This window comes from Pelodiscus sinensis, chromosome 10 (assembly GCF_049634645.1).
Source record: "Pelodiscus sinensis isolate JC-2024 chromosome 10, ASM4963464v1, whole genome shotgun sequence".
NCBI classification, from domain to species: Eukaryota; Metazoa; Chordata; order Testudines; family Trionychidae; genus Pelodiscus; species Pelodiscus sinensis.
In genome coordinates, this window is record NC_134720.1 from 27,213,795 (window position 1) to 27,357,973 (window position 144,179).

Consider the following 144,179-nt stretch of genomic DNA (forward strand, 5'->3'; position numbering starts at 1 on the left):
AACAAGTTTAAAAGCTACATCTAAAGTATACTGTAATTGAGATACTGATACACATCAGTTTTGCATCTCCAAGTCTTTATAATGTCTGTAAGTTGTGTAGGAAACTAGAGGCTGTGGTCCTGAAAAGAGTAAATGCCCGTGTCACCTATCTGTTTGTCATCTATGGTGATCTGAACAGTCACAAGAGATTGTGTGCTGAGGAGAATAAAAATGATAAAAATGTGACATGTTTAGAACAGTTATTTGAAGAGAATAATTTAATGATATTAAATGTCTGTGACTCTTGACAGACACCACTACTACCATACAGCTCTTCCAGCATAGTCAATCACTTGCTACAGAATTTCCTTGCCATTTTTCTTTTTTCTCTGTGTGATGCGGTATCTATGCTACACAGGCTTGAAAGGGTTTAAGATAGCCAAGCAGGCCTATTAACTCTACCAGGTGCACCTGGAGAAGGAGTGAGGGAAATGTCACTAGTTAGGAGGAGGATCAGCAGGGCAGGAACAGGTGGGGCCAGTATAAAACCTGGGAACGGTAAGCAGCAAGGGGGTGCATGGAGGAAGGCATGGAAATAGACTGCAGTTACTCCCTGAGTTGAGAGGCTGGAAAGCCCAGGGAGACCAGACAAATAGGGAGAACCCCACATATACAGCAGCAAGGGGTCAAACTATTCAGAGATCATGGCTGCTTGTTTTAGGGTCCCTGGACTGTAACCTGGTGTAAACAGTAGTAGAGAGGTAGCAGTGTTAGTCTGATCTTGCTAAAACAAAAGGAAAAACTATACAGCACTTTAAAGACTAACAAGATGGTTTTATAGGAGATGAGCTTTTGTGGGCCAGACCCACTTTCTCAGTTGATCACCTATTAAACCATCTTGTTAATCTTTAAAGTGGTACATAGTTTTTCCTTCTGGTGTAAACAGTGAGACTGGGTCCCAGCCACTGAGAAGTGGCCAGGTTATTGGAGACACCAGGCAGACTGCAGGTCTGGAAGGACTGAATTCCCTGGAAAGAGAATGTACCAATACCTGTAGTATTGTTTGACAAATGGTACTTAGTACTTAGTGACCTTGCAGGAGAGCCAAGCCACAAAGAGGAAATTGCAGACCCTAGTGTGAGTGTGGCCACGGAGCAAGGCAAAACAAAACAGGACATCATGGAGGGGAGCATGTAAGCTCAGGATGGCCAACTAGAGGCACTGCTGTTGGTGAGCTGACCCTCAGGCACTGTCACTGATACACTGTACTTTGTTTGTCAGAGTTGAATTGTAAAAGACAAGTTGTGAGTGCCTGCATCTGGCAGGTGGAGAGTTGCAAGTAGTCTCTGATGGGAGAGTACACATACAAACATTGTGTATACAAACATACCAACTGCCACCTTCATTTATGCACCAATAGCAGCAGCTGACAAACTGAATTGTAAGGTAACTGTAGGGTGCGGTGGTTGGACCCCATGGAGTCATTGTGAAGTATACCAATTTCTAATATATTTTATAAGCTGTTCTTGTGCTCTATAATAGGTATATTCATTACCTTAGATAGTATTAATAGGTTTGCTTTTTTTTTTTTTTTTTTTGAGGGTGGCCTATATAGTGGGGAAACTGGGCATGGAACTCTTCTGCTATAGGCAGTTCTGGAGTGCAAACTCTGGCCTTAGAGATGCCTTATTCCCCATGGCTGCGGCATATCTATAAGTCTCTGCTGCAGCATCCAAAGCAAAGCCAACAAGCCCTGAGGCTTTATGATGTAGATATTTTTAATATACAATTAAAATGTTGTGGTCTAAGTCTTCCTTGTCTCGGAAAGACTATTGCCATATTCATATTTCTGAAACTTGTACATCAACTTCCACATCAGCATCCAGTCTATCAAATGCTGTTTTGCAGATAGCCCATACTAAGGTTCACTTTTCTAGCTCCCTGCAAACACAAATGGTGGCTACAGCAATCTGAAATGATAACCAGAGTTCCTTCCCTCTTTCTATAGACTATTCCCCAGGAAATACAGAGTAAATAGTTGGCTGGTTGTATACAGTCTGATTAGCTTTCCTTATCAATAGCAGGCACATAATATGGGTCAATTTCTGATCTCCAATAAATACTGAAATATTTTAAAGAATTCACTTGTTTATTAGGTGGGAAGAAGTATTTGGAAGATGTAAACACAGTGTGGTGTAATCTCCCAAGGCAAGGAATGGAGCTGTAGTGTTGGCTGGCAAATCCATGTAAATTTAGATCCAGTAACTCTGCCCCTCAAATCCTGTCCATTCTAGGGCACTCATATAAAACTGTGTTATGTGGGCTGCCTGGGGTACATTCTATTGCCTCACAGCAGAAATATTGATGGTTTCTCATGACTCTAACTTAAACATATAACTAGAGCTCTGCATGGATACAAAATGTTATCCACATTTGCAAAAATGAACCATGGATGAGGATACCTGTGGATATAAAGTGGATATCTGGGGTTCAGCAGGGCCCTACTTGTAACGTGGCTCTTGGAAAGCCACTGATAAAGCTGACATATTCTCTTGATCTTGCTGTATTTCTAATTTCCACATTGTTTTTGCTGCATGCATGCCTTTTTGAAGCAAGAAAAAAAGCCATATAGAATGTATTTATAATTTAATGGTGCTTTCAGGTCCTACCCCGTCAGGGGTGTCATTATACAAACATTTGGAGATGGTTCTTACACTAAAGAGCTTGCAACAAAATACAAGTACAGGGATATTTGAGTTTATCTGAGTACCAAGAAGCAGAACCGTAAGCTATTACTTTTTATTTTATACTTAAAATAAGGGCAGCTTGTGGGAACAGAAAAAAAAAATATACAATAGGATGCGTGTTTGTTTTTTTCTTCAATACTAAGGAGTATTGAAGAAAGCTGAATATACAGGTTGAATCTCTCTGGTTCAGCCCAGGGTTTGGCATGATTTTAGTTAGCTGGATGTCCACTTATCATGGGTGTGGCCAAGTTTCCTGAGGTCCCATAAAGTTTGTTTGAGAGCCAGGACTGGTGGCTGTAGTATTCGTATTATTATTTAGCTCTAATTTACCCATAAATGTCTTCTAAGAGCCCAGTAAGCAGTGGAAGTGTTGGTAACACTGCTAGATAATATTGACTTCCTGTGGCTTGGCAAATTCTCTAGTTCAGCACTGGTCAAGCCATCTAAAGATCTTTTTATATAGTGGGCACTGAGAGTTCCACGGTAGCTAACTCTGGGAAAACAGCCATTTTCTGAAGTGTCTGCCAGTGCCTGCATATACTGCATAGATTTTTGAACTTGTAAAAGCATGGTAGCAGATCAAAGCACCTGGCTTGCTTTTGGGAGGCAAGCAGATAAGGCCCATCTTAATTTTCCGTTTGCCTTTAACTTCAAAAGACAAAGGAGAAGGTGCAGATGGGCATAGAAGCTTTCAAACAGAACATTTTTGTAACCTTACAAAGGACTGTACAAAGGTCGGACTGAATTGCTAGTGAATGATAGTAACACTAAGGTGCCATATCTTGTGCTGAGATGATCCATCAGTAGCACCTGTCAGTTGTCATGTATGGTTTGGGTTTGAAATAAGCAGATCTTCTATTTTCAAGAGATAAAAAGCCATGACTCCAATAACTCTTTTCCTTTTTAGTGTGTTTTTCTCCCTCTTTTCCATTAATGGAAACTGACAAATTACCTTTATTTGTAGTGTATTTGTATTGTTGGAGGGTTCCTTAGCTCACTTGCAGCCCAAACCTGCATCACACCTTTATAGCCCTGTAACACAAGCCCCATGAGCCTAAGTGTGCTAACACAAGCCAGTCACAGATGCTTAATTGTAGAGTAGATATACCCCACTTGGCAACCCCAGAGTGAGTAGCCTTAATGAATCTTGTCTATACAATTTCAGAGAACACTAAAACCAGTTTGAGGACAGTTGAGGCATAGAACCAGGTTGGAGAGTCCCACAGGAGGATCTGGTATAACATAACCTTATTCTGTTCTGCTCCTTTAGGTTAAAAAGAAAAGTGATTTAACTTAGCTTGTGATGAATCATAGAATTAGCTGTCATTAACTGTGCACATTGGCTGTTTGTTTTAAGAAGGATGTTGATCAAAACATTACATGAAACATTTTTAACATGAAGTGTTTTTATTTAGCAGTTGGGACAATCTCCTAGTCACAGTTTGTGGAAAGGAAGACCCACAGGTGTTGGAAGAGCCAGTTGGTAAATGATTGGAATACACCAGAGTAATGTACTTGGGTCCTGGTCCAAGAATGGAAGAATTGTGAGAGAGTCTACCCCAAGACAAGTAAGTGCTCTTGAAGAGATTGGAAAGGAAATAATGGGGGCAACTAGCCCTTTCTGGGGCAGCCTGTCTTTGAATAACTGTATTTGAGGCCAAATCTGAAAGTCTTTATTTAATTCATTAATGAAAATCCTATGTCATTGCCATGATTACAGGCCTACTTGAACTTCTGTTCCACTTCTGGTCTCTCCTGACTGCACCTTGTCAGGTGTTAGGCCTCATGTCCTTGGCTAGAGACATGAGGAAAATACAAAATTCAAAAGAGAGGAAAATACAAAATTCAACCCCAACAGTTACACCAGGCTTAGGGTACAATACCTCATCTATCACATTAGGGAACACAAGCATATCCTCTGATTTAAATGACTAATCTCGCTGATGGGAGGAGAGAATCCAGAGGAAGTGAGTATGGGGAGCACAGAAAGTAGTGATTTAATGGCAAATAATGGTGCTTTAATGGTAAATGACGAATAATGGATATTCTTTGCAAGTAGTCAGAACAAATGACTGCTAAAACTTGTTTGCTCGAACTACTAGTTGATTGGAAAATATCAAGCAAGTTAACTTACAAGCAATCTGCTGACAATTTGCAAATAGAGGAAGACAAGGTTGATTTAAAAAAAATTAACAAATTTACACTGTGTAAAAAAAGGGAATACTTCCGTACCTCTGTTTAACACAAACACGTGGCTTACACATTATTTTTGGTTATGTAACAAACTGAACATGTTTTCTGAAATCTCAATGCATCAGTAAGTCACAGGCCTGATTTTTTGAAAAAAAAAAGAAAACAAGTATCTAGGAGGCTCTTGCAAAAATGCAAATATAGGTCATGACATTTAGCAAATGAAGGAAAAAAATAAGCAACACTCATACCCTCAAGTGTTTGGTTTCTATATTTAGATCAGATTGGTAGTAATTAAAAAGTAAAGATAGGAATGTGAAGAGGCAAATAATTTTACTTTATTTTGGTTCTACTTATTCAATATGGAAAACACAGTTGCTGAACAGCAAGGTTTAAATGACATGATTTATTGACTTAGCTAAACAGGTACACATGGAATAAGGGTCTGTGTCTGAAAACTTCAAAGTGAACTTTAATTTGGGAGAGATGAGGAGCTCTACAGAGCAAGTTCCCTGTAGACCTATTAGTCAATGTGTAATGTATAATGCAGCTATAAATTACATATGGAAAAGCTAACATTTGAAGCTAAAATCAACAGATTGCGTGGGAAACTTTTAAGGCATGAGTGAGAAATTTGAAACAAAACTTTTCAAGACCACTGGCACTTTACAATTGTGAAGAACAGACTGTGCTTTGCAATAAAGATAAAGGTAAACTAGTTGCAGGTTAGAAAACAAAGTGTGGAACATTTTGTATTTAAAAAATTGAGCAGGCTAAAAGGTTATTGAATCTGATTTACTTTTTTGATGCTGTGGCAAACATGCAAATATCTGATTTTTTGTAATTGGTTAAATTCAACTTCAGTTTTTTTCTTCTGAGTTTCAGATTTGAAGAAATAGATCTCAAAATAAATCAGCTAAAATTAATGGGGATTACCTGTTTTGGTTTAGACAGAACTATAACAAACTCCAGACTTCATATATTTTGATGCAAAAGGAGAAGCTGACTCAACTTCATTTAAAAGATTTTTTTGACGCTTAGGAAAGGGCCGTGTGAGCAGCAGAGATGTAAACGGGTCAGGTTTCAAAAACATCTTGCATGACAGTAATTGGGACACCTTCTCTATGCTCAGAACAGGCACGCTGGTGTCACTGTCTTTTCCAGCCTGACCTGCTAATATACTCAGCTCTTGTCTTGATGGAACATGGCAATAAGTATCAGATGAAGTATTTTTATTATGTAAAAATAAGGCAGAAGTTCATTTCATATTGAATACCAAATAGCTGTCAACTACTTTCAGGAACTAACTGTTAGAAAGGTGAACTAGTAACCTACAGGTGAAGTTCTTTGCATTTAGTTATCTGTTCTTATGATCTTGTCTTTCTGGTTTTGGTCATAGGGTTAAAACTCTAGAAACCTAGACCACCCTATGTAAGAGAATGGTTAACTCACATGCAGAGTTAGCACAACTGCATGAACTTGATAATTTGGTGAGGAATTGTCCGTCTGAATGTGAAAATATCTGATTACTATGTAAATTACCATAACTCCACAAATCAGGCATGTGATAGGCATTTTTCTGCTCCACGGCTTTTGAAAATCTGCCAAGCTAACAGTTCAGAAGAGCCAGCATGGCATGTTTTGCAGACTGAACATTTTAGTTTCATTTCCTTTCTGAACATACTTGACATATGAAATGGAAGTTTCCACACTCTCTCTTCTTCTGGATGAACATGCTGTTCTTCTTAATCACGTTCTTTTTTATATTCTCTAAATTAGTTGAGCAATGTTTCAGTATTAGAACTGAGATACTGCACAGAAGCAACGCAATGGATAGGAAGGTTTTTTTAACTGAATTTTATTGTACTTTTAATTTGTTAAAGTCTCACAAAGCACGATTTATGGCACTTCACCCACCTGCACTCCTAAGCATCCAAATGCATTCTGTGCCCTAGCATTGCTGACAGCAAGACGCTGTTTGAGCCATTTTCATTATATGGGTTCTATGTTCCCCCTCTTCCTTGCTCTTGCATAACCAGCACTTAAGTTTGATGTGCAAGACGCATAGAATAAATCTCATCAGCATATCCTGCAACTCTTAAACTTTGTTCTAACAGCAAACCATTTTGCAAAATCCATTTACAGATGTAAGTACCCCAACCGCACAGCCTCGTGATGTATGGATCTCAGTGACAAGCATGCCTGAAAACTGGAATCAAGTCAATAAAGTTTGAATTGTCTATCCCTGGAATACAGAGAGAAGACATGTGGGTGGAAAATCATCACTTCAGTTTGCAATAAATCTAAATTGAAATTATTACAACCATTACAAATCATGTAGTATATTTTAGCATTCAAAAGCTCTATTCAAATTTTATAAGCCTACAACAAGAATTTCTGAGCACCTTCTGTCTGAGGCCAGGTGCAAGAAGAACTGAAATTACTTAACCTCCTCCCCCGTGACTTGTTTTATTTGAGTGGGAAAGGAAGACCGCCTAGAGGCTTAGTTTTACTTCTCTTTTGTGACACGGTTAAAATGTTTATTTTTATTCTGAGGGCATTCAAGTAGTTTCAGTCCAAAATTTAAACTCCATTAAAACTGTCATGATCAATTAGCAAATGTTTACTGGATACTTAAGGGACTGGCTTGCAAAATCCCCTTCCAAATTATGCACATGATTTCTCCCACCCCCACCCGGTTGCTGGTGCCATGATTCATTTTGGAGAGTCTAACTGCATCAGTGTGCCCACAAAACAAGCATTTACATGTCTAAATGCCACTTGTGCCAGCAACTAATTGTAGGCAAAAAATGCAGTAAAAATTAATAGGCTTTTAACAAAACCCCTAAATGGCTACAAATAGCAATAATTAATATTAAAAAAGCCACACTTTATGAGCCAGCTTGCATTTCAGGACACAGTGGGAGGGAGGAAGAAGCTTTCTCCCCTTTGGCTCATTTAGGATGCATGATTTAGTTGGAACCTTTTCTCTTGATTCTGGTTCTTGATATGTGATTTGCAGTCCCATGAGTTGTGCTTTGGATTCTAATAATGCACTGAATTCTAGAGCATCTTTCAGGCCTTGTTTCATTCAGCAAGATATATAAGCACATAGGTAGTTCCACTGGGTGAAATTCTAGCCAAACTGAAGTCAATAGCAAACTCCCATTGATTTCAGCAGAGCCAGGATTTTAACCAGTGGGGGTTTAATGTTTAAAGTTAAGTATGTGCTCAAATATCTTGCTCAAAAAGGGGTTCAGCTATAACTTATTACAGCAACACGGAATGTGATGGAAGTCCTTTTGGATTGGCAGCTGCAAGTATTGGTGCATCTTACTCATAACTCTCAGAACTTTCAATAGCTTTGTTGAGGGGGAAAGGCTGAAGCCTACTTTACATCCCCATCTCCAAATACCAATGACGTGGGAGCAGAGAAGGGGAGGAGAATAGGGCTATTTGGTAGCATGTGGAAGAGTCTGCGTTTGTAGTGGGAAGTGGCCATCTACAAGTATACATGGAAAGTGTCAAATGTGTGCAAAGGATACCAGATGATTTCCCTTGGCTCTGTGAATATATCAAAAAAGCAAACGCGGGCACTGAGAGGGTAAGCTGAAATTTGACCCAGTCAGTGAAAGATTCTTGACATTTGTCAATGCTTAGATTGCCTAAGCTAAGTTTCAGGTAATTTGGAAAATCTTGAAAAGGGGTTCTTCCCCTGTTTTTGTTATGTTGTGCATAGCTTTATAAAGTATATTAACTCAGCATATGGAAATGCTTTCTTTTTCTTTTTTAGTTTGAAACACAATCATTGATAGGAGTGGAGAGAGAGAAATGGAGTGAGCCAAAACAAAACTAGTACACTTTTTTAAATCACTTGTGAACTGATCCCTGATGACTTTAAAAAAAGAGAACTTTGCTAACTCATTTGCTGACTCCTAAAAATCATCCATATAAAGTGTATGTCTCCTCCCATGCACTCTGAAAACTCTTCTCCAAGATTAATTATATCTCTTCTTGCAGGATAAGTTCCATTTAGTCCATCTATTTGCCTTCAAATAATAGCTACTGAAGAATATATTCCAGCCCTCTTTCTAGACTAGTTATCTACCAAGCAAGGTGATTTCCACCATTTCTCTTGGCATATTATTCCACATTGCAATCTTGCTATGAGAGGGGTGAAGGATAAACTTAACTGTTGTCAGTATGACCCCTGCTATGACCTGGATGTTAAGTCTGGTCTTTGTAAAGAGGAACGTGCTTGAACACAGGTATACAAAAGGAGGGGACAGGTGAAACTGGTTTGAACCTGTTGTAAGGGCTGCAAAGGGACTGTGAGGGGACAAATGATTGGAGGGAATTTGGTGCAAAGGGGCATGACCTGTATATGCATGCAATTGTAAGTGGTCAGTAAAAGAGGGGTAATTACCATGTAAGAAAGTACAAAAGACCTTGCCTTTTGTTTGGGTGGTTGCAGAAACTTTGCAGAAACTTTTTTTTTTCTGAGTATCCTGGAGGTTTTTGCCCTGGAATGCATTCCTGAATAAAGCTAGTTGCTTAAGAAGGGTGTCTGGAATTGATTTGGTAGGGGTTTTGGGCCCCCATCCGAACCCTCGGATTAAATTCTCCGTCAGGGGCTTCCTGATATCTAAACTAGATCTCCTTGTGCAAGTTCTCGTTATTGCCCATTGAATTGCCGTACATAATTTGTTTCCTTGCTGTTTACACCCTTTCCATAGATTTCCATAGATATTTGAGGTCTATCCTTGGATGACTTGGCTAAATGCCTTTTTCCCCCCCCCAAATGATAGTAAAATCTTCCACTCAGTATAAATGAAGTGTTTGTTATTTTGCTGACAGCATTTTGAGTGGTAGCCGGAATACTCCAGCTAGGAATAATGAAATAGGACTCTGGTTGTATTTTGTTGGTTTTTGGAACTGGGGCCATGATTACGAGGGACAGCCGGGGGCATTTGGGCTGGTGTGGATGAGTGGGTCATTTCAGTGTCTCAAGTGGGATAACATTTAATTTTTTTACTTGTTTCTCTCAGAAATGACAGTACTCCTAAATGCTTGGGTAGATAATTAGACCATATGAATCTCTGAAGCAGATATGATTGGGGGGAAAAAAAGCTGATTACAGCAAGCAAAGGCATATGTCTTCCACCAAGAATGCAAAAATGCTGCCAATACCTGGGAAACATTTATCTTTTGGCCTTTTGTTCAATGTATGTGTCACTATCTGAAGTGTGAAAGGCTGATGTGTTTGTGTTTATGTACAATTCTTGGGGAAAGTTATGGCCATACCAATCTTGAAAATAAGATTAACTCATATGTGTGTAAGAAGGTTCAAATGTGACTTTGGGGAGGTAACATTATACGTAATACAGGCAGTCCCCGGGTTACGTACAAGATAGGGACTGTAGGTTTGTTCTTAAGTTGAATTTGTATGTAAGTCGGAACTGGCGTCCAGATTCAGCTGCTGCTGACACTGACCAGCGGCTGACTACAGGAAGCCCGAGGCAGAGTTGCTCTGCCCTGGGCTTCCTGGAATCAGCAGCTGATCAGTTTCAACAGCAGCTGAATTTGGACGCCTGGGACAGAGCAGCTGGGGCGCTGCCGGGTAGGTCCCCGCAGCGCCGCACCTCAGCACTACTGGACCAACCCAGCAGCACCCCAGCTGCTCTACCCCAGGCGTCCCCAAGTCAGCCACTGCTGAAACTGATCAGCAGCTGATTCTAGGAAGCCCGGGGCAGAGCAACTCTGCCTTGGGCTTCCTGTAGTCAGCCAGTGGTCAGTTTCAGCAGTGGCTGACTTGGGGACGCCTGGGGCAGAGCAGCTGGGGTGCTGCCGGCTTGGTCCAGTAGCGCTGAGGAGCGGAGCTGCGGGACCAACCCAGCAACACCCCAGCTGCTCTACCCCAGGCGTCGTTGGCGAGAAAAGCCTGGTCTGCTGGGGGGGGGGGGGGTTCGCTAGCTGCACCCCCCCCCCCCAGCAGACCAGGGAGACGCGGGTGGCGGGACTGCCGAGATGCACCGCGGTCCCGCCCACATCCTCCGCGGCTTTGCTCCGCGTCTCCCTGGTCTGCTGGGGGGGGGGCTTCCAAAGCGGAGCAGCTTTTCTTGCCCCGGAGGATGCAGGCGGCGGGACCGCGGCGCATCTGGGCGTCCCGCCGCTCCCGTCCTCTGGGGCGAGAAAAGCCTCGTTCGTAACTGCGGATCCGACGTAAGTCGGAGCCGCGTAACTCGGGGACTGCCTGTTTTTCTCTACTCTGTTTTTTTCTCTACTCTGCTCTGTTTTATTCCCATACTTTCCTCCATAGATCACTTCCCTTCACTACTTGCTCCATCTTTACTTTATAACTCTTTTATTATGGTCAGTTAAATTAATGAATTATCTAAACAATGAAGCTGTACTGATTAAAAGGTTACAGGGATTGTGAGGGTGTAACATGAAACTCCCTTGGCAAAGGATCCCCTGTTCTTTGAAAACTGTTATTTGGCAAACTCACTGTACCAAACAGATGTCTTACCTTTACAAATGACTGTTTATGGAGAAATATTTTGTATCCCCAGAAAGCTCAAAAGTTATCAAGAGTCACTATCCTTGTGAGACGTATGCTTGGGTATTAGATTTTATGGCACTATTATGCAACACCGGATAAATCAGCTAGCATACAAGCTATAAATCTACCTTTTTTGCACTCTCATTGTCTGTTTCTTTATGAAAATAAAGTCTGTCTCTCCTCTCTCTCTCTCTCTCTCTCTCTCTCTCACACACACACACACACACACACACACACACACACACACACACACGCACACACTTACTTTCTTCCACTGCTTATGGAATTCTCTCTAAACAAACCAAAAACTTAATGGCCTATTTCTTCCCTAGCCAGGTGTTACTAATTTTTCTTTGTCATTAGCCAGCACACTTCCCCCCAGTATTCTAATTGAAAACATGAAGAAACTTACTAAAGCATCTTCAGTTCACTTTATGCTCTCTAGGAATATTGATGAACTACAGCAAGAGTTTTAAATCTGGTATGTGAGATGGATAAAATTCATTTATCTGAGCAGCTTTATTTGGGTCAAATATAATGCTGACCTCTCTAAAAGGCCCAATGAGAGTGAACCGGCACAGATGAGCACCAGGAGCAGGAGAATGTAAGGACTGTTAAGTTCAGTTGCAAAAGTGGAGAACTTTGTTATTTTAACTCCATTTATCACCTTATTTTTAAAGGTAATCAGCCTAGGGTAGTTAAATAGTGGAGTTTGTTTGCATTGTCATTTTTTTCTGTTGAAAAACAAATATTCTTTAGTGGTTCTGGTCAGAGGTTATACATATATTATACTTCAATGAACCATGCCAGTTTAATCCAGTTGAGGCTATGGCTGGATGTTAATACAACAACAATCTCCCCATTCTTCTTTTGGAGGGCACACAGACACTGAATTCTATTCTTCCAGGGACGACTATATAAATGTAAGCTTTTTGATTCCAAAGCATTGGAAGTCTCATGTGGAAAATACATTAGCATGAACTCATTGCAGTTGACCCACTGTACGTTCCTCACGAGCTGTACTATTGAAAAAATACACTTGTGGAAAAAGTTCAAACCAGAAAAGATTCTCCAATTTCAGACAAATTGAAGGCAAACCGGGCATGGAGCTAAGAAATATGTTGAAGTCACACACCTTACGCTGACACTACAAACATGGTAATTGTTTCTGAATGTTTTTTCAATGGTCCCCAAACTCCTTGCACTGTCTCTCATGGCACCTTAAGTTGTTTCAGAAGAGACAGTGGATTTTTATCAATGTTTTTAGGACGCTCCCAACTGGCACATTCATCACCTCCACTTTTTGGAGAATGGGGGCTGATAAAGTAGCCCCCTTACTCCCCTTTCCTCAAAAGCCCTCCACCCCTCATTCTACAGCAGGGGGAGGGGGAGAGGTGGAAGGGGAAGGGATATCCTGGAGGGAAGGGGAATGGTAATTCTCAGAAACTAAATGAATAGGTTCCTTTTTATATCTTATTTTACAAGCATTCAGGCTGACTAGAACATTCTTTTCTATATGAGCCTTTGAAGTCACATGCTAAATTGCCACAAGAATACTTGCAGCCCTTAAATGCTTGTGCATTTGTTAGTGTTGGGATCCTACTGTTTGTTGCTTGCAAAGTGAAAGGCAGTTGTGTTATGTTTCTTGGGGTATTTGCAATGTGGGTTGTGTTTTTTCATTCAGATGCTTTTTTTATGCAACCCTATTGGAGCCAGCCAAAAATCAAATCTGCAGTTTCAACTTAACCACGGTTAACAGAACAAAAGCAGAAACGTCTGAAGAGTAGTTTTGGAAATTGGACTCCGCTGAATGGTAAGCTTTTCTCTGTCTTGTACTTGTCTTTGTTCTGGATCTTTCGTGCCAAAATTAAAGCAAATGACCTTGGGATTCACATGAGCTGGCCTGCTCCAAACCCACACAGCTGGATCTCTGGAGCCCCTTGTTTAACTGGAGAGCATGCACCAGAACTGGCATGCACCCCTTTCCACTCCAAAACTAAAAATGTGGTTTTCCCCACTTGTGGCAGCAGACAGGTCCTAGGTAAATGAGAATAAAACCTCAAATTTTGCATCTCCCTGGTTAGTATGTTTCCACTTTCAAACTATAAAGTGATCTCATTGTGTAAGACCTAGTCTACATGAGAGCTACATCAGTTTTACACACACACAAATATCTTAAACTGGCAGGAACCCCCTGTGTGGACACTTATTTCAGTTGAAGAGTAACCCATTCCATGTTAATTGTAAGACTTAATCAATGTAACTAAATGGAAATATCAGATTTCAAATGGAAATAGAAACTGCACAGCCTTTTGCACAAGTTTAATACCACACCTCTAGTTAATCCAGTGTGACTTTCTCATGTAGACAAGGTTTAAGGGTCTTGAAGAATATTTATTGAAGTTTATAAACCACTCTGAGAAATCTTGCAGGCTCTGCAGTTTGAAGTCCACAGGAAATATGATTACTTTATTTTCCCTCTTGAAAATGTCTCTGCTTTTGGGACTATATAGCTATTCTATGAGTACCAGTCTCCTGGCTGCAGGAAGTAATTAATGTAGAATTCCAAAAAATACATTGTTAGATAACGGAAAATTGATTCCCCTAACTAGGAATGATACAGCAGCACAGTTTTCATTCCTGGCTTTTTTTTTTTTTTAAGCAATGTTGCATGTTGAAATCTGGCTGAGAACTGGAGTGAAAAGACATGAAATGTTTGATTAGATCTGACAGCTCCCATGTTTCTTTACTTAGGTTGACACTGGTATTATAACAAATTTAGAATATGCTCTGCAACTTTCCCATTGTACGTATTCTGTTGCTGCAATACAATAGGCCACAGGGGAAGTTGAACAGCACAGAATGCAATTAGAACACCAATGTAAATTAATATTTTGTTAAACTTTGGGGATGCTATGGGCATCAGAACATATATATAATGAAATCTGAGAAATGACCATGTTTTATCCTCTTGCAGGGAGAAAGATGTTTTGTACCATGCTAATATTTTATACAGGGCCAATTTTAGGGATGAGTGAGCAGAGCAGTATCCTTAGATGCCAATTTTCATGGGATCTGGGTGACCAGGGCTGGTTTTTGTTCAGTTACTCTAGGAGTGGGAGGTTGTCATGGTGGGAAACCTTTTGACCAGCAAAATGCTTAGGGGAAGCCCTGTATTTTTACATTTCAGCTCCACTACATTTAGCCTTATTAGTTGCTATCCAATACGTAGCAATATGTTTCTTCATCCTGTGATTGTTTTTTGCTGGGAAAGTCTACAGTGATTGTATTGTCCAGGTTCTCCAGAATCTGCACAGTGCTTAAATGTTTGAGTTGAAAACACTGTAGGGGAATGTCAGGTCTTTTCAGGAGCCAGCAATTTGGGCTAGGTTTGGACTGACATCCTCCTCCCTTTCAAATGTGTGTGTGGTCATTGGGACCTGTGATGAAATGTACAGAATTGGGAAGAGGAACTGGAGACTGTGTGGAAGCAGGAGGAATGTGGAGGCAGGAGGAATGTGTACAGAGGATTTTCATTTGGCCATTCACAATCTTTCAGCACCCCTTGATCTGTTCTAAGGCTATGTCTAGACTGCAGAGCTTTTCTGGGATACCAGAGAGATCCTGGAAAAGCTCTGCCACATCCAAGAAAATGGAAAAAAAATGAAAAAAAATATCGGAAAAGCAGATGCATTTTTCGGCATCCCTGTAAATCTCATTTTACGAGGAAGAAGGGATGTTCCAAAAGCAGGGTTTTTTTCCCCTGAAATTTGGCCCTAAGTAGATAGGCCAAATTTTGGAAAAGCCTCTTTCAGAAGTAAATCAGAAAAAGATACACAATTTGCAACGTGCAAATTGTGTTTCTTTTTCCCATTTATTTCTGTAGTGTAGACATAGTCTAAGAGTGCAAATATCTAGAGCTCAGGAAATGGGAGTAGTGGCAGTGGAAGGACATGGACAGGAAGAAGGTGAGTGATCTGGGAAGGACAGGTGAGAGCTAATCTTGCCAAAAGAGGAGGGGGAGGCAGAGAGATACGGAGAGAGAGAAAAATCTTTGAGAGAGGAAGAATCAGAGTGGAGTGTGGGAGAAGACAAAATGGCATCAACAGGGCTATAAATCTGACTTTATTTGAACTTGTCAAATGGAAAGTAGGCACATTTAGAAAATCCTGTGCAATGCATATGCTGAATAAACTCTGGGCAATTTAGTTTTAAACACACAAAGCACTCTAGTATCCACTCATTAAGATGTTTGAATAAAGTAAGATCTAAGAACTTGGAACCTTGTAGTCTCCTGCCAGTCAATTCCCCCCCACCTCCCCATGGAAAGCGTCTTTTCACGTGGTAAGTTGTAAAATTTGTTTTCCTGCCGTTTCCCTTGCACAGTAAATCAAATGAGAATTTTTTCATAGCTCATGAATGGGTCCCTTTATTTGCATTTTTAAATAAATGTTCAAACACACTTTTTATATGAAATGTTAACATTGTGTAGAGATAAAGAAGGGGTTAAGAAGGAGAGGATGCTATCTTTGGCAAGAATAAGTACTTCAGATTGAAGGGTATATGGATGTTTTTATGATGTGTATTCAAGGGGTCCAGTTTTGAATGTGTGGATTATGGTACTGTTTTTCTGCTGCTGCTTTTTAAGTTTACTAGCCAAGCCTCGCCTCACAGCTGCAATGCAACAGGCTGAGGGGCAGCAGAGCGGGGAAGATGCAGTGGCAAGGTGGGTGAGGCATAGGGGAGGGCATGCACAGGAAGACCTGGAGGGCACAGGCTCAGGGAACTGAGGGAGGGACGGGCAAAGCATGGTGGACAGGGACTTATCACCAGCCCCACTGCTTGCAGGATCTCCACTTCTCTTTGTTCCCGGTCCGATGTGCTGCTTGGAGAAGTCATTTGCCACTTTTTCCATGGTCTGTTGCCCCTGTAACTCCTCACCCAACTGCTCACCCAACTAGGGACAGGCCATCCCCAGGGTGCAGGAGCAGTGCAGGGCCTTGGCCCACAAGCCACCTACCCCAGTGGGCACAGGTCTTCTTGGTACACTGCTGCTGCCAGCTCCCCCCGCACCTGCCAGCCACTTGCTGGGGAGGTGCCGAGCCCTGCCCCGAGGTCCCCCCAATAGCAGCCTGAGGGGAGGGGCCCCAGCCACACTCATCACTTCTCATTCATTCTGGCATTTTCTAAAAACGTCGCAAGTCTTCTCAAATGTTCTCTATGACAGATGGCGTGACGGACACCTCTCCTTTTATAATACTATAGATTACACTACTCGGTAAATAGACATTACAAATGTTTTTTATTTAATCGACACAAGTAATTATCAAATCTTTTCATTTAAGTGCTATTTTTCAATAAAGAAAAGAAAAGGTTAAAGCAATATATCAAGTAGAAAGAGAACTTGAATAAAATAGGAAAATCGTTAAAAGTCAGAAAAAAATGCATGGACCCACTATGGCTGGTGTTTTCCCATGGCAGTAAACCAGGGCTTCAGCTCCAGCACACAGACAGGTCGCTGCCTGGCTGCTCCCACCCTGGCTGCCAATCGAATTGCTAGCACATTGATTCAGAATACATATTACAATGAAGCAAAGAGAACACAATTTGATTCATAGAAGACAATTACAACAAAATGGTAGATAAGTTCTTAAAGTTCATAAAAATCCTGTTGAAAGCTACCCAACGGATTAAGTCTTCAAGTTGCTAAGCCCCTTTAATTGCCATTGAATGGAAGTTGGGGTACTTTGGGCTTCACGGTATTGGGCTCACTTTTAGCTACTACAGTGGATTTTACACCCACCTGCAGAAGAATGTTGTCCCTGCTTAGAGTGGATTGTGCTTGTGCACAATGGCGAATAGTTCAAAGACCCTTGAAAACACTGAGAGTTCTGCCCTCGCCATGTTCATTTGTCCTAGGTTATAAATTTTGTTTGGATGAAACAAAACAGACCCAAGCAGAAGGAAAAATGATCCTTTCAACTGCTGGTGGTATAAGGCTGTTTCATCTCTCCAGGCAGTTTAATCAGAGTGTGAGTTATCTAATATCTTTCTGGCCTACTATTCTTCAACATGTCTGCTCTCTGACCCCTCCCTTCTCTTGGTTTGCTAGATGAAAAAAAGTCCATTAGGCAGCAACCTTTCAGATGGGAATAATGAACCTGTGACGTGGAATAATATATTTGCTTTTGTTGGAACTTTGACTGGCATTTTTTTTTCTTGTATTGGTGTTTGGCTATTTGCCAATTCTCTGGCTTTGTTTTTCTGATAGAGCTTACTGGGAGGAAAGGTAAGACCCCAAAAAGAAGGAAGAACATACAGGGGTTAAAAAGCTGGAGTGACCATCTGTTTCAACCACTAGTCCCAAAAGGGACTGCCCCAAAGAAAGAGCCAACTAAAAGGAATTGTTACAAAAGAACTGAAGAGAGGAGGCCAGAAGAGGGAAGAGTTCACCAGAAATCCATCTGCATAACCCTATTCAGCCAAAAGCAAAGATTTCAGCAATTAGATCCCAGTAACGAATTATTGCAACAAATGTTTGAAATTACAGGCCTATAAACTGGGGAGCTATTTCATGAGAGACATTACTTCTGAATGTTTTTTTATTTGAATTACTATCTGCTTCCCAATGTCTAAAGTTAGAGATAAAAGTGTGGAGAGGGAATTCTTTTCTTAATGTAACACATTAAGTTTTTTCCCCCCTCGTAAGCTCTTAGCCACATAACCATGCAAGTATTCACATGACTTTGCAGGTAGAGTGCATATTCAAATGTGCTTTGTGTCCTTTGCCAATATAAGTGTCGGGCAACTGGGGGAAAAAAACTAGATCTTATTGATGGGCTACAGCCAGTGTATAACAACAAACTTAGTTATCAGCTGACAAGTTGCATTTTGAAATCTTCAATTTTTTAGAAATGCCTTAGTTGAATTGGATACAGTATAGCCGTAAGAATTTGCACTCCCACTGACTGGGCAACACCTACTGAGCCTTGTAAATACCAGTGAAAGTTGCTCATGATTTTATCTTTATTTGGCATATCTTAATCTTGGGTGATTTCCCCAAGATTTCCTCAAAAGTGCAAATCTGCACCACATCGACTAGAAGACAAAGAGCAAGACTGGGGCGGCACAAAAATGAACTTCATTTAGTATTCAAAATTATATTTGAGTGCTGAAGTTTTGTTTTTAATTTTTGGCAATATATGTATATCCATTACTAAATAATTTTGTATAAAATATATTTGAGATACCTCATTTCTGTGTTTTCTCTATCAAATCTTTAAAATGTGGGGAAGGATTACTCATTTTATGCAAATTACACAGGGTACAGATTATTTTTGTTGTCTTTGGCATAATTCCATGTCTTCTTTCACTGCAACTCCTCTTTCTTCTTTCCTCTTTAATATTCTTGGTTTGCTCAAACTTCTTCATAACAGTTATTGCTTCTACTTTTACCCTAGGTCTCTACTGTCAACAACCACATGCATAACTTTTACCAATGCAGTGAAGAGCCTGATCAAAAGAAATTTCTTCTTTCTTTGTGAACTTTTTTGTTATTTTTTGACACCCAAATGGGAGACCTTAAGGAAGTAAGTTGCTGTCAATCAAGCTCCATTTTCTCCTAGATTTGAATATCCTCTTCAGTGCATTTGAAATGATGCATTCACCCAGTCATTGGGCTTATGCTTCAGATAATAGATTTTTTGGGGGGAAAAGTGTAGTGTATGGCATGTTTTCCGGTGTTCATCATGAGTGACAAAAATTGAAATGATTATTTTATTCCCTATAATAAAATAGTCTATGTGAGTTTCTCTTTCATTGTGGGTATCAATATTTGGAAACAAATTGATCAGATCGGACTGAGAAGTACAAAATTTGTGCAAAGCAAAAAAATCCAAAATGCTTTGGCTGTCTGTGAGCAGAAGCGTTTGTGAAATCCTGATCCGATAGCACATGTAATTGTTTTTAAAATTTGTTTCTTATGCTTTGTTGTCTTTAGAAGAAATGACAGACTATTAATTACACTTGGCAACATGCTGGTGACCTACATTCTTGTGTGTGTTTCCAGCAAAATATGTTTTCTTTACAGCCTTGAAAATAGGCTGGAGCCATTCATTTAGAACTTTGAAATCAATGGCACATGTTTAGCAGTGATAATGTTACTTTTGGCCAGCTCCCCTCAGTCTCAGCTGCCTTGTGTTTTTTGTGTTTTGTTGAATTAGGATAGTGGTAGAAAAGGGAGTTTGGTTTGTAATGCTGTAAAAATCTTTTTTTTTTTTTTCTTTTCAAGGAGGGCTGTGAGGGATGGCTAGGTTTATCTGCGGCAAGAATGTAGGCTTTGTGCCTTTTTGGCTGGTGGGTTGATTAATAACTTGTGGTTGAAGGTAGGTAGGTCACCTATGAAACTTTTTGTGCACAGAGCGCATGCATTTGAATTATGGGATTAGCATTTTGGGGTGTATTCTTTTGGAATAAAGTGTTGGATTTCTCTAGTAGTTTATAACATACATTTTACATGAACAGAACATCTTTTTTTATCAAGCTTGTTGTAAACTATGAAAAGGCGTGGAGATCATTCTATAAGACTAGTATTGCACACTCTGTACTCAAAGCACTATGGAAAGGCTGCCACCCTGAAAAGTTGTGCTGTGCATCAGCTTTCACTCATTGGATAGCACGCTAGAGAGATTTGAGCTCTCAATACTGGTTATCTCTTCATGCATCAAAAGGACCCAATAGGTAACTTGAACTATTTGGTACAATAATACGTGTGGGTCAGTTGCTAGCTAAGTTTTAATAACATCTTTCCCCTAGAACACGGAGGGAAATTGTTGTTTGGTTGGAACTTGGCAGCACTGTGGTAACCTGAAAGGGAGAGGAAAAACACGAGTTGACGATAAGAGGAAAGCAGGAAGAAGGAGAAATTACTTACATTCATAACTATATTGACCATTTTAGGCCAGATTCATCAGGGGTGGGGGGTGTAGCCATATTGTACCACACAGCTAGTATACCATGTTCTGGCCCTACACCAAGTTTAACTGGCCCAGGGAGGATCACCCCTGTATAAAGTTAATTCAGCAGCATTAAACCAACAAAGGAGTTCTACCCTGCAAGTGAAAGAACAGGCAAAAGAGGGAATGACTGGAGGAAAGGTATGTAGCCAAGATGCCCCTGCAACACTCCAACACTTGCTGCATCTTCAGCTTCTTGAAGCCACTGAATATATGTTAGAGCAGCCTTCTGGTTGCTCTAAAGCAGGAGTGGGCAATAATTTTTGAAGGGGGAGCCCACTTCGTGAATTTCAGAAGTGATTGTGACCACCCTGGAAGGGGTGGGACCTTGGGCAGAAGAGGCAGGTCCAGGAGACTTCAAGTGCTCCCTCACCCTCAGACTCTGATTGACCTGGGACTTGGGGAACATGTGAAATCTTTGTGCCCCACCCCCGCCTTGCCAGGGGCACCCAGCGCGTAGAGAGAACTGCCAGCTGTTTTGAACAGCTGTTTTGTTTGGGTCCTATCATGAGGGCAGGGAACTGGACTTGATGACCTCTCGAGGCTCCTTCCAATTCTAGTGTTCTATGATTCTAAGCGCATGCACCCCTTGCAGTATGAGGACACTTCCTGCCCCTCCCCCCCCCCAAGAAGGAAGGGAGGGAAGGTGGGTGAGTGGGTGTCAGAGATGGGGGCAGAAGGACTTTAGAGAAATATTCTCTCTTTCTTTCTTTCCTCCCAGACAGACTTCCTCCAGGGATCCAAGGTGTGTGGTCCTACCAGGGGGCCACTGCTGGTGTAGCAGCTGCATCAGAAGGGGCCAGAGAGTGGTTTTCCACTTAGTTTGGGAGGTGTCTCATCTCGCCTCACCTCCCAGCCACTGAGAAGGGCCTGGAAGTGGGGAAGTGCATGAAGGTTCTCGCACCCCACGCCCTGCCAGGAGTGAGTGGTTCCTCCTGGTGTGGGGAGGAGACTTTGTGCACTTCCCCTTCCCCAGGTCTCGCTTGGCCTGGGGTGGAAGAGTAGCAAGGCAGCTGTGAGCTAGATCAACCCGCTTGGTGGGTCAGATCCAGCCCACAGACGCTGTCTTGCCCACCCCTGCTCTAAAGCACCACAGGAAGATCAGTATTGCACAGACTGCAACAGAAATACAAAGGTGAGATTTAGGCCGCATTTCCTTGTATATTGTTATTCCTACCTTCCTGATTTTTGCTTCGTGCTTCTTAAATACAACCCAGGATCTAACTCTAGTCTTTAATTAAATTGTTTAATGCATCATCACTACCTTTTCATTCAGCTTTGAATTAGTCAAAGAGAACCAACTTTTGATCTTACATACTGTCCTGTGCACTGGTGGGTGTATATTTGTTTTTAATTGCCCTGCAAACATATCAACTAAACCTTCACTACATCATAATTTCATGCTCACATTAATGATATGACAATGACTTTGCTTCCTAAAATGGATCAGTCTTTTGCTAGCCATTCAGACACATTGAAAAAATGAATGACAAATTTTAACTTTTACTGTTCTAGATATAACTTCTGTGACATATTCTGTAAGAAATAAAGACTAAGGCTCAAGGAAATCCAGGGTAAATGATGGAAAGTCATAAGAAGTTTGTTTTTGTTGTCTTTATTGTTCAAAATTAGCAGAATTTTGCTTCATAGAACCATACAATTTAAGACCAGATCACCTATTCTGACCTCCTGCATATCACCCCCCAGCACCATAGTAAGTATATTTTCACATTTAGATTTTGACACAATGTTTCAGTTGTGTTTTATTGTGCAGACACTCTTTCAAAAGCAGAGATGTTCTAAAATGAAGTAGATAATCATTTGGTGAAATAAATTTTATTGTCTGAATTTTACAAGTGGAAAGTGAAAATCAGATTAGAATTAAATGTTTTTTGTTTTTTTTTCTGCTCTGACTTGGAAGGCATAAATGTTCATATTTTGCTTGTAATGTGTTGGCTTGTGCACATGTAGTAATACTGTTCCTCTGGCCCTAATACAGCAGGGCATGAGCACATGACTACTTTTAAGCATGTGAATGGCCCCCTTGATTTCAAAGGAACTACTAATGTGCTTCAAATTAGGCAATTCCTAGCTGAACTGAGGCCTTGTTTTATTTCTTTATTATTTTTGTTTGTAATCCTCCTCATGAGTAACTGTGGATTTGAAAATTTTAAAATCTGTTTAGCCACATCAGTCTACAAACCCATTCCCTACCTTTTTGGCAGTTATGCTCAAGCAAGATATTATGATCTCAAGTTTGTTTCTTTGCCATTGAACATAGCACACAGAGTCTTTAAACAAAATTTAATTTGTTTTGTTGGTGACTTGGGTATCATTTTACTTGCTTGACTGCAGACTTCTGAAATGTCTTCATTTCAAACTGTGTCTCAAAACATGTTGTGGACTATATAGGCCAATATAACTTTCATCAAATCTAGAAACAGGTCTTGCTGTCAGCCTTTCTTTTTTGCTTTTTATTAGCAATGCTCTTTTGATTTGTTTGTGTGAAATTTAAAAGCTAAATACAATTGGATGATTTGGTCCAAGTCAGATCCATGTAACAGAGAACATGTTGCGAAAGATCTTATTTGTGCATTGTTTTGTTACATTTAAACTTCATTTTAAACTTTTGTATTTGGAGTGATAGGATCTTGGTATGACACGTTCCTCCTGGGGCAACACTTAGCCCTCTGGCCCACCACCTTTGGCTTTCATCCACACTATCCTGCTAGCCCAACAGCATTCACACAGGCAAGGACATTCCCAGCAGGCTCTCTAACCACCAGTTTACCAGCATAGGGCCCCAGAGCAGTTCCATCCTGTCCTGGTCAAATCTGCCCAATATGTGGCTTTAATACCAATTCTGCCTGTCACTCAAAGTGGAGAGGACAATGCACATTTGCCCAAACAGAGACTTTCCCCAAGGAATGCAGTTAGAGGTGACTGGTTCAAATTAAAGCAAAAGATTTTAATTTTAGCAAACAGATGAAAGCGGATTACCTAGAGAATGAACAAAAAATGCAAACTAAGCTTAATATACTAAATAGATTTGGGTATGAATAGAAGAGTCTCACCCTAGCTGAGGGTACAGGCAGATTTTGTAGATTCTTAAGGCAAAAACTACACATGCTTTGTAGCTTGGAATCCCCGGATGTTTCAGACCCAGGCTAAAAATTCCTTTAGCCTAGGTCCAGCACTTTTCCCCAGTTCAGTCTTTTTTCCTCAGATTTTCCAGGAGTTGTATTGTGGGGGAAGCAAAGTACCTCAGATGATTATCACTTCCTGCCCTAGATAGCTGTCACACATGGCAGGAATCCTTTGTTTCAAAATTTGGTTTTAGACTAATGTGTGAGGAAAAATACTAACATCTCAAGATGGAGTCTAAAATCATGTAGCCTGGTCACATGTCATCAGAGTGTCAAAGCAGTCATTACTTACAGGCTATCTGTAGCATTCTCAGGAAGGTTCCCCGGGCTGGGGATAAACTTCTTCTAAGGCCTGTTGTTTTTCCTAATGGCCAATTGTCCCGGGGATTCCAAGCTACAAAGCATGTGTAGTTTTTGCCTTAAGAATCTACAAAATCTGCCTGTACCCTCAGCTAGGGTGAGAATCTTCTATCCATACCCAAATCTATTTAGTATGTTAAGCTTAGTTTGCATTTTTTTTGTTCATTCTCTAGGTAATCTGCTTTCGTCTGTTTGCTAAAATTAAAAAGTATCTTGTCTAGTGGGCATTACCTAGGTATGACTACATTTGAAGCACAGATCCATAGTCGATATTTATAACTTTAGACACAAAAATGATACATGTGTACAAGTAGGATAATGATATTCAGCAAATCATAACCTTTTCAATAACACCTCACATGACTTATCTAGTACAAAATGCATCATAACCATGCCCTATACATATCACCATAATATCACTATGAAGAATATGTGGTGCAGTGTCACATTTGGAAATGGGAAGGTAATTTGCTTACTATTAAACAAAGATGACCATTTATCACTCTTGGGCCTGGAAGAATGCATAAAATAGCTTTCTCACCTTTTAAGGGGAGCTGACATCCATAGATATTACAGGTGCATTATTACCATTGAAAGTCCTGAGACTAAAGCATGAAATGTGTTGCAAACTAAATTCCTGTGGATTCAAAAGTGTCAGCATGGGCACTTGATGGAATGTCTGTTTCAAGATTCAGTGTGGAGAGGAATCAAGAAAATCAACCACTGAGCTGGCCGTAATGAAAGGGGGTATAGCAGTGTGACAGAGTGCTAGGTACAAAGGCCTGAGTCAGCACTCTTCACAGTAGCCCCAAACAGACTATGCAAGGCTATGCCAAATTTGTGGGCAGGGTAGGGCAGAAAGGCCAGTTAAGCCATTAGTCAAGACCCCAACAAATAGGTACAGAAAGGAAGAGCTTGGAGGAGGGTGGAAAAGGTTAGTGAGAGAGATTGATTGCTCACTTGCTCACTCTCTCTCCTCTGCTTAGGAAAGGTCTGAGGTATGCTATCAAGGTGGTGGGGTGAAATTATAAATAATTGCACAAGGTATTGAACCAGCAAAAGGGTCCCTGTGTAATTTATGGACTGAGACAGAGGCAGAACTAAGGCAGCACTGTTATAAGCATCAAAACACTGTTATAAGCATCAGTGATGATATGTGGCTCTGTGAATATACAGGGAACAAGGTCATCACTTAATTTCATAATGTGTTTTGGGAACAGAATTGCTATTAAACTCTAAATTGATGAGCTACTTGAACAGCCAGTCACTAACCAATAAATATTGAGCATGTCTGGAAATAAGGTCCCAATTTACAAGGTAATACCTAACTTTACACATACAAGCAGTCTCTTTGAAGTCACTGGGCCCGTTCCCATGGATAAAAGTAGGTATGAGCTTGGAGAGGGGTAGAAGGCAATATTTACAGTACATCTACACAAGCCAGTGTGTTACACAAGTTTTAAAGTCTCTAAATCATGATCTGAGGACTTCAGTGATGATATGTGGCTCTGTGAATATACAGGGAACAAGGTCATCACTTAATTTCATAATGTGTTTTGGGAACAGAATTGCTATTAAACACTAAATTGATGAGCTACTTGAACAGCCAGTCACTAACCAATAAATATTGAGCATGTCTGGAAATAAGGTCCCAATTTACAAGGTAATACCTAACTTTACACACACAAGCAGTCTCTTTGAAGTCACTGGGCCCATTCCCATGGATAAAAGTAGGTATGAGCTTGGAGAAGGGTAGAAGGCAATATTTACAGTACATCTACACAAGCCAATGTGTTACACAAGTTTTAAAGTCTCTAAATCATGATCTGAGGACTTCAGTAACTCAGCCAGAGGTTAGGGGTCTATTTCAAGTGGGATGGTTCTGTGCCTGCAATGTGCAGGCCAGATTAGATGATCACAATGATCCCTTCTGACCTTAAAGTCTGAGTTTAAAAGAAAAAGAGGGCTTGGCAAAGTGTGTATGTGCTGCAGGCTGCAGAGAAAGGAAATGGAGAAATACAGACAGGAGCAGAGAGAAGAGGAGAGGGACTGACAGCCAGAAGTAGAAAAATATTTCTTGGAGGAGGAGGTCTGGAGGACAAAGCCTCAGCCTAGTGACCTTGTGATATTTCATACCATATGCCAACAACTGCTGGGTATAAAAATCCTCAAACCAGACCTCATGTGATTAGTGTGATGTGCACACAGTAACTTTTTTAACAAAAGTATGAGGTTTCTTACTATACTTGGTCCTGCCCAAACACCCCAGCATTTTATGCTAACCTGTCTGCAGCCCAATAATGGCCTGGGTCATGTCCACCTACAAGAAGTACGCCTTCCTTTCTGGCCTCAGGGGTATAAGGGAGGAGAAAAGTCTCAGGACTGTTGATCTCTTTAGGCCTGGTCTACACTATAGTTAGGTCAATGTAAGCTGCCTTGCCTCAACCTAGCTGTGGAAATATATTCACTGCTGACATAAATGCCTCACTATGCCAATTTATTAACACACCACTCCAAGTACCATAGAGTTACCAGTTAATGTAACTGGGTCCATCAGCCTCAGGGTAGACATTGTTCTGCTTAAGTTGACCTTTACTGGCTTCCAGGAGCTATCCCACAATGCTCCACACTGACAATGCAAGTTTCCCTGGTGATGACATGCACAGCTGACACAAGGAGCCAAGCATGCGTGTACACAAGCAGTTTAATAACTATGGTGGCTATATGCCAATGTTAATTAGGTCAACATAATTCTGTAGCGTGGACATGGCCTCAGTCCCAAAGTTAGCAACGTTTCATGAAATTCAGTGTCCCTCACTCTTATTGCTGAAAATTATTTACATCAGAAATACAGCAAATAAAGTGACAGTAAAAGTTATTAGCAGTAAGAGAAGAAATGCCAGGGCATTTAAAACTGTGTTTTGGAGTCTTTGTGAAGCACAATATCAGATGTGGCAGGGTGAGAGTGATGCTAAGGGGGGAACTGGTGAACCACCAATGAAAATGAGAGCATGTCCAAAATATATTATAATATCCATAGGAACAAAGAGTGGATGAAGAATATTTTGGTAGCTTTCATTCAGTTTCCTTTATTTCCTTTATGTCTCTGCCTTAATGATTTTAATTTCAAATGGATTAATGAATGCTAATTGTAACAATGCACTTTGAATCCCAAGAATCTCTCAAGCTCTACCAAACAAAGACAAAAATAAAACAAAACAAATGTCTACTAAATGCACACCAGAATGTGAGTGTTTCTTGGTATGCTTATTATGAACAGTTAAAAGTTTAACGGCATTTTGCTCTGATTTACAATGGCCACTCCGTTTCTCTCAGTGGGGAAATGTGCTGAATATGATAGCAAATTGAGCCAGGTGATGCAATGCCCATTGTTCTCTGTTACCAGAAAAAAAAAAAAAAAAAAAAAAAAAAAGCAAACTACAGATCTTAAAGATTGCAGCTCAAGTTCTTGGGTCTTTGCCTTGTGGCTTGCAAGGGTAATAAAGCTATGATAGGATCATGTTAGACCCAAGGGCGGAAAACTAGTTTAGAGGCTCACATGCCATTCCTGCTTCTGTGGCATTAAGTGGAGTAAAATAGACATTATCAGGGTTTCCCTGCATCTCACTGATCCCCAGCTGCTATTGTAGCACTAAGTTTTGGACTGAACTGATACAACTGGCTCATGATCAAGGGGATGTAAAGGACAATTCTTGCATGAACTCCAACCTCTCCAGCCAATCTGTACCAGAGGACATGGCCTCTTTCTGAGAAGAACTTCAGTACTCCTGAAAAAAGGTGAAATGTCTAGAACTATATGCTTACTGATACAACAGGTAACTTTTTGTGTGGCCATAGAAGGTAGACATAAGAGACAAGGGAAGGCATTGCCCTCCCTGGGTCTTAGTGTCCAGTTTCTCATAACTTTCTAGCTCTGTCTCCCACAGCAAGCTGTTGCAGCCTGGTGAGTCTTCTTCTGGATGAGAGCTAATCATTTTTAAGTGAAAAGCCTTCCAGCTTCCCATACCTATTATCATAGCATTGAAACTGCTAAAAGAGACATTAATTGGTAAAGGAGTAGAAAACATGCTCCATTTTCTTTATCGATAAAAGTCTTTTTTTTTTCCAATGTCATTTGCTCATGTGGCAAGGTCAGTCCCAGTCCTGGGCTCCAGGCCCCCGTTCAGTTCACAATCTTGCAGATCGTTTAGGTACTACAGCACAGGCCCACTTGCCCTTGCCAGGTCTGGTCTTCTGTCTCTCAGCTAGAAGGGTGTTGGTGCTCTGCCAGGACTGGGAAAATAGTCCTTCCCAGCCGTCAGCTGAACTCTCAGGCTACTTGGGGAAGGGAGCCCAAACACTCTTGTCAGAGCTCCTCCTCTCTCCCCCGCTGTCTCTGGCAATGCCTCTTTCACTTTCTCAGCTTTCCTGATTCTCTTCTGATCTGTTCTAGTCCTCTCCGCCTCACTCCAACCTACCTCCATACCTTCCCCCAGCAGGGAAGGCTTTTTAAAAGGCTCTGTGGCAACTTGAAATGAGATCAGCTGGCCCTGATTGATTTCTAGCAGCCCTGTCTTTGCTGTTCCTGCTCTACCCATGGTTACTTCGGGTCAGCTGCTCCTTGCTACCCTAGGTGACCCTCTCTTAATTAACCAGGGCTGTTTCTGCTATTTAGAGCTGCCTCTCTCCCCTTCTAATCTACCCCTATAGCCTGACCTTGTCATGCATTTGGGGTCAGGGTTTTCGCTGAAAGGGGTTAGCAGGGAGGGGGAAGGGAAGAGAGGAGGGAGACAGCGGGAAGGGGCAGGGTCTGGGCAAAGTGGGAGCAATGGAGTATGGCTGGGGCCAAAAGCTAGGGAGCTTGCTTCTCCAAGCAGCAATTTCACCCACCATTAGTGTGTGTGACTGCTAGGTCTCCTCTCTCTAAAATTGTAGATTTACATATTCTTACCCATTCATATGCATCAGCATTGGCCACAAATTGATTAATCTGTCTCCCTGTAATAACATGAAGAATTTGCTTGACTTGAGCACTGAGACTACATCTAGACTGGCATGATTTTCCGGAAATGCTTTTAACAGAAAAGTTTTCCGTTAAAAGCATTTTCGGAACAGAGTGTCTAGATTGGCACGGACACTTTACTGCAAAATCACTTTTTGCGGAAAAGCGTCTGTGCCAATCTAGACGTGGTTTTGCACAAGAAAGCCCCGATCACCACTTTCGCCATCGGGGCTTTTTTGCACAAAACAGTTTTTAGTTGTCTACACTGGCCCTCTTGCACAAATACATTTGCGCAAAAGGACTTTTGCCTGATGGGAGCAGCATAGTATTTCTGCAAGAATACTGACAATCTTACATGAGATCGTCAGTGCTTTTGTGGAAATTCAAGCACCCAGTGTAGACAGCTGGCAAGATTTTCTGGAGAAGCGGCTGATTTTCTAGAAAAACTGGCCAGTCTAGACACAGACTGAGTGTTGCAGGGGAAGCAGAATAAAAAAATGTTGTGGTGGAAATGGGGCAGAGGATTCAGAATGGTGGGAAATATTGGTTTCTGATTGTGCCTGGAGGGAGATAGGAAGCGGCTGGTCTTTGGTATGCAGAATACAGGGTGAGGAGAAACAAAGGTTATCTTAAAATCCATTCAGAAGTTTGTCAAAGTGTTTAAATATGTTCCAGTAGTTTGTTTGCAATTTTTTTGAGTCTCCAACAGGTTTAATACATTGGATAAATAGAATTGTGATCAGGTCTAGGAAGTCGGTTTTGAATATTATAGTTAATTTCTCTTAACGCTTTTTTCTAATTCGTCTTCCTAGTTTGTTTTTTTCTTTTTCATTCAGTTATGTATAAAGCTTTCAAAATTCTTGTTGAATCCATAAAGGAGGGAAAAAAGGTAATGAAGTGTTTCTTGTTTCTTACTGTTATTTCAACTGATGCTGACTACAGCATCTTTCTCACTGGTTGGGTATATGCAGGGTGTCTCCCATAAAATGACATGCTTAATATTGTCACAGCTGTGACAACTAATGCTGTGATATACTGTTGACAGCGTAACAAAAGCTAATTATTTATGGTAGGCTGGAAAATAGACAAGGGAAATGAAGTGATTCCTTAGTGCACAATGGCCAGAGATGATAAAGTGGTCTAAAAAGAAGTCAGAGCAATTACTGCAGTTAAATACAGTTCATTAGTATGGGCCTAAGTCTGCAGCCCCCATTCATGTGAATAATTGCAATGACTTTTATGGGATCTCTCATGTAAGTAAGGACTTTGGGATTGAGGACGATATATAAGGCATATGGACTGGCTTCTATGTGTGTGAAATTTATTTTTAAATTATTTGCTGAAGGCATTTGGAATTATCCAAGAGATGATGTAAAGGTAAAACTGTAATAATCACCTTAAGAGTGACATCATTTTACTATTAACAAGTAAATAGAAAGGATGTGGAACAGTGTTTCTCCTAACTTAATTTACACATTTGAATTAATTCAGACCCATGCACAAGCAAGGTAGCTTAAATATGTATATACACACCTATCTGGGTCAGACTCAAAGGTAAGACTCATTTTCAGATCAGGTCTAAAGACAACTGGGAATGAAAATGCAAAACCATACATTCACAGCTTGACTGAAATATTAAAACTTTGATGTTGAAATCAAAACAAAATAGTTGAAAGACCCCAAGCAGCTAAAAGCATTTTGTATTCCATTAAAACCCTACATTTATTGATTCAAAGCCAGTACTGTGACCAATTTTAAGGTTCTATAAATGGGGAGTATCAAAAGAATTTTACTTTTAACTGCATCCTCTTATGTTATGCCTGCCACTTTAATAGGGCACCTGGAGAGTAGGCCAAAATAATCCTTAGACCAATTCAGTTTGCCACTGTATACTTACCCTATTCAGGAAACTCCCTAAGTAAAGAGACATACAAGACACATGTTAGCAAACATCTTGAATTTATGATGGAAAATTGATCTTGTTTCAGTTTAACTACAGCACAAAATTAATTTAAACAAAATTACAGGGTACGTTCTCCCCTTGGTCCTGGTACAGAAAACCTATCAACTTAATGAGAGTTTTGTGTGCAGAACAACAGGAGAAATTGCTGATATGAATGAAAATATCCCTAAGCTTCTAACATAATTGTAGTCCATTTGGAATAGAATTGTTTGGCTCTTATTTGGAGTTTTCAAAGGATCACTTATGGCATTTAGATATCCAAGCCCTAATGCTTCAATGGACTCACAAATATTAACTGTGGGCAAAGCAGTTCAGATAAAATGGGAACTGATCACACAGCCTTTGACCCTGATTAGAGCCAACTGAAGTGGACCATTTATGAGGTTCAGAAATGTGGTGTTGTGTGTGAAATATTATGTGCATCAGTAAATTGGTGCTTTTGATATACAGGCAGTCCCCAGGTTACGTACAAGATAGGGACTGTAGGTTTGTTCTTAAGTTGAATCTGTATGTAAGTCGGAACTGGTGTCCAGATTCAGCCGCTGCTGAAACTGATCAGTTTCAACAGCGGCTGAATCTGGACGCCAGTTCTGACTTACATACAGATTCAACTTAAGAACCCCAGGCATCCCCAAGTCAGCTGCTGCTGAAATTGATCAGCAGCTGATTCCAGGAAACCCGGGGCAGGGGCTTCCTGTAGTCAGCCACTGGTCAGTTTCAGCAGCGGCTGACTTGGGGACGCCTGGGGCAGAGCAGCTGGGGTGCTGCTGGGTTAGTCCAGTAGCGCCGCCGCTCCTCGGCGCTACTGGACCAACCCAGCAGCACCCAAGCTGCTCTGCCCCAGGCGTCCTGATTCAGCCGCTGCTGAAACTGACCAGCAGTGGCTGAATCAGGACGCCTGGGGCAGAGCAGCTGGGGTGCTGCCGGGTTGGTCCCATAGCGCCCAGAGCGGCGCTACGGGACCAACCGGCAGCGCCCCAGCTGCTGTACCACAGGTGTCCAGAGCAAAGCCGCGGAGCACGGGAGCAGCGGGACAGCCCAGACACGCCGTGGCTGTCCTGCTGCCCTCGGGCTCCGTGGCTTTGTTCTGCTTTGCTCCCCGTCCCCCTGGTCTGCAGACCAGGGGGACGGGGAGCAAAGCGGTGGAACACGCGGGCAGCGGACAGCCCAGACGCGTCTGGGCTGTCCGCTGGCCGCGTGCTCCACGGCTTTGCTTCTTCTCCCTGGTCTGCTGGAGACCAGGGAGAGAAAGGGCCCCGTTCATAACTGCGGATCCGACATAAGTCGGATCCGCGTAACTCGGGGACTGCCTGTACACCAGTGGATAGCATCAGAATTTAGCTCAAAATATTAAGCAACTCTAGAACAAAGGTCAGCTTTGAACCCTGATTAGGGGAAAGTTACTTCTTGATATCAAGGTGCAATGTAAAATGAAGAGGTAGGTCAGGCTAGTCATTGTCCTACGCAGATTAAAGTTCTCTTTCTTTGCAATTTCTGTCTGTTCAAACCATGGGGTGAGGGTAACCACCTTAAATCACCTTTGCAGAGGTCAGTCATGTGACTGAGAAATCATTGATGGACTAACATTGACCAGGCAGAGCAAATGCTTACATAATACTTTTGTACACAGTTGTCCTTTAAACATTGGGGAAATAGATTTAAGCTTGTATCCACTAACAGTGATGTTCCTAGGGATCTTCAAATACATAGTTGCTTCCTTTTGTGCTCTTGGAAGAGCATGCTGATGTGGAAGAAAATATAGTACATGAGGAATAGTGATAGAATAGTGATAGAAATCCTCTGAACTGTCATTCATGCTAAAATTTGACACACTACGCATGGGTCTCAACAAAGACCCCAGTTATCTTACCCATTACAAAGATAGCTTCCCCAATTATCACCTCTAATACCATTAGCTCACAGACATTTCCCCCCCCCCCCCCCCGCATCTCCCTTCTGTTCTGAAATTTGATTTGTCCTTTTCATATGTGTTCTTTTTTTTAATTGTATCCTTTGGTATATATGGTTGTGACTATTTTCTTCCACTATTTGATCTGAGGAAGTGGGTCTGGCCCACGAAAGCTCATCATCTAATAAACCATCTTATTAGTCTTTAAAGTGCTATGTAGTCCTGTAATTTGTTATAGTACATGAGCACTTTCTTCTGAGTCTTTGGAAGTATATTAAAAGGAGAAGGTTCTTTTTCCATCCACACAACCAGGTTGTACTAAAATTGCTCACAGCTACCTGGCATAATCCAGTGTAGTTATGAGAACACTTTGCATTTTCAGCTGCAGTTTATTAAATAGCATTTATTTCAAGCCCAGGCACAGATCAGGGAGGCTGAATGACATTACTAGCACATTAGCTCATTTCCAGAGACAGAGAGTTGTTTTCCTGGCTTTGGTGGCAGACCAAAATCTAGTTCTTGTTTCTGATTTCTTATGAAACTTTGGCAGAAGAAAGTGCTGATCTTGCTGAACCATTCAGTCATTCAGGGTCTATGCAGATGGCTCGTGGGAGAGATTGTCTGGAGGCCAGGTAAAGGATGGCCAGGTCTGGAAAAGCCCATTGAACCACATTTATCCCCAATGTAACACCATTGACTAATGACTTTCAGACCCACTCTGCTGTTTACTGAGCATGCTTATATACTAAAGAGGAAAACATTGAATTTAGAGCAGACATGTTCAAAAATATTACATTAAATGTAATAAAAGGTGGCCAAGGTCAGTGACTGCACTGTGTCTTATCTGAGACATTGAGCCATACACAAACATTCTAATCCATTGTGTTCAATGGAATTACAATAGAGTGGAGTCTATCCTTATGGCTTTTGCCATCCAGCTGCTGGGCACTGCCTCAACAAGAATTTGTCAGCTCAGTGAGTTGTCTTGTACGTTTATTACGGAAGAATGAGTGATGAATGCCCACATACCCAAGATTAATGTTTTCTTTCCTGGATTTCAGTTAGTGCTTTTGTACAGCACATCTGTTTCTATGTGTTTCTCTTTAAGTCTGATTCTACTGTGAAAAGTTACTATTCTAAAACAAAAAAAGCACTGTGCAGTTCCAAATCTATTAGATCTCAGTGGCTTCCTTATTATATCTGCTCACTTTGTATGAATAAGCTGAAAAGATTCTGAAGAAAATTACAGGAGCACTGACCTTTCTCCATCAGGTACACATTATTTTTCTTTTTTAGTGTAGCGGGTTATTTTATGCACTGACATGACTAAAGTATTTTAAGCAAGCACTTTGTGTATGTGTGTGTGTTCATGGGGAGTTTTATATGCTTAGAACCATGGTGTCCAACATGTTAGTCACTAGCCACATGTGGCTATCTGACCAGTTGAGTGTGGCTAGTTCTCTATAGCAGTAACCACAATACTGACTACTGCTTCATAACTAGTTGGACACCCCACGCCTAGGGGCTTAATTATGCCCCTGCAGATGTAGAGCTGCATTGCTAAGAGAAGGAGAGCTTTACCTTATTACTCCCTGTTGCCTGGAAGCAGTATGTAACACACAATGTCTCCAAAAGCACTAAGACAAGTATTGTAGGCCGTGGAATTGTCACCCATGTATGAGTATCCTCTGCTATTCTCCTGCTGTGTGACAAATGTATTAGGATTTCACATAACTCTGGTAGGACTCCTACAGGAGTTATATTGACCACTACTACTGCAGGCACATCCTGCCAGAACCCATCTCCCCTCATCCAGGCAGCTAGCTAGACTGACTACCTCCTGCACTGGTTCACTAGAAGCATAGAGGGAACTCACTGAACCTTCCTTGGTGCTCTAATGGAGGCGAGGCATAGTTAGGCCCCAAATATTTATGGTGTTACGCATAAAAGTGCTAATGGTCTACTAGCAGCGTCTTGGGTGCAAGACAATCATAGACCTCATTCAGAAAAAAAATGGATGAGTTAAAAGCAGTCTTGTTTGTGTTCAATAAGGGCAAGTTTACACAGCAGGACTAAAGCCAAAATAAGCCATGCAACTGGAGCTACGTCAACTACATAGCTTAATTCGAAATAGCTTATTTCGGCTCTTGGTGCTGTCTACACAACGGGAAGTCTGAGAGAGAGCACTCTTCCTCTGACTTCCCTTACTCCTCATACAATGAGGGTTACAGGAGTCGGAGTAAGAAGTCCTCCAGCTTGACATTATTTCAACATTATGTCAAAATAACTGCTTGTAGTGTAGACGCTGACTATGTTATTTCGGAATAACCTCAGTTATTTCGTATTAATGCTGCTGTATAGACATAGTCTAATAGAAGCAACTGGGGGTTTTTTGTAGTGCAAAGTACAAGTAGTGGATAGTAAAAGAAGGGGGTTGAGGAAGCCTATGTTAGGGGAGAATGTAAAGAGTAAATTCCAAATACTGGGTCTAGAATTTTGTTCCATGCTGTGTGAATGAGCAGAAGCAGTTGTAATGTGACCCTGAAAATAAACAGAAGCAGAGAGATAACTGTGTCTTGGGCAGAGAGCTAGAGAATCTAGTTGTCATTTATGTAAATGCCTGTTTGAGGCCATATACTCCTTCTGCTGTACTGGGGAATAGGACTGGGTGCAATCCATTCCTTTACAGAAGTATTCACAAAGCATTAACCTGACTCCATGTCACTAATTTCTTATTCAAATGGGATCTGCCTTCCAAAGCCTCTGAATTTCTCCATTGGTCTTAGTTGGGGAGACATCTTTATGTTTGTTTTCTGCTTAAAGATTTTGGTTCTGTACTTAAGTACTATTCATTTTTGGTTTCTGACCTTTAATTCCAAGCAATAAATCCAATCCTTAAACAGCATCTGCAGGTTTTACTGTATCAATTGTTGTATGTCTGAACTAATTTCCTGAAGGGTCTACTTTAGTCTTAATTTGTTAGCCAGGGACGAGGTGTAGGAAAATCAAATAAAACCAAAATTATAATCATCATTATTCTAGTGGTTTAACCAACTTTGACAACACATTTAATAAGGAGTGGGAAATGACTCACTTATCAAGGAAAGTGTGGATTTAAAAAAAAAATCCTAAAGTCCCTATCAAGCAGATTCCTAATGCTTTTCATAGGCTGTCATAGGAGTTAAGATCAGGCTCTTTCCTGTACTCATTTAATCAGTGCATTTGGGGCCCTCTCTTGCAAGATATTGAGGTACATAGTGATGGTAGCATGCTTCTCAGCCCTGGAAGACAGACTCTCAGTAGCTCTGCTGGAGGCTAGCACGCTAAAATAGCAGTGTGGGGTGTTTCAGCATGTGTGATGGCTCATGCCAGCAACCCAAGTATGTGACTTTTTGTGTACATGTTTTTAAATCTTTTTTAACCTATATGTCTAGCTTTCTTAGCCCTAAGGCAGCGGTCAGCAATAACCAGTCTGCGGGCTGAACGCTGTTCACTAGAGTTAGCTGTTGGCAGGCTGCAGGTGCTTTATTTACCTGCACCTCCACAGATATGGCTGCTTGAAGCACCTATTGGCCATAGATCACCATGCCCAGCCAATGGGAACTGTGGGAAGCAGTGTCCAGGTCTGCGCCACTTTCCACAGCTCCTATTGGCCGTGAATGTCAATCTGCAGCCAATGGGAGCTTCAAGTGGCTGTACCTGTAGAAACGCAGGTAAATAAAGCACCAAAGGCCAGCTAACAAGTGGCTGTACCTGTAGAGATGCAGGTAAATAAAGCACCAAAGGCCAGCTAACACTGGTGAATCAGCTCTGGTTTATTGCCCACCCCTCCCTGAAGGCTTCACTTTTCACCATCTATTCCCTTTCTTATTTTTATGCCCTATGTCAGAAACTTCCAAACTTTTATTTGTTTATTTTGCTGCACTCCCCTGCTTCATGGGAGTCACAGAACAGACTCTGCCTGCTGCAACTTAGCCATTCATGGCGGACAGTGTCTGACCAAGAGGCAGCAGCAGAACCTGTCTTGCTCCATCACTATAGGAGCCCATTGGCCTGCAGCCTGATCAGGCACGTCCTTCAGCCCTCCAAATGCACATTTCACAGTACTTTGGCAGCTGTTCAGGATACAGGTAAACAGGTCCTTTCTCTATCCAATTGGCCAGTACAAAGTTTAATTCATAAAGGAACCATAGGCTAATCTGGCTCTCCCAGGCAAGAGGAGGAACCCAACTACCATTAACATTCATAGTATTCCTCAGAACAGAAGTCCGTTTCTCATTGCAAAACAGGCTAGAGTTTCTAAAGATCCTGGTGGCATGGCCCTTTCCAGATCAGACCCCATAAATATTGGTGAACCTTCCATAGTGATCAAAATGGCCTTGCAGCACCAGTGGGAAAAAACTCTTTCTGTTGATGATCTGAGGCCCACTGGGAGTGGAAGAGGGAATAGGCACACCAGTCCCATCAATAGTCTCAATAAAATCTGGGAACTCCAACCATGCATATCCATCAGTAATCTCCCATTCATAGCAAAGCCTACTGACCCAAGGGAAACAGAATAATTTTGATAGCAGTATGCCCCTCTATGATAGCAGCCTACTAGCTGATCTACCAATGCTGTAGCAAATTAGCTACTGAATTGAGGCTACTACGGATATTGTGCTTCCCGATGGCATTACGAGGACTTAGGGAGTATTCTTGTATTCAAAGAGGCCATGCCCAGTAAGAAAACTGCTAGCAACCGTGTTTAAACCTCATTAGTGAAAGAATGGTGGCATGTAGGCCAGGTCATAACTAGTAGTATAAGTTCCTGTCACTTTAAAAACATTTTGAAATGTTTTTGCCTGGCATGCAGCTTTTTAGCTGAACTGTAGCTAACGGGACAGTTTTTTCCTAATCAAATGCACACGCTAACTATTTGATTTATAATTTTAGTGGCACTGAGGCATATTTAAATTATGGCAGAATGTAGGCTGATATATGTTTTGAATCTGAGTCTATGGTGTTCTTGCACATGAGACATCTGTTGTCCTCATTAATGTGCTCTATTTTAAAAGGCTTATGTCACTGTCAGTTCTGCTTTTTTATTACTTTCCTTACTTTTCATGTTTTCCTCTAAGTTGTCTCTTAAGGCCCATTTTGTTCATCTAAGGCTCCACCCGGGGACTTGCAAAAAAAATTGGATTTATCTGAGGCCTTGTGCTTGAGCTCCTTTCAAAGAAAGAGCAGGAAGAGTTCAGATGCTTAAGTTCCAGTTTCTTGTTTTCCCTCTCCAGTCACACAAAGAAGAGCCAAGATGTGAGGGGAAATCAGATTCAAGTAATTTAACATGGTCTTTGTGGTTAATAGTTAATTGGTTTCTGAAAGTGGTTGCCAGTAAAATACTTTGCAGTTTTTTGTGTTAACATTGGTTTCATACTTACCTTTAAAATAAAACCTGATTAGGAAACAAAAATCCTGAATCATCTTCCTTTTGCAGACAAAAAGCAATTAGTCTATGGAAACAACTGTAAAATTACTCCACATGGCAGAAAGCAGATGGGATGAAATTTCCCGGGAACTCAGAGTTTCCACTTATGCATAGGACATGAACATTTTATATTTGTCTATGTGGTTTAAAAATTTTGTTTTAAGAATTGAATTTTTCTTTCCATGTTATTGAATCTAGACATATGAGGGAGATCCCAGGCAGGTAGCACAGCCCCCACCGCTCCCAGGGAATAGCTGCTGGGTGGCTAGCATGGCCACAGGCACACCACTCACACCTCCCAGTCCCACCACACCACCCAGCTGCCTGCCCTGACTCCTTCATCCCCCACTCCATGCCCTGAGCCCCCACTCCCTGCCCTGACTTCTCCACTTCACCTCCTCCCCACTTTCTGCCCTTTGCCCTGACTCTGGCACCCCACACCCCCGTGCTGAGTCCCCACAAAAATCCAGGCAATGCTGGATAAAACCTATAGTACTCTATATCTGGATGCATTGCCACCTAGCTACAAGGTTTTAAAAGTATAACAGTATAGCTTTTATCGTTTAACAAGGATTTTTGCCGTAGCTTAATCGTGCTACAAGAGGAATCTTTCTAGTTACTTCAATGGGTGTTGGATTAGGCTCCAAATCAACACATTCAGCAGGATATTTCATGAAACCTTTTTCCTGCAGTTGGCAACTGACCAACATTCCCGTGACTCACTGTTTGTGTGGTCTCCCCAAAAGTCTCATGATCTGGTCCACATATTTTCCCATAAATTGCCACAAGATGTTTAAATACAAACTCTACCACCCATCTATAGCCTTCCAAAGTCATGAATCACTTTGGGTTGCTCTCTGAGCCATTACACCTGGCTGTAGTATAGGAAGAGGCAATTTTGCTTCCACTGCTGTGGTAAGCTAAAGCAACTTCTCCCTTTCAGTGCTGCAGGAGACTGAACCACACCACTTCCACTGCACTTAATAAAGTAGTGTTGCTTAGTCTTGGCATGTCTCCAGGTGTAATGATCCTTGTGAAGTAATCAGCCTGTTTTCTGTGTCCTTTATGTAATTAGGAGACATTTGAATTTGCTAATCCCGCTATCTGATATGGAACTGACACAAATGTGCATAATATTAAAGAAAGAGCTAAGTAATGAGAGAAGATATAAGATCAGCTTCTGTTGAGACGCCACAGAGATTAAAATGCCATGTACCCCTATGTAAAATGCAGTTTCTACCTCTAATGGCATCGCGGAGGAGAGAGGGGTTCACCAGAGAAAGAAAATAGCTACATTATTTCCTAGTGTAGACAAAAACTTGTGGGCCAGTTTGGCCTTCCTTGTACAAAAAGAACTCCCATTGACATTACGACTTCTGGGTGCAGACTATGTCCGTGTAATGTCCAGATGCAGTGCTGGTAGGAAATACTTAGAATTATTTCCCAATGAAAAATGCCAATTCATTGAAAAGTTTTCTGAGAGAGTACAACCCTGATGGAGGTCTTCTGGAACGAAGTAGTGTGACAGAGGGCTCCTCATTAGTCAGCTAAATAAGCCACTAAGGAGCAGGATGAGCAAACTACGAGGAAACCAGGAAGCGAAGAGCCTGGAAATGCTAGTTCCCAGCTCGGCTGACACTCACTCCTAGGGTTTCCAAGCTCCTGGCTCCCTTTCAGACTGCCTGGCATACTTGAGGGTATTGAGGAGCCTGAACGTCTGTGTCCAGAGCCAGGGCTCCAAGGTTCCATCTCAGTCCGCCTGCCAAGCTGAATTTCTTTTCAAAACGAATAACTTGTTTTTCTACATTAATTTTATTTTTGGAGGAATTTGTTCTAAATTTAAACAAAAACAAATTTCAAAATTCCAAACTCCCCCGTGAAATAGAATTACCATTCTCTGTAGAGCTCTATCTAGGCACATCTTTCGCCTTTGACACATTCAAGTTCTAAATCTTTGCACCCTGAGGTTTTTGGGCAAATCTATACCCACAGGCCGCATCCAGTTCCCCCACGTTAGTTTCTAGCAAACCAGTGCCACTATATTTACCCGTGCCTCCGCCGGTACTAGTGATTGCAGCTACTGTTGGCTGTGTTCCTGGCCAATGGGAGCTGCAGGAAGCAGTGTTCCCGTCCACATTGCTTCCTGCAGCTCCCATTGGCTAGGAACAGTGTGACTTACTGGTAAATATAACAGCAGTAAATCTATTGTGAACATTAACCTCACTTGACATTTTAGGGCCTAACTCAGAAATTTACTTCAAAGGTACCTATATCTGCTCAGTTCCTCTAAAAATTGGGTCTTTAGTAGATTATATATCGGTTTGCTTGTTCCTTTAAATGGTCTTTCAAGATTTGAAACGGTCTTCTGGAAATGTACTGGTGTGCATGTTTGATCCTCACTATGTACCAACTGTTCTGTTAATTGCAATCAACAAATCTTTGTTTTTTGTTGCAAATACATAAAAAAAAATCCAATGGAAACTTAGCAAAATCTGCTACGTTTTGCCTTGTTTCAAGTCAAAATCATGGAGTTTTGTATGGCTAACCTCAAACCATAAAACACCCTGAGCTTGCTAAAACTTTAGTGCAGGCTTGCCAAAATGTTTGCAACTCTTGGCAAGCCTTTTGCTAACCCTGTGCTGAATTTTAGGTTTTTAACGCAACTGTTTGTCTTGTTTCATTTATCAGTCTGAAGGTTAACACCGCCATTAACTTTCTCTGCTAAAAACAGAACCCATATAAAAGAGAAATCTGCATCCAATGTGGAACCATCCTATAGGCAGCCTGTATCCAAGAGGAGCCTGCCCCACAGCTACGTCCTCCATCATCACTCTTCTAGTTCAGTATGTCAGCTTCACAAATGGTCTCTCAAGCTAGTGCATGGTTGCTTTTCAGGTATGTTTTTGTAGCATGTGATGAATGGCCTTTCCTGCTCTTTCTGCAAACAGCTGTTCAAATTGCTTCATACGCTGCTTTCTATTGAAATAAACCTATGTTAATGTGTTCTGGCATATGACTGGCATGGGGGGGGGGCATGTACCCGCCTGAATGTGTTCATGTGCAGTGTTCCCCATAAGCTGTGTGCTTGTGCCGACGCTCAGGAGAAATTCAAATATATTCACCTGATTAGCAGAGTGCCCACAATGAAGTTTTTTATTTTACCTGGTGATGCATATTCCTCCATGCCTTGGTGCACATAAAAATTTATTCTGCACATGGGTGGAAAAAATCTGCACATGGATGGAAAAGATTAGAGAGAACATTGGTCATGTGCCCCATGCCTATTTTAATTGCTGAATCTGGGTGCCCTCACTCTGCCCCCCTTACTACTCCTCTTCAGACATGGGTCACCTCCATGTCCTAGTTTTCTGTTCTTCCCCTTGCCAGTGATGCAGAGCAGACATAACTAGGCAAGAGTCCAAACCTTTGGTCTCTTAACTGTGGCGGGGCTGTAGTTTATGGGCTGTTTTCTTTAGCCCCTTTCCCCATAGTTTTCTGAATTTTCTTTGGTGTTTTAGAAATGGCTTTCCTTTGAGTCTCTGGAATAAGTATTGCCTGTTCATGAATCAAGTCAATCCCATCATCTTTATCTTGTCCCTTTATCTCTCTTGTTTCTACAGAAGACACAGAAGAAATTCATACGTGTTCTTCCATTAAACCCAGCTGAAGCCAAAGAGCTTAGTGGAAAACTGTGGAATCAGCAGCATATTTATGAAAAACACATTTATCTAAAGAGGATTCAAAACATTTCTCTTCAGTCATGCCAAATGCATCTCTGTTTCACTAAAGATGTTGTGCCAAATGTGATATAGCCTTCTTCATTATAATCTTAGCAGGAAAGAGATTCTGAATTAAGGAGCCCATAAAATGTCCAAAATAGCTCATGCTGAAACACCTGTAGTGTGCTATGAAGATATTTTCATTTATTTAAAACTCTATGTTATTCACAGCAATACACTATTAACTATATGCTGTAGTCATGAAATATTTATTCATCACTTCTTAAGTCCCTAGTGAACTCTTTTGGCACTTAAGTTTTTCTATTACTATTCCGACTAGTTAAGGCAATCCCCCAATAACTTGTTAAATGCTGGTGGGGAGGGAGAATAGGTATTTGTGTTCATGTGTCTAGCCTGATGATGTAGGTGAAATTCCATTTGATAAGCATATCATGCAGACCTTTATGTTGGTGGGGTAATCCCAGCCTCCTCCTTTAAAACAGCTTAGAAGAATAGCTGTTAATATAGAGGACGGAAAATGTGAACTGCTACTTTCTTCCTTTAGGCCAGGTCTGTACTACACCAGGAAGGTCAACTTAAGGTACGCAACTCCAGCTACATAAATAACATAGCCAGAGTCAACATACTGTAAGCTTGGCACAATCTCCAGAGCGGGAGGTCAAGAGGGGCAAATGCTCTTGTCGGCTTCACTTACTCATTGCAAATCAAGGTGTACTGGTGCCGACTGGGAGCTCCCTTAGCGTTCAATTTAGTAGGTCCTTCCTAGACCCACTAAATCAAACACCAGAATATCGATCTCTGGCACAGCAAGTAAAGATATGGCCTTAGACACATTTTTTCACAGATGGCAGAAAAGACAATCTTATAAAATTCCCATGTGTCAATGGTGGTAAAAGTGAGATAAGGTGGGTGAGGTAATATCTCTTATTGGACCAAGTTCTGTGGGTGAGGGAGACAATGTTTCCAGCAGTACAGAGTTCTTCTTCAGGTCTGTGAAAGGTTCTCTGTGATACAGCAGAATAAAAGGTGGAACAGATTGTTTAGCACAAGTAGTTATCACATATTCTAAGGGACTGTTCAAGGTGAGTGGCTCATTAACACATCCCCAGACATAGGACAAAAAAAAAGTAGATTAGTGGTAGCAGATAACAGATTGTTGAATATAAGTGAGCCACTGGATTTTATAGTTTCTTCCTTTCAACTGAGTTTGCATGCCTGAATTGAAGAGTGAATGACAAGTTACCTGGAGATCAGGTAAGAGCTGTTGAGACCCTGAATGCAGTGGAAGTCGTTATTTCACATATCCATCAACTACAACTCGGGGTGGAGGAAAAGAAAGGGAAAAGATGGGCAATGAAACCATAAGAGCTACTGAAACTTTAATAATGGCTGTACAATAGCCAAGGAGAGTCCATTTCATTACTTTCTCTTACTTCATTACTTTTTTTATTTTTTGGACCAGAAAAAAGTACAGTCTCCAACAATTTTATAAACCTCTAACGAAGGAATTTGCCTATGGTTGTTTATTATATGTTCTTGTTTAGAATGAGGAGTAATTATGATGTAAATAACCTCTATAGAAAAAACAGTGAGGCGCACATTCTAGATCTACATGAGAGTGGAACTAAGCTAAGGAACAATTTTAATTTTCTCAATGAAACATGTTTGCTTTTCAAATTAACGTCACTTTTGAAAGATTTGGCCTTGAGATGGTTTGATTTTTAGCACACAAAGGTTTATTTTATTTCAATGGTAAAGTCATTTGCCTTTCATTTCCAATACCTCCAAAGATCCTCCAAAATACTTTGTTTTAAAATGTATCTGCAGATGAGGAATAAGGGAGGAAGATCCACTTTATGTATAAAATTATAATTTACTTTAAGTTAAATGAAATATTACATGCTGAGTAACCGACACAGTGTGATAATATAGTTACATTAAGCTTTGTAAAGAAAATGTGGTAGAAAGGATCTTCTGCCCCCTTCCTCCCCACCCCTTTCTCCTGGGGAACAGCATTTGAAATAGATTTACAGTCAACTACATAATATTAAGTGTCAAATAAAGTGAAGGTCTATGGTTGGGATTCTTTGTGTTACCATGCTACTATTGGGAATATACTGGAGTTCTCTTTGGTAGTTTCCTAACTTCTAATCACATGGAGGGATCACCATTCACAACTCATCATTTGTCAATTCCCATGCAGTGATATCTCCTCAATTTTACTAATACTTTGTTGAGATCTGTGACAAGAGCACAGTACTGCTTAGCAAATGCTGACTATTCCATAGCAGTGTGTTTCTGGTGTGTCAAAACAAGGAAACTACATGTGGGCATCCAGTAGCCTAAGCGGGGGAAGGCTTTGCCTTCTCAAACCACCAGCCTGGCCCCGCTCACACTCCACCCCTAAAACACCTGCTGTAGGCATACTAGGAACGGAGTGTTACTGTGCCCACTCTTCCCATACTCCAGGGCGGGGATAGTGAAGCCAGAAGGCCTCCTCCCTCCCTTGGTGGTCCAGGGCTGAGGGTGTGCGGTGTGCCCTCCTCCCTTTCCCAGTGCTCTAGGATCTGGGAGGCTAGGGTGAGTGCATGTCTGCCCATTCACATTCCCTCCCTGTAGTAGGGGGCACACACAGTGCACTGGTCTCCCTCCTTAGGGCAGGGCGGGGATGGGACAGGGCCTCAGCAGAAGGGGCGGAGCTAGAGGTGGGGCTAAGGGTTTGCCTCCCCCACTTCTGCCTGCACCAACTGCCCATGAAACCATATGACACTATTTTTTCTTAATTTTATAACTGATTGGCAGAGCCCGGGGCCACCATTTTCAAGAAGCTGCTGACGGAGCCAGTTTTAGGGGTGGGCCACAACCACATTTCGACCCAACCTCCCGAATCCTCCCCCCAGGTTTCCCTGTACTCCCCGACCATTTTATTTATTTATATTTTTTGGACAAAGTTTTGTTCAGTATTTTTTTAAAACCATCTGGCAACCCTACGGGCAAGCCGAGTGGTCGCCCGGGGCTGCCAATTGGTTAAGACTGGCCCTGCTGATTCGCTAGTATTAGGGTGGGGAACCTAAGGCCCAGGGGCCAGATACTGTCCCTGGCTTGCCTGGATCTAGTCAGAGCTCCTTCCCCAACCCAGCATTGTAGAGCTGCGCTGGCATCCAGCCACTGCTGCCTCCTGCCCAACTGATTTTTCTGTGGGTCAGTGGCCCCTGACCCAAAAATGGTTCCCCATCCTGGTCTAGGGGAATGAGTACATGACAGGGACTCAGAAAGGCCTGTGATTCAAGCCTGTTTACCACTGATGTACTCTGCAGCTTTAGGAAAGTCACTTCACCTTTCAAACTGAGTTTCCCCTCCCTTTCTGTAAACTGGAGATTCTTGATGATTACACATGCTCAGCAAATCCCTTGATTAAGCCCTCAGTGAACTCTTTCAATTAGTTATTGCTACTAGTGTAAAATGGACGGCATGCTCATTCGAGGCACTCAATATTGCAGTCTGTGAGTTTCTCAGATATTAATTCTATTGTATACTGAACTATAAATCTTTGATGCACATTATCACATTACTAGGAATGTGTAACATTTCCCAGGTAAACCAGAGATGTGGAACCAACTGATAATTAAACTATTAAACCAGCAAAATGGCAATAATCTGTTAATCCATAGGAACACCATGTTGGTTGCATGAGACCCATCCAGTAAATCTGGTGGCACTCTTTTGCAATGCCATAAATAAATTTGGCAATAAAACAGAAGTGAGAATAAATTAAACAGAAATTCCCACTAAGAATTTGCAATAGGGTATTGGGATTTATATTTTTTTAGCCATGTTTAAATGTTTATGAAAGATTTACTATTCCCATAAAATGTATTAAGGTTTATTTTCCACTGTTGTAATCCTGAAAATATTTTAATGGAAAGAAAGTGCTCTGGGAATATACTAAAGTTTAGTCTGCATGAAGTTGTAGTTAGAAATTCCCCCAGATTAAACAAATGCTGTATGAAGAGTCACCATTTTACTTAGTGTGACTTCATGTCCTGATTTGGCCAGGACTGTCCCTTTTTTTAAGCCCTGTCCTGGCCATCCAATTTGCTAAAGTTGGCGTGAGCAAATGGGACAAATGCAGAGTTTTGCCAAAAATTGGGGTGCAACCTCTAACAGGGCACAGAGGAACATGTGTGTGGGAGGCCAAGTGGCAATGCCAGCCCTATGCAGGAGAGAGTGCTTGGGGCCTTAGGTGCCAACTTGGTGGGTGGAGTACCCCTGGAGAAAAATGGGGATGAAGTACCCATGGAAAAAATTAGTGGGTGTCCAACACTCCCTGGCAGCCAAGTTCTCCCCTTCTGAACCCGCTGCCCAGCACCTTTTGCCTGCTCAACTCTTCCCTCTTCCCTCTCCCAGCACCTCCTGCCTGCTGCAAACAGCTGTCTGGTGGCTTTCAGGATGCTCTGGGAGGAGTGGGGATGGGGCACTCCAGAGAGATGTTGGGGAAGAGGTGAGTTGCGGGGAGGTTTGAGGGAAGGTGCGGAATGGGCAGAGCCACGTGGGAAGATGTGGGGTGACAGTGGGGACTTGGGGAAAGAAGTGGAATGGGGGTGGGGTGGGGAGGTAGAGGGGAGGTCGGCGCTTTTGTTCAGGAGAGCTGCTCAGGCTGGACCAAGCCCTCCAGCCTGGGAGGAATGGGGAAAGAGGGCAATTGTCCCAGGGTCCAGCGATTCAACAGGGCCTGGGGCTCCTAGCCACTGCTGCTTCTGTGGCAGCAGTGACACCTGAAGCCTGGCTGGAGTGCCATGGCACACTCTGGGCAGCTTTGGAAGCTGGAGGGGGGAGGGGTGTACAACAATTCAGGCAGTAGTGAGGACTAGCTGCCCCCACTCCTTCCACCTGAGGCTCCACCTTTTCTGAAAGCACAGAGTCCCCCGTCCTCCACACACACATCTCTCCTAGGGGCCTGGAGAGTTTGGTGGCTCCCCTGAGCTGGGCCACCCCCATATGGGCAGGCAGCAGAGGGTCTTGGGGCCAATTGAATGTGCAGAGGGTTAGGTGGCCATGGGCTGGCTCCAGGCAGTGTTTCGTTTTCCTTTAGGAAGATATGGTCACCCTAAGTACTGTTGTTAGACCTTGGGATGAGATGCTCACACCAAACCTGCCTTGAAAGGGTTAAGGTGACTCTGAAGAGGACAGTTAACCTTTTAGTCCACACCTGAGGGAGAGCTGGATTAATAGGCACCAAGTGAAGATGAAACCCAGATGGGAAGGAACAGGGTAGATAGGTTAGTATGAAGCAGAAGGGGACTATAGGCAGAAAGTCTGCAGTTGCTCTCCTGTCTCTGATTGGAGGGTTTTGAGGAGCAATAGAATGGCAAGAAGCCCAGGAAAGAGCTGTGAGTGTTGAGTCTGTGTAGCTCTTGCCTGCTGATTACAAGGCCCCTGGGCTGGAACCCAGAGTAAGAAGCAGGCCTGGGTCCTCCTACCAGCTAGGGGAAAACAGCACAGCCCAAGAATTAGAGAGAACTGCCTGATTTGGGATGCTGGTTAGGTGTCATTTCCCTTTCCTGCAAGAGGAAAACTACATAGTACCTCCATCTGGAGGGTTGAGTCATAGAGCACACGCAAGTCCTGCAGAGCAAGAGAGGTTGTGGGGCAAGCAAGTGACGGGAGCGGGGGATAGTCCTGAGGAGAGCAGATCCTTAGACCCAGCCATAAGGGGTGCCCCCAGTGGTGAGTGAGCCTGTTACAAGCATTTTAATCTCTAGAGCTGTATTACTACCACCAAATGTCCAAAATTCATGAGATTATGTGAAAATAATAGATTTGGTGTTCTTTTTACTTGCCTTCTGCTTTTTGAGCTTGTTGAAGCTTTCTCCACAGCTGTCAGCCGACGGTCAGGGCAGTGAGTGGTGTGTGTGTGTGCTATGCACCCGAGACTTCAACTGCTGAAACCGGGGTCCCTTGCGGGCAACCTGGAGGAGGTTGACGAGTGCCCCAATAAGTTTGCAGGGAGAGCTTATTACACTTCAGATTTTAGGTGCTAGAATCTGTGATTCCTTTGCAGCGGGCAGCCTGGGGGAGGCTGAGAAGTGCCCCAACGGATCTGCCACCTGGGAGTGACACAAATCCAAATGCCCAAGCTCTCCCTATATCTGTCCCTTAAGACCGGCTAAAGTTCTTTTAAATTGTGCCTGGTTCTGTTACAGCAACTGAAGGAGTCAGGTTAAAGCTTAAACAGTTACAGGTTTATTGAGGAAGCTTATAAATCATATGGTTGCAATGGCTATTGTTCTATTTCTTAACTGCTAGCAAAATATAGATCTTAAAAATGGTTACAAAGAAGATAAAGATAGGAAAAACAGAAATAATAGTACCAAGTAACAGCTTAACCTTTAAAAAGCTCTAAGTCTGTGTACACTTAAGACAGAGGACCACATCCAGGTACAATTTTTACCCCCTTCTGTGCCTCTCGACTCCAGCGTGTCAGGCCAGGGCCGGTCTCTCAATTCCTAGGAAAGACGAAAATACGAGGTGGGCGTCCCAATAGAACCTAACCCTACCGGCAGGTAAAGGGTAGAATGACACTCAAAAGTGAGTGTGCTGCTGTACCCATCTTTATACCCATTGGGGTCACGTATTTCTCTTTCTTATCTGTGATGCCAAATGGTGCTGGTCTGTCTTTTGTGAGACCAGTTCTTACAAGGGAGTTGTGAACTTAATTTACACTTGTAAGAGAGATAACTAAATTGGAAGTACTGGGCATTCTTTTCTCAGTGGGAAATTCCTCTTCCAGGGACTGTGTGTTCGTATCAACATGGGTGCCAGCCGGGTACTTCTCGCAGCCTCGAGGCCAGCTTATTGCCTTAATCATTCTCTCCTCATATCTATGTTTTCAGCTTCTCAGGATCAGATGAGCCAGCATAGACTATGCTGATTTTATTGCTCCTTCTCTGTCCTGTATGCTTCAGGAACCTCAGAGAGGCAAATAAGATGGATGAGATGGGGGAGGGGGGGCTGTCTGGCTACAACAGCCAAGAGCTCTAAAATCTTTTTTTTAAGAATGAAGGTTGAAATCATCACGTAACCAATTGATTCCAGGAGCTGGGGCTTTAAGGCAGTAGTTATCATGAAACTCCTGACAATATCCTGAGGTGGCATCATTGCTCAAGCAATACATTATTATTGTTAAAGTTTGAAAAGCAGGCCAATAACTCAACCTCAAACTGCAAAGCGGTTGGACTATATGGAAACTGTACCTGCGGTACTGATCGGTTTTATAAACTAAATTAACAAAGAGCACAGCACCGAGACCAATGATGCGGTGGGATGGTAAAATATATTTGGAGTTAATCACTGGCACAGTTACAGAGAACTCTTGAGTATAGTGATGATTTTTTATTTTAAATTACATTACAAAAACAACAAATTGCATAATAAAATAGGAAAACAAACACTTTTCCCCCTTGGCTATGTCTAGACTGGCATGATTTTCTGGAAATGCTTTTAACGGAAAACTTTTCCGTTAAAAGCATTTTTGGAACAGAGTGTCTAGATTGGCATGGATGCTTTTCCACAAAAGCACCTTTTGCGGAAAAGCGTCCGTGCCAATCTAGACGTGCTTTTCTGCCAAAAAGCCCCGATCGCCATTTTCGCGATCGGGGCTTTTTTGTGGAAAACAAATCTCAGCTGTCTACACTGGCCCTTTTGCGCAAAAGTTTTGCGCAAAAGGGACTTTTGCCCGAACAGGAGCAGCATAGTATTTCCGCAAAAAGCACTGATTTCTTACAGTAGGAAGTCAGTGCTTTTGCAGAAATTCAAGTGGCCAGTGTAGACAGCTGGCAAGTTTTTCCGGAAAAGCGGCTGATTTTCCGGAAAAACTGTCCAGTCTAGACACAGCCCTTGTGTAAGAAAAAAGGACAGAGGTGGGGGCTTTCCAGCTGACCCCACTTGGTATACCCAGCAAAATATTTTATTCATTCTCCAAAGCCCAGGAACTGTGCCACATATTTCTGGCTGCCATCTCATGGCACCTCATTTATTAACAACTCAATTAATATTTGTTTTTCTTCTTTTAAGTCATTGCTCTGGAGTGGAACTGGGGATGAGGGGTCCAGTATTGAGGCTGCCCTGGGGAGAAAGGACTACCCCATCCCTCTCTCACTACAGCACATTGGAGCCAGGTGAGAAGTGCCTCTCCATGGCCACTGCAGCTCCAGCAGGCATAGTTGGGGGAGATGCACGTGAATCTGGACCTTTCCCAGTCAGACAACATTTGTTCCCTGTGCTCCAAGTCCCCTGCCAGAGTGAGAATTACAGCAAACTCTGTACTTCCCCTCACTCCCTGACGAAGGGGAACAGCCAGCCATGTTCCCATAAGAGTATTTGGGGCTCGGGGCTGAAGAAGTCATGGATTGGAGGAGAGGCGTCCTCTGCCAGCCCCTTTTACCTGCATGCTGATTCTGTCTCTTTTTTTCTGTATGGTTTTCTGCATCCCTGTATGAATCAGAGGATGGGAAGCTTCAATTCTCCCTTTCTGTCCTGCTGTAAAAGGTGCCTGGTGGGTGGGAGGCTCAGGACTGGGGCAGTCACGGATGGAGGCAAGGTGCATCTCCAGCCAACCCCTGCCTATTGAGTCTGTCTCTTTTCTGTTTGGTTTTTGAGAAGCAATCCCATTCCAGGTTCATCCCATTTTCCTGGCAGAACCAAATCCTTAACTTGCTTTAAGTTATGATAAGAGGCAGCAGTATACTGAATTTGGTGTTCCTATCTCTTACTTGTTTAGCAGGACTTCTTGAACAGACAGACTGCCTCTCTCTAATATATAGTAAATACACATTTTATTGCATTTTATTTATAGATTGCTTTTACACATTTTGGGTCTGCCTTAGCTACTTCATTAGGAACAAATGCCTGTATGCCATGTTTTGACCAGATCCGATTTATTCTTTACTTTTATCTTTATGTTTCCAACTTATTTTGTCCATTGTTATCTTGTTCATTGTAAATAATTGTTCCCTCTACTTATCTTAGCTGGTTCTGTCACTCAGCTTACTAACCCATTTCCCTGTATGGTAGTTAGCACAGACATTCTATTTTCAGCCTGCTCATCTGTTTACCTCCCTGTCCTGTCGCCCAAGAATTGGGATTTCCCCCAGTTAAATTTTTATATCAAGCCATTTTTACTGAGACAGGAATTAAATCATGGGGAGGTGATGGTGGGCAAGACACTGAAATCTAAAGTTAATATTGAATAGAGTATCCTTGCTGTTTCCTGCTTAGCCTCTACATTCAATTCTTCTTCCCCTCTCTTTTTGAGAGAGAAAATCAGTGTGATGCGTCTGGAAAAATACTCCTATAAGACTTCTATAAGGTTAATTTGGATAATATACCTAAGTGGAAATATAAAGCAGAAATAGCAGACATGCATCTGCTTCAAATAGAATTGTAATAACTTAAATTTTTGATACTTGTGTGAACTTTTTTTTGGTGCCTGGATATATTGTGCTTGCTGGAACCAAGATTATGTTTTTGTATCATATTCTGTATTTACTTAAATATCAGCCCATTTTATATCTATAGCAATATGATGTGTGGTCTGGGTGAAGGAGTTCAAATAAGAAATCACTTGAAATCTTCGCTGTTTCAAACTTTTACATCTCAGCCACTGGAACCTTGCCCATTACTAATTTCTATTGACTTAGCCAGTCAAAATGCAGATCCCAAATCATTACTGTTGGTGGGAGCTCTTACCTGCTTTGAAAACTACATTAGTGTTTTTCAGGATTGAGGCCTTTGAGCATATGGCTTTGATAAGTGAGTAAGCAGCTATGCTAAGTTTGAAGAGGAAAGCAAGTTCTGAACAATTGAGATGCCTATAATGTAAAATTTTTATTACAATCATCCTAGTGATGGGACAAACCATGGAATATTTAGGTTTTGGATAAACATTCACATTTTGTATGATTTTCATTTTATCCAAACTTCGGTGGCCTGGAATTTCGCTAGCTTTCCAATGCTTTCTGGTTCAGTCTTAACCACAGAAGCTGTGAGAACATTGTTTCAGTATGTTTGCATTCAGTCAAGACAGAAATTTCAGACACACGTGAAAATAAATAAAAAGAAAAGAAAATATGCACCCAAAATCTTTTGAATAGCTTTTGTTCTAGTTTTGAACATACATGTGATTCCCACTTTATCTGAACCAGTTCTCTCAACTTAGAAAATGAAACTCACCCTGCCTTAAGAGTTCACATGAGGGACTGAAGAAAAATTGCAATTTTCCTAGTGATGGCCTTTTGTAAGAATTGGAATAAAATTTGAGACACTTTGTGAGTCACAGGTTTAACATGATGACTTGACCCAAGAGAGGTTCCTATAGTGTTAGGTTCATTACACATGGTTATTCCTTCAGGAATGGAATATTTTGAACATCATTATGATGAGGTATATCTATCTCACACTGAGCCAACAAGGGTTAATGAGCAGCTGTGTTGTTCCTCCCCTCCCCCCCAACCCCTCCTTGCTACACTTGTGCTTGCTGTCAGGTAATGTAGGAGCAGTTAAAAAATGGGAAGAGGACAGCTCAGCAGTGGCCTGATTGCTCATGTGGAAAGTACCAGGCTAGCACCTCTGCAGAGATGGCAGACTGCCAAAGCCCGTTAGGGCAAGGTAAGCCTAGCACAGGACTATCCAGTGTGCTTTGGGGGAATGGAATCTGTTTTACTATCAAAAGGACTGTTGGGATAACCTGTGGACCTAGTGAGACTGTTGCAGGGAATTCTGCCAATGGTATGTGTGGAACTATTTCAAACTCTGTGCCTTAGTTGAGTCTGGCAGCAAGGAGCTGGGGTAAAATGGGAGGGGTGTCCAGCTCTGTGCCCCCAGAAGTGGCGGGGCCTAGGGCAGTCAGCCCTTAGCACTGCCTAGACTGCTTCCCCAGCCCTCAAAGTTTCACATCGCAGCGCTCTTGCAGCAGTTCAGAGAGGCACAGGTCTCTAATCACCACCCTTGCAGAAAAGTTGGCAGGCCTGGAGTCTGGCCGGTCTTTAGGTATGTGATCACGGAGTCCCAAGAGTGTTCTTTAATTCTTGAATGCCTCAGAAACCATCTGATAGATAAAGACTATTTCACATTGCCAGCTAAACAGGATATATTACTGTTTGTTCATACGTAGCTTTTTAACCTCATTCTGATTGATTAGTCTCAAGATGAATGTAATGCTTCAGAAGATTACAGTTGTTAAGAAACAATCCCACTGCCTGTGACTGCACCATTTGCTCTCAGAAGTTTGGTTGATCTGGCAGTGTTAATATTTTCTCATGGTTTGGTTTGCAGTGATTTCATCAGTTTTTAAGACAAGGTTTCCATTTGAGCAAACTTAGTACACCTCATGAAAGTACTGAAAAAAGCTTTAGAGCAATCAGTGAGGACACTGAGGCTATGTCTACACTATGAAGTTTTTCTGGGATACCAGAAGTATCCTGGAAAAACTCCGCTGCATCTAGGGAATGCATCTGCTCTTCTGAATTTTTTTTTGGAAGAGCAGATGCGCTCTTCTGGAAGCCCTGTATTCCTCATTTTATGAGGAATAAGGGTTCTTCTGAAGGAGGAGATTTTTCCCCACATTTGGCCCCATGTAGACGGGTCAAATGTCAGAAAACCCTCTTTCGAAAAAAGAATTGGAAAAAGGTATGCAAATTGCAGTTCGCTATTTGTGTACTTTTTTTGGAACCCCCGCCCGCCCAGCAGTGTAGACATAGCCTGAGCCTTTCAGGAGGAATTCCTAAATAGTTCCTGAACATAACAAGGTGTTTGTGTTAGATTCTCTGTTGGTAAACAACTGATGTTGCTATGATTTCTTCAGATGATGCGATAATTGGTAGCCCAGCAATTTTTAAACTTACTCTAATCTTTCTTAGAAATCAACTGCAAATTATTTGCAGCAGTCAGACTAGAATTTCTGTTGTATAAACAAATGTCTCCAAAGTCTCTTTTGTTAGTGGTTTTAGCAGATGTTGACGATTACTCCTGATGGCTTTCCTTTCTTCTCACTTTCACAAGATGAAGTTAAGTGAAGCAACGTTTAACAGCTTTAAACATCAGAGGAAAATCAGTAGCATTGAGGACTGCCTATAGACTATTCTTAAAGGATACGTGTAGCCAAGAGGAAATGTGTATGTTTTAGCCCCCAACCAATATGCATGAACATTTGAATGAAGACTCAAATGCACTAGCACAGGGGTGTACAATAATTTTTGATGAGGGAGGCCACTCCAAGAATTTGGACATTGGTCAAGAGGTGCATTCTTCCATGATGTTAATGGAGGAGGTGAGGGGTCTGAGATAAAGGTTGGGTGTAGAAGGGAGCTTGGAGTAAGCAATTGGAGTGCAGGAAGGGGGTGTGGATTCTGGGAGGGACTTTGGATGAAGGAGGTGATTGTGACCTGGTGCAGAGGTTTGGGATGCGACCTAGAGTAGGAGGGGGTTGTGACATGGGGCAGATGATTGGGGTGCAGAAGAGGGAGCAGAAGGTTGGGAGAGAGGAAGGAACTGAGGTGCCAGAGGCAGGCTCTGGCCAGAAGACTTACCTGGGTGACTCTCGGCCAGCAGTCTATCAGGTTTCTCAGGCTGGCTCCCTGCTTACCCTGCCCTGCACAGATTGCAGGGGCCATGTGCATCTGTGAATGGCTGCAAGCCTGGAGGGAGGGGTAATCCATGTGCTACCTGTGCTTCAAACAGACAGCTCCCATTGGCCGGGAACCAGCCAATGGGACTGTTCTGGGGGGGGAACAGCATGAGAAGCCTCTCCTCCCCTCCCCCAAGCACCCGTTGGGTGGTGGCCTGGTGTGCCTGGTTTGGCTTGTGAATCATATTTTTCCTAGCCCTGCACTAGTATGTGAACAGGTCACTAGCATGTGCACTTATTTACTCTGAAAATGTGAATACTGAAATATCCTTGTGGGAAAATATAGTATATATACTACATTTTAGGGGTAAATATTTTAGGGGTAAATACAGCCTTATGTGTATCAAATGTTAGAATCTGTTATACTAACATTTCCCTTTCAAGTGGGTTGTACCCACAAAAGCTCATGATACCATCTATGTGTTTTATTAGTCTTTAAGGTACTGCTAGACCAGTGGTTGTTTTTTAAGAATACCAAGTTAAGCTTTGGAACAGGTATAGTTGGCTTTATTTCTCACTGTAGAGAGGAACCTTGTTGTAGACCTCTATTTATCTTTTAAAATAGACAGCTATCCAAAGGCACCTTGCTTAATCCTACGATACATCAAGCCATGGGAGTACTGATGTAAAACACTAAGCCTTTCAGAAGGAATTCCTGAAATATAGCCTAGCCAAGGTATTCTTAATCCACATAGCATAAACACTTTTGGGTGGGTTCTCCACTTACAGTATTTTGGGCAGATTCTCTAACTGTAAGAAGGCTACATTATTAACATGATGTTGGGCTAAAAATAGCAAACTGGTTGGACGATGAAGCTTAAGAAGCCCTCTGACGCATGTGATTAGGGATCAGATTGAGCGGGTCTGTTTCTATCCCCCTTCTCCAATAAAGTGTTTGAGTGAGATTGAGATGCGTGGGCATTGGAGGAAACATTTTGAGACCAAAGAGCATTGCATAATCTGGCTGGTTGGTTTCTTCTATTACATGTCAGAGGATACATGGACTACATGAAGAAACCAAGGCTTTTCTTTGTGATAACATAAGAACTACTCGGTAATTTGTAGTGTAGCCTGCTTTAATAAAATTGATATCTTTTTGGAAGACTTTCCTTTATACAGAAATTTTCTCTGTCTCCCGAGGTCTTATGGGGCCAGTCTTAAAGATATTTAGGTGTTGCTCCACTCAGCATTGGAACACTTAAGTCTCTCTTTTCAAAAGTGACTTGGGCACCTAGGACCCTAAGATGCACTGTGAAACTTAGGCTATGTGTACACTGCACAACACCTTCCAGCAACACAGTGTATTACTACAGTAGTACTGCTGTAAGGTATGCAGCACAAGCAGCTCTGTATCAGCAGAAGAGAGTGCTTGTTTCTCAAAGGCATAATATCCTTTTACCAGTTGTCATGAGTGAAGTGACAAAACCTAGTTATGAATATAGGTTTTAAGGATCATCTTGTATATTTCTTTAAAAACTAATTTTTAAAAAAATCCTGAAATATCTAATCCCTCCTCCATTGGTGTCACCATGAAATCAGTACACTAGAGTCTGCTGTAACCAAAGACTGGTAGGATTACAGCAGAGCTGTGAATGTCCTCTATTTATCTTTGTGGGGGATGTGAACTTCAAAGCCTACTTGTGACCACTTAAACGCTAGCACTTTTAAACATAGTCAAAACAAATACTCTGTCACTGAAAGGTAATTACAAGAGACAGCTGGGTCTAGACTTTGAAGGAACATACAGTTAAAGATAAATACTAAGTTATCCATTTTAGAAGGGTAAAATCAAAAGGAGTACGGTGAAGTGTATACAGGACACTTGAACAGCTGACTCTAATCTTTTACATAAACATAAATCATTTTAACAGCTACCCAGCAGAGAAACTGAGAAATGTGAGGCAACATATTCCTGGAGAAAAATAGTTGTTGTTTGGGAGTTTGTAAAGGGCAAGCATTTAAGGAAATATAATTTGAACAGTCTTCATTTAAAAATATACCAACTACTGAAAGACAGAAATTAACAATTTAAGGTTATACTTAATGAAACCAACCCTATAGTATAGAAATATTGACTTGAACTAACCTGTGGCAAAGTTGCAGCCCCAGGATGTTTCTCTCTGCCCTTTCCCCAGACTTGCTTTGGTTCTACAGAAACTTTTGCCTCAGTTCTCCTTCCGCTCCCTCCACCTCACACAGTGTCTCTTGGCCTACCTCAGTTGTAGAAATGTTCTCCCAGATTGCTTTACAGCTTTCTGCTGTCCTATACTGATGCCCAACAAATATAATACAAAATATAACGTTCAGTCTAGCTAGCTCAGGTGGTCACTTCCTCTTCACAAGCCTTATCCACTACTATTTGTTCCCATGCCTTAGCTCAGGCTTTTGCCCCTTCAATAAACTTATTGTCCACTGCTTTTCCCCTAGGGATTCAGGGCTATGGCTTCTCAAGGCCCCTATCTCCAGTCAGCCTGTTAGCTCACCCCTTTTAGCTCTCCTCTCCTTTCATTTATTATCAGGGCTCAACAAACAATGTAATCTACTCGCCCATGGTGAGTTGTTTGTAATCTACTTGCTTATCCCTTATGCAATGAGATTTACCCGGATGGTGAAATAGCATGCCCGTTATTTCAAAAAATATTTTGAAATAACAGGTGGTTTGTGTAGATACGGGATAGCTATTTCAGCTGTGCAGTGTAGATTATACCCCGGAAGCGCATGCGCAGAGCGCAGAACCGCGTGGCTAGCGAGCGGGGCTTGCCGCCGCTTGGTGAGCCCTGTTTATTATTATAATTTATTTTCTCCACTTCATGGGCCTCATTAATCTTTTTTAGAGCAAACCCCATTTAGACTTTATTTCTAACTAGAAGATTTACCTGGCTTGCTTGCGACCTTAACTCGAAAAATGTTTGTTTTTCTTCATTTAAAATCATTGCTCTCCAGTGGGGCTCGGGATTAGGAGTTCACTATGCAGGCTGCCCCCAGCCCTCTCTCACTGCAGCAGGTTAGGGCCAGGTGAGAAGCACCTCTCCATGGGTTCGTTGCAGCTCCAGTGGGCACAACTGGGGCAGGGGTGCATGTCCCCCAGCTAGGGCAGGTCCAGGTTCATTTGCCCCTATGCTCCTCAGTTAAACTCAGACAAAATAGAATAGTCAGCAATATTCTTGTATGATTTGGGGGAGCTGCAGCCCCCTCACATTCCCTAAATAACATCTGAAGGGTGAGAGGCTTGGAACTGGGGCAGTCCTGGGAGGGTCACGACCCAGGCCAGCCACTTTCACTTCCGTGTTGATTGTCTCTTTTCTGTATCGTTTTATGCATCACTGTATGCGTGTGTGTGTGGGGGGGGGAATCTGCAGACCCTCCCCCCCCACACAAAACCAAACCCTAATCTTGCTTTAAGTTATAAGAGGAGGCTGCATAGCAAATTTTGTGGTCCTACCTATTACTATTTAGGAGGAGTCTCAGAGGGGTAGCCGTGTTAGTCTGTAACTAAAAAATTAAAAAAACAACAATGGTCCTGTAGCACCTCAGAGGGTAACAAAAATATATAAATAGTACCATGAGCTTTCGTGGGCACAACTCACTTCTTCAGATGACTTCTTGAAGAAGTGGGTTGTGCCCACAAAAGCTCATGATACTATTTATATATTTTTGTTAGTCTCTAAGGGTACAACTACACTGCACAGCTGAAATAGCTATCCCGTGTCTACACAAATCACCCGATATTTCAAAATATTTTTTGAAATAATGGGCATGCTGTTTCACCATCCCAGTAAATCTTGTTGCATAAGGAATAAGGAATGGCTTGAAATAGCATGTTATTTCAAAATCTGGTGCTATAAAGATGCGCCAAATTTCAAAATAAGCTATTTTGAAATAGATCCGAGATAAGATGTGCAATTTTCGTACCATAAATTGCGTATCTTATTTCGAGTTTAGGGTGCTGTGTAGATGCACCTGAAGGTACTACAGGACCATTGTTGTTTTCTAAGTTCATGTAGAAGGAATTATTTTTATGCATCCCATACAAATTGCTGCTGTGTAGACATTACCTTAGATTGCATTGCTGGTACACAACAGTTTCATGTGGAATAAAGAAAATTGCTTTTTAAGGAAAATTTTTCAGATTATATCATGAGCCAAGGAGGTGCTGACTTCAAGCCTATCAAAAAAACAATGCTACAGACACAAACTGTGATCCCTTACTATTGCAAATGGTGTTAGATTGACCAAGTTTTACTTTTTTTAAAACGAGGTAGATATATTATGAAGGATAAATATATTGTGCTATAATTCTTTTCCTACGATGTATTAACTTGAATAATGACACAGCACATTCATGCTTTACATTTCACAAGGCAGAGTGTTTTATAGCCACTTACACAATCGTATTTTTCATACATGAAAGAATTGATGGAAATGCAAGTTGTCATATGAATAGCGTGAATGATCTTGACTGTAGCATTGGTTATTTGGTAGGTTTGAGCACGCATTTTTACATAACAAATGAATTCTTCCAGAACTGATGCTTTGGTATGTACCATACTTATTTACTTACTTAATTAACTTGATCAAGTTAACATTCAGAAATTAACAGTGCTACATTTCACCTTTATCACTTTAGTGACATGCTGCATGTTCAGATGACTGTGTTTTTGTTTCCATTTACATAACTTATAATTCACTAATAAGTATAAACAGATGGATGAATGAAATCCTTTGTTATAGACAAGCTTTTATGATCTGTCATAAAATTATGCCAAAAGAAGCAATATTAGAAGAAGTAGTAGCATCCATTCAAATGTAAAGATGACAGCTTTAATAAAGGCCAATGAAGGGCAAAAGCATAAACTCGTCAAATAACTGATAGTCATTTGTATGATTCAGTGAAATAAGGTTTGTTTAAACACTGACAACTTAAACTCTTTAATTGCCACTGAATCACATCACACAGAAAACATAATCTACGTTTAGTTGGAATTTTCAAACATAATTTTTAGGGGGAGTTTTTTTACTCAAAGACTCCAATAGCAAGTGTCTGCATGAAAATTAATATTTTTACAAGTTGAGTCTATCCATTTTTTCCAGTGTATGCTTATCTCTGCCCCTGACCTATTGATTATAAACATAGAACAAAAACATGCCAGCTGTCAAATTTTGTGCTTTGAGCCCTGCCTCCCCCATGCTATATTACTAAAAGTTGACACTTTTTTTTACATGTGAGAAAAAGCACATTCTAGCTACCCGCAGAGAGAGTGCTTTAAACTTAAACCCTATCTTTCTGTTTTGAATGGGTACTTTGTGCTATAGTCTATACAGTCTATCACATGTGTAATATATATGGATCTCTGTGTTAAAATGTATATGCATAAATAACGTGCAATATTGTGCTTGGAGTGCACTCAAAGAAATGTAATAGACATTTTCCTGTGCCTTTTATTGTTGAATATGTATCTCTTATTTCAATCTATTAAATTTTAAAATGAAGTGAAAGGGCTAGACACAAGAACTTAAGGAGAGCCTTATGTTTAGTTTATTTAGAGAATATTAAGAGTTAGCTAGATCATGGTCTACAGGGCTCTTTAATATAGCGGACTGAGGCATAAATGTATCTAATGGCTAGAAGTTGAAATTAGACAAATGAAAAATTGTATATTTTTAGTAGTGAAGGTTATTAACTATTGGAATAGTTGAGCAGAGGATGTGATGAATCTCCATCATTTGGAGTATTAATGTTAAACTCAAACTATTGTCTTATTTTGCATTCAAAAGATGGTTTCAAGTCAACTAGTAAGAATATCTGCTGCACATGTACATATTGTACCAAGAACTAACTATGAAAGATGGCTACCTTTTTTCGGGCTCCATAGTGTTCTATTTGCACTTGTCCTATGGCTGATCTATTTGCAGACTTCTTAAAAAACAAGAAGTAAGCCTGATGTTGCATATCTTACTCACCAGGCAGTCTCACTAAGTCAGCCTGTACAAGTATTATGCTTAAAAGAAGCACACAGGATCTTTTTCAGGGGATAAAGCCACATGCCGTATTTATTGCTAACATAACAAAGTAGCATATGCATTTACACACACACACACACACACACACACAACACACACACGTCCTGCTGATGGAATGCAACCAGTCTGTTGCTAGGCCCAGCCTATTGGCTAGATAGGTCGGGTGAAAGGAAGGAGCCGGATTCTTGTCAGTCTGGACTGATGCTCCACGGTCGTAGCAGGACAGAACCTGAAAAACCATAGCAGACACCCCATCCTTTATTTATAGGATTTTCCTTCCATGTGATTCTATGCCTTTTGTCTTGTCAGGCCTACTTAATCACTCAGCACCACAATCAATCTTCCTGCGACATATGCTTATTGAGAAGTTGTTCTCATACAGTTATTTGATATCCGTATGCTGATGACCCTTCAGGGGTGTTGTCTTTCAAGCGAAAGTTATCGGTTCCCTGTAAAGGGGTGCTCGCCACTAACTTCAGGGTTCGTCAGTCTGCCCCGGTCCAATCCCCATCTTCAAAGTACATTGCTTGATTGATAGCTGTTTGGTGCCTCTGAGTTTCTGGCTCTTCCTTTGGCCATCTGGTCATGCAATAACCTTCACACTTATCTCTTCTCAAAACTTTCTCGCTCTCATTCTCACAAAAAAATGCATTTACATAATTTTAGCATGGAACAAAGAGGATACTTCTAGTCACTTCAACAAAGTTACAAGGTCTCTCAACATATTAAACTTCCTTCTCTATTACAAAGTTTTATCTAACACTATATTCTTATGCATTACGATGTTCCGTCTCTTCACTTCAATATGCTAACATCAAACGGAACTGGAGCTAAGTTAACAAAGCTGCCTGGTCTGTCTGAGGCCTACATCTTGTGTTTAAGTTTAATTCAAACCTTTGCTGTAACATACATTCATTATAACTAACTGACTTATTACTTACACAAATACAAGGCTACATAAGCTGTCACAGAGGGGCTGTGGTAGCCACATTACTCTGTAACTTAACTGAGTAGTCAATCCTATGGCACCTTGGCTTAGAGGCTAACAAAAATATATGTAGAGTATCATGAGCTTCTGTAAAACCCACTTCATCTGAAGAGACTCAGATGACTCTGCTAATCTGAGCAAGTGAGTTTTGCCATGAAAGCTCATGATAATATACATTTATTTTTGTTAGTCTCTAAGGTGCTACAGGACTATTGGATTTTAAAGTTATAGACTTAAGGTGCCACAGGACTACTCTTTGTACCAGCTGTCCAGCAATTACTTTTTTACTTTTGCCTGGCTTCTAAATTATTGACTTTAGCTACATGTCTGGTTCTTTTCTTGAAACTTCTGAGACAACTGTTATCACTATAACAGATCTTGGCAGCTTTTGGGAACTCTTGAACATATGGATTTCAGTGAAGAGGAGTGATTTAGGATTTTCTGGTACAATACTGCCTCTTAGTGGGTTGTTACATTATTTCTTGCAATACAGTATTTTAAAATATTAATCAAACAACATAGCAAATACTGATGTGATTGTTCAATTCTTATATTTCAATTGCTGTAATATCCTTGGTTAATAAATCAGATGATGGGACTATCAGACTGGTAGCTAACTACTCAATTTACTGAGATTTGACTCTAGAGATATCAGGGTTGGGTTTGTTTGGAGGGAGTGGGGTTGGGTCATATCTTACATAGACATTGTGCCCGTGAATTGCCTTGAAGCAAACCAGTGGTTCCAATCCAGTAAGAGCTATATAGCTGGGACAACTATTTCTGCATCTTCAGTTCTACCTTCCAGCCTCTAGGAGCTCTGCATACATTTTAGAGGGTAGGCCAGCATAATTTGGAGGCTTGCTAATTGATGCATGGCTTATATTTAATGCATAATATGATTTAATTCTGGTTTGAATTTACTTATAAAATATAATGATTCCTTCCATGTTGTATTCTGATTGGCTATGAAGCCTCATCATATTATTGGACCACAGTATCTTCCATACAAGGTAACATTTTGTTTCGGTCTCTCTCCAGTTGCCAAGTCTTTCATTAAAACTTTGATTCCAGCTATTAGCTTTAGGTACATGTCACTAGTAAAAGAACTTAGTGTTTTTACTCAATCTGGTAGGAGCTCAGATCCTAGCTTTATTCTCTGTAATCATGAAGAGTGGATGGGTGTAATAGACAACAAATTAAGAACAGTAACATTCTTAAAGTAATATCCTTGTTATTATTTTCCATAAATTTAATCTTGTGCATTATTTTGTAAAATTAATTGAGGTGCTAAGACCCTTAATTAAATTATTATTCCAACATGAAAGCCTAAGATAGACCAGCTATTAAAATGTTTGCCATGAACAGTTCACACACCCATGTTTTGCCTCTGTTCAATGAGTTATATTTTACCTATTTCTCTACTGTTCACTTCCTTAGCCAGTCCATGACTCACTGAGAATAAGCACATTTTAGTCTATTACTCACCCCAAGATGGAATCCTGTTCCTGCCCCCCCATCAACATTCTCTCCACTGCTTTCACTTTATCCAATTCTGCTTCCACTGAAGGCAATGGAACTTTTGTTACTCATGACATTGGGATCAAGATCGGGCCCAAAGTAGGAAAGTACTCACACTCCCCAGAAATACAGAGCTCATTGCCAAGTTAAATCAGTTCCCTCTGAAATACAGGGACATAAAAATTGCCAAACTGGATCAGACCAGTTGTCTGTCTCGGACAGATGCCAGTGTCAGATGCTTCAGAATCCAGCAAGAGGCAGCTATGGAACAACCTGCCCCTAAAGGAAATTTTCTTACTCTATTAATTATAAGTCAGTTCATATCTCTGCTCTCCTCACCCCTGAGTTTTGGAATGCTTTTGCAGCTACTGAACTGCCAGGCACCTTTGCAGTTCGAAGGATGTTAACTACTGTATTATTCCCTTTCTGTTCCTTGAACACTAGTGAACATGTTGCCCTTACACTAGCTATTGACTCGCTGTGCTCTCCTTTTGCCATGTCACCTATGTCGATGTCAAACGTGGTGTTGGCCAGTGCTCCTATCACAGAAAACACCTTTCATACTTGGTGTTAACTGATGATACTCTTTGGCTTGCCCCTGCTTTCACCAGAGTCAGTGAAAAAAAAACCCTCCTGTTGACTTCAAGGAGAGCAGAATCTGTCCTGGGGTCAGAAAGGCTAATGGTCAAATCCACACAGCGACAGAAATGTCTGTTGTATCCAAAGTGGGGCCATCTCAAACAGCACACATTTGTGGAGATGTCTGGGAAATGTGGAGAAGCTTACATGACTGCTACCTTAGACCGTTCTTTATACAGAGGCTCATGCTCTACACAGCTGTCAATCTACCACATTTTACAAGGACAGTGATAAATGCACTTGAACCTCTTTAATCTGGCAACCCTGGAAAACAGGAGGTGCTGGATTAAAGATTTTGCTGGGCCAGGGAGTGGCATTGTGGGGTTTAGGTGTGAGGGTAATATGGGGGGGGGGGAGAATACTTACCTGACACCCCACTCCCAAGTGCTCACATGGCTCTGTGCCCTATGCTGCTCCCAGGCTCCACCACTATGGGGGTGGCCGGGAAGAGCTGCAGGGGAAGCGCATCACTGCAATGCCATTCCTCCAGCTGGGGGGAGAGGGAGCAGCACAATGTAGAGCCATTTTCTCCTGTATACCATGGATGTTCCTGGATTAAGGACAGCTGGAGTACAGAGCTTCAAGTGTATAAGAAGACAGTAAAAGAAATTGGCTCATACCAAAACTGTGTCCTTTTTAGTGCAAATTTAATTTTCTTCACAGCAGAGATGTTGCTACAAATCAAAACATACTCACATGATGCACAGGTTCAGTGCATCAAAATAGGGTAGTGAGTGGAGAGTCCAAGCTGCTCCACTTCACGCAACCATCAGTCATTTGAGCTGACTGAACACAGAGAGCACAGGTGTACTTCAAGAGATGCTCAGTGAGTTTGCTCCCTGATTTACAGGAATAATTGTATCTGTTCATGGTACAAGGCTCTCTGGAATTCCATGGAAGAGGTGAATGTAATCATTGGGCTTACAAATTTACCCTAATTATGAGAGCAAATATAAAAAGTGACAGTTTATAAAAGGTCACAATAGTTTATAACAACACATGTTGATGGGGAAAGGCACAAAGGGAAGATTGACAAACTAAACTAGTCCTCACACAGCAAAGGTCTATTGATATAACTCAGACTGTGTGAAGATCATGGCTGGTAAAAAGACAAATATGGGATCAGAAATCCTTACCCACTTAGACCTTAGTTCATTCCTTGCCTTTCAGCACATTGGGCTACTCCGATTCTCCATGTGTTGGTAACTAGGCCTACTTGGTTCATGGGAAAAACTGTGCAAATGCAGAGGCCAGAAGCCATAATAAGGGACAAATAAACAGTCTAGTAAAATTTAAGATGAAGAGAACATGCTTTTTTCTGTTCATCCCCCATTGTAGGTGCCTATAGTTTTGGTCTGACTTTAATGAGAACCAGGTTCCTATAAAACAAATGTAAGGGCAAAAATTTGATACTATTTTGGAAGTCAAGTTAAACTAACCTAGATTTTGCTAATTAAAAATACCATAAATCTTACTGATAAGAAACACGCAGCTTTCCATTACTACTTTTTCCATTTTAATCTCTTTACAGGAAATAAGTCCAATGCAGCAAAAGTGACTATTCTTTAGCAATTGTAAACTTTCTTGAGTCACCATACAGTAGGTGGCATACGTGAGCTTTTCACAGATTGGTAGAGTTCAGGGCAAATCAGAAAGAATTAAGCAAATGTATTGATGCTTGTTTATATGTTCCTGCAGGGTGGCTGAGTGATGTCACAGTAGGACTTTTGATTTGAAGATACATTAGCAAACACTTTAAAGGTTGGCTGAGCATAAGGCTTCAGCATTAAGTAGACAGCTTGTGTTTTTAACTCTTGCCTCTGCATCTGATTCATAGTGTTGTATGGTGGCAATGAGGAGCTCAGATTTGTGCAGTCATGGAGAACCCTGTAATGGCATAGTATTTTTTATTTATTTGTCTGCAACCAGTCTACATCAGATAATCAATACGATAAAATTGCATGCTTGCTGCTGTCACTCACTAAAGCTCAACAGTCTTCTTATAAAGATGGAGCTTTGTGTATGAAGGATTTACTTACTTAATACCTCTACAAACTTTTGATACACTTTTCCTCCCAGATATTGAACTGTGGTAATACAATTTGAGTCCCTGATGATTTCCTCAACCTGACCATGCAAAAACATTGCTGATGCTATAAACAGAGGCTATGTCTGGACTACAACTTTTCTTTTAAAAGGTACGCAACATGCGCTCCACGATTTGCATACCTTTTTCCACTTTTTTTTTTTTTTTTTTTTTTTCAGAAGAGGCTTTTCTGAAATTTGGCCCATCTATACTGGGCCACATTTTGGGGGAAAAAACCCTCTTTCGTGGAACAAGGAAGACAGGGCTTCCGAAAGAGTGCATCTGCTCTTCTGTAAACAAAAAGCAGAAGAGCAAGTACGTTTCTTGGATGTGGTGGAGTTTTTTCAGGATACCAGACATATCCCAAAAAAAACCCTGCAGTCTAGACATACCCAGAGAGAGGAGAACAGAGAGTTGGGGCCTCTATTCCTCGTTTTATATCTTCCCCTCCCCCCCTTCTCATTCATCCCATCTGGGATTCAGGTGACAACAAGTCTGTCTGGTCAGGAACCCCAGCAGTTTGTCAATATGTACATTTCTCTTCTTCTTTATACCCCTCTGTTTAAAGAGAGGCCACTTAACTCGGTAATAGTCCACTTGATTATGTTGACACCAGTGGAAGGTGCTGGCAGGGGTACCACTTCGGGAAGGTGGTGGGGGGCAGCAGCCATGCACTCCGGGACACAGCTTGCTTTTCATCCCATTCCCTGGACTATCAGAGTGAGGGGAAAGTGCTTGCATTCTGTGCATGCTTCTCACACTTGGCTGGTGAGTTCCCTTTGCTAGCCAGGTGTGAGAGGCATGCACAGAATTCAAATACTTCCCCTCACTCTCTGATAGTCCAGAGAGTGGGACAAAAAGCTAGCCATGTCCTGGAGCACACAGCTGCTGCCCCACCTACCCTTCCAAAATGGCGCCCTTGGGCGTTGCATCATTCTCAACACAAACTGCTTGTGTTTGCAGCTGCCAGGAAAAAAAATACAAATACTGAATCTGCTGCTCTGAAATAATTCTTATTCCCTTTTTAAATCAACAATTACATGTCATTCAAATGACATCTATTATGTGCATTACCTTTATGCAGTAATGATACACACAACTTGTATAATGCTTCACAGGTAATTTTCAACTAATTTAACATTAGCCCTCGGGTGTGGGCATAGTAATCGATTTTTACACTCAGAAAGGACTATTACATTCATCCAAACTGACTACCTGCATAACACAGGCCAGATAACCTCATCCAGTTTCTATATCAAGCTTTGAATTTATGTTTGAAATTATTGTGATATCTTTTTTAAAATATATTCAGTCTTGACACAGTCTGCAAATTATGGAGAATGCACTTCATTTCTAAGTAAGTTGGTTCAATGGTTAATTACCATTGGTCTATAGTCATTTAATTACTGTTGATTTAAAATGTCTTATTTCTACTCTGAATTTTCCTAGCTTTCACTTCCAAACTTTGTGCTTTGTTATGATCTTTTCTGCCTCATAGAACACCTTTTCTATAATAAGCTCATTGGGGTCCAAGCCAGGGGTTTGTTATTGCAAAAGACCTGTTGTGGGGGCAGGAAGGGACCATGAGAAGCGGGATCATTCTAATCCTAATCCGCAGTGTTGGACCGAGCCATACTTGTGCCCCGGACAGCGGGCGTGCAGCATCCCTTACCACTTCAATCAGGCGCCCCTCCATAGGTTGGCGCCCCAGGCAGCTGCCTGGCTAGCCCCCCTCCTTAATCTGGCCCTGCTAATCCTAACCATGTTAATTCTGTCCAAAAGTTCATTATTATGTTAGGCATTATAGTGAGGATGTATTGCCTATGAAAGAGCTATCTTCTGTCAGCAGTCTCATTCTTCTCTATGCAGACTGTGATCACCTCTTAAGCTTCTCTTGTATACACCATTAGGCTGAGCTTCTTATGCATGTTTGCTAGACCTCCAGTCATTCTTGTAGCTCTTCTTTGAACATTTCCAATTTTTCAACATTCTTTATCATAATAATATCTTACTCTTGTACAGGACTTTCAGGTTTTAGCACCAGAACTAGACACCATATTCCCATAATGATCTTACTAATGCCATAAAAAAGGTGGTGGAACTTCCCTACTCCTACTTGATATTCCCCTGTTTATACATCCAAGGATTAAATTCACCCTCGAATGCGCCACACCAGGAGCTCATGGCCAATTGCTGATCCACCATGATGCTTCAAATCTTTCCAATAACTGCATTGTAGGATACTGTCTCTCGTATCTTATTGTTTACATTCCATGTTCTTCTATGCAGCGCTAAACAAATTAGTCAATCTACTCACCGGGGCAAGTAGATTTTAAGCCAGCATGGCACCGCAGCACGGTCTGTGCATGCGCAGCATGCCAAACCACGCGGCTGGCAAGCGGGGCTCACCGCCACTTGTCAAGCTCTGCTTATATGTATTATTGTTGTTCAACCATATGTTTGTTCCTTCTTGCATTTGGTTATATTAAAATGCATGATATTCAAATGAGCCCACACAAAAAGGTCAAGTGAGTTGCCCAAGACAGTGCCGTAATAGTCTCTGCTCACAATTCTACTCTCTAGTTAATGCTACATCCCTATTCTATCAACAGTGTGGAATAGGGATGTAAAATACCATTCAACCAGTTAAGCGTGTTTAACTGGTTAACCTCTCAAATGGGGCTGGGAAGGTGGGCACTCCAGCCTAACCAGGCCTGGCCTACCACTGGTGGTAGCTGCTCTGGCCAGGCTGGTGTATCCCTGCCCACAGCGCGCTGCACCGGCCAGGTTGGGTGTACACCCACGGTGGGCTCCTCTGTGCTAGAGCAGCCTCCTGCCTGCATCAGACGGGGGGCTGCTCCAGTACCTACCAGTTCACCATAACCAGCATCACCCTTACAAGTTAAGCAGTCACATCCCTAGTATGGAAATGGCAGATTAATTCATCTTCTGTTCATAACAATAACAATAATAATAATAATAATATGTAACTAGCTGAGGGATTCTCTTATCACAGAGCAAAATCAACAAATCTTTGGCTATGATTCATGTCAAGTTACATTTTTGTATTTCAGTGGCCAACACTGTAGTATATGTTTTTGTACCTTTCAACATCCTCTTCTCAACTATTTCTCTTGGCTCACAATAATCAGAAAATCATCAAAATAAGGCTGCTTTTGAATTGAGATGCCTCTAGATGTGTTTCATAGCAGATAGGTAAATCTGAGTACTATTGTGCACTGTTCTCAAATTTCATATTTCCTGTGAACTCCTCTGTTGAGTACTTAATTGACCAATCTGGACATTCCGTGTAATCAACAACAAATACAGTCACTAAACAATCAGTCACAGTTGACTTTTCTACTTGACTAAACAGTTATTAGATACAATCTACTAGACGTTCTAAACACGCCCTAAAGTAACCTGGCAAATTATGTAGTTCATTTAGTGGAGCTTTTCTTAGTGCTTTAATATGATGACTATCCTGATGGCAATAGGTGCTATTTTTAAAATTTTGAGAGAGTTTGGCTCTAGTGGTATAGAAAAACTAATACTACCTCAAGACTGAGAGAGTCTCCTTTAAAAGCTGAACTCATTAACTTAATTGGACTTGGGTATAGCCAAGATATTAATGGAGGAGGTGCAACACTCTTTCATTATATTAATGGAGGAGGGATGGGGTTGGGTGCAGAAGGGAGCTTGGGACAAGGGATTGAGAGGGATGCAGGAAGTGGTGTGGGATTTGGAAGGGAGTTTGGGTGAAGGAGGGGGTTGTGACCTGGGGCAGAGAACTGAGGTACAGGAAGGGGTCCATGTTCTGGGAGAGGGTTGTGACCTGGAGGAGCATTGTAGGAGGTCTGGTAGGGGGTATGGGTGCAGAGGGCTTGGGTTACATGGGATAGGAGTGCAGCTGGGGGATAGAGGGTTATGGGAAGGGAAATGGGGTGCCAAATGTAGGCTCTGGCTAGTTGGTGCTTACCTGGGTGGCTCTCAGCCAGTAGCCCAGGTGGTTCCTCAGCCAGGGTCCCCACCTTCCATGCTCCTGCACTAACTGCAGAGGCCATGTGTAGCTGACTCTAAAAGCTGTGAGCCTGGGGGGGTACTTTGTGTGCTGCCTATCCTGCAAACAGTCAGCTCCCATTGGCCAGAAACTGGACAATGGAAGCTGCAATATTTTGCTGGGCTTGAGAACAGTGTGTGAAGCCTCTCATTTCCCTTCCTCTGGGTTCAAAGCTGCTCTAAGTGCCAAGCAAAGGTGGGGCCACCAGGGAGCCTGCCATCACTACACAATTAATGTATAAAAGACCAATCAGCAAGATCTCTATTTATATAATGAGGAACTAGTGGAGCAGAAGCAACATATGATGTTGCACCCTCATATTCTTATGGAAATATGATTTTGAATATGAATCTTCATAATTCAAATATGCTTTATGCAAATAGGGGCAAGTAACCTATCATTGGAGAGCTTGTAATCCTCTGAATGTGCATATTCTATTTGTGTGCATGTATCATACTTGTATGTGAAGTTAGACATATGAAATATAAACCCACTTATGTATCTAGATGTGCTAGTGAAGGCCATTAGACATGTGATCATGCCTTCTGGTCCTACAAAGACATGTGACCATGCCATCTTGAATTTTATACTCTTCCAAAAGGGATAGGGAATTGAACAAAGTCTTCCCACCTTGGGGACATTCTATATAACGCATAGGAAGCAAACAATGACTGTCTTCTGCTGGCTTCACAGATTGATTCTCACTGCAAGAAAAGACATGAAATGTCCTTGAAACAAAAGAACTCTAATGACAGGGGTGGTCATGAGCTCCACAATCCACGTCAGAAAGAACAGCTCTTTCCTGAAAAAGACTTCACCTAAAATAAGAATTACTGTGAGAAATTAGAACAACTTCTCTTAGTGTACTAGGCTCAGCTGTCATGCTTTGTTTTATTTTAACTTTAGTAATTTATTTTCATATGTCAGTTACCACTTTCAACCATTTAAATCCACTTTTATTATTAAACAAACAAAAATGATATGGTATCTATAAACAGACTCAAACACAACCTTTGGAGTACACAGATATAGATATTCAGGATACTAGTAATTAATATCTGCAGAATGTTCAAGGTCTCAATAATTGTTACCGTGTGTGTGTGTGTGTGTGTCTGTGTGTGTGTGTGTGTGTGTAAGTGATAACAACTGGGCATATTTCTCTTTCATTGATAAAAGGGGGCAAACTTAATGAGCTTGCTCTTTGTAAAATTTCTATGTAGAGCATGAGTTCCCAAACTGGGGGGTGTGAAGAAATTCCAGGGGGGACACAAGGCAACCCAGTCGTCCTCCCCCCCCCCTATAAAGTTTTGCTGCCGTGGTCAGTTCCTTTTTTTTTTTTTTTGCTTAAGTTTTGTTGGGGGGGGGAGATGAGGGTTTTTCAAAAATCAAAAAGGGGGCGTGATGCCGAAAAGTTTGGGAACCACTGATATAGAGTAAAAGTGCTGTGTCAAGTTCCTGTGGCTGAGCCTTCCCAGATCTGAGCTATTCTTGGTGTCTGTGTTAATTTGCTGTGAGTTGTAACCCCAATTCTGTACCTTCCTAGGGGTGGGATGGGCTCAATGATTTTAGCAGCCCATCAAGTTACCAGCTCAAGGGGATTACTGTGACCCAACTCCATCACACACATATTAAAGAGAGAAAGGCATTGTATAATGGAAGTAATTTGGCATGGAGTAAAAAAGGTGTCTAATGAAGTGCTACTGAGGTCAATGTGACAAATAGTGTTTTTGAAGTTCATGCATTAGAGACCTGTGCTGTAGAATGAAAAAAGGCAGTCAATGACACAATACTGCAGGAAGGCCGTTACCTACAAAGGAAGCAGAGAATGAAATTCTAAATAACTTGAACAAGTAGGATAATGAATAGTAATAGAAATGTAGCCGTGTTAGTCTGGTGTAGCTGAAGCAAAATGCAGGACTATGTAGCACTTTAAAGACTAACAAGATGGTTTATTAGATGATGAGCTTTCGTGGGCCAGACCCACTTCCTCAGATCAAATAGTGGAAGAAAATAGTCACAACCATATATACCAAAGGATACAATTTTAAAAAATGAACACATATGAAAAGGACAAATCACATTTCAGAACAGAAGGGGGATGCGGGGGGGGGGGGGGGGGCGGGAAGGAAGGAAGGTAAGTGTCTGTGAATTAATGATATTAGAGGTGCAGAAAGTTAGATGACTGTGAGCTAATGGTATTAGAGGTGATAATTGGGGAAGCTATCCTGGTAATGGGTAAGATAGTTGGGGTCTTTGTTCAATCCACCCCCCCGGAGAGTGTCAAATTTTAACATGAATGACAGTTCAGAGGATTCCCTTTCAAGTGCAGATGTAAAAGGTCTTTGTAGAAGAACGCAGGTGGTTAAGTCGTTGAGACAGTGTCCTTTCTGGTTGAAATGGCAAGAAATAGTTTTTTCTTTGTGATCTTGTCTGATATCTGTTTTGTGGGCATTAATCCTTTGGCGAAGTGTCTGAGACGTTTGTCCAATGTACATAGCAGACAGACACTTTCGGCACATGATGGCATAAATTATATTTCTGGATGCGCAGGAATATGTGTTCTTGATCTTATAACTCACTTGGTTAGGTCCAATAATGGTATCAGCAGAATGAATATGTGGACAAAGCTGGCAATGGGGTTTGTTGCAAGGGAAGGTACCAGGGTTGGTATTAGTGTGGTATGTCCTGTGGTTGTTGGTAAGAATCATCTTGAGGTTAGGTGGTTGTCTATAGGGGTGTGTCTAGACTACAGGGTTTTGTCGACAAAAGTGGACTTTTGTCGACAAAACTATACCTGCGTCCATACTGCCTTTGAGTTATGTCGACATAACGTCGACAAAACTCAGCAGTTTTGTCGACATATGTAAACCTCATTTTACGAGGAATAACGCCTTTTGTCGACAGAGTTCTGTCGATAGAAGGCATTATTGCATCTACACTGTCCTTTGAGTCCACACTGTTATGTCGACAAAGAGGCTTGCTTTGTCAACAGAACTGGATGTAGTCTAGATGCTCTTTGTCGACAGAAGCTTTGTTGACAGTATCTGTCGACAAAACTTCTGTCGACGAAACCCTGTAGTCTAGACATACCCTAGGAGACTATGGGTCTGTCTCTGGAACAACCAGCTAACCTCAAGATGATTCTGTTCTGAAATGTGATTTGTCCTTTTCATATGTGTTCATTTTTTTAAATTGTATCCTTTGGTATATATGGATGTGACTATTTTCTTCCACTATTTGATCTGAAGAAGTGGGTCTGGCACACGAAAGCTCATCATCTAATAAACCATCTTGTTAGTCTTTAAAGTGCTACATAGTCCTGCAAGTAGGATAAATGGTGTGACAACACAGTCAGGGTTCCCCCAACACTGCACCCCCGAAGCAGCAAGAACAGACTCCACCAGCCAGTAGAATAGAGGGTTTATTGCTTCTCCAGGATACAGCAAGGCATAGACAAGCTATTGCTACAGAAGTCTGGGCCAGGATGCCTCCGACCCCTTGAGATGGGGTCCCTGGGCCCCTAGATTCCAGCCCCCTCCTTAGACTGGTTCCTTCATGATTCTAGCCCAAGACTGCCACTGCCCCTTCACCCAAAACCTGGTGTTGGTCTCTGCCTCCCTGCCTTTGTCTCTCTCCCTGGGAGGCTGAACCTAGGTGTCTGGGTTAATACACATTTGGATGAGTCAGTGAGAATCTCAAATCACAGCACGGGGGACCCTGGGTGACAGAGCAGACAGCCCCCCATTACGCCACAGATGGACATGTTAAAACATGGTACAATTGGTGGGACAGGTTCCCACCTTAGTCTAGAATGGGTTAAGGAGCTTGGGTGAGATTCACCTGCCAGGCCTGTTGCATCTGGACGTGAGGTGCAGATCCTTTAAAAAGGAGGATTCAGGCCCAGTGGTGGACGGCACACAGAAGAAATTGGACGGAAAGAACAGAGCTCTCTGTCCCCATCATCGACTCTAAATTGTAGGTGATTGTACAACATGCAACTCAGCAAACAGATCCCGAGAGCTATGGCTGCCTTTCCAGGTAGATTTATTGGTACTTGTCCACAGTCACTGCAAGAGTCAGTTGGCCAACAGCAGGGCTGGACCTGTTACCCTGTGCTTTCAACAGCTAGAGATTCCTTTTAACTTGAATCATATTAACTTGTGTTCCCTACCAACCTATTGTTAGGCCCTAGAAAAAATAGGCCTAGTGCAGTTATGCTAAAGCAAATGTAACAAAGGTTTCTGGATAGTCCCTGGGCAGAACTGGAGATAGGTTCAAGCAGGGACGCACCCTACACGCTTGCTCAAGTTGGCAAAATGGGATAAGCAAGAAGCTGCATTTTTGTACCTGCTGTGATGAGGAACAGTTTGTTTTGAGAACTGATAAGAAGACTCCCTGTTTCTGCTCTCCCCGTTTGTTCTAAACTCCCTGTTTATGTTCTCCTTTGGCCATAACAAACTGTCTCCTTATTGCCCAGTACCTGTCTTTTGGGCTGATAAGAAATTGCTGATGCATTATGAATTGCTTAAGGCCATGATGTATAGTTGGCCAGGTATGCATGGGTATTACAGGTTCTAACTGATAAAGGGGGGTTGGTTGCTTGGGCGAATAGTCTATGACGCGACGGAATTGTCTATATAAGCCTACCTGTAAATGAAATCGGGGCTGGTTCTCTTTGGAGACGGGCCGCTCTCTATTGTTGTGTGCACCATTCAATAAAGAGCTTGTGATTGGATCTTGCTGGTGTTGCCTGTCTCTTTGCGGTCAGACAACGAACAGAGGCCGTCCGGGTTCGAGTCCCCGACACTATCCTCCTCCGGTGAATAATTAAAGAGATGGCAAACCCAGACTTTCAATAGGAAACAATCTGAGCTAATCCCACAGTATACCCCACCACTGCATGACCAAAGTCCAGAGTGGCATCAGTGAAAGCATATTGTAAAAATTGAGAAGGTACACCTGAGGTCACACTGAATGGCTCACAAACCTTAGTTTATTTTCTAGAGCAAACAGACCTAAATCCTCTACTCTTCCTGAATGAATAGAAAAATAAAGCAATGAAAAACTAGACAACATGAAGGGGGTAGGGTAATGAATGGGGACAAGGAGGGAATTAAACATGGCTCAGCAATGAGTCAGCTGGCTTATTGCAATATGTTTCCTTCTTATGTTTATATAGTTGTGAAGAGATCCAGAAATTTGGGGAGAGATGTTTTAATAATGAGGCCCATATGGGCATCACAAAATCATGTGTCCCCCCCTTAATTGATAATTCAATCTTAACAAAAATATTATAGGTCTGTAGGATGTGCTAAACTAGGGAACTGATAATGGCAAAATAGATTCTGTACAAAAAAATGGAAAAATAAATCTCTATTGATTCAAACTAATCTATGCTCAATACCGTTAGCAGCATTTTTATGACGTTGTATCTATAAACAGGTTCAAACACAACCTTTGGAGCATACAGATATAGATATCCAGGAGATACTACTAATTAATATCTGTAGAATGTACAAAGTCTCACTCAACTGGCTCAGATAAAGAAAACCCTAAATATGATCTGAATACACATTGCCCTGAGATTTAAGAGCTAGTTTAACTTAAAATCCAAGTGTGACAGTCTGTATTAAATTTTAACCAGAATTGGAACAGTCACCTCTCATTTTTATACAGGACAGCTCCTGATCTCTGTTCCCCTAAACATATTAATGGGTGTGTCTAAACTGCACCCTTATCCTGAAATAAACTATGCAATTTGAGCTATGGAAATTGCGTAGTTTATTTCAAGTTAATTTTGAAATAACTTATTTTGAAATTTGGTGCTCTCTACACAGCACCAAATTTTGAAATAGAGAGCTATTCCGAAATGTCCCTGAGTCTACATCTAGACTGCATTGTTTTTCCAGAATACTGGAAAGCAATGCCACATCCACAGACTGCGTAGGGTTGCCAGGTGTCCGGTATTCACCCAGACAGTCTGGTATTTGCAGGCTCCGTCTGGTTAAAAAAAAAAAGAAAAAAACAGGAAATACCGGACATGTGAAATGTCTGGTATTTCCTGCTTCCCTGGGACGGGAATCCAGCAGGGACAATTTTCCCCTGCCATGTCTGGTGAGGGTGGGAGAGTGAGGAGCATGGCAGAGTCGTAGTGAAGGGGGGCAGGAGAGGGCACTTACTGGGGGTGTGTGGCTGGGCGGGGGGGGGGGAGCGGAGTGCATGCTACTCTGTCCCACATGACCAGCAGAGACCTTGCCCCCCAAAAGTGTGGCTCATGAAGCTGCTCCTGTGCCCCCCGCCCAATGGCCCCCGCCAGCTCCCTGCCCTGGCCCCTGGCTTCCCTATGCTTACCAGGTTGGAGCTGTGGGGTTTTAAAAATGGTGCCCAAGATGATGGCCGTTTTAAAGGGGAAGCCTCCTTTTTTTGCTCAACAATTCTATTCTGGGGGGGCTCAGAATGGTTCAGTATTTTTTTGCTAAACCATCTGGAAACCTTAGGAATGCGTCTGCTTTTCCAAAAATGTTTTTGAAAAAGCAGACATGCTCTTTCGCCATTGCTGTAAACCTCATTCCACAAGGCATAAGGGATCTGTCGAAAGAGCAGAAATTGGGCAACAAGTAGACACGCCAAATTTTGGAAAAGCCTCTTTCAAAAGTAAATCAGGAAAAGATATGCAATTTGCATTCCACGTATTGTGTATCTTTTTCCGATTTAACACTGCAGTCTTGATGTAGCCTTAATCCTTGTGGAATGAGGTTTACAGGAACATCAGAATAGCTAGCCCATTATATTTTGAAATAACAGGCTTGCTCAAAAGACATGGAATAGTTATTTCGGGATACTTCTGGTATCCCAAAATAGCTCTGCAGTGTAAACATAGCCCTGTAGTAGTACTACTGCTGTACATGGAGTGGCATAGCAGGAAGCTGATCCACTGGTCTTTCTCTAGCACCTTACAGATTAACAGATGTATAGGAGCATAAGCTTTCGTGGGCAAAGACCCACTTTGTCAGATGCATGTGGTCTTTGCCCATGAAAGCTTATGCTCCTATACATCTGTTAGTCAGGTTGATAAGGTACTACAGGACTCCTTGTTGCTTTTGCAGATCCAGACTAACATGGCTACCCCTCTGATACTTGATCTTTCTCTGTAGCTCCACCAGTTGTCTTCCACTGTGGAGGGGTGAGGCAGCTAGTATGCAAGCTCCTTTAGCTTTCTGCTAGAAAACCTGGCTGGCAATCCTGTACTCCATTCCTGACTTGCCCTGACCTCTGATTTCAAAGGTGCTAAGTGGTATGTACAGTCCTATGCTGTTCCTCTGTAGAGGCAAATTTCATGCAGGGGGCTTCATTTGGAACACATACTTTTATTTCAGTATCTCTTTTGATCTTGAGCAGACTAAAGTTTATATTACCCAGTAGTGTCCACATGAGCTTATTGCAACAAGAATCTATTAAGCTGAATACCATGAATATTTAAAGTCACTGAATATTGTTGTAGGTAATATCTGTAGCTATGCAGCTTTCAAATTAAAATAATCAAGGTAATTAAATCAAATAATGTCAAGGACTAATCTGATTGTCTGCAGGAGCTGACAAAGATTTTATTTCTGCCAAGTAAATTACTGCACAGTTGGCTTCCTGTTCTTTTTGGGGGGGGGGGGGGAGGGAGGGTGTGAAGAAAGGAAGTAACATGGAGATGTCACTTTCCCTGATACTAGTTACTAGACAAGAAGGATGTATGGTCAGATCCGTTATGGCAAAATGTATGTGTCTATCAGTGGGACAACTGTTCGCATTTATCTTAGGCTCCCTGCATAGTGATGAACTAGTTTATCAGGCAGGTGGACCTTCAAGGGGCTCTTTTGTCCATAAGCATCACTTTTGTCACAGCTCTTAATTTATATGTTGCCTTCTTTATTTAATTTTGTAACTGCATGTTCCTCTCAAGTCTTTCAGAGCTGTGATTCTTGCTAGACGAGCCCCTGCCCAATATCAGTGTATTTACTCTGTTTAATCCTAAAATGTAAATAGGTTAGCTGAATGTTTTCCACTTAAATACCCGTTTTCCCTCTCTGTAACAGAGCAACCTCTGTTCAGGGTGATCAGACGAGAATTCACCTCCTGGGCGTGAGCCAAACATAACGACAGATTAACTTTGCCCTATCAGCGCGTGCTGACTTGAAACTGTTAAGAGTCAGTGAAAACATTTAATTGGATCAGTCTTGAAAGAGGTAGAAAGTAGAACATGGGAACTAAAACACTGTGTCTTCTTTTGGCGTCTCTTCTGGTAGCATATTATGTTTACACACCCGTTCCGGAGAATATTGAGGAACGCTGGAAACTAATGCTCATAAATGCTGGCTTTAGAACTATAGGACATGTGGTAAGTTTAGAATTATATTTACTGAATGAAATTGTGTATGAACTTGAGATCAACTGATGTATTAATGTGGAGAACAGAAAATACAGAACAAATAATAATATCAGTGTCTCTGGTTAAGGAATATTCAAATACCTGAAATTGCAAGGAATTGTAACCCTGACATTAAAAAATAAATTAGAGAAAAATGAAATATACAAATGTGAATAAATACATAGAGTAATAATGGAAATATATTAATTTGAATGCAGATGAGGAAGTGCAAACTTGTAGTTGACATATAATCCTGTCTAGCTAAATTACTGCTTCTTGTTTTTCTTCATTCTTGTGCCTAACTAGAAATACTGTAACAAGAAATTCCTGTTACAGATTAACTCGGTAACCCCTCTGAAGCTTTAGAAATACTGTATCAGACTTCAGAGGAAGGAAATTGAGCGGTGCATTTAAGTATGGTACAGCATTGGGGGATTTATAGTCCTTGCGCTCATGGGTGAACTTATGAATAAACACCAGCTAATTATAGAAGTGGTAATATAATCAATCACATATAAAGCTCTTAGACTTTCTAATCGCTTTCCCTGGGTACTGATGCAAGATCTAACTGTACTCTTGTGCAATAAGGAAGAGCTGGCTAACTCAGCAGCACAGACCCATGCACAGCAGTCTAGAAATAATTGGTATCGTGGTGTGGCTAGAAGGCTATACGGGACACATTCACCTGCATTCTGAGGCACACCTAGGCAGTTGTCTCTATTACGTGTTGGGCTTCATTTTAGTCATATAAGTTATGCAGCCATCACTAACATAACTAATGCTTGCACGCCATGTTCACACAACAGGGCTTTTCTTCCTGTGTGTTTGAACAGGACTGGAGTCTCCAGCTCTGGGCAGTCAAAGCTGTAGAAGTGTTGTGAGAAACATGCATCTACAACTTCTGATGTACTCAAACTCCCCCGGCCTGAAATGCAGCCTGCATTTGCCAATCAGCAGAGGCTGCAGCAAGTTTTTTTAATCTATAAACGTTTGTCAGAGTTCTCTATAAAGTGGGAGGGGACTTGCCTCTATCGGGATGTCTGCTTTTTGCTTTGCCCTGTTAAGAGTGCACACAGAAGGTAAACACTGAGGGAGGCAGGGACGGGTCCGAATTTAGCTTGATAGTTGAAACTGCAAAGTTGCTCTGTTTAGGAGGCTGTAAACACCAGGGCTCAAGTTTCAGAGGTGCTGTTTTATTGGGGGAGGGACGGGGGACTCGTCTCACTTCTTTGTTTCCCAGCTTGGGATGCTTGGGTATGATTTGCAGGGACACCAGGCAATAAGTATTTGGGGGTGGTGGGAGAATCTATTTGTGTTAGTTGGGAAGTGATTTGTGGGTGGGGCATAAGAGGGGGGAAAACAACCATTTAGTTAATAAACTAGACTCTGCCCTTTGATTATTTTATTTTTTTGTCTCTCTCTATCTCATTCACCCAGCACTGGTTTGTTTGATTTGTTCCAAATCTCTGTGGGTAGAAACAAAAAACAGGACTATGTAGCACTTTAAAGACTAACAAGATGGTTTATTAGGTGATGAGCTTTCATGGGCCAGACCCACTTCCTCAGATCAAATAGTGGAAGGAAATTGTCACAACCATATATACCAAAGGATACAAAAAAAATGAACACATATGAAAAGGACAAATCAAATTTCAGAACAGAAGAGCTCACAGACATTTACCTCCCCCCCCCCTCCCCCTTCTGTTCTGAAATTTGATGTCTGTGAGCTAATGATATTAGAGGTGATAATTGGGGAAGCTATCTTTGTAATGGGTAAGATAATTAGCGTCCTTGTTAAGACCTAAGTGTAAAATTTAAACATGAATGACAGTTCAGAGGATTCTCTTTCAAGTCTGGTGTTAAAATCTCTTTGAAGCAGGATGCAGGTAGTTAAGTCCTTGAGACAATTCCCTTTCTGGTTGAAATGGGAAGAAACTTTTTTTTTTTTGTGATCCTGTCTAATATCTGTTTTGTGGGCATTGATTCTTTGGTGAAGTGTCTGAGACGTTTGTCTAATATACATAACTCTTGTTAGCTTTGTGAACTTGGCAAGCCTGAAAACTTTTCATTAGAGAGCCCTTCAAAAGGGATAAAATCACCAGCATGAGCAGATTTCAAGTTATCCCCATGCAAGAGGGACTGTCCAGGGTGGCTGCAAAACTACACATTTTAAAATGCCTGTAGTTGCTGTGGTGTAATTTCATTGAGTGGTGTTTAGGGTGTACGGATAGCAAGTGTGAAAAATAAGGATGTTTCCCTTCTGCTCCCCCAGAGGATGGGGGTGAGTCAGTAATTGCTTGTATAAGATGAAGCTCCAAATACTGAGACATCTGATTGTCCTAGGACAGTGGTCTCCAACCTTTTTAACCACAAGATCACTTTTTCAACTTAAGTGCAATGTAAGATCTACCTCAAACCCATATACCTCTGTCCCACTTCCTTTCTGCTCTTTCTCTGAGGCCCTATTTCACCCTTTCTCCAAGGCCTCACCCTGCTCACTCCATCCCCCTTCCTCTCCCATCCTCACTCACTTTCACCAGTCTGGGGTAGGAGGTTGGGGTGCAGGCTCTGGTCTTGGGCCAAAGGGTTTGGAGGATGGGAGGGGCTCCAGACTTAGCCCTGGGTAGGGGAGAGGGGTTTCGGGGTGCAAGCTCTGGGAAGGACTTTGGGTCAAGGGGGACTTACATTTGGGGCAGGAGGTTGGGTGCAGGAGGGGGTTCAGAGCTGGGTCAGGGATTCAGGAAGCAGGTTCTGGCTGGGCACCGTTTAACTGAGATGGCTTCTGGGTGGTGGAGCAGTGAAGTTAGGTCAGGCTTACTCCTGCCCTGGCCCTGTACCACTCCTGAAAGCAGCCGTCGTGTACAGCGATGGCACCATGGAGCCATGTGCTGCCCCTCATCTACAGGCACTGAGCCCACAGTTTCTACTGGCCACAGTTCCCTGTTACTGATCAATGGGAGATGCAGGAGAGGTGTCTGCAGGCAAGGATGGCATGAGGAGACCTCCTGGTCTGCCTTTCTCAGGGGCTGCAGGGACATGCCAGCCACGTCCAGGAGCAGCGATTACCACAGGTCAATCATTTTAGAACTCGCTACAGTAAATGTAAGTGTATGAGAGAAATGAAAATTCTGAAATGCACAGAACTGTCAAAAACCAAAACTAACCCACTTTGCAAGTAGTAAAAGAAGTAACAACAACCCCCCACCACCATGTGTGTGTTGGGTCGGAAGAGGAGAGTGAAGGACAGTGTGCATGTGTGAAAATGATAGACACACACACAGGGCTCGTCTACACTGGCCCCTTTTCCGAAAGGGGCATGTTAATTTCACAGGTCGTAATAGGGAAATCCGCAGGGGATTTAAATATCCCCCGTGGCATTTAAATAAAAATGTCCGCCACTTTTTTCCGGCTTTTAGAAAAGCCGGAAAAGAGCGTCTACACTGGCTCCAATCCTCTGGAAAAAAAGCCCTTTGAAGTAGGAATAAGATCCTCCGGAAAAGGGCTTTTTTTCCGGAGGATCGGGGCCAGTGTAGACGCTCTTTTCCGGCTTTTCTAAAAGCCGGAAAAAAGCGGCGGACATTTTTATTTAAATGCCACGGGGGATATTTAAATCCCCCGCAGATTTCCCTATTACGACCTGTGAAATTAACATGCCCCTTTCGGAAAAGGGGCCAGTGTAGACGTAGCCACAGTGTGTAAGAGTGATAGAGATTTGCTTTGCCAAGCTCTCTCCCCATCCCGCTTTCTCTGTGTGGAGGTGGGGTACAGGAGTGGGAGAAGGAGGGACACCCTGACATCAGCACCTGCCTCTCCTCTCTCCCACACCCTGCACAGCAAGCAGGAGGCTCCCAGGGGACAGCTTCAAGGCAAAAAGCAGGAGCACCATGACAGTGGGTGGAGGGGCAACTGAACTGCCAGCGCTTGATAGATTCCTGGACAAACCAGTTTGACTGATGAGGACTAAGAAAGAGAGAGGAAGACTAATGTTCAGTTCTAAGACATATTATTCTTTATGTCCAAGGAAATAAGAAAGTGAGAGGCTACTTCACAGGGCCCAGGGCCACCAACAGTGGGAAGGAAAAAAAAAAGGCAGTTGCACCCAGGGTCTGGTTATTCACAAGGGCCTGGGGCTTTGGGCCACTGCCGCTACCATGGCAACAGCAGCAGTGGCCAGAGCCCGTTTTTTCCGAGAAAACTTGAGGAACGTTCACACCGCAATCACATTCTTTCGAAACTAAATCGAAAGAACAAGGGTTTTTCTGATGTTGGTAATCCTCATTCTACAAAGAAGAAGCCTTTTTTCAAAAGAGCTTTTTCAGAAAAAGGCATGTGTGGACGGGGAGGAGGGTTTTTTTTTTTTTTTCAAAAGAAGAGGCCTCCAAAATCGCACAGGTGCCCTGGTGGCTACTCTATACAAAGTAATCACAACTCTATAGTTCCTGTCTCTTGGCCCCTCTTAAAGTTGCAGGCACCCTGGACAAGCCTTGTGCCAGGAAGTCGGCTTCAGAGCAATATCTCACCATGCAGCTCTCCCTGCCATAGGCTTTGCCAGCCAGGGCCAAGCCTCGAGCCCCCTGCAACTCCCCTGGCCTTCACAGGGAGCAGCCTCAGGGGTCCCAGGGCACACCCAGGTGGAGCAAGAGGTGCGCACCGTCCTGGTCTGGGCTGGAGATCCTGTCCCTCAAACTGTGGAGCAAGGAGGAGACTTTGCAGGATCTCTGGTACAAGCGTTGAAATGCGCACATTGATGGCCAGATGGCTGACTCCATGGCAGAGCGCAGACACCCACCCAGGACCTTGGAACAGGTCCGGAGTAAAGTAAAGGGGCTCCGCCAGGGATATGTCCGGGCCACAGAGCACAGCTCATGCTCAGAGGCAGGACCCCACACCTGCCCCTATTACAAGGAGCTGCACCAGATCCTTGGGGGCCGGCCGGGGCGGGGGGGGAAACATATCTTCCCTACCTGTCCTGGTGGAATCCAGCCTGGAGACCCCCATCAGTGTCCGGCCACAGGTCTCTGTGGAGGAGGAGCAGGAGGGCCAGGAGGAGGAGCAGGAGATGGGCACCGACATCCTGTCCCTTGAGGTGGTGCCCGTGACCCAGGATGTCTCCCAGGCCGCCTCGGATGCCTGGCAGGGATCTTCAGGTGAGTGGTCTCACTTTGACACACACACAGAGCTGGGTAGGTGAGTGCACAGGGAGCAGGGGGGTGCGAGTGTCGCGTGCCCTGCTCGGGCTGGATATCATGCTGTGGTCCCTGCATGTGCAACCATGTGCAGCATCAGTATGCAGAACGGGAATGCATCAGGCAGACCCTGAGCATGGGTGGGATCCTGCTGCCAGGCTCAGGGGAGGTCACACATGTCCTGCCACGGAGGAGGAGGAGAAGGGGCGGCGGCAGGGGTCGAAGCAGGCTAGCCACAAGGGCACAGGCACAACCCCACGCAGACCGAGGAGTGCCACGCACAGCATGCGGACATGCTTGCATGTGCGACAAAGCAGCCACTCCTGCACACAGCACTGCGAGCCGCACCTGGTTGCTCCCGGCTCCTCTGCTACCCATGTCCCGCTGTGCAGGCCACGCATGGCCTTGCACCTAGGACGTGCCCCTCCTCTGGGCGGCAGACTAAGTTGGTCACTGCTCACAGAGGAGGGCACGGCCTTAGGGACAGTGTTTGCAGGAATCCCTGACTGCTTCTCCCTCAGTGTGTTCTCCACATCTGGACCAGCCAGGACTGAGGGCCAGAGCCCGGAGGACCAGGGTCCAAGTAGACCTAATGCGCTTGCACATCAGGGTCCTGCGCAACATCTACCAGACCCTGGTGCACAAGGTCCACAAAGACTTGGAGTGGCAGAACCGCGCATGAGACGAGTTGATGCAGCAGTGTGACAACATGTGTGCTGTCATGTCGCACATGACGGAACACCCACCTGACGCCGCTGCTCCTGGCTTCCACCCTCCTGTCCCGCTCCTCTATACCTATTCCCCCGCCACCTGCCCCCCCTGCTATGCCTCTGCTCCCTCCCCAGGTGATGCCCCTGCCCCTCCCCTAGCAATGCCCATGCCCCCTCCCCCTCGTCAAGCCTGACTCCGCTCCAGCCCCTCCTCCTGCCTACCCCGTGTGCCTACCACCGAACCCCAACTCTGCCTACCACCGCCTACCACCGAACCCCTGCCTACCACCGAACCCCAACTCTGACAAGGTCCCCACACCCAAGATAGCACATCGAGCCACCCCCCACGTCCCACCCAAATCTGTGCCCCCCTCCCTCCCAGTTATGAGCCACCCCGCCCCCCACCCTCCTTTTCTGAATGTTTCATAAATACAGACTTCATTTTTTGGAAAACCAAACAGGTGTGTTTATTGAAAGGTCAGGGAAAGGGCGAAGGGAGGGGTTGTGATGGGGAAGGGATAGGGCCACAAGCCCGTAGGGAGGAGGCCGTGAAGAGAGTTACTGGGGTCCTTGAGAGAATCTCTCACTCAGGACCTCCCAGATGCACAACCTGGCCTGGTAGGTGGCAGCTGTCCTTGGCTGCTCAAATGCTCGCCCTTCATGGCTGGCCTTTCCACCTCCTCCCGGGAGGAAGGCCTCCCCCTTCCTCTCCACAATGTAGTGGAGGACACAACATGCCTCAGCCACCTTGAGGATGTTGTGCTTCCCCATGTTGAGGCGGGTCAGCAGGCTCCAGAAATGTGCCTTGAGGAGGCTGAAGTCGCACTCCACCTGAATCCGGGCCTGGTTCAGGTGGGCATTAAATTGGTCCCTGCTGTGATCCAGGTGGCCAGTGTATGGCTTCGTAAGCCACAGCATGAGGGGGTTGGCTGCATCCTCCATGATGCACAGTGGCATCTGCACATCCCCAACGGCAAGTTCACGGCAGGGAAAAAATGTGCCCACCTCCAGCTTGCAATACAGGCTGGGGTTTCTGAAGACATGGGCATTGTGTGCCCTGCCCGACCACCCAACAAAAATGTCTGTAAAGTGTCCCTGGTAGTCGACCTGCAGGGCCTGCAGCACCATAGAAAAGTAGCCCTTGTAATTAATGTACTGGGCTGCTCGATGCTCAGGTGCGCAGATTGGTATGTGGGTCCCATCAATGGCTCCACTGCAGTTCGGGGACCCCAGGGCAGCAAATCTGGCCATGGTCGCATCCAGGTCTCCCAGATGGATGACCCTCTGCAGCAGGATGGAGTTGATGGTCCTCACAACCTGCAGAAAGAGATAAAGAAATACACAAAATAGAGAATGAGAGAGAGGGTTCCTGAGGCCTTGGGAGGTGCCCACCCTGCTCCCCTCCTCTGCCCCCCCCAACATCCAAGGAGCCACCCTCCCAGCAGCAGAGCTGTGTGAGGGTGGCACAGCACAACTCCCCAGGGATAGGGCTTCCCCCCCCACTCCATCCCCCACAGTCCCGAACCCCCCTTTTCCAAGGGTCCCCCTTTTCCAGGACTCCTCTCCCCACCCCAGCCATGCAGGGACTGCAGCCCCAGAGTGCCTTACCTCCATGAGGAGGGCCCCGACGGTGGACTTCCCCATGCTGAACTGGTTGCCCGCTGACTGGTAGCCGTCGAGGGTGGTGAGCTTCCAGAAGGCGATGGCGACCTGCTTCTCCAGGAAGATGGAAGGCTGCAGGTGGGTGTTGCATCTCCGGAGGGTGGTGGCGAGCCAGGCACACAGCTCCAAAAAGATTGCCTTCTGCATGCGGAAGTTTTGGAGCCACTGCTGGCCGTCCCACTGCTCCATGACCAGCCGGTCCCACCAGTCCAAACTGGTGTTGAGCCTTCAAAAATACCTCTCCATGGTGGGATGTGGTTGCCAGAGTGTAGCAGCCACACCCAGGGAGAGGGTCCCCAGAATAAACTCGGGGTCCAGCTCATGCAGGACCAGGAAGGCAGCTGGAACAAAGTGCTGCTGCAACTGCAGCATGGCCGTGTGGTGCCATTGCATGCCAGGGGCAGCTCTGCTTCCATGGCTCAAAGGAAAAAGCTGTGGCATCCAAAAATAAAAGGGCAACCACAACAGGCACTGGGAGAGCTTTGCTGTGCCTTGAAGAGGTAGCAAGCATGCAGCAGAAGCAGAGAAACGGCTTTCCGGGTGGAGGGTCCCTTTAAGTGCATGTGTCTGCCAGGCTCTGGCACCTGCCCTTGGAAGTAACTGATGATCTAAAGCCCTGGCTGAATTGGTTCTGGGTGGCCTTTTATGCCAACTGAGCTCGCGCCTGCTGCGGGGGCTCCCTGCTCAGCTGCCGTCTGGGCAGAGGGCCCCCGCGGCAAGCGCGAGCTCAGCCAGGCTCCCAAAGTAAGGAGCCAGTGGGCAGGGCAGCTGAGCTCGTGCCTGCCGGGGGTGGGGGCCCTGCCCAGCTGCCCGTGTGCCGGGCCTTCTCTGGGAGCTTGGCTGGGAGGGTGAGGTAAAAATGTTACAAATTACCTCCTGTGTATAATGCGCACCCCAGTTTTAACCCTTAAAACCCAGGGGGAAAAGTAAGCATTATACTCACGATTTTATGGTATTTGTTTCCAGGGGCAAATGCAGACATGCTTGATGGTCTCAGTTCCTGACATTCCACTCGTGGACATCTTGTAGTGCAGGGGTGAGGAACCTTTTTTGGATCAGGGGCCGCAGACCCACTGAAAAATCAATCAGGGATTGCACACAAGTGAGAACCAACCAAAAAAATCTGCCATGACTAAGGAGGAAAGACACTCCCCACATTTCCCTCCCACACCAAAGCCTAGGGGGACCCAACCTCATAGATTTTGGGTGCTCCAGCCCCATAGTGGGGCAGTGGCAGGGCTGGAATGCCAGCGCAGGCTCCCCAATGATGTGGGGTAGTCTTGAGCCTCAGGGGCTGGATTCAGGTAACCCAGGGGGTCACATCAGGCCTGAGGTTCCCGACCCCTCTTGCAGTGAAAGGATGGATGGGCATTATTTAACAGGGCTTTATGGTGAAGTTTGAATAGCATTTGCTAGCATCTTTAGCTGTTTGCTTCTATAAGTAATGTATTCACTCAATATTTAAAAAGAAATTATTTCTGGTAGAATGTTCTATGGATATGCCTAAAACTCAACAGAACTCTTTGAAAAGATGATTACAGAATGTGACATGGATGATTTCAAAATGACTCTGCATGGCCCTGAGTATGAATGAATAATGTGTAATACAATTTAAAAAGCAGTGTTGTCTAGAGCTTTGAGAGTCTGGAGATCCAGACTCTTAATCCTTGCCCTGCTGCGGACTCACTAGGTAGCCAGGGGCAAATCATGAGGTAATCTCTCTTCACTTTCTCTCACACTCTGATTTCTATACTGTAGTGTACAATGTATAGCCTCATATTCTTTGTCTAGTCACACTTGTCAGATGTGCTAGGAAAAACAGAATGAGAAAAGGGAGTAGTTTTAAAAGTTTATAACTCATGACACCTCAGTGGGGACAAAGGAAATATATATAATTCAAGACAGTACATAGTTACACAGATGATGCAATATTCAGAGCCAGCTGCAGCAAATCATGGCCTTTTTGCAAAGTCATTAGATTGGATGGGGAAAATTTCTTGAGGAACATCATCCACCTCTAACCTATCCCAAATTTCTGTGGCTGTCCAGCTATGATAATGGGCCATAAATAATGTGTCCAGCACAGATATCTATGTGGGGTTTTTTTGGGGGAAAATTAAAGGAGTTGTTGATAAAGGTTTAATATTAAACTAGAGAGAAACCTGCGCTATATTCCAGCCTGGGAAATTATAAAAGGGAAAGCTCTTTAAAATGGGCTCAAGTTATTATTAAGACAAAGTTTTGTCATACTGAAATGGCACATACAAACAGAATGCATTTCTATAGCTATCAAACATCACACTAATACCTAAACCAGTCTGAATGGGACACCAAGAAATGCCTCCCTCTTCTCCCCCACAGCTCCATTGTCTGTCCAAGTTCTAGTAATACTTTTTTTTGGCAAGTGCAGTGTTTTGACAGCATTACTGGGTCTAGTGTGCAAGAATTTCATCAACATGCACAAGTCCTGTTAATGACCGTGAGAGTCCGAAATGATCCTGCTTCCATTGAACTCTCATGGGCTCTAACAGTCTCAAGCCCCTAAAAATCAGAGATTATGCATTGTTATGCGCACCACTTTATATTCAGTGATACTGATGAAGAATGATGCATTATCAGCATTTGAGAGTGCAGTCCTCTCTCCATGGAATTGGTATAGTACAGGCAGTCCCCGGGTTACGTACAAGATAGGGACTGTAGGTTTGTTCTTAAGTTGAATTTGTATGTAAGTCGGAACTGGTGCATATTGTAGGGGAAACTCTAGCCAAACATTTCTCCAGAGCTCAGTTTTATTCTCCCACACCTCACTTCCCTCAGTCCTTTATTCTCAAGCTGAGGTGTCTGCTGAGAAAAGCCGCTCCACGTCTCCCTGGTCTGCTGGGGGGAAGCAGCTAGTGCAGGGTTGCCTCACCCTGTTTGTAAGTAGGGATCCGATGTAAGTCGGATCCATGTAACCCGGGGACTGCCTGTACTGGTACCAATAGTGCAGACTTCCTCACGTTCGTTGCCCAGAGTATCCGCAGTGCGAAGCTGGAGGGACTTCTTGGACTCTGATCGTTTCTCTGGATTTATACCAAAATAAACTAGATCTGAAGCTGGTCTAAAATGTTTTAATCTTGTTCGGGATTGGAAACACTAGAAACAAGATGGTAAAGTAATTCACTCAATCCTTGGCCTTGCTGATTAGACTCTCAGTAGGTGTTCTACTTGTGATGGTTTTTGGTCTCCTGACTGCTATGTACTCAAGAGTAACCACTTACTGTGCTGGTTAGTGTCAAAAATAGGGATGTAAAATCCTGGTTCATCAGTTAGCCAGTTAAATGTTAGGAGTTAGGGGTTAGGTTAACCTCAAGTTTAACCAATTAACTGAGTAAACAGGATCAGGGCAGGAGACTGCCCCAGACTGTCTGTCTGTGGCAGGCCTGGGCTCCCTGTGGACAGAGGCTGCTCCAGACACCAGAGCAGCCCCTGACTGTGGGGCACCCAGGCCACCACAGACAGGGGCTGCTCCTGACAAGAGGTGGGGAGCTGCTCCAGTTACTGGTTAACTGGAACCAGTAAGCAAAGGGTGATGTTCACTGGTTAACCTTTCACACCCCTAATGAAAAGCAGTCATTATTAGCACTGTGATGTTCTGGTTCTCTATGGATGACTAACAGCAGGGATGGATGCTTTCCACTGGCAGAAATGCTATATTCTAGCCATTCTAAATAGAGGCAATCCATAGAAAAGCCTTTGATATTCCTGATTTCCCATTAGAGTTAATACCGAGAATCCCCTGGAAACTGACTTAGTATGTGCTCTGAAAATTATGGTCACTTAATCACAGATCTGAATATGAAGGGGTGATCTAATTTGAAAGGTCTTTTGGGCCTTCCATTCTCTTTTTTTAAATTTAAATACACACACACTGCATCAAATAAGATAAAATTGCTCATGAAGCTGAGAAACAGCAAATAGAAGTGTTTTTTCTCTTCCTTACAAAGATAATGGGGAGTGTAGGTTGTGCTTTCCAAGACAAAATTGTGCAAAGATTTCCCTGCTTTCCGATTTCCAGGGCCAGATCTTCAGATGATTTAAATTAGCATTGCTCCACTGAAGCTGATTCCCTGAACATAGATGCAAAATATACTCAGCTTCACTTTTTCCTGGACTTTTACCAACAGGGTGGAGTTCTGCTCTACCATACTTTAGGAGTATGAAAAGGGTGCAACAATGGATGTAAGAATTCAGTAATAAAGTGGGAGGTTATCACTTGCATCTTGTGACTGGATCCAAACCAGCAGGCATGTATGTGTCCAGCGTCCCACTGATTTCAAGTGGGGCTCTCTTTAATAACAGGGTTGCACTTGTGTGGAGCTATTTACAGGATGGGGAACTAATTTGCTCATTTATATGTTAATGTCAAGAATAGTCTTCTAGCTCCAAGCTATTTCATCGCATAGCAGGGGCTCTTATTGCTGGGAACACACTATAAAGACTGGGTGTGGTGCATGGCTACTCCGCGTAATGAAGTAATTGTGTACCAGGGTTAAGTCAATGTAGAGCAGTATAAAATGTTGTAAAACGATTTGCTAAAGAGGAGTTCCTTTGTTGCCTGAGTAATCTCCACTTTGTGGAACATTTTTCTTGCCATCAGGATTCTATAATTCCCCCCACCCATCATTAGATTCCTTCCTGCCTAAGTGTGTGTGTATTGTGGTTTTTTTTAATTGATTGAGTATTTAGCTCTGTGAAATTAATCTTAAAAGGGACACCTTGGTCTAAAAGCTTTTTCAGGGAGAAAGAACCAGACAAATATAAAGCTGCTGTGGGCCGTACACATAGAAATTTCAGGAACTTTATAATCAGAGTCTCCTATATTTAAAAAAAATATTTTTCTCTTCCTTGGTGCTGTGTGGAAAATCCCATACCAAAAAAGGAAAATTGATTTACTCTTCATGGCAAATTGTGAAAGTAAGTATACACAAAGTAAAAAAAACCTGCAAAAATGGAAGATTTTTTTTCTTATCTGCCAGTTATAGAAATCTCCATTTTATACTAGTAGTTGGGATGGAAGTTTTCAGATACAAGTGACATTTTAAACTGATATCCCTTGAAAACTGAGGAAGTGGACTGACAATGAAAACTGAGTAAAAAGACTGGACACTTCTTGGGATTTAAAAAACATCAAACAAGGAACAGAAAATTCACAGCCCTGAACCTAAGAAAAATTCTCAAGAACAGATGACAGGCCAGACTTTATGTTAATAAAGATACAGTAGTGATCAGTTTGGCCAGCTGTATTTACTTTTAGGGAGAGCATTAAAAAGGCAGAATGTATAATATGTTCCTATACAATATAAAGGTGTATGTGATTGTGTGTGTGTGTGTGTGTGTGTGTGTGTGTGTGTGTATACAGGGCTTGACAAATAATACAATCTACTCACCTGTGGTAAGTAGATTGTAACCCGGAAGAGCCGGGTTCGGGTGATCTGCGCATGCGCAGAATGATCTGCGCATGCGCAGATCGCCGGACAGTGTGGCTGGCGAGCGGGGCTCGCTGTGGTTCAGCGAGCCCTGTGTGTGTGTGTGTGTATGTATATGATTGTGTATTTCTACATCATATGGAAATATACATAGTTCTGTATATACCCACAACTACTTGCAACAGCCGTCAAAGTTACATTCTCTTATTCTCAGTTACCTCCTATTGTTTGTGTAATTTGGATACTAAGTATTAAATTTTTGTTTCTGAAACAAAGGATATTTTGTTATGATATCTAAAACCTTTATATTTACAACACTCTGCCCCTAAACTTTTCTAGAAAAACTATGCTACTGTTTTTATCAGGTTTGGAATGATTAATTTTATTGACTTACAGTATGTATCAATTAATTTTCAACACCGCTTTAGAAATGAAAAACGAAAGTGCAAAGGACCTGAGACACGGAGTGCTACACGAGCAATGGGCAGACTGACACCAAAAAGAATCACGATCATTTTTTAATGCTACTGCTTCCTCTTAGGGAGCTAATCTTACTTTGACTTTCCTTTTTATTCTAAAAAGCAAAAAATTTAGGCATAAAAGCCTCTCAATTTTTTCCATAATAAATTCTGTTTAAAGCAGCCTAACTGCCTGATGTTTAACCAAAAATACCGAACACCTGTCCCGTCTCTCCCCCCTCCTCCCAAAAAAAAAACCCATGGGAGAAAAAATTCTGTTGAGGAAAAAAAAGGAGGAGACCAAAGTTGTTGAGCCAAAAAAAAAAAAATTAAAAAAACCCCAGTATGGCCAGTGGCCACCCACCGTCTTATCTTCCTGCTCCATATTTTCTGGGTTACAGCTGCAAAAGTACTGTATAGCCAAGGTTTAGTTTTTAATGGAACTATTGGAATCTGGCCCTACATGTTGAAGGACCACAAATGCTGTGTTGTGTTTATCACTCATTCACAATTATAGCTTTTTATTGCAGCATATTCTATTTCAAATCTGAATAAATTTAATAAATTATACTTTAGGGGTGCATCTAGACTGGCAAGATTTTGCGCAAAAGCGGCCGCTTTTGAGCAAAAACTTGCCAGCTGTCTACACTGGCCGCTTGAATTTGCGCAAGAGCACTGACTTTGTAATGTACAAAATCAGTGCTTCTTGCGCAAATACTTTCACGCTCCCGCTCGGGAAAAAGCCCTCTTGCGCAAGAATACTTGCTCAAGAGGGCCAGTGTAAACAGGGAAGAACTGTTTTGTGCAAAAAAGCCCCGATGGCTAAAATGGTGATCGGGGCTTTCTTGAGCAAAATTGCGTCTAGACTGGCCACGGATGCTTTTGCGCAAAAGCACTTTTTGTGCAAAAGCATCCGTGCCAATCTAGACGCGCTTTTCCGGAAATACTTTTAACGGAAAAACTTTTCTGTTAAAAGTATTTCTGCAAAATCATGCCAGTCTAGACGCAGCCTAGATGTTTACCTTTGACAAGGATTAATTTAGCCAAAATACATTTTTAAAGTTTACTCAAGAAATTAAGTTATTTAATTTCAATTAAATGGAATTAATGCATTAACTGTTTACAGCCATCAGAGAACTCTCAAGGCTGATACTTGATTTGTGGGGACTCTTGTATGAAACTTCAATTAGGTTTAAACATCCTTTGCTAGTGGTAGGAATAAAATATGCATTTTTTTGGTGAGATGTTGGCCTCTGGAGACACTGATGCCTGCTCCCAACAATGGGAGAGATTTGAGGATATGAGAGGCATTAGCTTAGCCTCTTAAACTTTGCAGACCACTGGACTACATCAAAAAGGTAGCTGGAATCCTGCAGGGTACCAGCTATTCTCTTGAGTTGCTCAGCCTCCGCATAATTTCTGGCAGTAAAGCTCCCTCTAAGTAAATGCACTTATTGCTTCTACTTGATTAGCATGTTCAACAGCCCATCCAAAAAAATGAGCAGGTGCCTAGGGGACCTCATAAGCTTCAGAGAAGGGAGAAATGCCATAAAGTGACCATCGCCCAGTTCTGTTCAGACTTCTCTCTGAAACCCTGCAGAAGCCTTGCAGTAGAGTTGGGTGGCACAGGTGACCCTGAGAAAGCTGGGTAAATGCAGCATTAGTCATTCCTATGGAACAGTTCAGGGGAGGCAGTTCCTTTTTCAGCAGAATCAAAGGGTCAGAAGTGTAGCAGTAACAAAGGAGTATAAAGTTGAGGAGACACTATTTCTCCTCTGCTGCTGTTCTGATTTTTTTTAAATCAATTTCAATTTTTTTTTTTTGCTCCAGTAGAGTGAAGCAGAGGGTTCCTAAACATGAACTCTGTGGGAAGATTTTAAAAATAAGTTGCCTGTCACCTGAGAAGCATATGATCTTTCTGAATTCTATTCTAAAAGCAATTCACAACAAGGCCTTGAATTTCTTATACAGCTTTTTTTCTCAGCCTTAATTTTTCATTTTAACTAACTCTTTATAATTCAGGGGTTTAACACAGCATCAAGTACATTTTTACCTTTTTAAATAACTGGAGAATATCTTTTTGAAAATCAAGTGAGTTTATTCAAAATCCAACAAATATGCATCCTTGTATGTATTTTATCACTGGCAGAATCCTAGAAATTAGACCAAAAAAGCCTGTTGTGTGATCTTATTCAATCCATCTGTCAACACAGTATTGCTTTCTTCAGTACATTCCCCTGACCTTTGTTAATATTTGGATTAAACTCATCCAGTTCCTGAAAACTGTATCGTACTATTAAGTCAGAAAATGTGATGCTGTGTCTAAGTAGTAACATTAAAATGTGAATCTAAAATAGCTAGTGCAAGCATAAGTGAAGCTGCACTGATTTATGTTGGTGTGATTGGGATCAAACTATGGCTTAATGGACTACATTTAGCAGTGATTTAAATAGTAGTTTAAAAAGAGCCCCACAGAAACACTTGTGATAAGCTTTGTATGATAACAGTTAAATGGTGTCTAATTCTAAAAATATCCAAGTTTAATTTCAGAAGCTGAATTCTTCATTGACTTGCCTGCTACTATGGCATTGTTCTGTTATTCCATTGCTCATGTATAATGATGTCCACATGTTCTAGCTAAACATTTTAAAGCAACAGAGGGACTAGGTTTCAATATTTTTAAAACCCAGAGCTCCACTTGAAGGGGGTTAGGGAGGAGAAGCAAGTGGAAAAAGAAACAAGCCAGAAAAAAATACAAGACTAATCTTTTTGAAAGGTTATATTCTCTCTGTTTACATTGATGAATTCAGAAACTGCACTAGAGAAACTTTACATCTACTTTACCTGAAGATTTGATTTTTAGAGAGAACAATTGTAGAGTGTGGGTCTGAAACACAATTAAGAGTGAATTGGAATACTATTGCTGTGACTGACACAATTACTTTGACAAGTATTATTTGTGCAATTCCTGGCTTCTGAATTGAGATGTTAGACTGGTGGGGAGTAAAGAATGAGAAATAGCCTTTGTTTACCACTGAGCACTTCAGCTGGAAAAGCCTGTTGGTTTGCTTTTCAAAAGGCATGGAACATAACTGAGCTACTTCAGAAAACTGCAAAACGTTTAAATTTTATACAGGTTGCACCTCTAAAATCTGGGATGCTCTGCTTTGGCAACATCCATGGTCCAGCCTGACCATGGATGTTCTAGGATCAGAGAGTCCTGGGGTGCTGCAGAAAGGTTGGGGCCCAAGAGCTGGCGTGTGGCTCATCTGGGCTAGGGAGGGGCAAGGGGCTGGAAAATCCCTCATCCGAGGTCCAACCTGTATTTATGTGGTATGACAGAGAAAGGGAGACTCCATAAACATGGCCTTTCTCCACCTGCAATTCATTAGGGGATATTATACCCATATCAGTCCCAAACTTTAGATGAGCTGGTAAATTTCATTCCCTTCATCCATCTGGGATGGCCATTTTGCTAGCGTTTTTCTGCAGGATAAGGAATGTATGGTGTCTGGATATTTCTATCAAAATCTACTGAACTGACTTTATAAAAATGGAATGGAATATCTTTCTGGGGAATGGAATACTAAGTAGCTGATGCATTCATTATCCAAGACTGAATGGGGAAAGTAGCAAAATAATGGGGAAAGGGCACAAAGGGGCACTAATGTTTTATAGTAGAGATGTTTCAGATCTTATTATGTATGGCCTATGGTTGGCAGGCTGATTAAATCAGGCAAAGAGAGCACTGTGCTATAGGCGACATTGAATCAGCACCGCAGGTAGAGTTCAGTTAGTGCTTCTCTGCAGGACTGGCTTGAAAAAATATCTCTGTGTGTAACACATGATTGCCAAGGCAGAAGCAGAATGCTGACACACAACTTGTGACAGCCTGGCTCTGTCCTGATTTATAATCTCTTCATTCTTTAGGTTATGTACTGATAAAAATTGTTTGGAATGCTCAGTTCAGACAAAAAAAACAGGAATAAGTAGCAGTGTTATTCAAAGTTTTAAAAAAGATCACTCGATTGAAACAGAATTAGACCCAAACTCCAGTCCTTTTACCTTTTGCTTTTATAGTCAGCTCTATGCCCAATATGGATTTGTGGGTTTTTTGTGCAAAAACAAACAGTATGGACCTTTTCTTTTTTGTACAAAATACCCTTTTTGTGCAAGATCCTTGTGCCTTTCCCACAAAAATCCCTTGAGCAAAAACTGAATGAAAGAGAATATGCAAATGAAGCACGAGAAAATGCTAATACACGTTTCATTTGCATTGCCTCTTTCGGCAAAGCATGTAGTGTAGCCATAGCCTGTAAGTATAACTGGAAGTATAACAGTAAAAGACTGTTGCTGCTGATGGAAAGGGACAGTTGAAGGTCACATAGGCTTTGTCTACACTGAACAGTTTAAAGTGCTGCTACATCACAGCACTTTAAACTGAAAATGTGGCCACAAAATGAGCACTGGGAGAGAGCTCTCCCCGTACTCTATGTAAACCACCCCCTTGAGGGGAGTAGCTAACAGAACTGGGAGTACAGTCCACATTGGCATTTGATGGCACTGTAATTTGCTGCACTTGGGTGGTGGGGCTGTGTTTTCACACCCATGAGACAGAAAGTTACAACGCTGTAAAGTGCCAGTGTGGACTTGACCAAGCCTTCCCTTCAGGGCGGAGTTAAGAAGCCAGCGAGGTGCATATGTTTTGCTGGCAGCATAAGTAGCAATAGCAATGACAACGATGCTTAGCATTTTGCAGAACAAAAGGGAAAAAGTTGATCCAAATGTCTATATATAATAAAAAGAGACAGCGGGTCACATTCAGTAGACGTCAATGGAGTCAAGCAGAATTTTGTAGTCTAATAACTATGCAAGTAAGCAGTTCTATAAAAGTAAATCTATAAATAAAAAATGTGGCTTGATCCATGGCATGCAATATCCATCGCCCATCTCTAAAGGAGGTGACAGAACAAAGGGGATTCAGGAAAGGGCAACAAAAGTGATTATGGATGTTACGCTGTATGGAATTTGGGGATCACTTTAAAATATTATCAATATCAATATTATAGCATGGCAATGAATTATGCCATGTAAAAATCTGCAAAAATGTAATAATCTGCCAAATAATAATAATATCATTTATTATGTTTGTATCACTCCTATATTTTGTGGTATGGATACAGTGACAATATTTTCTGAAACAAAAATAGGGACACATTAGCCACACCCTCCAGCCCCCTTAGGCTAAGCCCACCTGTCACATAAAGTCCCACCTCTGGCAGGACTTCCAGTGTTAAGATGGACACATGACTGTAAGTAAAGGGTGTTGTGTGACCTTCTAAGAACTCCTCCCATTGGCCTCTGCCAACAGAGTTTGGCCCCCAGAGGACCTTCCCTTGCAACTATACTGCAATTGCATTAATTCAACTTGCATTGCACTAACTCGGTGGGAGAGGCTGGGGGTGCCTCTATTTCAGTGGTTCTCAAACTTTTTGGCCCGTGAACCACCTGGTTCAATGTAAACCTTTCCATGGACCACCAGTTGCTAATGGAAACTCACTGTTAATTACATAATTACACTCGAGCCATTTTGCTAGTGCTGCAGCTAGGGAGAATGGTTTAATTTAAATTATTAAACGGATTAGGTGTTTTAACTTTTTTGTGTTAATTTATCAAACTTCATTTTAAATAAAGTAAAATATGAATTTATGACCAACATAAAGGTTTCTTTCAAAAGAGGAATGTAAATGAAGCAAATCGAAAGTGCAAATGAAGCGTGGATTTAAATATCCATCACTTCATTTGCATATTCGTGTCCGAGCGCGTTTTCAAAAAAGGGTTTTTCAAAAGTGAAAGCGCTGTTTAGACAGGGTTCTTTAAAAAAAAAAAAAAAAAACCAACCCCTTTTTTGAAAGAACCCGTACTCCACATGTTTTCAGGAATATGGGTTCTTTTGAAAAAGGGGTTTTTCCCCCCGAAAGAACCCCGTCTAGACTGAGATTTCACTTTCAAAAAACCCGTTTTGAAAAAGCGCTCGGACACAAATATGCAAATGAAGCACTGGATATTTAAATCCGTGCTTCATTTGCACTTTCAATTTGCTTCATTTACAGGCCTCTTTCAAAAGAGGAATGTAGTCTCGACATAGCCTAAAATAACAAATGGTCTGAAAAAGATGCTTTGTGGGCTTCTGTTATTACTCTCTCACATATGAATAAAATGTGAAATTCAAGGAAGCTAAAAGCTTCAATACCAATATTTTTCACACTGCATGAAATTAGACTGTGGCACTCATTGTCAGCAGATGTCACTGAGGGCAAACCCATGGCAAATTCAAAGGGAGATTGGATATGTATACCAATAAGAAGCATATCCAGTGTTATAATACTTTTACACCTCTTCCAAAATGTATGTCAGGGTTTAACACTGTTTCTACCAGTAAGGGAGAAAGAGGACCGCAATATGGACTCAGATTATCCCATTTCTGCCTAATGTGACTTTTGACACCTTCCTCTGATGAATCTGAGTGCAGACTATGGTCAGAGATAGGCTATTGGACTCCACTAGGTAGACTTTGAATCTGATCCAAACTGTCTTTCTAATTCTTGTGCTATCTTGATATTGAGCACCAAATCTTAAACCAGTCATGTTATCGCCATTTAGGGGCAGTTGTCTACCTCTTAAATAATCAGGGACTATTTAGAAACTGTGAATGTGTTTTCCACGTACTGCTTGGAACATCTAATTGTCATAGATAGGTACTGAATAGCAGGCCTGCAGAACTCTACTGAGAATCTTATGAGGTTGTTTGACCTTACCAGGAGCAGACCAGGGTATTCATTTAAAATATGCCTTCCACTATAGTAAGGCCATTCTGTCATATTCAGACTCCTCTGAAATGGAGACCTGTTTTTGCCTCTTTGGAAAAACTTAATCTTACTCAGGCTATGTCTAGACTGCGTTTCTTTTTTTTCTTTTTTTTTCTTTTGTGGAAGAAGATATGAAAATGGCATGCTCATTTGCATATCTTCTTCCGATTCTTTTTGCAAAAGAGGTTTGCCGATAAAAAGTCCCATGTAGATGGGGCCATTTATCAGAAAAAAACAACAACCCTTTTTCACAAGATCCCTTATTCCTCAAAAATCGAGGTTTACAGGATCTTGCGAAAAAAGGTTTTTTTCCCCTGCAAATGAGCATCCATTTGCATATCCTCTTCTGTGCAAAAAAAAAAAAAAAAAAAAAAGTGTAGACCTAGCTTTAGTCTATTGATTTCAGGAAATATATGTTTGTTATATATAAATCATTACTCTGATATTTTAGTGCTTGCCTAAGCATGGCTGACTAGTATGCAGCTGATGTCATCATAAACAAATACAAAAACAGATGAGCGTAGATGCTGAAATGGGCTATTTAGAGTACTACTAGGAAGGTTTTTAAAAAAGCAGTTGTCATGATTATGAGGGTTAGCCAGCAGCCTGGGGATTAAGGGTTTAACTACACCTAGCCAGGTGGAGTGACCAGTAGGAATGTAGGTGGGACTTTCAAACTGGGAGAAAGGAATTTGGGTTTTTTCCTTTCTCCCTTTTGTCTCTCTGGGTGTGTTCTCTGCAGCTACAGAGAGGGACAAGCATGTCCCTGTTGGCATATAAGGCCAATCTCAATTGATTTGTTTTTATATTGACTCGTGCTATTTTTTATTTGTTGCTATGCATTCTATATGAAGGTATGAAGGAAATTTTGGCATAAAACACATAATATGTGTAGTTAAAATACAGTACCATATTGTGCTACATTTTCCTCACTATCTCCCCGAGAAAGGTCACCCTTCCCCATCAGGTGTGTCTCACAAACAAAATAGAGGACATGGAGGAAGAGGACGCCAAGGGACACAGAAGACTGTAGGCCTGAGTATGGACTTTGACTTTGGGCTCTATGTTATGACTTTGGACTTTGGGCTGTGACTATGGGACTGGACTATGTCTTTGGAATTGTGACCATGAGTTTGAACTATGATTTTGATGATAACCATGGTACTGAGTTACTCTCACCCACTGTTGGGGGCATGGCATGGGCAAATCCAGGGGTATCTCACCCACCTTCCCCACCTGGAAGGCTATGTTCCCCCAACAGCTGTGGCCAAAGATGAAAAGAGGAAAAGGATGCTGCAGAAGAGAACTCCGAGGGACAGGGGGGGGTTTCTCTTTTTCCCCTTTTTCCCTCCCCCCTCATGGACTGAGTCACTGCCACTCACTGTGGGGGACTTGGCCAGGGCACTCTGGGGGCACCTTACCTATTTCCCCCCCAGAGATGTGTGTCCCCCTCGAAAGGTGCACCTCAAAACTGGAAAGAGAAAGAGGATGAGTATGCAGAAGAAGAGGATGCCGAGGGATGCAGACGACCTGGGAAAGCATTGGTCTTTCCCCATGATAATAGACTTTGTGACTCTATAAACCACCCACCTTAGCAGGACACGACCAGGGGCACCACCAGGTCTACCCCATAATGGCTGTAGGCTTCACAGAAACCCTGACAAGCTGTAGGCTTCACAGAAACCCCGCCTTCATCCCCCAAGCATTCTCATATTTACTTCCTCCCTAATTTCCTTCCACACTCACCCTAATAGTATAACCTAGGTTACTAAAAACAGTATGCCTACCCCTTAGGGAAAGCGCTCTCACTAATAAATATATTCTGGGCTACTATAAACAGCCAATTACCTACATCTGGGGTAACACACACTCCTATATGTTTTATGGGTATCTCAACACACCACCTGCTCTAACTCCCCACCTTCCCTTCCATCATCCACCAGAATTTACATGTTCTTCACTAGCCATATAAGAACATAAGAACGACCATACGGGGTCAGACCAAAGGTCCATCTATCCTAGTATCCTGTCTGCCGACAGTGGCCAATACCAGATGCCCCAGAGGGAGGGATCACAACAGGTAAACCTTATGTGGTCCCTCCCATGTCACCTACCTCCAGAGAAACAGAGGCTAGAGACACCATTCCTACCCATCCTGGCTAATAGCCATTGATGGACCTAACCTCCATGAATCTATCTAGCTCTTTTTTGAACCCTGTTAAAGTTCTAGCCTTTACTGTTGTGAAAGCAGGCTCTTTGCTGGCCAGGCCCCTCGTGCATATTGCCACCAAGCAAAAGGTCAACTTTTGATGAAAAACCCTTACACTATGTAACTTAAAGATCAGAGAGGAACAGGAACCAAAACCAGACCTAAAGAGTTCATGTAAAGTTCGTGCTGGTTGTGCTGACTGTGCCATGCCCGATAAGGCAGAAAAGGAAAAACAGGAAACCATCTCACCCCCTTTCTCCTGTCACTTAACAGACAGGGTCTGCTAGCCTATCTCAAAAAGCACGCAAAAGCTTTCTCTATAAAACAGCTTCCCTTCCTGTATCAAACTGAGGAATCCCGAATAAACATTGGAAGGCAGAATATGAGCCAGGTCCGAGGACTGATCACCCGAGGGCCACCTCCCGCTCACTGAACCAAATGAGTTCCTGTAGAGCGTAACATATACCAAACATAACGAATACCAAATATGTTGTTGTTGTTGTAGTTTGTGTCTGTTAAATGTAAGTATTGTTAAGTAGTAGTGTTAAAAGTTTTAGATAAATGATTAGTCTTATAAGTAAGACTGATGTAAATGTAACTGTTAATAATCCCTAGTCCCTTGTTAACCACTATTGGGATTTAGAGAAACCTCAAGGAATTTTCTTTACTGTATTGCATTTTGCTTATTGGTCATTCTAATAATTACTTGGTGCCTACGTATGTAAGAAATTGATAAAACAATAATTTATACGTACATGCCCTTTAATAAAAGTTTAAAAGATATTTAGTAATAGTTTGCCTGTTTCTGCGCCTCCTTGGGGCTAGCCACATTTCTGAACCTTTTACTTTAAAAACCACAAATGCATCCTCTAGCAAGGAGTTCCACAGGTTGACTGGCACTGAGTGAAGAAAAACTTCCCTTTGTTTGTTTTAAATATATGGAGCACAACTTGTATGCTGAGAGATGTGGGCTCTTTGTATGCGTGGGTCACTACCACGGGGTACATGATATAATGTGGCATAAGGGCATGTAATCAGCTCGCTGGGCTCATATCACTATAATGTAAATGATGTACCCACCCTCACCCCAACCCAAAAACCTGCCCCTGGATTCCCTATCCACGCCATTGCTGTTAAACTTGTGCTTGATATGCTAAATAAACTTGTCAATCCGTTTTTAAGCAGAACTACAATGAGATCAGTGATGAGTTCTCCCTCTGCTCACATTCCATTCAGATACAAAGCCGGGTTTTGGAAGCTCCTAAGTTCCTTTTCAGATCAGAGCACACAAAAGAGATGGGGAAATAATGGGCAGTGGGTAGTATGACTTGCTACAAACTGATACAGTTGGCCAGGAAATTGGCAACCACCAGTGGATGAGCTTAGTGGAAAAAAGGTTAATGGTAAAACTACTATTGATTTAAATAAAGAAAAGAAGGGCCTTTATTGTACTTAATATGTAATGCACCAGAATGGTTCACTCTATACATAAGATACTAGAGTTAAACATTATTTTTATTTCCTTTGATCTTAGGCTGAATTGACTGAGTGGCTAGGTCTGATGCACTACATGGAAGTTCTGATGATGATCACAAGTATGGAGTACACCGCACCAGTATCAGATGAAAATATGACAGTCACTGACACAAAATTCAACAATGTTCCAGTCCGTTTGTTCATACCCAAGAAGCAATCCAGTGGGCTCAGAAGGGCAGTGATTTACATTCACGGTGGAGGCTGGTGTGTGGGAGGCTCAGGTAAATGCAAGATTCTTCTTTTCACTGACAAGAACCTTGTACCAAAAGGTCTCACCTTAGTAAGAATGTTGCCTTCTAGTCACTGGTCCACACAAACAGTAAAGGGACCTGCTATTGATCACAGTTGCAGTAGTTCTCTTGTAGCTCAGATGATACAGGGGCAGAATAAAGGTTCTAGTTGCACATTCCTGTGTATGAGATCATATAAATGTTATCTGTGGCACATGGATTTGTTATGCTAACAAAAGGAGCAGGAACAGGAGTGGGCTGGTTCCTCAGAAGGGAGAATAGCATCTAAATGGGGAAAGAAGATGTGTCCCAGAAGAGGAAAGGCCCCGCAGAGGCTTAATCACAGATGATGGAGCCTCACAGGGAAGAAGAAGCATCCGTCACAAGAGAACAACTGAGTTTCTCTTGAGCATCCACCTATCATTCACAATTAACCCATGAGAGTGGGCTGAAGACAGGGGAGAGAAGCATCCTCAAGTCATCAGCATCTTAGAGCCAGGCAGAAACAACCAGGGATGGTGCTTGGTCCTGCCGTGAGGGCAGGGGACTGGACTCGATGACCTCCCAAGATGCCTTCCAGTTCTATGAGATGGGATAGGTATATCTCCAGAACGCAACCCAGGGAAAGGAATGGAAGATAGAGGTGCTCTGACTACCAGATGCTACTCCACATGATTCTGCTGTCTATAAAGGAGGAAAGAAAAAGCAACCACCTGCCTTTCTCTGACAGAAAGAGGACAGACCCAAACCTAAGATTCCCCTTGTTTTTTAAAAATGAACGTAGAGAGAAAATTGGAAGAAATCAAACAGTGCAGTGCTGAGGTTGTCAGGTCTGTTACTCCATATCCCCTGTAAGCAGGTACTTTATTCAAAATGCCTCCTTAGGAAACCCTCCTAACAAGTCAGTGCACTGAGGGGTTCCCCTTTTCTTCATGAGAAGGCAGTTACACATTAACTTTTCACATTTATTTTACCATTGAGGGTAATTTTCAGGACTGTGCCTGTAGCAAAGGCCTGAATTAGGAGATCATTTTAAGAAATTAGAGCAAGGGCCCTGTCTGTCTTGTGTTTTCACTGGCAGAGAAAATGTGTTATATATAAAAAAGAGAGAGAGATTTTTAGCTGAGCTTGCTTCTTCAGTTACCACTGCATTAATTATATTTCTCTTTGTCTGTCATGGCTCCCTTGGGGTGCTATGCTGTATAAATAAATCCAAGGCTCACAAGTAATTTAAAAGGGTCTCTACCATTTAGAGGAATGTTTTCCTATTAGCTCTGCATTTCACATGCTGTGCATTCTCCTGGAAGAATGTAAAGTTTTGTTTCAGTTAAGTTTTGTACTTTAGGAGGCAATCTCCCTGCTTGTTTTTACTTTGTCGTCTTCCACGTTATTTCCAACAAGGCATTATAAAAACATTTAATTTTTTGTGCTGTGCTTTTGATAGTATTGTTCAATTGGAATGATACCCAGTCATATTCTCCCTCAGCACACACATTCTCTGTTTTTTTCTTAATGTACTTTAACAACTTAATAAGTTGTTATAAATTACCATTTTAGGACAAGCAGCCACAGCTGTACTGGTAACACAAACAAAGCATCTATGGCTTAAATTCCTAATGACCCTATATAAATTGCATTGCATTGCTCCCTATACTAGGGAAGCTGGCTGCTAGTGTGCCAGAGACTTAAGACAAATTTGCTTCTCTAACAGACATGCAACCTCTTTAATTTCAGCATGATTGCACGCATGTGACTGAAAGATAAATCTGCTCCATGGTGTCATTTTCATTCCTTTTTTCTCCACCATAAAACTTACACCTTCATGAGTTTAAATAATGCATTGTTCTTTCATGGATGTTGTCTTGTATGGGTTCAAGCAAGAGTTGAATCATTAGATTTCCTTTGTGCTTCTCGATAAAGTTGTAAGTACAGCAGTTGAATTGCACTGCTGTGAAGGCAATGAACTGTGGAGATTTTGAAAAGGGACCAGATTTCTGCCAAGTGGGGCTGTTTACATATTTGTTTTTAAGTGCAATCAAATATGCTTCAAGTGATTTATTTCATTTCAGCCATGGAGCCCTATGACCTCCTCTCAAGATGGACTGCAAGCAAGCTAAATGCTGTTGTTGTATCAGTCGAGTAAGAGAGATTCTGTTTCTAGCTTGACTTAGGGGTTGGGATAAATGGCCCTTTGTTTCCTATATATTTGTGTTGGGGGTTTGTGTTTTATGTGGTTAATGATAATTACTTGCAAACAAAATTGCAAAGATTTTAATAGTGAACATTGTCCCTGTGGTGGTGCATGGGTATTCTTTTGTGAGGGGCATAGCCTAGGTCAGTATTTCGCAACCAGTGGTACGTGTACCCTTAAGGGTACGTGAGAGAAGTCTGGGTGGTACGTCAACGCAAGTGAAATTTGGCCAAAAATGTCTGGGATTTTGCCATGAAAGGGGTTGGGGAGGGGGCAGTGGCATGTGCCTGTCAAATGGAATGTTCAGAGCCGTGCCCCAGATGTTAACAGCTGCTCTGTACACACGCCCCAGCACTGGTGGGAAAAGCGCGTGGCTGCTATGGCAGCGGCGGCGGCTCCGGTGAGACTCGGGGCAGTTCCAAATTGCAGGGAGAGGAAGGGAAAAAAAATCACGGCCATCTCTCCTAGTTTGTTTCCTCTCTGGCAGCCTCCCTGGTGTGCTCCCACAGGGAGGGCAGCTGGATCTGGAGACGCGCATTACCTCTCACCCCCACTAGCAGCCCAGTACAACACATCCCCATTGCCCGTTTTAGCTCCTGAGGCGGCGCAGAGAGGAGCTAAAAGGCGGTGAAGTGGCACAATAAGCATTGCTCCAAAGGACACCCTCCCCCCCCCCCCCGCATCAGTGGCATAGCCGGTGGGGGGGGGCAGTTGCCCCGGGGTGCCACAGGGGGGCGCCAGGCTGGGAACACACACCCCCAGGTGGCAAGCCCAGTGCTGGCAGGCCACTTGCTCCCTGTAGACAAGCCGCTGAGGCAGGGCCAGGTGGAGGGAGCAGACACTTCAAAGGTAAGGTTGCCATATGCCTGGCACTGGGTAAGGAGGGAGCTGGGAGTGCCTGGCTCTGGGGGAGGGGTGGGTGCATTGGGTTAGAGTGGGAGGGCTGGGGGTACTTATATATATATATTAAGTGGTACTTTTTAAAAAAAGTTTGAGAAACACTGGCCTAGGTAGCTACATTTCTGCTCTGTATCTAGACTGTGCCTAAACTACACCCCTCTGTTGTCAGAGGGATGTAAATGAAGCACTCTGAAAGTGCAAATGAAGCAGGGATGTAAATATCCCATGTTTCATTTGCATAATCAGTACCGGATCTTTTGAAAACACACCCTGTTGTCGAAAAAATCGCATCTAAACCATGGTTTCAGTTTTGAAATGGCGCTTGTTCGAAACAACGCCATGGCGCGATTATGCAAATGAAACACAGGATATTTAAATCCCCGCTTCATTTGCACTTTCAAAGTGCTTCATTTACATCCCTTTGCTGACAGAGGGGTGTAGTTTAGACACAGCCCTAGATAGGGATAAACCCTACTGCTCTCATTTTATTTCCTCTCTCACAGTAGGCCCCTACTTCCTTGCAGAAAACTGAACAGGCTAGAGCCAGAACCCACAGCTTCATTTTCAGGGAATGATTTAGGGTGGTAAAGAGCAGCACCCTTCCTGAATGCTTTTCCTTCTTCTTCCAGAGGACTGATCCAAAGCAGCTCAGTCAAATGGTAAAAAGACCTGCATGGAATCCACACCTTTAGAATGCCATTACAAAGCGAAATTAAATTTGGTTGGTCTGTGCATGGGGGAGTAGGGTTGTCAACTTGGGGTAATATTTTTAAAAACTGGACACTAAACCAGAAATGCCAGAACTTCCCTAGCCCCACCTCTTCCCCCCAGACCTTGCCCCTGTCCACTGCTCTTCCCCTTGTCATTCTCTGCTTTTCTATTCCCACCTGTTACCCGCACATATTTCTTTATCGCTTCCACACTTTAGGGACACACACCTTTACCCACCTCCTAGGGCTCAAGGTGCAACCCTGTTAATTTACACACCCACCCTTACCCAATTCCTAGTGCTTAGGGCATAACTTCCTGCATGTCTTCAGGATCTTTTACCATTGAAAGAACCTTACACAGTAATATCCTTACTCTCTATTGACAATTGCCAAGCAAGCAGAATATACATGCTACATACAGTGCCATGCTCACCAATCCTGATAAACAGGCAACTTCCCCTGTTGACCAGGCAAGGTCACTCTCATCTGATCCTGGCTGCTGCACATCTCAGTCATGCAGAGGAGTCCTGGCAGCTCTGATCTTAGGCTGGGTCTTGGAGGTGAGTCCTTTCTTCCAAGTCTTTCCCCCTTCTTCTTCTTCTTTCTGTTTCTTTCTTCCTTTTCCCTTTTCTTCCTCTTTCCCTTTCCTGCTGGTCTCCTTCTTGGACCCCAGTAAAACTTGAGTCCTGGTTAGCTACCTTAACCAATTATTTTACTCTAATTTTACTAACCAGTTGTAACATATTGTAACAGATCTACCTAACCAATCATACCCTCCACCTTAGTTGATTGACACCTAGCAAAATTAATTATATAACAAACAGAAACAATTAAAAAACAGACAGAGACCACACAGCCAAACAATAGGAAAGTGAGGACCATAATCATAGAACGAGGGTTCTGCAACCTCAACTATTGATAAACAGTTTCTTGCCAGACAAAATGCTGTTAAACTAAGTTTTCTTTACCCATCTTGAGATCTGTTTCTTTACCGGGTATATTGGTTGCCATTAGGATGGAATCTCCTTCTGAACAGTCTGGTATGACACTATTGTAATGCAATTTAGATGGAATGTGAGTATGTGACCCCCACGCTTTACAGCTAATGGCTGCTGCTCTTCAGTCTGGCTGCAGAGGAAGGATTTAGGCTTTCCAATATGGCAATAGAAAAACCATATTGTTACACCTCTAACCATTCTGCCTGGGTCGGGTGGGACTCACCTGTGGGTCTGAGGCCGGAAGCTGCAGCTGCCCAATGCAGGTAGGAGGCAGCCCCAGTTGAGTAGGAACTGGTACAGGTGGTAACCCAGTGCTTCTCCACTTTCTTCACCCACAATAACTGGACTTTGAGTGTCCAGTCAATAGAGATGATGGGACACTGTCAGGTTCCCTTTTCAACTTACTTTCTGCTCAAAAACTGGGCACCTGGCCACTCTAGGAGATGGTGAGAGAAGCTGGTTTTCAATTATTAGGGCAATATTTTATATAATTCTGTATTGATCTATTAAAAAGAGTGGGTCTACTTTTAAGAGACATATATGAAATAGTGAAAAATCATCTACAGATTGGAAGCCATATTTCGCATCTTTTAAACGGTGCCTGAAGCTGCCCTGTGTCTTTTTTCATATTTCAATTTTTACATTTTTATAACTTTGAAATATACAGTTTGCTTTTATTTAGAAAATTAGGATTCTTCATTATAAACTAGTTGTAGTGGTGTGTGCACACCCGGTCCTATCATGGGATGGCTAATGGGTGTGTGGGCACCGTGGTCAAGTCTGTTAGTCTGTAACCTCACAACCCAGAGGTCCAAGGCCTAGAGTGAAGGCAATAGCCCTAGTATCCAGGGCAGGGTGGTCTGGCAGCCAGAGCCTATTAGGGTGGCCTCTCGGTACAGGGCAGCATGACCTAATGGCCAATACCATAGGGGCCACCAATAGGGGGCCGAAGGCCCAGGGAGAGGAACCTGGGCCCACCCAACTCCACCGGGTCCTGACCCAGAACTGTAGCCGTGATGGCAGACTCTGCCACTGGCTCAGTGGGGAATCCCACCAAAACATAATCATCTCACCCATCTGGGAGATACCACACCCTCCCTGGGTCACTCCCTATCATAGTCTGCGGTCTGGCAGTCCATGAAGCCTCAGGGTTTCCAGGTTCCTCAGCACAAGTCTTTCCCTGGGGCTCCATTGGCCATAGAAGACTATTTTGTTCCTCTGGGTCTCCAGTTTCCACCAGCAGGGGCTGTGGCTAGTTTTCCACCACAGATCCTTCCTCTTCAGTTTCCCTTCTGCCCCTGACTGAGATGAGCTGTTCCCTTTTATACTGGCACAGCACTTCGAGTATGTCCAGTATGGCCGTGTGTGTGTGTGTGTGTGTACAGTGTGGTATTAATGACTTCTGGCCTAATGTGGGGTATCCACACCTCATCATGCTAGTTCACTCAGGAATAGATTTTTATAGTTGAATTCTACATCCTTGAAGCAAGAGCTTTATAACAAGCACTCCATTGCTAGAGTGTTGGGCATAATAGAAAAACCTCTACACCAGGTCATTCCTTCCTACAGAAAAGTCCATGAAAAGGGTTGCAGAGGAAGGAAGTTTCCATGCTCTTCTTAGAGTCCCTCCCCACTGCATATTCCACTCTTGTAGGGGGATGGCATATGACATTTCCCTCCCCAAGAAAAGATTGCAGTGGCCACTGTAAAACTTGGAAGATCCCCATGTGTTCATATGGACCCCAAGAAATCTGCAAGTGGCCAGTGCCATTTGTGTGGAGGCCCTGTGCCTCTGTAATAGCTCTGAGCATGGCAGTATCCCACTCCTGCTTTCTGGCAGTGAACATCCCTTATAACTATGGTCTGTACTATAAAGCTTAAGAACGGACATGCCCGATCAGATCAATAGTCCATCTAGCTAATTTTCCTACTTTCCAACAGTGCCATAAAACAGGGAAATTATCACATGAACCATCCCATGTTATCCAGACCCTCCATCCGGCAGTCAGAAGCTTAGGGATACCCACAGCTTGGATTTCTATCCCTGACCATTTTGGCAACGAGCCATTGATGGCCCTATTTTCAATGAACTCAACTAATTCTCTTTTTTTATTCAGTTATACTCTTGGCCTTCAGAAAATTCCCTGGCAATAAGTTCCACGAGTTGACTAGCCACTGTGTGAAGCAGTACTTACCTTTCCTTTAAACCTGCTGTCTATTAATTTCATTGACTGACTTCTGGTTCTTCTGCTATGTGAAGGGGTAAATAACCATTTCACCTTCTCCACACCATTCATTATTTTATAGACCTCAATCATATCCCTCCTTAGTTCACTTTTCCAAGCCGAAAAGTGCCAGTCTTTTTAAACTCTCTTTCTTATTCTAAAACTTCAGAGGGGTAGCCGAGTTAGTCTGTATCAGGAAAACCTTAAAAAACAACAAATAGTCTAATAGCACCTTAAAGACTAAATAGTTACAAGAGGCTCATAAGAACCATTAGTTTGCACTTGGAAAGGAAGATGACCAACACCAGATTCTATACAGTTCATCCAGGAACCCAGGAACCCACCACTGCATTCAGTCTTTAAGGTGCTACTAGACTATTTGTTGTTTTTTAAGTTTTTCCTGTTACAGGCTAACTCGGCTATCTACTCACAGTCTCATTTTTTTCTTCTCCTCCTCCATTTTTTCCTCTCCCTCTTTCTCTCCCCCTCTCCTTCCCTTATTTATTCTTGGACTTCCAACACTCCTGTCATCTGAATAAGTGGGTTGAGCCCACGAAAGCTCATGATAAAATCTAAATGTTTTGTTACTCTTTAAGGTGCTACTAGACTATTTGTTGTTTTTTAAATCATTCTTATTGTACTTTTTCTAATTCTAATATGTGTTTGCTCAGCTGAAGTTACAAAAACTTCATGCACTATTCAGTGTGTAGGTGTATCATGGCTTTGTGTAATGGCCTTCTGATATTTTTTGTCTTATTATTGATCCCCGTCTTAATGGTTCCAAACATTCCATTAGCTTTTTTTTTACTGCCTCTGCAGATTGAGCAGATGTTTTCAGAGAACGTTCTATGATAACACCAAGAGCTCTTTCTTGAGAGGTAACAGCTAATACAAAATGATGAAGTCTGAATGTGTAGTTGGTATTATGTTTTCCAATGTGCTGTACTTGGCATTTATCAACACTGAATTTCATCTACCATTTTATTTCCCCATCACCCAGTTTTGTGAGATCCCTTTGTTTAACTCTGCAATCTGCTTTGGATGTTAGGCTGTCGTGCCTAATTACTCAGGATGGTTATGTAGCTGTGTGTCTTTTTTTCAAAGGATTGTCCACTGGGAATTCATTATGAAAGGTCAAACATGGATTTTATTTTCAGATCACTATCCAAATGTGACTATCACAGAGCCATTTGCAATGCTGAGCAAATAATTGATGAGCATGGGTGCCTAATTACAGAAAAACTGCAGAACACAATAATGCAATCAATTGAAGACTACTTCTAGGATTCTATTGTTTTCATAGCCTCCTCTTTGCAATAGGAAATTGCCTTGATGCACCAGACGCCAATGCAGTAATTACATTGTCTTGTAAGACTAATATTAAATCAACGGGCACTCCAATAGATTGTGAAAATGCACATTAATTCCCTTACGTTCTGAGTGTGACATGGCTGTTTCTCAATATTTCCTTCTAGAATTGTCAGGTTGGAAAAAACAGTTGTGTGTCAGAAATTTTTTGCCACTGAAATAATGTGTGAATGTTCATACAAATCAACAACTTTGAAACATGTTTGTTTTGTCAAGCAGCTCCAAATAATACCTGTTTTTCTTTCCCACAGGTATAGATTAGCACCCAAGTATCATTTTCCAGTTCAGTTTGAAGACGTGTATACTGTAGTGAAGTTTTTTCTACAAAACAGTGTTCTTGCACAATATGGGGTGGACCCACATCGGATCTGTGTTTCAGGAGATAGTGCAGGAGGTAACTTGGCCGCAGCAGTGGCACAGAAGGTATGTGGCTTATATTTTACAGGTCTAGAGAGTTTGTTCTACTCATTTTTCTTACCAGGGTAATTCAGCAACACCGCACGCAAATATCTCTGTTCATTAAAGAAAAATGTGCCTCCCAATTATTTTTCATCTACATTTATGCTGGTGTCAGTGAGCGGCTGTAAGTGCGTAGAGAGAAAACATCAGTTCTCAGGTTGGTGAATGTGGTTTTAATGTCTCAGATTGAACAAACTGCTGCAGCACACAATATACTTTAGTTGTTATTAGTGATGCTTCTACTTAGTAACACTATAGCAGTTCCTGATAAAACTCTGCAGCAGATGTCAGAACATGTTTGGGGGGCACTTTCTAAATCTGCATACTCCTTCAGAAAAAAGCTCTACTTCATAAAATAATAATTAGTGTCAAGTCATGCAGCCATTTCTCAGGTGAAAGTCCATATAAAAGGGATTTAAAAAAAATGCAGAATTTGGTCTATTTTGATTAAAGTGCTATTCCAAAAGGTGATTAAATGTGAGCAACTGATCAGTGTTAATACAGTTTTGTAAGCAGGTTGTTCTGTTTAGTTAAGACACTCAATCTGTACTGAAGGATGTCTGCTCTGGGAAAAACTTGTATTTTGTAATGTTGCTGCTTTGGAAGTGTTCCATGTTCATGGTGGTCAGTACAGCTGGGTGAAGGCTAGCATGACATTTTAAGCAACCATGATGTTGAATTTATTTCATGTACTCTCATTTTGTTCTTCATGCGTTAAGGATGCATGAAAGCTCAATTATTATACTCTAAATCTCTCCTCGGATTTAATAAGACAAGTGGATACAGTTTATGTAGTGCAAAATAATTAATGAAGTCTCAAAAAAATCTATGCTTCATAAATCATGAATATTACAAAATAGCATTTTTTGCTCATTAGAAATGCACCAGTGACTTCCAATTAATGCCCTTTAAAGAAGAACATTTTCAGATGTATTATTTTCATTCAGAGTAAGAAACAATATGGAGCCATTTCTTCACTTAGCACTTTATAGGGCAAAACAGTTAATATCATTCAGGATTCTGCTCAGGGCTTTTATACAACAATGTTGTCTTAGTGACCTTCCTATGAACTAAAAGGTTTTTTTTAAGTAATCTGTTATGTTTTACTTTATTTTGCTTATACTGTAAAATAAACATATTAATTCCATTTATTGTAGGATCTTCACTCATTGTCGGGAAACTGAAACCTTTGATTATGTAAATATTTTAATTTTTTACAGCTGCTAGAGGACCTTGAAGTTAAAGTTAAACTTAAGATCCAAGTCTTACTTTACCCTGCTCTTCAGACCCTTGATCTGGATTCGCCATCCTATAGAGATAATGAGAACAAGCCGATTCTACCCAGGTCATTGATGGTCAGATTCTGGAGTGAATACTTTACTACTGACATCTCTCTCAAAGAAGCAATGGCTTCCAATAGGCATGTCCCTGCAGAATCAAGCCATTTGTTTAGGCTTGTAAACTGGAGTAATTTGCTGCCTGAAGAATTTAAAAAGGATCATGTTTATGTGGGCCCAAAGTATGGAAGTTCCAGGTTTGGAAAAAAATATCCAGGATTTCTGGATCCAAGAGCAGCACCACTCTTGGCTGATGACACCAAGTTACTTGGCTTACCTATGACATATGTCCTCACATGTCAACATGATGTCTTGAGAGATGATGGACTCATGTATGTCTCACGACTTAGAGAAGCAGGAATTGAAGTAATACATGACCACATTGAGGGAGCAATTCATGGGGTTCTAATGTTTATTACAAGCCCAACTCATTTAGCTCTAGGACACAGAGTTGCAAATAAATATATTGAGTGGTTAAATATGAACTTATAAAGTGAAAATGCATATTTAATGCATTTGGCTCTTAATCATGGGTCTGGTTGGAACACTGTATTTGGGGAGAAAATGATCCCCACCAAACACTGTGGATGTGAAATTGCCAAAGCATAGTCCCCAAGGAATATCTGTCTTTCAGTACTTGTCTATAACAATCGATGCTCCATGACTTATTAGCCTGTATGTGTGCTGATCCTTCTTAGTGTCCTTCCCCATGTCCTTGAATGGCTATCAGTGATTACATAACAACAGAATGTTTGTTGTATCCTATTTAATATCATCCGTAGCAATCAGTTCCCATAGTCATCAGTGAGAAATGAGTCTGGAGATGGAGATGAATGGCAGTTTAGGAACCAAATTCCATTGTTGAAGTAAGGAAACAATTTTATCTAAGCCTGACATGCCTTTATGGCTTGCACTTGTGTGGGTATGTTTGTCTTCTTGGCAGAGTTTAAGGAAGCAGTTGAAAACATAACTGAATTTGAATATGACTGCTTTTTATAAATAGATAATTAGGTTTTGTGCCATTATTAGACTTTGTCTGATCACAATCATTAACTTTTGTTTACTGGAAGGAAAAAAATGTAATTTAACAGCATTGGGTACTGTATCATCAAAACAAAATGCTGAAGATTACAACCTTACAATAACTCCATTTTGTGGCTTGTGTTTCTCTTATTACTCATTACATGTAAACCTTATGATTTCAGGGTTGCTGAATTTATTCCGTTAGTATAATATTTGCATACAGCACAATTTTAAATCTATACTTACTCATGGTATGGACTCAAGACACAAATCTCAGTCAATATTGCATGTGTATGCTTTACCACAAACATAAGTACATTACAAATGTGTCTAAAATGTTTTGGAATTCATTAAAAGTCACATCCCTGAATTTTTGTTTGTTTTGTACATATATCTATTTGAATATTTATTGATTTTTGATGTGCTGGTAACGTGTATTTTCTCTCTAAGAAAAACTCAGTCTTCAAGAAGGCAACCTTTTTACAGCTATGTAAAAAAGAGAACTTGTGTGTAATGATTATCCTATTTTTCCTTCATTTTTTCATCATTGTTATAAAAATTAAACTTGCCTTTGATTCTACCACAATGTACTGTGCATCTTTCAAACTCTTGTGTTTATAGGAGAGAATAAAGAAGCTCACTCTGTATATATAAAAATAAGTAGTATAATTAATTTGGGCCAAATCCTATGAGATGATGGACCCCCCACATTGATTTTGATGGAGTTATAAGTGGTCAGTATCTTCTAACCATCTTGAAGACTTTTGTCCCTTTTGAAAGGAAAGTAGTTGAAATAAATGTATCAATAAAAAAGAAGTGATGTGAGCCTGGGACTACATATGAATTATACTAGATTCGGAGCAGGAACCTTACCAAGCTTTGTGCAGTGTGGACAACTATGCATAGCTCAAGAAGCACAGTTCCTCTTTTCTAACAGCAGGGGGCTTCATGGAACTAAAGAACATTCTCTTAGGTGTGCTCTCTCTCTTGAAAATTAGTCTGTAAAGTTTGCATGTTTTCCCAACACACTATCTAGTTAATGCTCACCTATATTTTCAGGCTGACCCTTCTTTTTATTGTAATATAATCATGTATATTGTAGTTGCCTCTGCTTCAGTTTGGGGTGAATACTATCATAGACAGATAAGAAAATTCTAAGGCTTGCTGTGAAATAGGCCATTTTAATCCCCCTTCTATTTTCCTTACTCAGAATGGTTTCCTCTAGTTTAAGCAATAGAAAAAGCTGGTTTTAAATTACATAGTGAGGCTTCAAGTATCATTTTATGGGTATTAGCTCAGGGAAGAAAGGAGGTGCACAACTGGCGGCAAACATGGAGATCAGTAGTCAGGAGCTGAATTGTGTTGCCATTGTTGCTTATCATCTTTTTAATCGTTTTTATCCACACAAACACCAAAGCACTGCTGCTAAAATGACATTCTGATTATAAATGTTTAGAAAAGGTCACTCCTCATTCAGTCTGTTAGAAGAGTTCAAATAACAAATAGAAGAGTGGTTGTTCCCCTCCTCTCCTCGTGTATACATGTTGCAGGAACTGAGATTTGGGTACATACTGACCAACAAGATAATTTAAAGCACAGTTGGTTTTGCACATGTAAACAACTCTGCCCTAGATAGAAAAACAGTGTGTTGGCTCAGCTTTTTGAAATTCTGAAAAATATAAAATGTGACTTGAGATGGAAAACATAGATGAGTTAAATTTAAGCCTTAAATATTTTGTTGAATTTTGAAAGGACCTTCCTCCCCCCAAAAAAGTTCCCAACACAACATTCAGGGCATCACTATTAGAACTCAGGATACATCCATATTGCAGGCTAAAGTCGAGTTAAGATACACAACTTCAGCTATGTTAATTGCATAGCTGAACTCAAAGTACCTTAACTCAACTTTTGGCGCTGCCTACACAGCAGGAAGTCAAAAGAAGAATGCTCTTTCTTCGACTTCCATTGCTCATGAAATAAGGGTTACAGAAGTTGGAGTAAGAAGCCCATTATTTCAAAATTATTTCAAAATAATGGGCTTGCTGTGTAGGGCTATGTCTGGACTGCAGAAATTTTCCAGAATACTGGAGGTATCCCAGAAAAGCTCTGCTGCATCCAAAGAATGTGTCTGCTTTCCCCCAAAAAATTCCAAAAAGCAGAAACATTTTTTGGCATTCTTGTAAACTTCATTTTATGAGGAAGAAGGGATGTTCCAAAAGAGGGTTTTTTCCGACATTTGGCTCTGTGTAGCTGGGCCAAATGTCGAAAAAGCCTTTTTCAGAAGAAAAGCAGAAAAAGATTCGCAAATTGTGATTTGCAATTTGTGTATCTTTTTCCGACTTTTCTTTGTAGTGCAGACATAGGCTAGACACGCACTCTGTTATTACATAATAACATAAGTTATTTCAAAATAAGTGTGTAGTGTAGACATAGCCTCATTTGTCCCTTCATTACTTAAATGCACCTGTTGTTAAGCTTTGTTTGGCTAAGTCTAGACTGCAAGCCTCTTTTGAAAGAAGCTTTTTCAAAAGATACTTTTGAAAAAGCCTCTTTCGAAAAAAAGCATCTAGACTACAACCAGTACTTTTGAAAAAGCAAGCCGCTTTTTTGAAAGAGAGTACCCAGGCAGTCTGGATGCTCTCTTTCAAAAAAGCACAGATTGTATTACATAGAGCCTTTTTTCAAAAGAGCACTTTGAAAAAAGGCGTTATTCCTCATACAACGAGGTTTTCTGTGGTCGAAAAAACTGCTGCGTTCTTTCGATTTACTTTCGAAAGAACGCAGCAGCAGTCTAGACACAGAGAAAGTTTTTTTTAAAAAAGGCCACTTTAAAACAAAAACAAAAACAAAAACCTGTAGTCTAGACACACCCAGAAATACAGAAAGATTGGAGTTAGGCATGGGGTTGGCCTGACTGACATTTCTAAGCTATTGTCAGGCTTCTATAGTTAAGCTTAAAAGGTGACTTTCATAGTTTTTAATGTTTTTACTCTGTATACATTTTATATACATTTAGACTGATGGGGTGGCTGCAAAGGATTTAGGAATGAGTCAGGACAGAGTGGGAAGGCGGTTCAGAGGGAGTAGGAGGCACTGTCAATGTTTGGGTAGCTCCAAGTGTGGCATTATGTAAATTTAAATTACAGAAGGAGCTGACTTGCATAGTCACACCTAATTTCCAAATAATCATGAATGTCCTCCCATACAAAATTGTGCTGAATCAGGGTTGGTGACTGGATCTTGCTGTCTATCTGCAAGACAGGTTTGCTGTCCCCACCCTACCCTGAAGCAGGCATTTAGTCTATACAACCCAGGCAGTTCTTGGCCACTCTTAGCCATTGTATGGCAATTGGCCCCAATTGTAGGGATGAATTGTGATGTATAAGCTGACACTGAGACCCACCAAACTCATCCCCAATAAGGGCACCCAAACATCCTTTAGAATTTAGATAGAAACAATCCATACCCTATCAGAGGGACAGTATGTTAGTCTGGATCTGCAAAAGCAACAAGGAGTCCTGTAGCACCTTAATCTTCACCCTAGTGAGCTGGATTCAAACTGACATACTAGTGAAAAGATTTGTTGCTCACTTGCAAATTCATTGATGCATCCCTGCCCTTAGTATGTTCTAAGTCAGACGCGCTCAACCTCAGGAATTCTTATACTTTGCTTAAAAAAAAATCCACATAGAAAAACATGTAATTTGCAAAGCCAGTCACCCCAAAATAAGAAAATGTTAGTACTAACGTAGACCATGCAACCCTAATTGTATTTGCTCTTATCTATGAGGACATAGGTCTCAATTACATTTCATTATCAAGGATTTCAGCCTGGGACCTTTCCATCTACTAAATCGAGGAGACTTGTATTGCTAATAGAATAGTGATAGAAATGTAGCCGTGTTAGTCTCGACACTCTCCGCGGGGGGGCTGAACAAAGACCCCAGCTATCTTACCCATTACAAAGATAGCTTCCCCAATTATCACCTCTAATACTATTAACTCACAGACATCTACCCTTTTCCACCTCTAATATCATTAACTCACAGGCATTCACCTTCCTTCCCCCCTCCCCCCCCCCCCCCCCCGCATTCCCCTTCTGTTCTGAAATGTGATTTGCCTTTTCATATGTGTTCATTTTTTTAATTGTATCCTTTGGTATATATGTCTGTGACTATTTTCTTCCACTATTTGATCTGAGGAAGTGGGTCTGGCCCACGAAAGCTCATCATCTAATAAACCATCTTGTTAGTCTTTAAAGTGCTACATAGTCCTGTATTTTGTATTGCTAAGGCATTTGGATGCTTTTGAAAAATCCTCTACAAAAAGGGAAGCTGGCTAAGGGAATTGCTTCAGTTTCTATCATAAATGAATAGGGCTGAGACATTCAAGCTAGCAGAGACAATACTCCCTTCTCACTTAACAGTGTGTGCCATGTCAAGCAAAGGACTCATTTTTCTGAGGGGACAGTTGCTATTACATGTCCATAATGAAAATATGAAATTCTAATTAGCAGTTGGCAGGGGGGTAATGGAATGTTCTGTGACCTAATTCTCCATCTTCTAGGGCATCTTGTGTTTGATTTTAGGAAGGCGTTTTAAAAACTAAAGACAGATTTTCTTAGCTACTCCATGAGATATGTTTTAATTAAACTACCCTCAGGCTACATCTACACTGCAAGGTTTTTGCATAAAAAAATGGCCGTTTTTGCGCAAAAACCTGTGGAGCGTCCAAACCTCAAATGCGCTTTTGCTCAAGTAAATTGGCAGTAAAACAGCATATCAGAGGGCTTTTTCTGGCATCGGTAAACCTCCTTTTATGAGACATAACTCCTTTTTATGCTGCAGCTGTTATGCAAAAAGGCATGTGTGGATGCTCCGCAGGGGTTTCTTGAACAAATAGAGCCTAGCCGAAAAAGCACAGGTACTCTGATGGCCATTCTGTTAATGGCCGTCAAAGCTTTCTTGTGCAAGAGCGTCCATGCAGTGTGGACGTGCTTTTGCGCAAGAAGTTTTTGCACAAGAACTCTTCTGCAAAAGACTTCTTGCGCAAAAACCTTGTAGAATAGACGTAGCCTCAGCTCAGAACTGTCCTTGCTTCATGTAGCGGTGCTATATTTAATGCCCAATAACACCAAAGTATTATTTATACTATGTTGGTTGTATTTGGAGGAAAGAAAACTAATTCATACTTGCAAAAGGGTGGGGGAAGTTACAAAACTGCTGCTCTAGTACTTACATACTACCTAAGCACTATACATACAGTAAATATAGCTCTAAAACCCATTGACAGAGTATTCATCTGTGAAAGCAATTTTTTGCATATACAGAGAGACATCCAGTCAAACAAACTATGCGTACCATAAAGATTTCAGGTGCTTATTAATCATAAGCACCAGAGCTTGACTGGCTCATGAAATTATATTTTTTTAGGACAAAAGCTAGACAGTTGCTGCATTTGATAATGGAGAAAGGCATGAAGCCTCACCAACATGAAAATAGAGTGGACATAGTCCATGTACATGTAATCTAGATTGAAACAAATGTGCATGGGAAATTTCTGTTTGTGTTTATTCTTAGAATTGTTAATGCAGTTGTTAATATGTAGGTATTAGAAGTTACAAGTTATTACCTAGGTTTTGAGTAACTATACAGTGGTTAAGCATTAAATCTCCAGTGTGTTTTCCAGGCCCACTGACATGGGGCGATCAGAGGTCAGTTGCTCTGGGGCCTGGCGACTCAAAAGAGCCTAGGGCTACCAGCTACCATCATGGTGTCGCTGCTCGGGGTCCTTTAAATCACAGCTGGAGCGCCACAGGAGTGCTCTGGGTGATTTTAAGGGCTGGGTCAGTGTGACACAGTACATTTCTGGTGGCTCTGAAGGCTGAGTGGGGAGTGTGCGCTATGGTCTGGGTGGCACTGAGTGCTGGCTGTCCCAACTCCACCCCCTCCTCCTGAGGGCACGCCCCTTCCAGGAGTAGGGAGCTGCTCTCTCTCTCACACACACACCTTGTATAGTGGCTCAGCGAAGCTGTTAGCTCCCCTGTTGCTTTGGTGTGACTTGTATTCCCTGTCACATGTTGTTTGCATGCCAGTGTTTAGCTCCTTTCTTAATGAACTATGGGCATAATCCGCATAGCTCCATTGAAATCTCTCATTTACTAATGTTGTTATCTCTATTTTTTTTAGTAATTAAATAGCCTAACCAAGGCCATTATTCTAGGCACTAAACACACAGTGTGGTGAGATGGTGCCTGCACAGTTACCTAAGTATAAAAGAAGTATACATAAACTTCAGCACACACGCTTCAGGTGTTCTGAAGGTCGGGTATATGCAAAGTCTTACAGCTTTGTGACTTTCTGCATGCTAAGGGTTACTTAAAGATGGCATGTTTACTGTGCATTGAGTTTGGTGGGACTACTTGCAGCTGTAAACTCTATGCTGGTACTAAGACATTTGTGGTATTGGGGATTCTTTTTAAAGTCAGAATCATTCAAAGTGAGAACTAAGCATTCAATTAGTAATTTCAGTAACTTTAGACTAGTGCTTCATAACTTGCAGCCTGTGGGCCACCTGCAGCCCAATCAGTGCAGTGCTGCGTCCCATGTGTCATCCTCAGAGCCATACAGGTAGTACTGGATACAGCTCACATAACACATTGTAGGCCATGTATGTAAATAGGTTGAGAATCAATACTACACATAAACTTAGTGCTGAAAGAACGGCCAGTAGAGGACAGTATGCCACAAAAGTATATGATGAACTAACAGCATTGTTGTGATACTTTAAATTGTTTATCTGCTATAATACATGAGTTATTCAACACATGAAGGCTGTGTCTACACTGGCCACTTATTCCGGAAAAGCAGCCGTTTTTCCGGAATAAGCTGCGAGCTGTCTACACTGGCTGCTTGCTTTTCTGGAAAAGCAATGATGATCTACTGTAAAATCGTCATTGTTTTTCCGGAAAAACTATGCTGCTCCCGTTCGGGCAAAAGTCCTTTTCCGGAAAAACTGTTCTGGAAAAGGGCCAGTATAGACAGCACAGTAGTCTTTTCCGCAAAAAAGCCCCAATCGCGAAAATGACGATTGGGGCTTTTTTGCGAAAAAGCGCGTCTACATTGGCCACGGACACTTTTCCGGAAAAAGTGCTTTTCCAGAAAAGCATCCTGCCAATGTAGACACGCTTTTTCCGGAAATACTTATAACGGAAAACTGTTCCATTTTAAGCATTTCCGGAAAAGGGTGCCAGTGTAGACATAGCCAAAATGTTTTCCTAAAAAGGAGAGTGAACAAATACATTGGTAGCTTGGAAAAAATGGAAGTTTATATTTTAGCCTAAAATCAGGCCCAGGACTTGCACCAACCTTAACAACAACAAAAGTTATTTGTTTGCAGAAAAACATGCCACTATAGCCATAAACAACGTTGTGAAATCTCCATGTATATAAAAACACAAGAAGATTTACTCATGGTTGCTCAGGTACTTAACTCAATTAATTTTTGTTTTTTGGAAAATAAAATTAAAATGTACGTGTTTCATTTAAATAATTGCTCTAGGGAAGGGCTGAAGGGTTCAGCATATAGGCTGTCCCTGGAAGAGAGGACTACCTCAGCCCTCTCTCACCATAGTAGATTAGGACATAGGTGAGAATCACCTCTCCATGGCCGCTGCAGCTCCAGCAGTCAGGTGGGGGAGGAGTGCATGTCCCCTGGCTGGGGCAAGTCCAGATTTGTCTGTCCCCTGTGCTCCCCAGGCAGAGTGAGGAATGGAACAAACTGTGCACCTTCCCATCTCCCTGACAAAGGGAAACAGCCACCCATGTCCCCATACAAATGAGGAGTGGGAGGCTTTAGCCCCCCTGCCTTCCCAAAAGAACACGTGTGAGGTGGGAAGTGCAAGTTGGAGGGTTTGCATGGGGGAGGCACATCCATCAGTCAGGCATTTACACTTGCCAGTTGATTCTGTCTCTATTCTCTATGATTTTATGAGAAGCAATCCCATTCCAGGCACATTCCCTTTTTCTGGCACAACCAAACCCTTATCTTACTTTAAGTTAAGATAAGAGAAATTTTGTAGGCCTTGCTCTTATTGTTTAGGAGAAGTTCTTGAACAAATAGACAGACAAATGCTCTCAAATATACAGTAGGGCTACGTCTACACAGGCAAGAGTTTGCGCAAATACTTTTAACGCAAGAGTTTTTGCGTTAAAGTATTTCCGCAAGAGAGCGTCTACCCTGGCATGTGCTTTTGTGCAAGAGATGTGCTTCTGCACAAAAGCATCCATGCCAGTGTAGACGCTCTCTTGCACAAGAAAGCTCCGATGGCCATTTTAGCCATTGGGCTTTCTTGCGCAAGAAATTCATGTTGCCTGTCTACACTGGCCTCTTGTGAAAGAACAGTTGTGCAAGAGGCCTTTTTCCTGAGCGGGAGCATCATAGTTCTTGCTCAAGAAGCACTGATTTCACACATTAGAACATCAGTGTTCTTGCGCAAGAACTCCCCGCCAGTGTAGGCAGGCAGCACGTTTTTGCGCAAAAGCAGGCGCTTTTGCACAAAATCATGCCAGTATAGACATAGCCTAGATGAAGAAGCTATAGGTAAACATGCATAGTACACTAGTAATGAGAGTAAAGTGTCTCAAAATGCTTTATACATAGGCTGAACTCTAAACTGTATGACCAAGTGTTCTTTTGGGAATGGTCTTCATACAAGACTAGACTGACAGCCCATCAAGCCTAGAATATCTGCTTGACATTTCAGAAGAAGGCTGTGTGCACCTGGATAAACTGCCTCTTATTTTCCAGCCTGCAATTAACTCATACCTTGAAATATAAGGACCAGTATCTATTCAAATCTACAGAAGCTAGTATAATTACAGACATTATTTCTTTTGAAATAACTAGGTCTGAGCTGTTTTTTTAAACAGATTTGCTAAATAATTTGCCTTACATTAATTACAGTTGGGGAAACACCTGTTCAGCGGTTATGTATACATTTGTTATTATAGGGCCTAGAAGCCTTAGTTGTACACAAGAATCCCATCGTGGTAGGTGCTGTAGAATTGACATCCTCACATAGAACTTGAGTTCAGTCTAGTCATTTTTGTTTGGCTAGCTTGCTTTTGTTTCTTTAACATTTTTGTGTATCTGTTCATTCATGTCAGAATCCGCTGATATGAGAAATGAAGTACTACAAAACTTGTAGCTATTTCTTTTCTTGTAGAATTCCTTATCAAACAGAAACAAGGGATGCTTTAGAAATCTCCTGAGGCAGCCCTGCTTTCACAAGAACTCCAGACCAAATTCTAGAGAATTTTGGAAAGGCACAGATAAACTTAAAAATTATTACCATCATCATTATTTGATGACACATATAAAAGTGGACCAATTTGTGATGGCTGGGTTCAATCAGCAGGTACTTTCTTTGAAGGGTGAATTTTATGCTCCGAAGTCTGAGGTTTCCTTTTTAACAAAAAGAAAAGTTTTTAGTTCTTTTGGAATAAATAAACCCCCAGAAGCAAGCAGTACATGCCGCATTGTGCCAACAGTTGGAAACAATAGCTCTAAGACATTATTTACATTGGAATACTCAGAAAAGTTAAAACCAACGAACTAAAGGTATGAATCTAAAGCTGATTGAACACCAAGGCCTTATTCAGAAGCAAAGTGGCCTGAGTTTGCTTTTGTTATATTTTAGGGGATTAAGAAGATTAAGCCCCTAAAGTAGTATGAGCTCTGCCCTTTTTTTGTTAGATGAGTATTTATGCTGAAGCCTAACATTGGAGATCAAAATGTCAACTTTAACTACTTCATTGCTGACCGAAGCACACAAAGTAAAGGTATTGTGGTTTTATGAAATTCTGCACCATTAAGTGTTACCTTATTTTGGTCTCATGAGTCTGGATTGTGACAGGAGTTTGGGAGAATGGAACAAAATAACATTCTGACAATCTGACCTTTTTATAACCTTTTTCTGGTGCCACTACTGGCATTTTTTGCTTCAGTATTTGTTTTCCACAAATACTCTCAAATATTTGCTGAAAACACATGGAGTTGGGGAACCTTTTTCCAGATAATTTGTTTGTTAGAATCTCTATAGAAAGTGAATGCAAAGGGAAACAAACATGAAGAGAATTAATTTAAAAACTCAAATATTTGCAGGGCTAGAGATTGTATTTTTGCAGTATTTGCCCATCTCCAGTCAGATATACTTTACAACCACTAGAATTATGGACACAGTACTTCTGGTAATCAAAAGTTCTTTTGTACCTATCCATAAGTTTCAAGCCCATCAGCCTATTGCTTTTGTAAATAGGGCTCAGTCTTTCAAAGACAGACATAAGATGCCATTGCACGTTTCTGAGACAAGTACTTTGAAAACTGACTGATGATTTATTAATGCTGAAATACAAATGAGTCCCAGAGGAAAAAAGTTTCAGACTAGATAAATGTTTTTCTGCCATGGAGATCACATCATTTTGGATTCCAGATTCAGTCTGACAAGGTTGGTCTGCATGGCCCTGACATTGCTACTGATCTTGTACCACTAATGGATTCGAATGAATTTCTCTTGAAGTACTGCAATGCCCAGGGCTGAGACAGAACAGTGTAATGGAGGCTTTGTTCCCTACTGACTTGGACATTGCTTCAAAAGAGTTGCTTTGATGTGGTCTGAAGGCACTTGGTTACTATAATGATGGGTGTGACCTAAAACCCCAGGTGGTTTAATTGCCCCCCTACAAATTTAAATTTAAGCTGTGAGACAAGGTCTGCAAAGTAGCTTCAGCCTGTCAGCAGACACCCTGTGTGTCAAATGTGTCTCTCTCTGAATTGGAAGTAGTGGTTTCATTTAAAAAAAAATCATATCATGGTTCTTGGAAAGGGCCAGTATCTGCCTCCATGAAAGGACTGATATTTAAGAGGGGGGCTTTTTTAATGACTGGCTGACTCTCTTGGGAACCAGCCAAAAGAAATATTTCTGGGATGGGGCAGTAGGCTATTTTTACTACAAAAGGAAAGTATGAGAGTCAGGCATTTATCTTAAGGAGCATGAAGGAAGCCCCCCAGAATTCACCCTGAGGGAAAGGAATCCTGGGTGAGCTTTGCAGAAGGGGCACCTTTCAAGTTTTCGTGAAGGGAGAATATACAAAATCAACATTCTGAGATGGGATCAAAAGAAATGTCTGTTTGAGTCAGTTAAGAACGAGTGGTGTAAGGAGGAGCCATTTTGACTAAAGTAGGCTACAGGCTCAGAGTTTCATGATGATGATGATAATGGAAGGAGAATCTCCTCTGAACTATAATTATTTAAAATAAAACAATAATAATAAAAGGCCCTTATCCATAGCTGTGAATAGAAAACAAAAAATGCAATAGACACATATGACCCTGGGGCGGACCTCATACCAGGCATAATACATCTAGCCAAGGGTTTTGTCCCAGCCTGCTGTGGCTGTGTCTCCAATTAATTGCCAAACTCTATTAGCTATTCTGATATCAGCCAAAGATGCTGGTGAATAAACAAAGACATTTTGGCAGAGAAATGCTGCAAATTAGAAAAAAAGTCTGCTTCATTTTAGTTCCATTTAAAGCATAAAAGAGAACAGATGTTTGCAAAGATAATGCACTAAAAGGCTTTACATACCAACAGCTGGCTTGAAGATACAAAATAAAACAATTACTTTCAATGTTCTGCGAGAATGATGACTGAGCAATAGTTAGTCCTGGCCTGCTTAGTGACTCTATTAATTTATCACATCGGCAACCCATAATTTCACTCAGCCAGCATTCCTAGCCATCATCATCTACCAGTCACCTTCTGCTGCCTCAAATGGCGCTGCACTTTCACCTGGACCACCTTGCATGCATGATGAACATTCCCTGAAAAAAACATCAGTTCATTCTTCCTTAAGGCTCATTTGTGCCGTAATGCCTCTAAACTCTAGCTGCTAATTATGACTATAGAGTTGATGAGGTGTAACTTCCTCTTTTCCCCATTCCTTCAATTTTTACCTTTCTCAGTCCCACTTTCCTGATATGTTTCTTCACCCCGTCTTTATCCTAGTAAGAAACAAAGAAATCAACCTACCTAGCAACACCAAAACTTTGCCTGTGTACACATCAATACATGACTACATATGTAAAGGCAAATCTTAATAGATGCACCAACATTTTCAAATGGGCTCATTTCTGAAAACATGGCCTTTGGATGTTGTTTTGTTGTTTCTTTGGCATGCAGATGTATTACTACATAGAAGAAACCTGCTGGTTTATTCAGGCTTTATTCTACCTGGTTGTCTAAAGCAGCAAAATATTTAGTCGCTGTTTGCTATGTCAGTGACAAGGTAGTATAATAGGAGTGTGCTCTGCAGTTTGCTCTAGCAGTAAGCTAGAAGCTATACTTAGCCTTACAAAAGAAACACAATCAAATCATGAGAATACTGTTGTATAGTTTACATAAATCCATTCATCTTTCTAAATGAATGAAGAAAATAAATTTATCAGATATGTAGGTAACTTTTAGAAGCAATGCTTTTAAATAGTAGCTGCGCTAATGGGCTTGTCTTTTCCAGAGAAAATATAAAATGTACTTTTATAGCACACAGAGCAACTTATCTGTCACTAACTTAAAAAAGAAATCCCTTAGCAGGAGATGTGAAGCCCCTTTTTAACACGTTCATGCTAATACAATCTACAAATTGGACGTAATAAAGTTTTATTTCTCTCATGCTTTCTGTGGTGATAGTTAGACGCTGAGCCTATGTTTCTCTGTGTGTAATGATGTATTTGTTTTTGAACTTGCTTTTAACAACCACCAAGGCTGTGTCTAGACTGGCCAGTTTTTCCAGAAAATCAGCCGCTTTTCCAGAAAAACTTGCCAGCTGTCTACACTGGCCGTTTGAATTTCCGCAAAAGCACTGACTTACTACTGTAAGAAATCAGTGCTTCTAGCGGAAATACTATTCTGCTCCTGTTCAGGCAAAAGTCCCTTTTGCGCAAAGCTTTTGCACAAAAGGGCCAGTGTAGACAGCTCAGATTTGTTTTCCACAAAAAAGCCCCGATCGCGAAAACGGCGATCGGGGCTTTTTGGCGGAAAAGCGCGTCTAGATTGGCACGGACGCTTTTCGGCAAAAAGTGCTTTTGCGGAAAAGCGTCCGTGCCAATCTAGACGCTCTGTTCCGAAAATGCTTTCCGGAAAATCATGCCAATCTAGACGCAGCCCAAATGTTTCTACTTTTTGTTTCTTGTACTTTCAAGGCCTCATGCTTCACTTACCATCCTTTCTATTAAGACATACTGCTGCTCATTGTGACCCATCATTATCATTCTTTAGTTAGAGGACTTGCTGTTGAATGAGGTAAGGCCTGGCATCAAGAGAACTCTTAGTATGACCCAGATACACACCAAGAGCCTGGGACCAAAAATGATGCAAGTCAATGATGTGGCATGAGAAATCAGAGCACTTTCAATAGGCAAATGAGCCAGTCCCTACATTGGTGTTTTTAGTTCTCATTTAAATAGGAGTGTAGCCTTCTCTAAATCTGATAAAAAGTTGGATCTTTCATACATGTATTTTCCTAGCTTTTGGGCTTAATTTACAAAATGTCACAACATGAGAGTTTTATTATCAGCAATTTATGTAAGAAAATTGTAAGAAATCAAAATAAGTTTTAACAGATTCTGTGTAGTATCTCCCACCCAGTTTGGCTGAAAAATGAAAGCTATCTTCCATTTGGATATCATTTTAATAATTGCTAATATGCAGTGTCTCTTTACAGAAGGATCTCAAAGCCTTGTAAGTTAATGGGATCTGATGATGAATGAAGTATTCATTTCTAAGGCTACCTGTGCTCATTTCCATATCTGGGGATGTATGTTGTTTCTACCACTTAACGGATACTAGACCACAAACAGCTCTTGTAACTTTGAACCATGACAGGAGCCTCAGGGGAAATCTGAGTCCTCCAGGAAAGATTCCTCTGATAACAGTGAGACATTCAGTTCAGTTTAGACTCTGGAGCAGGCAGTCTAATTCCTGCCAGCAAGATGCTCCTTAGAAATGAAATTGTCTTTGTAGTGTGTTAACCAGTTAATGTACTTATTCAAGCACAGGGTAACAGTGTCAAATTTGTAGATGAATTCTAGTTCTGCAGCCTCTCTCTGTTACTGGGTTGTCAAATTCCTTTGCAGAAGAATAGGTACTTTTAAATCCATGATTGAGTGACCAGGTAGATTAAAATGCCCTTACAGGTTTATGTGTGTTGCCATTCCTGATGTTTGATTTGTGTCCATTTGTCCTTTGTAGCAGAGACTGACCAATTTGGCCAATATACATGGCAGAGGGGCATTGCTTGCACTTGATGGCATATATCACATTAGAGGATGTGCAATTGTATGATTCCCTGATGTTGTGAATTATGGGCTTAGGTTCTGTGATGGTGTCACTTGCATAGATGTGCGGACAGAGTTGGAAACAGCGTTTGCTGCAGAGGTAGGTTCCTGGGTGAATATATTTGAGGTGCGGTGTGTGGCAGCTGGAAAGTATTTGCTTCAGGTTGGGGAGTTGTCTGTAGGCAAGGATTGGCCTGTCTCCCAAGGTCTGTGAGAGAGAGAAAAAGAGAGCATTTTCCAGGATGGGTTGTAGATTGTCAATGATGCACTGAAGGGGTTTAAGCTGGGGGCTGTAAGTGATGACCACTGGTGTTCTATTGTTTTATTTGTTGGGCCTGTCTTGAAGCAGATGACTTCTGGGTACTTGACTGGCTCTATCCATCTGTTTCCTGACTTCCCCAGGTGTGTATTCAAGTTTTAAGAATGCCAGATAAAGCTCTTGTAGGGGTTTGTCTCTGTCTGTGGCATTGGAGCAAATCCAGTTGTATTTTAGGCTGTAAACAATGGATCTTGTGATGTGACTTGGATGGAAGCTAAAGGCAAGTAAGTAAGAATAGCGATCAGTAGGTTTCCGGTAGAGGGTTGTGTTTACGTGATCATCATTTATTTGTTTTGTAGTGTCAAGGAAGTAGATCTCTTGTGTGGACTGGTCCAGGCTGAGGTTGTTAGTGGGGTAAGTAACAGATCATGATGCTCACACACTGCAGGTAGAAGCACATCTAAATTTGAAACCTCTAAACTATTGTGCTAAGAGGGACCTGAGGGAAAATGAACCTGAAAATTCTAAATTGTGAGTGAATATCTTAACCCAGGGGTCGGCAACCTATGGAATCCCGAGCCAAATATGGCTCACTGGGGAGACAGATATGGCTCTTTTGAAGCTCAAGCCCAGCCCCCCTTGCTCCTCTGCAGCAAGTAGCCCACGCTGGCACTGCAACAGGCCTGGCCAAAACAATCTAGCCCACAGACACAGCAGGGAGCCCCCAGACAGACTCCTCTGCTTGCCCAACCCCTGCACACCACTCAGAAAAGCAGCTGTGGGCCGTTTGTTTTTCACAAACTGTGAGCCCAGAGGGGAGAAGAGAATGGTGCTTCACAGGTGCGCCCGTTCCAAACAAGATCCCATTGGCTGGTTTCTGGCCAATAGAAGTTGCGTGTTTCAAGAACGGGCAGTGCGCAAAGCACCAATCCCCCTTTCCCTCATGCTCTTATGCACAGAGCACAAGGCTCTGCAAACTGGCGTGGGTGGGAAAGGCTCCTGAGAAAAGTGCTGGGCTTCTGGCCTGAAGTCTCACTAGTAAGTCTCCCGGCCAGAGCCTGCCTCTGGCACCCACGTCCCATATAACCCAAGCCCTCTGCCCTCTCCTGAACCCTTATCCTCTCCCAGACCGTGCACCCCACTCCCCTTCCCCAGGTCACAGTCCCCTCCCACCCTTATACCAATCCAAACTCCTGCACCCCAATCCTGTGCCTTGATGGCATATATCACATCAGCGGATGTGATATATCTGCCTCCTTCACCCAACTGCCCCCTTCACCCAAACTTGGCCCCTGACCCCTTCCCCCCAAAAAAGGTTCCCCACCTGTGCCATAAAGCCAATGTTGAAACCTTTTGTGTTGGACATATTTTATTTTATTTAAAAACAAGACCCCAACTGGGGCCCAGCCCCCATCTGGCTGCAGTGTCATAACACTCCTGCACCCCCACACCACACCACTGAGCTTAAGGGGGGGGATAGCTCAGTGGTTTGAGCATTGGCCTGCTAAACTCGGGGTTGTAAGCTCAATCCTTGAAGGGATCATTTAGGGATCTGGGGCAAAATCTGTCAGGGGTGATACTTGATCCTGCCACAAAGCAGGGGACTGGACTCCATGACCTCCAAGGTCCCTTCCAGCTCTATGAGGTAGGTATGTCTCCATATATATTATATTTTTTATACCCCCACAGCCCCAGTTTCCTGCATCCCCACATCTGCAGTCCCTGCCATAACATTCTTGCACCCCATCATAGATCCAACCCTCCTTCTCTGAGCCCCTCATATAGCCCAACAGTTTCCTACATTCCCACATCCCCAACCCCTTGCCATAAGATTGACAGAAAACAGCCTGAATGGGTGCATGAAGCTGGATTTGACCAATTCTGATGTAAACTTCAAAGAAATGTGCAAAAAGAAGCAGCAGCAGAAATCCCATTAAATAAAGTCCGTGAGTACAATGTTTCATTTATGCTATTATCAATCATTATGTCAATTATCAATAATATTAAGTTGCATATTTTCAGTCATTCAAATGGGCATTCTTATACGGCTCTTTGTTGATCACTTGTTCTGAATTCTGATGTAGTTTGGCTAGTTGGTTTGAAAAGGTTGCCAACCCCTGTTTTAACCAATGTTTTAGCAGTATTCTACTGATGTCTCAGTCTTGGACCAGTGAGCAAAACCTGGCAAAATTGTCATTCTTGTAAGGAATTGGGAGGAATCGGCCGGGAGGAGATACCACAGAATGGAAAGCTCTCGAAAATCGGTGTAGGCAAATTCTGTCCAATGCTGTGCATGGATGGGAGAGGTGTACAAGGGTTTCTAGTCCATTGTGAGGAGTGTTTTGACACTGGTGAATTCTTATTAACAAATCCATTGATTTGTTTTGACATTTTGTGTACTGCACATTACAGTCCTACCTCAATACAGCATTTTTTGCGAGCACTAAACTTAGATGTTTCAAAGGCATGGGAAAATTTTAGTCCGTTTTGTTCTTGTCATTCTGCTTCTTGCTCAATGTGACACTGATCATAATGAATTTATTTATATCAGCTCCACAGGCAATGAGTCAGGTATTGCATTTTTTGCTACAACTCGTGATGTATCAGTCATAGGCCTTGATTAGTAACTCGGATTTCTCACTGTTCTTTAAGATAGTGAAAAACTAATGTAAATGTGTGAGAAGTTCCTTTGATTGTCACTTCCTCTTTGTCCTCACAAAGTCCACTTGTCAAGGGAAATGTACAATTACAGTATTACAACCAAGTTTAGTGCTTAGGAGATATTGACAACACTTCAATGCTTTATTTGCACATGGAACAGGGCCCATATGAGGACAGCTGTTCACCTGTTCCTCCGGGTCTCCAAATGTGCCTTAGCCCTGATGGACAAAGACCATCTCCAGGAGTGAGAGTAGTTCAGACACCAAGCCCACTCAGTCCCTTGCATCTCGGCTGAGACTGCAAGGAATGCCAGTAAGAGGGCTGAGGTCAGTGGCAACTGTGGCAGAGCTCTGGCTTTGCCTTGAGGGTCCTGCACTTGTTAGGCGGTAGGCACATGTCTCAGAGTCTCACTGTGATCCTCAAGGTAGCTTCTCTCTCCTCACTGAAGTGAGGCATCACAGACTACTCGGCCACCTTCACTGTAAGCCAGTCAAACAGGTTTTGGGGTGAACCCCTCTTTAGTCCCAACCTCCCCCTTCAGGGGTAGTCTCCTAGTGGTGTTGGGAGGGCTGGGCGGGGAAACCCAGGCCCTGTCTTCTGCTCCAAAGTTCTGGCCCAGGGACCTAATGTCAGTGGCAGCAGGTAGTGTTTCCTCCACCACCAGAGCTCCACCCTTTCCCTGAGACACTTCCCCAATCAACCCCTCCCAGTGCTTTTCTCCTGGTAGCAGATTACATCCTTCTGCTCTTCTAGGACACACTTCTTCACTTCCAGTCCTTGGCCTCCTGGGCCTCTGTGATGTAGTGGGGATTGTGTTCACTGTTTGCTTTGTTGTGCTCGATGTGATGCCTACTGTTCTGTGCTGTTCTGCAGTGATTCTGTGTGTATGTGTGTGTATGTGTGTAATGCCCAGTGGGGGATGAGATCTTTGGGTGAGAACTCCTGAGGGAAAGTACACAGGGAATGGTCCAGGCCAGCCTGCCACCTGACCCTATGGGGAAGATGCAACCGGTGATAGTCAGATAATATGTTGGGCCTGGGAATCTGAATAAAGGAGTGGGCGGGGCTGCCTAGATGGCTGGGAACAGTTGGTGGGTGAGTGTGTTCGTTTTTCAGCTGTCTAGGGAGAAGGGGAGTCTAGCTGGCTTGGGAGGCCAGGCAGAGGTCTGGATCCCTCTATCCCATGATGGATTGTACTGAATGCTCCTGGTTCCTGTAACAAGTCTGTGCTATGCCGTGTCCCTGTCAATGAATAAACCTGTTCTACTTTCTGACTAAGAGTCACATCTGACTATGGATGGGGGTGCAGGGCCCAGTGACTCCCCCATATACCGTGACACCCTCCCTGAAGGGAAGTCTTTTAAAGTAGCCTCAGCAGGTCCTTAATGAGCTGCAGGTGTTGGGATTAGGCTGTTTCTTCTGGTAAGCTCATAATTGGCCCCAGGATCTTTTTGATGTGTGCTGCAGCAGCCGCTCCTGCTTTGGTTACTCAAGGAATAGAAAACTATTCACCCAGAGGCCAGTATATCTGGTCTGGGTCTGTCACACAAACTTGAACTGAATTTGAGTGTGTGGCCTAGAGGTGAAAGGTTCTCAATGGTATCCTCTTCCTAGACCCATTGGGTCGTACTTGGGGGTCCCTTTTCCTCATGCACATGAAAATATTATGAAATTTCATTTATTATTTACTAAAGTCAATTAAACATAGGGGAATGTTCATAGATTTATTCATGCTACACTAGGGGGTCGTACTACTTACCAGGATTTCTTAGCCTTTATATAAGAGTGACCTGAAAACATTTTACAGAGGTTAGTAAGTGTTGTTAGCCTCAACCCGAGAAAGGAAAGCTAAGGAACAGACAAAGGAGGGTCTAAGGTCAACGGTAGAACCAGGAATAGAAGATCCAGGTGTTCTGCCTCTAAGTCAAGTGTTCTATTTACAGGATTTACCACTGTAACATTTATAGGGCTAACATGTAGTAGGAGTCCAGCCCAATTATGATATAAGCATATGTTTACAATGTTGTGTTGACATATAAATCCCCCCACCCTTACAGGAGATGACTTGCATGATACTTATCAAAAGATAAATTGTCTCAAAGGCCACACATGTGGGTACTCAGTTGGGCCTAAATGAGCTATAGTGATCTCTCAAACTTTCCCTACAAGCCCACTCTAGCTGTTTTTCTACTCATGCATTAGAGAGCGTGTTAGACAACTGATAACAAATTGCTGCAATCCTGCCTAGACAAATTATTCGCTGGAATTACTAGTGTCTTCTTGTTTGGTTTTTAAATGTTGAGATTTTTAAAAGCAACTTGAGAGAAAATTTGCAGCTCATAAAGGGAAAGAGCCCCCCTCCTCTCCTGAAATGGCTCATATCATGCATTGTGCAAACTTGCACTAGCAGAACTGAAAGTATCAGCCCCCTGTAAAGATACATATGCACACTATCACCTTCTATTGCAATTTCTATGTTGGGCAGTGTTCTTCACTTCCTCATCTAAACTAATTTTGTCCTGTTTCTATTCACTATTGAAGGTTTGCAATGTTCAATCCCACATGTGGTTTTAGTGGACAAAGTGTATATGTGTGTGTGTGTGTGTGTGTGTGTGTGTGTGTGTGTGTGTGTGTGTATATATATATATATATATATATATATATATATATATGCTGGACGAGATTCTGCCTACCATTGACAGGCTATGCATGCAATTGGTGCTTTACAAAACACAAATACCAAGGTAGATCTTGCCTTTGGAGAATACAATCTAATCAGTAATAAAAACATTTCATTGTATGTTGTGAAATGACATGAGATTTGCCTACTGTAGAAAGATAGCATGTTTGTATATACTATGTATAGTGCAACGTTTTTAGAGAGGAGCATGAAGGAATTTCTCCAAGAGTTGAGTTGTTGTGCACACCTTTTAACTTCTTTACAAGAAAAAGCCATTCTGATCACCTGAATCTTGCTGGGCAGCAACAAAGTGTTTACATTTTAATCTTTGTGACTCTATGTTCTTTGTGCATTCATACTGATTGCTCTGATCCTTGTATGCCATCATAAACTCTGCCCCACTTTTCACTCTGCAAACCCCATGATATGTGGCAGACAAGTTCCTCATTGTTCACCAAATGTTTGGTATTAACAGATACCCTATAAAACTGCAGAAGAGAAGCATACTGCATGATCTTTCAATGTAAATAGAATACCCAGTGTAAAGGGGGCATATGCTGGGAATGAATGGAGACATTTCATCTGAATTTTATCGCTCAGCACAGATAGCTACCACATGTGTCATCTGTTTAAAACAACAAAGTTTTATTAGACTTTAATTTTTTTCACATTCCAAGCATGATAATGATGATACAGTATGTTCTTTGTTTGGAATCTATACACCAAGGAAAGCTTTCTCTAGAAAGCCCACTCACTGGAAAATGACATAGTTTACTTCAGATCATATCAGCATAGCTAGAGGAATTATCAAAAATAAAGCACTTTATTACTAAAACCAGATGGGGGGAGGATTTTTTCCCCTTTAGGACCATATTGACAAGCGTGTTAAATTCCCAGATTAATAAAAACAATGTCACCAAATAAAATTCACAACCACATATTTTTCCCACTCTCTTTCTCCTTGCAAATGAGTAACACTCTTAATCCTGTTGCCTCCTGTTTTCCAGAAAAGAAAATTAATAGCATAAAAGATTGGTGATGTTTTAAATGCTAGGTGCTTAATTTGCGCACAGAGGCAGGTAGTTCTCTTGATTCAAAAAAGTACTTGAAATCCCTTTCCTTCCCTCACTTATTTATTACATATGCAGATATCATGACTGTTTATGTGTGCACCTATCTTTTGCAGACATCGAAAAGGTATTGAAAACATAGGACCAATTCTCACTTCTGCCTGAAATCAGTTCAGAGCAGCTCAAAAAGGAAAAAGAACAAAGGTGTTTTAGACCCTATGTATCAGCAAGTCACTATAACAAGTGGTGCACAGAAAATTGAGAGGTCTTGACCTGTGTGGAGCACAATCTGAGAACATGAGTGTGAGAGAGCCACAGTGACACATTCTTCAGACAGAAGAGAGGTAGTGTACAAAATAGACAAACATGGCGACTTTTCATTAAAGGCCTGAAATTAAAAACACGGAGGCTGTGGGGGCTGGTGTTTATTGTACAAGTGTCAATCAGCAGTTACTCCACTGAAGCCAATCATAGAATACTAGAACTGGAAGAGACCTTGAGAGGTCATCGAGTCCAGTCCCCTGCCCTCACAGCAGGACCCAGTACCATTCTAGACCATCGCTGGTAGATGTCTATCTAACCTGCTCTTAAATATCTCCAGAGATGGAGATTCTACAACCTTCCTAGGCAACTTATTCCAGTGTTTAACCACCCTGACAGTTAGCAAGTTTTTCCTAATGTCCAATCTAAACCTCCCTTGCTGCAGTTTAAGCCCATAGTATCTGAGGATAGAACAAGAAGCAAAGGAGAACAATTTTTCTCCCTCCCCCTTGTAACACCCTTTTAGATAGCTGAAAACTGAGATCATGTCCCCTCTCGGTCTTCTCCTTTCCAAACTAAACAAACCCAATACCTTCAGCCTTCCCTCATAGGTCATGTTCTCTAGACCTTTAATCATTCTCCTTGCTCTTCTCTGGACCCTCTCCAATTTCTCCACAACTTTCTTGAAATATGGTGGCTAGAACTGGACACAATACTTCAATTGAGGCCTAATCAGCGCAGAGTAGAGAGAAAGAATGACTTCTTGTATCTTGCTCACAATACTTCTGTTAATTCATCCCAGAATCATGTTTACTTTTTTTGCAACAGCATCACAATGTTGACTCATATTTAGCTTGTGGTCCACTATGACCCCTAAATCCCTTTCTGCAGTACTTCTTCCTAGACATTTGCTTCCCATTCTGTATGTGTGAAACTGATTGTTCCTTCCTAAGTGGAGTACTTTGCATTTGTCCTTATTAAACTTCATCCCATTCACCTCACACCATTTCTCCAGTTTGTTCAGATCATTTTGAATTATGACTCTCTTCTCCAAAGCAGTTGCAACTCCTCCCAGTTTGTATCATCTGCAAACTTAATAAGTGTAGTCTCTATGCCGATATAAATTGTTGATGAAGATATTGAACAGAACTGGTCCCCAAATAGACCCCTGTGGAACCCCACTTATTATGCCCTTCCAGCAGGATTGTGAACCATTAATAACTACTCTCTGAGAACAGTTATCCAGCCAGTTATGTACCCACCTTATAGTAGCCCCATCTAAGTTGTATTTGCCTAGTTTATTGATAAGAATATCATGCGAGACCATATTAAATGCCTTACTAAAGTATAGGTATACCACGTCCACTGCTTCTCTCTTATCTACCAGATTCATTATCCTATCAAAGAAAGCTATCAAATGGGCCTTAACATGATTTGTTCTTGAAAAATCCATGCTGGCTGTTACCTATCACCTTAATATCTTCCAGGTGTTTGCAGATGAATTCCTTAATTACTTGCTTCATGATCTTTCCTGGCATAGAAGTTAAACTAACTGGTCTGTAGTTTCCTGGGTTGTTCTTATTTCCCTTTTTATAGATGGGCACTATATTTGGCCTTTTCCAGTCTTCTGGAATCTCTCCATGTTTTTTCAAAGATGATAGCTAAAGGCTCAGATACCTCCTCTATCAGCTCCTTGAGTATTCTAGGATGCATTTCATTAGGCTCTGGTGACTTGCAACATCTAACTTATCTAAGTGATTTTTAACTTGTTCTTTTTTTATATTATCTTCTAAACCTACACCTTCCCACTAGCAATCACAATGTTAGGCATTCCTTCATCATTCGGTCTTCACCAAGAAGTCAGAACAAATAAGTTATTAAGCATTTCTGCCATTCCAAATTTCCGGTTACTGTCTCTCCCTCCTCACTGAGCAGTGGGCCTACCATGTCCTTCCTCTTGCTTCTAATATTTTTATAGAACGTCTTCTTGTTTCCCTTTAGGTCTGTAGCTGGTTTGAGTTCATTTGTGCCTTTGCCTTTCTAATAGAGTGACACAAATGTAAAGCCATTGTTAAATTTGATCTGAACGAATTCTCTTTTCCCAACCATCATGTTCTTTTGATAACTAGCCATGCTTGATCTGCTGGGAAGTTCCCAGACTAAATATATATGAGCCAGTCAAACCACAGCACTGAAACATCTAACCAGTGCCAATTAACTCACTCATCCGTTAGTCAAACACTGCAGCTCCCCATCTTCTATTTGTGAAATCCTGCTTTACACAGACAGTTACTAAATCTGGATGCTTCTTTTCACATACTGTAAGTCATTGTCATTACCCCAGACGCTCTTCACAGTATCCTGTATGTTATGAAATTGTGGTCAAATAACGATCAGATTGGATGAGTCAGCACAAACGAAGATGAGTAACTAATATACATACCAACTATCTTTAAAGAAAAACAAGTTATTTCTTGTGAGGATCAAAATGCAAATATGTGATTCTCTATAGATACTGTCTTTAGTGGTTTTTTCTGCTTTCTCTCTGTGAGTCTACAATAAAGGAAGCATCTTCACAGTATCTGTCCATTACATAAACTCCTTCTCCCAGTAGTAGGTCACAGATCATAACTTGTGATGCTAGGGTGACTGTGTTCTCAGGGTCAGCTAGCAAAGGTTGTTTTTGGCACGGTAATGATTTTTTAAGGAGAAGAAAGGCCACAGGGTTTGAAAATTTTCCAGATTTTCTAGACCTAATTAGAATTTACTTGCCAGACATTGATAGATGTTTCCCATTTGGCTTAGGGACAACCCCTAACTATCCCTAGGTTCTCTTCTTCGTAAGATTAGTAGCCCAGTCTTTAAATTATCCTATTACCCATGACTTAGGAGGGGCAAAACATTGGAAATGCAGGGGGAAAATGTGACTGGTCATAAAATATAAAATAAGTAATCACAAAATAATTATAATTTCTTGGAAGTACCCCTTAGACCTGTTTCTCTTCCCCCCCCCCCCCCCCCAAGAAAGAATATTCTGCTCTGTGAATCTGAAGTATCTAAAAATATAGAGGTGGAATGCTCCCTTTCCTTCCTATCAAACTGTAGTAGTACAGATTGGATAAGCTTTGTGGGTGAAGTCATATATCCAGACAGTGAGAACAATTTATAAGTGGTTAATAGACACAAACAGACAAGTAAGACTGGAAAAATTAGAAAATAAGTACAGCTGTCCTTCGGAAATATTCTTAGGGAGCATGAATTTGATGCGAAGTTTTGAAAATGGCACTTGGATGTGGTGGGAGGGAGAGAGGGTTTTTTTCTGCCACATAAAGGTTGTATATCCTTACATTGCTGTTCCTTGCCTCTATTTATTTGATGGTTTAGAATCTTCTCAGGATAGTAAAGAGTATAAAATACAGAACAGCCACTGAGGGGGTGTGTAGTAGATTTTTAAAAATTATTTGTAAGGGATTTATTGCTGATGTAAGGTGCCAAATGTGAGTCCCTGAAAACCAAAAATTCTTCATTTGTCTTCAGAACATGGGGAAATTTCCCCACCAATGTGCATCAATAAAATTCTGAGCTGGGAAGTACTCTCTGCAAGTACATTCAGTTCTTGATGCCAGCTGCAAAGAGGTAAATTTTTGGGAAATAGCCGTCAGTCCACAAAGGGCTGTTTAGACACCAACAGGTCTTTTCACCAAAAAGTCAACTTTCAGTCAGAACCAATTTCAGGCAGGTTTGAATTGGTGATGCAGAAACAAAGCCCTTCATAGTGTATCTCATCACCAAGCTCCTGTTACATCCAATCCCTGTCCCTTTGGAGTGATCTTAAAAACACTTTACCAGAACTGTGGACAAGTATTAACAGTAGTTTAGAAGAGATACGAATGATAATTTATTTTGTAAACCACTGAATATGTCAATATCATTTAGAACATAAGAAATATTTTATTTAGTAAAACGTAAACATTGTTGGGTAACTTAAATTACTGGAAAGTGTGTTCACTTTACAAACACACCACTCCAAGAGATACATAGGTAAAGTACCTAGATCCTTGGATGAAAGCAGATGTAAAATACAATGTGTGTTCTGGGTGGTGATAGATCATACTGTCATTCATGCCATCCTTACCTTTGCTATTGTCTGAGGGTATGTTTACACAGCGGCGCTATTATGGGATAACTTTTATTATCCAGAAATAGCATTGTGTGCTTCTTAACAGCATACCCATTATTTCGAAATAATTTTGAAATAGTGAGTGGCTTATTCCAGCTTCCTGTAAACCTCGATCCTGTAAACCAAATCCCTGCAAGCTGCATGGAAACTTTTTAAAGACACCATAATAGAGGCCCAAACTTAAATGTATACCCCAAATTAAAAAACATAGTAAGAGCCTAAAAAAGAGTCATGGCTTAACCACCATGTAAAAGAAGCAACGAGGGACAAAAAGGCATTTTTTCAAGAAATAGAATTCCAATCCCAGTGAGATAAATAGAAAGGAACATAAACACTGTCAAATCAAGTGTAAAAATCTAATAAGAAAAGCAAAAAAAGATTTTGAGGAACAGCTAGCCAAAAACTCAAAAAAAATAGAAAAATGTTTTTTAAGTACATTAGAAGAAGGAAGCCTGCTAAAAAACCAGTGGGTCCCCTAGACAATTGAGATACAAAAGGAGCAATCAAGGACGATAAAGCAATTGTGGAGAAACTAAATGATTTCTTTGCATCAGTCTTCACGGCTGAGGATATTGGGGACAGGGACTGTCTTGGATTGAAGTGTCATTAGAGAAGGTTTTGGAACAAATAGAAAAACTTAATGTTAACAAATCTCCGGGAATGGATGGCATTCATCCAAGGGTTCTAAAAGAACTCAAATGGGAAATTACAGAACTGTTAACTGTGGTTTGTAATCTATCCCTTAAATCGGCTTCTGTACCTACTGACTGGAAGATAGCTAATGTTACACCAATATTTAAAAAGAGCTCTAGAGGTGATCCCGGCAATTACAGACCAGTAAGTCTAATGTCGGTACCGGGCAAATTAGTAGAAACAATAGTTAAGAATAAAATTGTTGTTCACATAGAAGAACATAATTTGGTGGGTAAAAGTCAACATGGCTTCTGAAAAGGGAAATCGTGTCTTACTAATCTATTAGAGTTCTTTGAAGGGATTAACAAACATGCAGACAAGGGGGATCCAGTAGATATAGTATACTTAGATTTTCAGAAAGCCTTTGATAAAGTCCTTCACCAAAGGCTCTTGTGTATATTACATAGTCATGGGATAAGAGGGAAGGTGTTTTCATGGATTGAGAACTGGTTAAAAGACAGGAAACAAAGGATAGGAATAAATGGTAAATTTTCAGAATGGTGAGGGGTAACTAGTGGTGTCCCCCAAGGGTCAGTCCTAGGACCAATCCTACTCAACATATTCATAAATGATCTAGAGAAAGGGGCAAGCAGTGAGGTAGTAACGTTTGCGAATGATATTAAACTGTTTAAGATAGTCAAGACAGAAGCAGACTGTGAAGAACTTTAAAAAGATCTCACCAAACTGAGTGATTGGGCAACAAAATGGCAAACGAAGTTTAATGTGGATAACTGTAAAGTAATGCACATTGGAAAAAATAACCCCAACTATACATGTAATATGATGGGGGCTAATTTGGCTATGACAAATCAAGAAAGAGATCTTGGAGTTATCGTGGATAGTTCTCTGAGAACTTCCACACGGTGTGCAGCGGCGGTCAAAAAGGCAAATAGGATGCTAGGAATTATTAAGAAAGGGATAGAAAATAAGACACAGACTATCTTACTGCCCCTGTATAAAACTATGGTCCCCCCCGCATCTTGAGTACTGTGTAAATATCTCAAAAAAGTTATTTTGGCCTTGGAAAAGGTTCAGAAAAGGGCAGCTAAAATGATTAGGGGTTTGGAACGGGTCCCATATGAGGACAGGCTAAAGTGACTGGGACTTTTCAGTTTGGAAAAGAGGAGACTGAGGGGGGATATGATAGAGGTATATAAAATCATGAGTGGTGTGGAGAGGGTGAATAAAAAAAATTATTCATTAGTTCCCATAATATAAGGACTCGAGGACGCCAAATGAAATTAATAGGTAGCAAGTTAAAACTAATAAAAGAAAGTTCTTCACACAGCGCATAGTCAACCTGTGGAACTCCTTGCCGGAGGAGGCTGTGAAGTCTAGAACTATAAGGGAATGTCTACACTACAGCGCTAATTCGAATGAACTTATTTTGAATTAGTTAATTTGAAATAAGATAATTCGAAATAACGCATCTAAACCTAAAACTAATTCGAATTAGCATGCCCACACCGATTGGACGCTGGGTCACATTTAAGGGCAGCTGAAACCAGTTTTGGCAGGGCATCAGGTCAGTAGTTTGTATGGCTGCTGTCTGAGGCTATCTGAGGCTCGTGCTTAAAGGGACTCCCCTGGACAGCCAGTTCTAAGCTTTTTCGCTTGCTTGCCTACCTCGCCAAGGGACAGCAAAGCGTTTTCCTCTCTGCCTGCCTGTGTTGGTGGTTCCCATTGGGGATGCCGCCGCAGTTGGCACCACGGAGCCAGAGTTCGCCCTGGGCATTCTGCTCCAGTTTTTGGACTTGCTGCTGCAAGCCTGTCATCAATGGCTAGAGGCTGCCTGGCACCATCTGGTGCATGTCAGCCCTCTGCCCCTCCTCCTGACCTCCCTGGGGGCTGTGGAGGAGCCGCAGCAGCACCCGGACGTCAGCATGCCCCGACGCATCTGGCGTCTGGACATCAGCAGCGACTGGTGGGACTGCATTATCCTGGAGCACTGGGGAGACCAACAGTGGACCCAGAACTTCAGGATGAAGAAGGACACCTTCCTGGAGCTCTGAAAGTTGCTCGCCCCTGCTCTGCAGTGACAGGACACTCGCATGAGGCCCGCCATCCCCCTCCAGAAGCGTGTGGCCATCGCACTGTGGAAGCTCTCCACGCCTGAGAGCTACCGATCTGTCAGGAACCAGTTCGACGTGGGGTAATCCACCTTCAGAGCAGTGCTCATGCATGTACGGCACTCACCGGCCACTGGGCCGGGGAGGAGAGGGGGGCCACAAGGAGGGGCTGGGCCGCCCCAGGGAAAACGGGGGAGAGGAGGCAAAAGTGCCCCACACGGGAGGGTTCAGTCTGTCCCGGCCGTACTACATGCTGTCTGCGGCAGCCAGAATTGCAGCGGGGGTTGCTTCTGGGAGTGGGGAGTTGGGCAGTGCCAGGGAATGAACACTCCGAGCCACCCGGGCACCCCAGTGATTCGCGGTTTGGTGTGTCTCTCTGCAGGTGGTCAAGGCCATCCACTGGGTGCTGCTCCGCAGGGTGGTCCACCTCAACGACCCGGACGTGGTCATCCAGGGGTTCGGCACCCTCTGCTTCCCCAACTGCGGGGGGGGGGGCAATCGATGGGACACACATCCCCATCCGTGCCCTGGAACAGCAGGCTCCCCTCTACATTAACCTCAAGAGTTACTTCTCCATGATCCTGCAGCCCATGTCTGACCACCAGGGCCAGTTCACGGACATTAATGTGGGCTGGTCCTGCAAGGCACACGATGCCAAGGTGTTTTGCAACTCCTCCATGTGCCAGAGTCTGCACGCCGGGACCTTCTTCCCTGACCGCCACATCAGGGGACATGCCCGTCTGCCTGGTGGGGGATGCAGCCTACCCCTTACAGCCCTGGTTCATGAAGCCCTACACGGGACACCTCAACCCCTCCCGGCAGGCCTTCAATTCCAGGCTCACCAGGGCCGGCATTGTGGTCGAGAGAGCCTTCGGCCAACTGAAAGCATGCTTCAGGTACCTCCTCACCCGCCTCGACCTCACCGAGCACAATATCCCTCCCATGGTGGCAGCATGTTGTGTGCTGCACAATTTATGTGAACGGAAGGAGGAGTCTTTCCTGCCAGCCTGGATGGCTGAGGCTGACCGCATGGCTGACCAGTACGTGCAGTGCCACACCGCCGCCATCCAGGAGGCCCAGTGGGAAAGCTTCCTGATGGAGGAGGACTGAACTCTCCCTGCATGCCCCCCGGGGCCTTCTTCCACCGTCCCCTGCTTCCCCTTTCCCCTCCCTAACCTTCCTTCCTAATGTCAAATAAAGACACCTGTTTTGGCAACAAAAATCTCTTTTTATTTTATATAACTGGGGTGGGGGGAGGGAGGAATGGGGATGGGAGAGGAGAGGGGGAAACCTGGGAGGAGGGAGCTGGAAGGGCGAGGAAGGGAAAGGAAAGCTCAGGGCTCGGGGTCCTGCTGGCTCTCCCGTCTTGCAGCACTGCAGGTGCGGGGGTGTCGGGGGGAGTGGGTGTGGAGGGTGGGGCAGGAGGGATGGGTGGTGCAGAGGAAGTGGGAGGGGGAGCAGGGATGGGAGGAGGAGCAAGAGCTGGGGTGGCCGCAGGGGCTGGAGCAGGAGGAGGCAGGAACCTGTTCACCAGGGTCTGGAGGTGGCCTCTGAGGGCACAGCCCTGCTTCTCCAGCGCCTGCAAGCTCTGCTGCCGCAGCCGCAGGTCCTCCCAGACCCAGTGGTCCTGGGTGCGGAGCTGCTGCTCCAGTACCTGCAGATGCTGCCACTGGTACTCCTCCTGGTTGCGGGTGTGCCTGCTGGCCCTGGTGTGGGTGGCTGTTCCAGGCAGGGTGGTGTGCCCTGCAGTCCCAGGTGCTTTGGCTGTGGTGAAACAAGAGCAATGATGAGTTCTCCCTGGGGACACAGTGGGTGAAACCCAGCCCCCCTTTGCAAGGCGAGGTCGGTGTGTGGGAAATGGGCCAGGGCCCCTGCATTACA

At 42.3% G+C, this 144,179-nt stretch overlaps 1 protein-coding gene and 1 long non-coding RNA gene across 5 annotated transcripts; both read left to right on the forward strand.

Moving 5' to 3' along the window:
• Positions 1-12,436: 12,436 nt before the first annotated feature.
• On the forward strand, positions 12,437-118,291 carry AADAC (arylacetamide deacetylase). 3 transcript variants are annotated; one of them, XM_075937731.1, is made up of 6 exons: positions 12,437-12,636; positions 13,163-13,291; positions 102,589-102,811; positions 104,890-104,959; positions 111,464-111,635; positions 112,892-118,291. In XM_075937731.1, the coding sequence occupies exons 2-6, from the start codon at positions 13,289-13,291 to the stop codon at positions 113,498-113,500; spliced, it is 1,077 nt and encodes a 358-aa protein (XP_075793846.1). In that variant the 5' UTR covers positions 12,437-12,636; positions 13,163-13,288; the 3' UTR covers positions 113,501-118,291. The 3 variants fall into 3 exon arrangements, with proteins under 3 accessions (XP_075793846.1, XP_075793847.1, XP_006116012.2); XM_075937732.1 differs by lacking the exons at positions 12,437-12,636; positions 13,163-13,291 and adding an exon at positions 49,774-50,259; XM_006115950.4 differs by lacking the exons at positions 12,437-12,636; positions 13,163-13,291 and adding an exon at positions 78,265-78,462.
• Positions 33,760-43,590, forward strand: LOC106731496 (uncharacterized). Of its 2 annotated transcripts, none has more exons than XR_012906243.1 (3): positions 33,760-33,847; positions 41,074-41,237; positions 41,963-43,590. It is a non-coding gene; the product is annotated as an uncharacterized LOC106731496 (long non-coding RNA). The 2 variants fall into 2 exon arrangements; XR_003087976.2 differs by lacking the exon at positions 33,760-33,847 and adding an exon at positions 33,854-34,144.
• Positions 118,292-144,179: the final 25,888 nt, after the last annotated feature.

Excerpts from the sequence above, each read along its gene's own strand:
- AADAC (XM_006115950.4), top strand. The coding sequence starts at position 78,325 with ATGGGAACTAAAACACTGTGTCTTCTTTTGGCGTCTCTTCTGGTAGCA. Across the intron at positions 102,812-104,889 it reads CTGGTGTGTGGGAGGCTCAG|CCATGGAGCCCTATGACCTC; the intron begins GTAAATGCAAGA and ends ATTTCATTTCAG. Across the intron at positions 111,636-112,891 it reads CCGCAGCAGTGGCACAGAAG|CTGCTAGAGGACCTTGAAGT; the intron begins GTATGTGGCTTA and ends AATTTTTTACAG.